Source organism: Diospyros lotus, chromosome 2 (genome assembly GCF_014633365.1).
Source record: "Diospyros lotus cultivar Yz01 chromosome 2, ASM1463336v1, whole genome shotgun sequence".
Classification (NCBI taxonomy): Eukaryota; Viridiplantae; Streptophyta; class Magnoliopsida; order Ericales; family Ebenaceae; genus Diospyros; species Diospyros lotus.
In genome coordinates, this window is record NC_068339.1 from 5,488,399 (window position 1) to 5,597,995 (window position 109,597).

At 34.9% G+C, this 109,597-nt stretch overlaps 10 protein-coding genes, 1 long non-coding RNA gene and 1 pseudogene across 19 annotated transcripts; 5 read left to right on the forward strand and 7 right to left on the reverse strand.

Moving 5' to 3' along the window:
• Positions 1 to 7,116: 7,116 nt before the first annotated feature.
• LOC127795916 (SWI/SNF complex subunit SWI3A) lies at positions 7,117 to 12,424 on the forward strand. Of its 2 annotated transcripts, none has more exons than XM_052327892.1 (7): positions 7,117 to 7,281; positions 7,353 to 7,888; positions 9,615 to 10,136; positions 10,932 to 11,089; positions 11,211 to 11,260; positions 11,465 to 11,628; positions 11,839 to 12,424. In XM_052327892.1, the coding sequence occupies exons 1-7, from the start codon at positions 7,194 to 7,196 to the stop codon at positions 12,034 to 12,036; spliced, it is 1,716 nt and encodes a 571-aa protein (XP_052183852.1). In that variant the 5' UTR covers positions 7,117 to 7,193; the 3' UTR covers positions 12,037 to 12,424. The 2 variants fall into 2 exon arrangements, with proteins under 2 accessions (XP_052183852.1, XP_052183853.1); XM_052327893.1 differs by having other exon boundaries at positions 9,627 to 10,136; positions 11,839 to 12,420.
• Positions 12,425 to 14,935: 2,511 nt separating this feature from the next.
• On the forward strand, positions 14,936 to 21,223 carry LOC127794595 (recQ-mediated genome instability protein 1). The gene is made up of 9 exons (XM_052325833.1): positions 14,936 to 15,622; positions 15,716 to 15,886; positions 16,380 to 16,525; positions 17,451 to 17,587; positions 18,582 to 18,832; positions 19,563 to 19,673; positions 19,755 to 19,883; positions 20,143 to 20,800; positions 20,965 to 21,223. The coding sequence occupies exons 1-8, from the start codon at positions 14,966 to 14,968 to the stop codon at positions 20,335 to 20,337; spliced, it is 1,797 nt and encodes a 598-aa protein (XP_052181793.1). The 5' UTR covers positions 14,936 to 14,965; the 3' UTR covers positions 20,338 to 20,800; positions 20,965 to 21,223.
• Positions 20,675 to 22,421, reverse strand: LOC127794597 (11-beta-hydroxysteroid dehydrogenase A-like; annotated as a pseudogene).
• A 1,339-nt stretch (positions 22,422 to 23,760) lies between these two features.
• Positions 23,761 to 35,897, reverse strand: LOC127794596 (F-box/LRR-repeat protein At5g63520). 2 transcript variants are annotated; one of them, XM_052325834.1, is made up of 10 exons: positions 35,571 to 35,894; positions 35,201 to 35,308; positions 34,985 to 35,077; positions 34,737 to 34,880; positions 32,875 to 32,982; positions 32,709 to 32,748; positions 32,101 to 32,256; positions 31,597 to 31,778; positions 30,423 to 30,553; positions 23,761 to 24,693 (listed from the first exon to the last, which is right to left on the reverse strand). In XM_052325834.1, exons 1-10 carry the CDS (start codon positions 35,796 to 35,798, stop codon positions 24,231 to 24,233), a joined length of 1,653 nt encoding a protein of 550 aa, XP_052181794.1. In that variant the 5' UTR covers positions 35,799 to 35,894; the 3' UTR covers positions 23,761 to 24,230. The 2 variants fall into 2 exon arrangements, with proteins under 2 accessions (XP_052181794.1, XP_052181795.1); XM_052325835.1 differs by having other exon boundaries at positions 24,416 to 24,710; positions 35,571 to 35,897.
• A 5,522-nt stretch (positions 35,898 to 41,419) lies between these two features.
• Positions 41,420 to 42,874, forward strand: LOC127794271 (uncharacterized). The gene has a single exon (XM_052325246.1). The coding sequence runs from the start codon at positions 41,420 to 41,422 to the stop codon at positions 42,872 to 42,874; it is 1,455 nt and encodes a 484-aa protein (XP_052181206.1).
• Positions 42,875 to 46,657: 3,783 nt separating this feature from the next.
• Positions 46,658 to 48,173, reverse strand: LOC127795257 (HVA22-like protein e). 3 transcript variants are annotated; one of them, XM_052326827.1, is made up of 5 exons: positions 47,932 to 48,170; positions 47,749 to 47,775; positions 47,408 to 47,530; positions 47,085 to 47,233; positions 46,658 to 46,908 (listed from the first exon to the last, which is right to left on the reverse strand). In XM_052326827.1, exons 1-5 carry the CDS (start codon positions 47,973 to 47,975, stop codon positions 46,868 to 46,870), a joined length of 384 nt encoding a protein of 127 aa, XP_052182787.1. In that variant the 5' UTR covers positions 47,976 to 48,170; the 3' UTR covers positions 46,658 to 46,867. The 3 variants fall into 3 exon arrangements, with proteins under 3 accessions (XP_052182787.1, XP_052182786.1, XP_052182788.1); XM_052326826.1 differs by having other exon boundaries at positions 47,041 to 47,233; positions 47,932 to 48,169; XM_052326828.1 differs by lacking the exon at positions 47,749 to 47,775 and having other exon boundaries at positions 47,041 to 47,233; positions 47,932 to 48,173.
• A 2,481-nt stretch (positions 48,174 to 50,654) lies between these two features.
• LOC127794144 (palmitoyl-acyl carrier protein thioesterase, chloroplastic-like) lies at positions 50,655 to 53,359 on the forward strand. The gene is made up of 6 exons (XM_052325062.1): positions 50,655 to 51,260; positions 51,806 to 51,939; positions 52,468 to 52,581; positions 52,681 to 52,858; positions 52,945 to 53,013; positions 53,102 to 53,359. The coding sequence occupies exons 1-6, from the start codon at positions 50,838 to 50,840 to the stop codon at positions 53,357 to 53,359; spliced, it is 1,176 nt and encodes a 391-aa protein (XP_052181022.1). The 5' UTR covers positions 50,655 to 50,837.
• Positions 51,255 to 53,209, reverse strand: LOC127794145 (uncharacterized). 2 transcript variants are annotated; one of them, XR_008021548.1, is made up of 5 exons: positions 53,096 to 53,209; positions 52,822 to 53,006; positions 52,351 to 52,597; positions 51,789 to 52,142; positions 51,255 to 51,718 (listed from the first exon to the last, which is right to left on the reverse strand). It is a non-coding gene; the product is annotated as an uncharacterized LOC127794145 (long non-coding RNA). The 2 variants fall into 2 exon arrangements; XR_008021547.1 differs by lacking the exon at positions 53,096 to 53,209 and having other exon boundaries at positions 52,822 to 53,089.
• A 6,243-nt stretch (positions 53,360 to 59,602) lies between the features above and the next one.
• LOC127793865 (heavy metal-associated isoprenylated plant protein 7-like) lies at positions 59,603 to 61,636 on the reverse strand. The gene is made up of 5 exons (XM_052324621.1): positions 61,460 to 61,636; positions 61,170 to 61,338; positions 60,875 to 61,083; positions 60,660 to 60,747; positions 59,603 to 60,384 (listed from the first exon to the last, which is right to left on the reverse strand). Exons 1-5 carry the CDS (start codon positions 61,466 to 61,468, stop codon positions 59,861 to 59,863), a joined length of 999 nt encoding a protein of 332 aa, XP_052180581.1. The 5' UTR covers positions 61,469 to 61,636; the 3' UTR covers positions 59,603 to 59,860.
• Positions 61,637 to 83,953: 22,317 nt separating this feature from the next.
• Positions 83,954 to 86,270, reverse strand: LOC127795976 (uncharacterized). Its single transcript, XM_052327981.1, has 2 exons — positions 86,131 to 86,270; positions 83,954 to 84,431 (listed from the first exon to the last, which is right to left on the reverse strand). Exon 2 carries the CDS (start codon positions 84,377 to 84,379, stop codon positions 83,954 to 83,956), a length of 426 nt encoding a protein of 141 aa, XP_052183941.1. The 5' UTR covers positions 84,380 to 84,431; positions 86,131 to 86,270.
• A 71-nt stretch (positions 86,271 to 86,341) lies between these two features.
• LOC127795974 (SUMO-activating enzyme subunit 1B-1-like) lies at positions 86,342 to 91,001 on the reverse strand. Of its 2 annotated transcripts, none has more exons than XM_052327979.1 (11): positions 90,870 to 91,001; positions 90,678 to 90,773; positions 90,455 to 90,506; positions 90,044 to 90,239; positions 89,454 to 89,533; positions 89,190 to 89,306; positions 88,514 to 88,564; positions 87,542 to 87,608; positions 87,028 to 87,131; positions 86,834 to 86,938; positions 86,342 to 86,733 (listed from the first exon to the last, which is right to left on the reverse strand). In XM_052327979.1, exons 2-11 carry the CDS (start codon positions 90,758 to 90,760, stop codon positions 86,617 to 86,619), a joined length of 972 nt encoding a protein of 323 aa, XP_052183939.1. In that variant the 5' UTR covers positions 90,761 to 90,773; positions 90,870 to 91,001; the 3' UTR covers positions 86,342 to 86,616. The 2 variants fall into 2 exon arrangements, with proteins under 2 accessions (XP_052183939.1, XP_052183940.1); XM_052327980.1 differs by having other exon boundaries at positions 90,678 to 90,780; positions 90,870 to 90,919.
• Positions 91,002 to 94,299: 3,298 nt separating this feature from the next.
• LOC127795586 (squamosa promoter-binding-like protein 18) lies at positions 94,300 to 99,942 on the forward strand. Of its 3 annotated transcripts, none has more exons than XM_052327361.1 (4): positions 94,300 to 94,448; positions 94,867 to 95,399; positions 98,023 to 98,156; positions 99,085 to 99,942. In XM_052327361.1, exons 2-4 carry the CDS (start codon positions 94,996 to 94,998, stop codon positions 99,693 to 99,695), a joined length of 1,149 nt encoding a protein of 382 aa, XP_052183321.1. In that variant the 5' UTR covers positions 94,300 to 94,448; positions 94,867 to 94,995; the 3' UTR covers positions 99,696 to 99,942. The 3 variants fall into 3 exon arrangements, with proteins under 3 accessions (XP_052183321.1, XP_052183322.1, XP_052183320.1); XM_052327362.1 differs by lacking the exon at positions 94,300 to 94,448 and adding an exon at positions 94,468 to 94,698 and having other exon boundaries at positions 94,806 to 95,399; XM_052327360.1 differs by lacking the exon at positions 94,300 to 94,448 and adding an exon at positions 94,468 to 94,698.
• Positions 99,943 to 109,597: the final 9,655 nt, after the last annotated feature.

The following is a 109,597-nucleotide window of genomic DNA, read 5'->3' on the forward strand; positions in this document are numbered from 1 at the left end:
ATAGAGAAAGACAAAGAATTTATCGACCTCAAGCAAATAGGAAAGATGGCAATAGTTTAATGTGATACTAAGTTCACAAAACTGATCAAGTGCATGACTATACATGAGACTAACGAGGTCAAGAAAACTTAAAAATTTATAAAAATATTAAGGTTAGAGATATAACATCTATTCAAAACTTTGAATGCATGAGCTTTTACTAATGTAATGTTCCAATCTATGATAGCATAAACCAACTTAATGGAGTAATCAATATGAGATAAAAAAAAAATAGTAATAAACAAATCAAATAAGAAAGATAATGCCAAAATCAAAAGAGTTCACAAGTCTAAGTATGGCAAATAATGTCTTAAGTGAAAAAGTATCGCGAGGAGGAAAGGAGTAATAATGCGAAAGGCAATTAATATGTAATGAATGTGTAAGAATTAATACATGAGTTGAGATTGTTCAAATGAGAAAAAAGTTACAAACATTAAAGGTCACTATCTAAAATATCATATGCTATATGTATGATCAACCAAGACATATCCCTATATATTGTCCAAAAAGAAGAATACATAAACTAGGATACATGACTGACTAGCATTTGCTTTGAAAGGGTTTGAGGCAAAAGACAATTTTACATAATTTTGAATTTATGTATTTTCCTAATTTTTCTAAAGTTGTTTGTCATTTTAATAAATCATTTGTTGTTTTTTGTTGGTATTAGTTAAAGTATTTTGTGATTTTACAACATAAACAAGTTATCCTAATAATATGAATTGATTGAAAACTCAATGATCAATACAAAGTAAACAAAATTATATTTATCACCAATAGTACGAACTAAGAGTGGTTCTCAAATAATATTAAGAGATTTGGAAAAATGATTTGTTAACTAATTCATGAAGCAATGTGGATACCTCAAATGAGTTCCGTAGTATCACTTGAAGGTGAAGATATACAATAAAGGTTTAGGGATGAAAAAAATCTCTTATTAGATAAGAATGATTGTGATTGATGCACAACAGTGACTTGAGTTGTTAAGTTAGTTATAACACGTGAACTTAAAGATTAAGTATTAATAGTGGTTTTCATGATAAAACTAGCCTTGTGATTAGTGGATTGCAAGAATTGTGGATAGCCATCTCCATTAGCATAGCGGTTTTAAAAGGTTCAAGCACAAGATAGTAGCTTTGATGACCTTATACACCCAAGGACCTTATACACCCAAGGCAGGTAGAAAAATATTGAGTTTCAATAAGATAGGCATTATCTAAGGCAACAAACATGATAGTTAAGTTGAGATAAGGTTAATATATTTCAAGGCAGTCACAGGGTTAATATATTCCAAGGCAGTCACAGTCTATACAAGTTTAAAATTGTGCAAGTATCCCTAAGGCAACTTAGTGACAAAGTACAATCTAGGTGGATATTACATGAGTCGATCAATATGGTTAAGATACCAAGTTCGATATTGGACAAAACACTACTCGATATAGCTAATGCAATGGTTGAGTCAAAATCGGCTACATTCAGTCCAAGGTAGTTAGTACAAAAAAAGAGAGATTATAATTGAGTTCAAATTAGGAAAGCACTACCCAATGTAGTAACTGAGTTGAAATTATATTGATGTACACCAATAAGTCAATATGAATGTATATAGGTTGAGATTAGATTAGGTGATGATCAATGACAATATTGATAATGGTGGGGTAAACAAAAATAAGATTGACGATAATCCCAATAATGATGTGCTATATTAAATAGCAATTGCGAATGATTGACAACTATAATTTATAAGAAATATAAAATGACGTGAGAATTAATCTACTAGCAATGTCAAATAAGGGAACCGACAAAAGAATAAAGCAAATTCCAAGGCAACAGGACTTGATTATAGATATATATTGTGAAAATTGATTAAACATGTAACATTTCAATTATGAACATAAACAATCCAATAAGACAAAATATTTTTATGAGGTGAAATAAAACCAAAGTTGTGGCTACAGTTACACATCAAAGGCTTGTGAAGAATAATTTTGAGTTCTAATTATAGTTGTAGAAAAATCTAGATAATGAAATTTCTTTAAAGGGGTTAGATGTAATATTTTAAAATTTCAAAAAAAATATAAAGCCAATGAGTGTTTTTGTAATCTTACAAGTTATTGAAAACTTCATGAGTGTATTTTGGGTGAAAATATAATTTCTCAAAAAGTGTTTGGGGGCCAGAAGATATTATTTTGAAGTTTTTGGGGTGTTAATGAAAATTCTTAAAAATATTTGAGGTAAAAGTAATATTTTGAATCCAAGAAGGTCTTAGTGAAATTTATAATTTTAAAAAAAGTTAAAAGGTGTGTAAGGAGGCTTGGAATGCAATAATTGTAAATAGAAATGTCAGAGTGTAATTTTCGTACATCCCACAACTTGTTCCATTACATTGCTATTACTAAATCTCAATAAGGGATCTAACATAGGGATGAAAAAGAAAAGGACGATAGATATTAAAGGATTTGGCCAACGATTTTCTTTGATCAATTATAAGGTATAAAATAGATAATGTTTTGATTGATTGATCAATAATAAGGCATAAAATAAATAATGTTTTGATCGATTTTGATAGGGGTTATGGTTTAAATGTTTGATATAAAAGAGCCAGAGATTTGGATAGTAGTTTTGAGGAGTGTTTTGGAAGAGTTATGAGTATTTTGAGTACTCATCGAAAAAATTGCAACATTCGGTGAAATAATCAATAGGTGAGGCAAAGTAATGACAATTACAACTATTTCGATTGAAAAATATAATGAGATAGAAATAAGAAAAAAAAAATGAGAAAGAAAGACAAAGAAATTAAGAAGAGACATTTATGTTGAAATCGCTTGACGATGAAAATATTGTCAAATAATATGACCTAATACGTCATAGTCATGTGTGTCATCGTCAAATAATATGACCTAATACGTCATAGTCACGTGTGTGAATCAAGCGCACTAAGGTAAGGCACACATAGGATATTGTATATGCAATAGTGTGGAAAAAATAAAAGAAAATAAGAAAAAATAAATTATGAAAAAAATAAGAAAGATCATTTGGAAGGAAATTTAAGGAAACATTTGAGACTATGGAAAAATATTTTTAGTTTTGGGTGAGAATTAAAAATCAACTCTATGAAAATTTAATTGTTAAATCTGCCATATTTCTGTGTATGTTAATCATTGGGTTAGACTTTTTAATGATAGACTCTAAAGATATGAATTTTTGGATGGCAGTGGTTGTCGATGACAGAAAAGATGTAAGTGTTAGAGATAATAAAAAAAAAAAGAAAAATAAATTTATTATTAAATTTTAAAAATAAAATTATATATTTATTTAAAATTTTTAAAATACAATATACATATATTATAATTAAAAATATACATATTATTAAGTGTATTACAGATATGTGTCATAATATTTAATATAAAATATTATATTAAAAAGAGTTAATTTTATTATTTAATAATCAAATTTATTATATAAAATATCATAAAATATTTTTTTAAAATTTCAAAATAAATACATTTTCTAATTTTTTATTTTAAGAAATAAATTTTCAGGATAAAAAAATTATATTTTTAAAAATTTTAAAATAGATACTCAAAATATAAAATAAAAAATAAATTAAAAATTAAGAGATAAAAACAGCACCAGCTAAATCTATATATATATATTATAACAAAATAGCCGTCAAATTTTTTTCCGCTCATTTCCAGTTACTATTTTGATATTTTATTATGTTTTTTTAATTTTTGTTACTTACCCAAAATAAAATTTTTATAGGTCATTAATTAAGTCTTGGAAATGTAGTTCTTGGAACATATAGTTCTTTGAACATGTAAATATTTTTTTTCATAACTAAATAGTGTTTGGAGAATGTGTAAACATGATGATATATGAAGAGTCAAGATAAATATTATTAATTTATCCATATTATTAATTTTTAAATATTAGCATAAAATTTTAATTGAAATAAATTACAGAAAAATGAGACTTTTTTAAATCGAGAGAAATCTTGAGATATTAGGTAATACTGTTGAATACCGACTGTCAAGTAAATTTTTTATTTTATTTTTATTTATATATAGTTTAATTAATTTAAATTTATTTTTTTATAATTTTAAATGTTATAATTTTATATAACTTAAATATTATAATTTTATTTTTAACCTTTTTTTTTTTGTTGCTTTTTTAAAAATGTGACATATCTTAAATGTGATTATTGATTGCTAGGAGAAATATGTAAAGTCATGTATGGATAATCAATTTTAAAATTTTGATTATTATTATTTATATAATTAATTAATTATTTAAATTATTTTTATTTTATATATAATTTAATTATTTTAAATTTATTTTTTTATAATTTTAAATGTTATAATTTTATATATAACTTAAATGTTATAATTTTATTTTTGTTTGTTGCTTTCTTAAAAATGTGACATGTGTTAAATGTGGTAATTGATTGCGATGAGAAATATGTAAGTCATGTATATATAATTAATTTTGAAAAATTGATTATTATTATTTATATAATTAATTAATTATTTAAATTATCTTTATTTTATATAGTTTAATTAATTTAAATTTATTTTTTATAATTTTAAATGTTATAATTTTATATATAACTTAAATGTTATAATTTTATTTTTTAACTTTATTTTTTTGTTGCTTTCTTAAAAATTTGATCTGTCTTAAATATGATAATTGATTGTCAGAATAAATATGTAAAGTCATGTATGGATAATCAATTTTGAAAATTTGATTATTATCATTTATATAATTTATTGATTATTTAAATTATTCTTATTTTATATATAGTTTAATTAATTTAAATTTATTTTTTATATTTTTAAATGTTATAATTTTATATATAATTTAAATATTATAATTTTATTTTTTTAACTTTTTTTTGGTTACTCTCTTAAAAATTTGACCTGTCTTAAATGTGGTAATTGATTATCAAGAGAAATATGTAAAATCATGGATAATCAATTTTGAAAATTTGATTATTATCATTTATATAATTAATTATTTATTTAAATTATCTTTATTTTATATATAGTTTAATTAATTTAAATTATTTTTCTTATAATTTTAAATATTATAATTTTATATATAACTTAAATGTTATAATTTTATTTTTAACTTTTTTTTTTACTTCCTTAAAAATTTGACCTGTCTTAAATGTGATAATTAATTATTATGAGAAATATGTAAAGTTGTGTATGGATAATCAATTTTGAAAATTTGATTATTATTATTTTATATTATTAATTGATTATTTAAATTATCTTTATTTTACATACAATTTAATTAATTTAAATTTATTTTTTATAATTTTAAATGTCATAATTTTATTTTTCAACTTAATTGATTATTGTCATTTATTTAATTCTCCTTTTTCCCACCAGTCTACACTGAAGATGTGTTATATGTTAGACTTGGAGAAATTAAATGCAAATTAAATTTGTGTTTTGAAAATTATGTTAAGTGAGTAAGATTCAAATTGTGTGGCAAAGCGTGGATAAAAAGATAAATTTAATGGTGGCATGTGATTTGATAAATTGAGAGAAATAGGAGAATTTGAAGGAAGAAAAATTAATAAAAGAAAGTAAATATCTCTCTCTCTTCTTCCTCTCTATTCCCGTTCAACCATTCCATTTCTTCTCTTCTCCTTTCTCAATTATTCTTCTCAAATTTTATCTTCTTCTTTACTTTTATTTAGTAAATTTTAACCGTATTTGTAATACCCCGAGGGCCCAGAGAAGTTAGAATATATCGAGGATAGTGTAAGAAAGGAAACAACACCAGCTGGATACCTTTTGGGTTGAATGTTGGCAAAGAACTCCCAGGTTAAGCGTGCTTGACCTGGGGTAATCCAGGGATGGGTGACCCCCTTGGGGAGTTCGTGTAGGCCCATCAGGGTAAGTTGTTCCGGTCCTTCTTATCGCTCGAATGAATGTTACAAATAGTATAAGAGCCGACCCTTGGCGAAGGCGGTCCGATGAGGGCGGGGAGTGGGGCCGGGGCTTGAGGGCCTGTACAAGGAGCGGCTTCTGGCAGGTTTCTAGGATGGCAGCCCCCAAGGGGAGAAGGTTTGGGACCAGTTGTAAGGTCGCATGACGAGGACATCATGTGCTTAAGGGGGAGAGAATGTAATACCCCGAGGGCCCAGAGAAGTTAGAATATATCGAGGATAGTGTAATAAAGGAAACAACACCAGCTGGATACCTTTTGGGTTGAATGTTGACAAATAACTCCCAAGTTAAGGGTGCTTGACCTGGGGTAATCCAGGGATGGGTGACCCCCCTGGGAAGTTCGTGTAGGCCCATCAGGGTAAGTTGTTCCGGTCCTTCCTATCGCTTGAACGGGATGTTATAGTATTTTTTTACACAATTTGGTCTTCTGGTGTAACATAACACCACTATTTTGTTAAGTGAGTGATGTGAATGCAACTAAGAAAAATTAGGTCTTGAGGTTCGTGTGGTATGCACATATGAGACAAATACACGTAAAAATTCAAAAAAAAAAAAACGTCTACCCTTGAATGCATATTTCAAAATAAAGAGGTTGATTATCGTTTATTTTTATTTTCCTATTATTGTGTAATTTTTTTATTTTTTACGCATTGCTTATTGTATTACATGTTAATTTAGGTTTATTTTTACATGATTTCGAGATAGAGTTATGTGCTTTTAATTATTCGTCTACCATTGAATGCATATAAGGAAAATTTTCAAAATTTATAATCTTTTTGTTATATTTTTATGATTGTAATACGATTATTTTTTTTATTTTTTACTTCTTTATTGTAATTTTTATTTATTGTAACTACTAAATTATATAATTTTCACTTTAATAATTTTTTTGTTTTTTTTTACTATATCCATTCATCCATGCATCGCATGGGTGATTCAGTAATATTTATATACAGTTGGAAGGAAAACTCTGAATGATGTCATAATTTGGACCGAAGGGAGGAACAGCCCAAGAGGCCGCCGACGTGTCGATCCACTAATCGTGGTTGACCCCGAACCGCAGCACCCCCCGGTGAGGATCACCTTCCGCAGTTTTCCCCTATAAAAAAAGAGCGAGCAGGGGCCAAGACTCAGCCGACTCGACTCAATTCGCGACTCGGGCTCTCTGTCTTTCTTTCTGGCTTGCTGTCCGAAATGGAGAACTCACAGGATCCGGGTTTAAAACACCCGCTTCCCGCCGACGAATCTCGCCTCGACCTCTACACAGTCCCAGCCCGTTCCAGTAAGTCCCCCCCCTCTCTCTTTTTTCTCCCTAAAATCCCAATCCCTAACCCTAACCCTAATTTCTTACAGGCTGGTTCTCTTGGGGAGACATTCACGAAATCGAGAAATTCCACCTCCGAGAGTTCTTCGACGGAAGCTCAATCACGAGAACCCCCAAAATTTACAAGGAATACAGGGACTTTATCATCTCCAAGTTCAGGGAGGACCCGTCCCGCCGGCTCACATTCAGCGAAGTCCGGAAATCCCTAGTCGGTGACGTCACTTTGCTCCATAAGGTCTTCGCGTTTCTAGATTCACGGGGTTTGATCAATTTTGGTACGCCGAGGGGCGAGGGTGACGGGGCGGACCAGGGGAGTAGTCAGGGGAGGTGGAAGGTTACGGTTGAGGAAGGGGCTCCGGTTGGCGTTCGGGTCGTCGCGGTTCCTAATTCGTTGAAGCCCGTGACAATACCGCCTGGCTGGTGCAATGGCGGTGGTGAAGTGGCGGAGAATGGGGTTCGATTGCCGCCCTTGGCTTCTTGTAGGGATGTTTATAGTGAGCAGAAGCGAATGGTGTGTAGGAATTGCAAAGACAGTTGCGAGTCTGGACGTTACGAGTACACGAAAGTATGGTGCTTTTCGCCTTCGCTTGAGTTCTGTCTTCTGTGGCATCTTTCGCTTATTCTGCATATTTTATGGCTTCAAATCGGATGGGTAACATAATTTCAAAATCGAGTGCCGTGAAATACGACCTTGTTTTTTGATTAAATAATATATAGCCATTTAATCTTTCTTCACTGTGTGAAAATCGCTGAAGATGGTTAGATTTATTGAAATTGAGCGAATTGCTATTTTATATTTGCATCAAAGGAAAACTTTAATTGCTGGGTATTTGTCATATGGAAAAATATAAAGAGGTTTTTCTTGAAGAAACTATAACAGGCTTTGGTACTATAATTAGAAGGGAAATATTTACAATGTTCAACTCAATCCGTTTATTCTAGGTTTGTGTGTTTTCACACTGCTGTTCATTTATTCCAAATTCTCTAGGATTCCTAGCTTGAATATTGAATGATACCTGGTTTTCCTTCATTCTATTGCTCTTTAACGTAGGAAGGTTGGGCTTATCATAACCATCTTCCTGGATAAATAAACATTTTCCTTCTATTTTTATGGGAAAAACTTGTTTAAACCACAAATGCATGTGCCATATTTGTTTGGCGGACAGAAGATGATTTGAAAGTTGAGTTTGTCACGTACTCTTATTGGAAGTTCGTGGCTCAAGAAGTATAACACTTTTCTGGCAATTAGATACAACATATGGAAGAGAAACATAGGCTTTAGGATCCAAGCTTTTGCCTGAGAGTGTGGATCATGGAACTAATTTCCAGCACACTGCTAACCTTATGTCTATGGACACACGGGTGTTTATGGACATATATCATCATCAGTATGTTTACGGGCATAAATGTTGTATTTGCTTTAAATTTAATCTTCACATTGCATTGGCACATGGTGTTTATGGGCATATAATGTAATGTTGTATTTGTTTTAAATTTAATATTCAGATAGCATTAGCACATTATATCATTTATTCATTTTCATTAATGGAAAAATCAATATAACTGCATTATAAGTATATATGTAGCCTGGAGCATCATTGCCTTTTGTGTTAAAAGATAATGCAATTTGGGACAAATTTATATTGATTTACAATAAAAGTGGTATTTATTTTTTGATGCATTTTGAAGTTGGAGAGTCATATTTTGTGGTTGTCGAAAATGGGATTGAACATGTATGACAAAATAGGGGTTGTCATCTTAATTGGTGGCCAACATGTGTTGACCACTTCAAATCTTAATAATTGGCATTTGATGTTGGTTGCATTTATGCGTGAGTAGATTGAGCAGTTAGCTTGTTGCGAGCATTGCCATAGTCCTCCATGTAGAATATGATAGAATTTTAACTTGGCACAGGTTATATCATTCAGTATTTTAGAAACAAGTGCTAACATGTTACCTTTGGGGTCCACTTGCTTGTCCTAGCCCAGTGGGTTTCTTTAAGAAGGATTAATGCTGGAAGCATGTCATTCGTAGCTTCAAGCACTATGAAAATGTTTTGTTTGTCATTTTATATTGTTTGGTGCACACCCACATGTAGGAAACTTACATTGATAAGCAACTAACATTAGATTATTATCTTCAAGCACTATGAAACTGTTTTGTTTGTCATTTTATATTGTTTGGTGCACACCCACATGTAGGAAACTTACATTGATAAGCAGCTAACATTCGATTATTATGGGAGCATTACTCATTTTTAGGCATGCCTTTGAAGATTGCTTATTATGCAGTTCACTTGCCAGGATAGAAGCTTCATAATATGTCTGAAGTGCTATAAGGATGGAAACTATGGGGAAAACAAGTCTACGGATGATTTTAAGTTCCTTGAACGCATTCCAGATGGTGAAAACCATGAATCTTCTTGGACTGAAGCAGAAACTCTTCTTCTTTTAGAATCTGTTTTGAGGCACGGAGACAACTGGGACCTTGTTGCTGAAATTGTTAAAACTAAGAGTAAAGCCGATTGTATTTCGAAACTGATACAGCTGCCTTTTGGAGAACTTATGTTTGGTTCTACCCACAGAAGAGGTAGATTAAATGAGAACGATGGCAACATGAGCAGTGCTGAGCAGGGACAATTGGCTTCAGTGTCTCAGTCTCAAGAAAATATCAAGATGCAGGATCAAGGTGATGGTGATAAGAATGAAAACAAGGAGAATGGAGATTCTGAGAACCAATCCCAGGAAGTCCCTCCTTTAAAGAGGAAGCACTCAACTTCACCTCCAGATATGGGCAATTCACTGATGAAAAAGGTAGAAATCTTTGATTTTCTCAATTTTCACAACATTTTAGCAATATTTTCTGTGATAATTATCAAATTTCTACTATAGAATAAAATTATTTCCCTTTGTTCTTAGGGTTATGAGGGAGTTCTTAATGTAGACAATACTAAGAACTTCGGGGGCTGTTTACTTGTGGAGATTTGGAGAGAGATTTTCCAAAATTGAATTGAACTTGGAAAACTCCTAAAATGAGTTTTCCAAATTTTCCTTCCTTAGTTGAAGATTTGAAAAGCACGTTTTTCCACAAAATTTCTTCCAAATCATCTCTATCTCACTTTCTAACACAAGTGAAGTAACAATTACACTGAATAACAACCTCTCTGTTTCTCGCTTTTTTTCCCTAGCCATCTGCACTAATTTTCTAGATTGGAAATTAATTTTCTGCACTTTTAGCATTTGATTGCATTTTTGAATTTTCTATGGAAAATGGAAACTGGAGATTTTATAGAAAATTGGTGATAGAAACTGGAAACATTTTCCACCAACTAAACAACCCCTTGTAGATCCCATCTTAAACACCTAAAAATACTTTTTTATCATTAATTTCTTATAGGAAAACTATTCTGAATATTCAAAGTTGCCATGTAAGTTCTTTTTGATTGATGGCTGGTTAGTGAAATAAAGGCAATAATATTTTATTTTACTGTTTCTAGTTCTATTAGTTTTCTTGTATTTATGATGAGGTACAATTTTATTGAATATCTGTCATATCATGGTTAAAAAATCACCGTTTGTGCTGGGAGTATTAAATGCTTTCCTCATTAGGTAGCTGTCATCACTTCCATGGTTGACCCACATATCACAGCTTCTGCTGCCGAGGCTGCTGTAATGGCTCTTTGCGAGGAATATCAATGTCCGAGGGAAATGTTTGATGGTGACGATGATGAAGATAAGGAGTTGGGATCTTCTCCCCAAAATAACTTGTATGAGATATTATTTTTGTCTATGTCTAGAAATAATTTTCATGTTGATGCTTTAGGAATAATACCTTGGCTTTCTATCGAGTTCTATGGTTCTGATGAATTGGTTCTTTGATGTACTCAGAGCACTTCAGACTGAGGGTTCAGGGATTGAGGAGAGGCCCAATGAATTAGGTACACCTTTTTTTATGCAGGTCACTTGTGAAAGTGAAAATATTAGTTTTTGCACTTCCATTGACACTTATTTCACTTCCATCAACACTTCTTGCCCATCTGGGAGCCCACTGCCAAGACACGGTGTTCTCCGCTGGCTATCTTGTCTGCCTGTTCTTACCTTGTGCGAATTCCTTCCATTTACCTATATCGTATCTTTTTCAGAGTCTCAGGAGACATCTTCTCCGAAGAATACAATGCCTCTTACTTTCCGAGTGAGAGCTGCAGCAGCAACAGCTTTTGGTGCGGCTGCTGCTCATGCCAAGTTATTGGCAGATCAGGAGGAAAGAGAAATAGAATATTTAGTGGCAACCATAGTTGAAACGCAGGTAACTGTACTACTAGATTGCTTGCTGCTTCTGGTTCTGTTAATTAATGATCATGATCCTGCATGTGTTTGCTCAGACATACTGAATATTGGAACTGGCTTACATGTGATTAGTTTCTGTGTTAGACTATATATCATCAAAAAAATTTCTTGCTTGAATAAATTCTGTTTCATCAATTATGGGCCTTTGAAGTTTGTTGCAACTCAACAGTTGAAGAAGTTGCAACGTAAAGTAAAGCATTTTGACGATCTGGAGCTAATAATGAAGAATGAATATACGCAACTGAAGGATCTGAAGGAGTCTATAGTATCGGAGCGGATGAATGCGTTGCGAAAGGTATTCGATGCAGGTATATCCAGGCGGAGGGATGATGCTATTGTAAAATCTCAAATGGATGGTGGACTTTGACGGGAGGGACGGGATTCAAGTTAAAAAGTCTTGTTCTTTGAGATGCTTTATTTGGGGAAAAAGAGGAGGTCCAACTTAATTAATGGGTTTCCAGCACTAATTGCAAGACACGACGACGTAGACTGGAGATGTATGTAACGTGATTAGTTGTTGTAAATCTTTTTTTAAGCAGACTGAACTAGATCCCAACCCAATTGTCATCCTCCGCGGAATCTTCTTCTTATGGGTAATAGTTGTATTTCAAAAACATTATATTCCCATTAAATTTTGTGGGCCACAAAAATTCGATTTGTTTATCTTTATCTCATCAAATTCGTTTGATGGATTTATTATAGTTGTAAATGGATTTAGGATTGTGTTTAGATAACTGGATATAAATTTAGTATCAAACTCGTGATAACTTAGAATGGGTTCTGGATCGAATCTATTTTGGATATATTGAGAGCATCCTCATTGCAATAGTTGAGAGTTATGTTACATGGGTTTGTATATGGATTCTAGATAAACACTCCATACTAACATGTTATTACGAAAAACAAGGGTATGTGTTCGAAGGGAAATTTTGTATGTAAGCACGCAGTTTGCTCTCCACACTAACTTTTCACAATTGTTTTTCGTAATAACACTCCATTACTCTTTACAATTTATATATTTTTCAAAATACCCTCTGATATACTACCATTGCACAAAGGCAAAAAATCAAACGAAAATAAGACAAAATTGATCAAACAGACAACAAAAAATTGGTGGCTATGGTGAGACCCACGTAGAGAAGACGACGACGACAACGACTAACATAGCGACCGTCGACAACTTGAATGGATTGAATGGATCTCTGGTAAGTCGACAACTTGAATGGATTGAATGGATCTCTGGTAGCTACGACGAACATGACCGTCATCGAAGATCTGTTAAGAGTCACCCAAATATGGTGGCACCACTTATGTGGCACCAAATCTTGATTGGTGCCGTCTATGGTGTCCTTCCTTCCCTTCTTGATCGATGTTGCCTATGTGACATTGAATCTCAGTGCTGCCCATTGGGGTTTTCAACAACCCAACAGCACTTAGATCGGAACTCTCTCTAGTGTTGTCTGATATTTATTTCTTTGGCATTCCAAAAAATATATATACATATAAATATATAATAAATATTGCATGGAGTATACCAAAAACACTTCCCCTAAACTTTAGAGTTTGGGATGTATTGAAAATTTTAATTTTTAAAATTGCGAAAAGATAAGGTGATATAATATAATTACATATTTAGAAGGGTAAAAATGAGTTTTACTTTTAGAATATTTTCATCATATTCAATTTTAGGAGAACAAAACACATTACTGCAAATAAAATTTTTCGTGTTGGAATAGAGCATAAGAGTATTGTGATATAGTACAGTGAATAAAAGTTTTATTGCCTTATTTCTACACTTACAACTCTTTGATATTTTTGTTCTATCGCTTAAAATTAAAAGCATGTTAATAATGATAGTTGGCAAGTAAATAACTTGGACATCTTATACAAACGTATAAAAATAATAAATAAAAAAATTATTAATTTGTATTTTTTAACTAATAAATAAATACATAAAAAGATAACACATAGACCTCAAAATGTAAAGTCCCATCTGAAAAACGTAGAGTTCATTTAACAGAGGTTGTGAGAGAGAGAGAGAGAGAGAGAGATGGGGGGGGGGGGGGGGGGGGGGGGGGGGGGGGTTATAGGTATTGTAAAAGAAATGGGGGAGTGAAATAGGCATTTGAACTTTAAATTATTTTGTTTATTTTATTAAAATTGATTTTTTTATAAAAATAATATTCTATTTCAAAATTCATATAATTATTAAAATATACTTAAAAAAATATTTTCTGCTAGATCTAATAGTCAAGAGGTGAAAGATGACGATGGTTTGTAATTTTTTAACGATGGTGGAAGAAATGGAGGGTTAGTGGCGAAAGAAGAGATGGGTCTTTTTTCGGTATATGAATTTATTTTGAAAAAATTTGTCACATCAAATTTGTTGATAAAATTATAATTTGAGGGAATGACCAACGCAAGCGCATGAGGGCATACAAGAAGCTATGTGGAAGAAGAAACAAGGGTTGGAAACGCATTTGGCCTGAACGCATGGGCATGTGTCCTGAATCATCGAGATCATCTCTTAGCCAGGAGCCACATCGTCGCTGCTTTCACTTCCATACGTATGTATCAATATATGTATTGGCAATGGCATTTTAAGATTTTGTAAATACCAAGAATGATTTTATACGTAATGGTATGTTTGATATCACACATTATTACGTAATATACATGTAATATTTTTATATTTTTTTATTTGATACATATAAGATAAAAAATAACAAATATTGTGATAGGCGTGCGAATAAGATATATTTAACATTCAATGTTTTAAATTTAAAAATTAATTGTGATAAATAATACCTTTTAACAATAAAAATATGTTTATTACTTAGAATAAAATTACTTTTTAATTTGGACTATACTTGTTTCTTGTAGTTGGATTATGAAATGCTTTAAATTCTCTTTAATAAAGGGTATATATGAATAAGGAGTTATAAAGGAGATTTAAAATATTATTTAGTTTAAATTACAAAAAAATAAGTACAATCTAGAATAAAAATAATCAACCTCTATTACTCATTATTATAACGATTAACGATTTATTATCCACTCGTTTACGGGCTAAACTTGAGAAAGATCATTCCATGAAAAAAGAAGTTGAGAAAGCTTTGTAGGCCTGGATGTGGGCTCATATCAGAAGTTGAAGCAGGCTGGAACTGGGCCAGGCCCAGATCCAGGCAGCCCAGGTTTCCTTTCTCGGCCGGTTTTTTTCTCTTCCCCTCTCTTTGAAGTCTTTAAACGTTCGGAAAGTATGTCGACGAAAATTGGAGGGAAAATCTGGAGAGAAAATGACGAGAAGACGCCTCAGATTGCGGTATTCCTCTTCCTCTGAAGAAGATGAAGCAGATCAACGGCGACGACCTCAACCAGAACAACGACAACAGCCCCTTGAACTCGATGATCATGATGAAGAAATAGAAGAAGACGATATTGAAGTTGAATTACAAGATTCTACTCTCAACTTCCGAACCATAACCCTAAACCCTCCCAATCCTAACCCTAATCCTAATACCAATCCCTCCGCGCTTGTTCAGCTCGAAGTCTCCGACGATGACGACGTTTTTATCGACGTTCCCGAAAACCTATCGCCGCCGTCTCCTAATCCACCGCCACCCCCGCCTCCGGTTGCCGAAGAGGACCGGTCCTTCCAAGCTTCTTTCACCCCCAGAACCAGTAGTAGTAATTCTTCCCAAGCCTCTGATTGCCCGATCAGTGTGTATATTGGGAGGCTCGGCTTGAGGTTGCGGAGGGAATGGTTGGATTCCTGTATTCGGGGGTTGGAGAGCTTGGTTCCGGGATTTGGGAGCTTGGATGTGGCTGGTAAGGCAAAGCTCTGTTTCGGCCAGTTCTTGTGCTCTGATATGAACTTCTCTGGTGCTGGAAGTCTGCCCGAGAATGTGCACAGCATGCATCTTATTGACCTTGCTGGCCCTTTCGTTTTGCAGGTACCTAGTTTTGATGAGCTAGTGATTACTGGGTTCTGATGTTGCAAATTTATCTCCTAGTGCTTAATCTCTCACCCTGTGCCAAATTTCCAGGTTGATGAAATTGTAAATATCAGTTGTCCCCTGAAAGGAAGGTACCAGAATGCTTCAGCTGGACTTAAGAGATGCCTCAAGTTGTCCATGACTGACGGTGTTCAACGCGTGTTTGGCATGGAATACCGGCCTATCAAGGATCTTGATGTTCTGGCCCCTGCAGGACTGAAGGTTCTTGTAATCTCTCTCACCCCCCCCCCCCCCCCCCCCCCCCCCCTCTCTGAATTTATGATTCTCTCCATTGTCTACGAGGGACTAAACTGTCTGGCTCCTTTTATCAAAAATGTTGAGGCACTACTATCATCTAGTACTTCTCACTTGTTAGGCAATTATCGACTTGGGGGCAATATTCAAACAGCCATAAGATGATCTTGAAACATAACTAACTTTCAAATGGTTTCTGGTTCCCAAAACATTATTCTTTTCTTGTTTTTCAAATATATGGGATCAACTTGACATTTTCCATGTTATCCATGTTTTCTTCCGGGACAGTGTCTCAGATATTACACGCCCCTTAGCTGACACACAGACTGAAGATTGTTAATATCATTCTTCGTTTATTATTAGTGAAGTTTACTAGTTCCTCACCAGTCCTTTTAGTATGCTTTCAATATAACCCATTTTACATTCAAGGATTTATCTGACCTTTCATTCCTATTTGTAGGTTGCCATTTGCAATGTAAATATAAGGCGTGGGCTTCTGATGTTGGTTCCTGAAGTTTTTGAAGTTTTAGGAGGAGCGGTTGAGGATTTGGAAGCAGCAAGGCAGAGGCTTGTCCATGAAGTAAATAAGCCACCAAGGGGAAAAAGGTATTTGCTAGGGCCAAACTGTATTTCTCTAATTGGCCCCAAAGCATATCATTTTTGCTGATGCATTAGCCAATATAAGTTTTCTATTGTTTTTAACTTGAATGTGCCATTGAAGTGTAATTACTTATTTTATTCTTAACATCTTACCATTGTTTGCCCATGAAGATTAATCACATTAATATTGGAAGAGGCACAAGTATGGAATAGATACACGTGAACAATGAATTAAAACATTTTAAAAAATGAGGGTATGGACACCGCAGAAATACCAAAGTGTTATATTCTTTTTTTTGGGTTAGTTTTGTCTTGAATATAACAGCCAAAAACTACACAGTAGAACACCATTTCAACATTGATAACATTATTCTATTCAAAATGTAAGTATAATTTAATGTGCAAAAGTAACAGTATCTCATTCATTGTATATATCATATCAAAATGTGAAAAGTATTTAAATCAATTTTTAATAACCTATAATAACAAATAGACAGATTTACATCTTAGGAATGATCATGACTCAACCTCTCATTGCAATTAACAAACATCAATTAATGTCAAATATTCATAACAAACATAAATAATGTTTATTTAAATTTCTATTTCTTGGGATATGTGTTTTTTGTTCCTGAAATGATATCAATGGCCAGATTTTTCTTGCTTGGCATGTTGGTTGAAGAATTGGCATCATGGAGTGAGTTCTTTGGAAATAAATTGTTATGCATAGAATATTGTCTACAAACACATGAAACTTGAACAGTGTTTAGTATTATTGGCTTGTTGTGCGGACTTCCAAAAGTATTGCTGATTAATTTCCTAGAACTGGTTTGTTGACTTGGTATAATTCATATACCTGAGGGTTTAGTTAATATCAAGATTGGTCATTTGGCAAATTGATTAACAAGCTAAATTCAATTATTTTTTGTAGAACCAGGACAGGAGTGGTTCCTCCCTTAGCAACCAGGGCTACTCTTGGTGCATGGCCACCTGACAATGTCAGCACTGCAGGGCAAGATAGTAATCCATTACCACAAACTACAGCTCCTCGTCAGGCAGCTGAAGAAGGTATGTTGTTTTGTTCTGGACTCAAATTTCCCTTTAGTTACTTTAGCTTTGTAAATACAACCATTGGCTAAATATAGCAAGGTTGTGGATTGTGTGGTAGTGCCAACATGTTGAATGCCAAACTATTTAATCTGCTGATTCTGCTCAAGTTCTACATAGCTTAATGCATAAAAAGACAAGGAAACAAAAGTATTCTAATAAAACGAATGCTGTTGATACATTCTCTACTGAGGGGAGAAGCTGCAGATGAAATAAGTTCTTGGGTAGATGTGAGCCCAAAGATTAAGGTGGACATGTAATTTGAAAAACAAGGGGTGCTTATATCTCTTGTCATTTGAAAAACAACTATGTTGCATATTTTGGGAAACTAGTGTGGAAAGTTTAAGCAGCAGTGTTTTATGGGGTTCTGTTGTTAATTCAGTCCAGTGGGAAGGCAAGTACTGGGATTATGTAGGCTTGATTGAGTCATTTCTTAGGTCTGATTGATAGTTGTGCACGGCATGGTTATGGCTATAGATAGATATAGTAGTTTGAGAGCTCAAATTCATATAGCTGGCCCACCTAACGGGATTAAGGCTTGTTCTCCACAACATGACCAAATGACCCCTACTCCTCATCTTCACAACTGCAGAACAGCGAAGTAACTCTTACTACCATCACCAAATAAATATCTAGTAAATCTATTCAATGGCTTTCTGACCTATGAAATACATTAAGACCCCAGTTGACACTAAACATTGGTTGCATAAAGCCCTGAGTTTTCTCCGTGCAATTTCAAATTTGTCCATCATCTTCTTTCAAGTTGTGCATCATTATAGCTATGACATCATACACAGTTGGGTAACTTCAGATCCTTCATCTCACTGTTCTAAATGGAAAACAATTGTGGATATCACTTTCTATGAAACCGAGAATGTATATCTTGTTGTTCATGTTATGTTCCTGTTTCTGTCTTGAAGCTTGCTTAGCTTACATAATTTTTTATAATTTGTAGATAGGACATCTGGTATCTCTACCAGGGAAGGGGCAAGAGAGGAGTTCTCTATTCCCGTTAACAGGGAAAATGCTGAACCAAATCCATCACCTCCTGTTCCAGATGTTGATGAAATTCATATGGTTAATGTGGTGGACCACCCATTCATTCTGAGTGGAGACAGAGAAGTCCCCTTCACTTATTTAGCTAGTCTGTCAGCTAAATGGGCTGCAGTGAAGGACAAAGCTCCTAGTGTTCAGGGGAAAGTTAAGGTACGGTGGTTATCTGTATTTCTTGCTTGGGTAGATGATCCATCTTTTTCATGCTATTATGAGTTCACACTACCATAATAACAGTGAACTACTTCTGTTAAAGATTTTGAATTACTAGTTCCCCCCTAGCATATCTAATGTGCTTAATATCAGCATGATATTAAAGCCTTTCCATGAAATACACACATCTTGGTTTGCCATTCTCTATCAAAATGAATATATTGCTGCATGAACTATCTATTGAATCAATTGAAAGATCTTCAATCATGTGATTCCGTCATAACTAATTGTACAGTATCCAATATTTTCCTTTTCCGATGCTTCACAATCCCTTTACTTCAGTTCAGTAAATTGTCACTCACTGTCACTGTCAAAATACGATAAGTGTGATCTTGGCAAGGTTAAGATGATCTATCCAACATCACTGCCAAAATATGATATGGCAACATATCCTGCCACACCACCATACGTAGCTATATGATTTGGGTTGTTTGTTTACCACGGCCTCGATCTACATCCTTCTGATCTTGAAATAAGTGGTCACGTGTTATTAAATTACTGTTTTAACTATTCTAATCCCAACTCTAAAATGTATGTTTTAGTTGAAAATATTTATTTTATTCTCCAACATTAAATAATATTATTTCATTTTGTTGGTTGAAGCGTGAAACTATTTCCTGAAATCTGTCCATAACTGTAAAATGGCTGACATACTGTTGCAATTTTGTAGTGCTTTTTGACTGGTGTAAAGGGATTCCAGTATAAGAACAGGACCACGTTTGACCTTTGTGTCTATGTTGATGATGGTAGCCTCATCTCTGAGATCCTTATAGATCACAATGTAAGTTTTCAGTTCAATTTAGATGGATTGCTGACATGAGCTTAGTTGGAAGTTAATGGTTGGCTGATTGCTATTCCTTAGGTTGTGCAAAGAGGAATAGGTCATTCTCCTGAGGAGGTCACTGCTGCCCTTGCTTCTTCAGACCCTAATAGAGTTAGGGATATGAAGGGGACGTTGAAACAGTTCCAGATTTTCTTAGCGAACTTCGAGGTAATAAATTGCTTACTTTATTAGGTGTTTGATTCTTGTTCCACGTGAAGGGACATTGAAACAGTTATAAACTTTTTTTTTTGAATGAATTTTGAGGTAATAAATTGCTCACTCTTAATTTTCAGCCAGTGGTTGATCTTTTCGTTTCACCATACAGTGGTCGTAAAGATCAAAGTTCTCATGATGGTTTTTTAATGGTTCCTAAGTTTAGAATGCTAAAGAACTCCATTTACTTGAAGCATATCACCTTTTCTGGCAGGGTACGATGCTTGTGAAGATTAGTGAAGCCTCTCCTCTCCCAATTGCTATTGAAATGAACCAGGGCTTCCCTTCATCTGATGCTTGGCTACTTTTGAGAAGAATACAGTCAGCTAATACTGCTCAACCGCAGCATATTGCTGAACCACAACAGGATCCCCACCTCGATCCCATTCCCATAGACCTATCGCCTTGACTGATAAGATATCCCCCTGCTGGGGCCAGCCCAATCCATCGACCTATCCTTGTCTGAGTCAGCACATGCCATTTGGCGGGGCTACTGAGAATGGACATAAACAGGACGGTCAGATAATTATATTCATGGCTGGCTAGTTGGACGCTGTTTGAGTTGGTTGAAGATGCGCCAACACTAGTAGAAGATGTTGAAACTTTGGACTGCCTGAAGGCAATGAAGTTATTGAGCCTCAGCTTCTGTTAAAATTTGGAATCCTCAATTTTGTTCAAATGAGGTGGAAATAGTTTACTTGCCGTGGCTAAGAAGTGAAGGGGAGTGACTGATTAAGGAGTTCACGCAAATTTAAACCAAGAAACTTGGCCATAGAATATTAGCAGGAGGAGCCAGTAATATCCTTCCCTTTGCTTTATGTACTGAATCACCAGATCATACAAATGAAAAGAAAAGGGTAATTCCCTTTCAGGTATTCTTCCCTTTTAAACTTTATCCAGCTAGATATTGATTTCTCTGTAATTCAAACCTGTTATTTATATATCTATAAACAACTTTCATTTGTTTCTGATGGCCAATGCTCGTTCATTATCAAGGTATGGGAACTAGCAAAATCTTAATCAACTTTGATCTCAGGAGTTAGGATGGAATCTGGGTACAAGTATTTCTTAAGCCCGGAGAGATCCAGGATCCACTTCCTCTGCCGAGGTCCCACGTCCGGTGATCAAAAGCCAGCGGCTGCACCACTCCAGCAGCTCAGAGCAAAACACCTCCCAAAGGACTGCCATTCGGGCCCAAGGCGGCACCGTAAGGTAATTCTCTCCCCGGCATGCACTATTAACAATGGCCTTTGCACATCTTTCTGCTTTCGCCACTGGCACTATACTCACCTCAACCTGACACCAAATACAGTCAAAACAATTAAATTACATTTTTCCTCGTCATCCTTTTGAGCCTAATAACTTGATCGTTGAATTTGGGAACTTACATCTCTCATAACTTGATCTACTTCCACTCGCTCTTCTTTTTTGAGAAATTTGCCTTCGGTTATTTCTGACTCGATCAACCCCGGAGTCACAATTGTTACTCCGATATCTGACCCAAATTCGACCCTCAATGTCTCGTGCAGGCTTATGGCTGCCGCTTTGCTTGCCTGTAACCAGTGAAAATTGTTGGGGATTGTATAAAAACTATTGAGGCTACTCAACAATCATACAAAGATATTAAGCTGTATATAGTGTACGTTATAGAAGCTCAATCTTGGTGCATAGAGCCATCCTGCTAATGAAGTAATTACTACGGTCTTGCCTTTGCTCTTCCTCAAGTGTGGAACTGCAAAATGGGTCGTATAAAGTGAACCCCAGAAGTTTGTGTCCTATAAAATCATAGCAGAGCCATTTGTAATTATTTAAGATGGATTAAAACTAGATAATCTAGCTTCTTAATTAGTTCTTCAATTACCATCATCGATGCAAAGTTGGTGACATCATTGACTTCATCAAAGAAGCTGACCGGAGCGATCCCAGCATTGTTCACCCGATGATCTACTGCCGTCCAAAAAACCATCAATCACTGAGAAAAAATCTTCACAATGGATTGGTCTTTTTCGCAGTAGAAATTACTTCGTGGTTGATGGTTTGATCAATCAAGCGTCCACACTCGTCGACCTTGGAAACATCGGTGGGGATGGAGATGGCATCCGGAGAGCCAAGCCGGAGGGCTCTGCCGGTGACTTCCCAGAGGCTGTTCTTTCTTCTAGCTGCGACAGCTAAGTACGCTCCTCTTCTGGCGTACTCGTAAGCCAAATGCTTTGTGTGTGTGTGTGTGTATCAAATGCAAGTAAGGAAAGACAACCAGTTAAAGCCCAATAATTGACGGATGCGTATTAGGTTCAGTGAAGAGATTTACCTCGCCGATGCCGGAGGAGGCTCCGGTGATGAGAACCACCTTGCCGGCGATGTTGTCTTGATTGAAGATGGAGTTTAGGGTGAGGTAACGAAGTTGAAAAGGTAGGAAGGGAAGAAGAAGATGGCCAAGGGAGGCCTGATAATATTGATGAATTTATGAATTAGGTCCATTGTTGCCCAGAGATGGAAGCGGTGAAGACAAATATAAGAATTCCCGATAACATTTGCTTGATGGTGGCATCACACGTGGGTTAGAAGATTTTTTTTATATATATATATATATGTATGTACATATACGTGGATTGCTGCAGACACCATGGTATGTGGTGGGCTGTTTGAACAAAACTATTATAATTAATGAGACAAAAATATATTGACAGTGATGATATTTTTTATTTTCATTTTTAAAATAAAAGAATAAACGAATCCATTTAAGTTCCTAATTCTTTCAAAGGTTTTATTAAGATCATAAAATGAAAAGTTTTGTAAATTAATTACTTTATTTGACAACAATTTAGGCCTATTTGTTTTGATAAAATAAATAAATTTATTAAACATGAAGGCGACCCCCAAAGTACCAACAAAGCGCCAACGCCAGCTTTGCTTATAAACAGATCGAAAGGCGAACAGAAATCATAAAATAAGGGACCCTGCCCCATAAGCTATGAAAGCCAGTGGCTAGTCCATCTTGAATTATATAATCTACCAAACAGCTTGAAACCTAAATAAGACCAGAGAAAATGCACAGCAAACGGAAGCCCTTTCAACCAGGGAATTGGCTCTGCAAAAGCAATTAGCCCTTGAAATAATAAGAAATTACCTCAAAAAACCTTAGAACAACCAGTTGCAACCGAGCAGGCCCCATTACACCATTCCCGCCAAGTCAAGCTTTTATGAATCTATCAGGATTATCTATCAGCTGCAAAACTAATTTCACCAAATATGTATTGAAAACTGGCCAAATTGTAAACATAACAATTTTGTAGCTACAACTTAAAAGACTTCTTTTTTTAACACCTAGCAGTTTGTTGGCAATGTAACAATAATCTTTGAGTTCTGAGTATATTTTGATATTATTTTTGGAGGCATTGCCATCAAATTGACTTTGGCGGGAATGGTGTAACGGGACCCAAATTTTTGGAGCCCAAAGTTCCATAAGGAATCATGAATTAGATCGACATAACCTCAAGGAGATGAAGCCATTTGAGGATAATTCGGAACACTGGTAGAAACATCCATCCTCTAGTTATGGAGAGGATGAAAACTCCGAGAAAAGCGGAGATGAATCGCAACAACAATCCCCAGTTGCCCACAAGCTTAAATTCCACAACCTCCACTTCAGAAACAGAAACAAAGACATACTAAGACCAACAGCCAGCATTACCCAAAGAGCCTCAAGAAATATATAAATATCACAATCCAGAGATAGACAAGGGACTCCCGAAATCCAAGACTGGATTGAGTGATATCCCGAAATCTGTGCAAAACCAGGATAGCCATTCTGCACGGCATAGAACCAACGACATCATCTAAAATCCACCAACCTCTGCAACTATTTTTTCTTACATTTAAAAAAATAAAAAAAACACCACCACAACAATAAGTTAATTTCCAATCCAAGAGGCCAAATAACTACAAAAGTGCAAGTCTTAAAAAAACAAAAACAAAAAGAGAACTGCAAAAATCCTTTATTTGGGGGGCACCAATCCCACAGCTATTCCATGAAGACCCTCCTTAAACCAAATTTCAGCAACATAGTACAAGAACAAGACAGACCCCCAACTACTCAAACAAAATAGAAGCTTTGACAAGCACCACCACACACACGGCAGCTTGACGGTCAGATATCAACTTTTAACTGGCAGAACTTCCAGGAGCGTTAGAAGCAGATATGTGGTTTATTATACCCCAAAAGGGTCAGGTCTTGTTAGGAAGCTGGGTTGGAAGTCGACATCCGTACTAGAAAACCAACTCATGTAAAACATGATGAAACATCTAATGTTGTGGTTGTGCTGGAGTGTATGTCATCAACAGGTATACAGTGCTGTAGCCATGTAGACAGCATTGAGCAGCAGGGCCCTGTTCTTCAGCTTCTCCAATGTACAAGCGTGAAGAGCTGCGACCAATTTCCCCAGAGCAAAATGTTCCCGCTATTGGAATCTCAGGAAAGTTGCCATGAAGTGGAGAGCTATCTGTACCTAGGCAGCCAAAGAATCCTTCGCCGCGACCACAACAAGAAAATACAAAACCTCCAAAAGCTTCCTTCTTAACACCGTTAGTATCAGCCCTGGTCGTGCCATGAAGACTTCCACGGTCCCAGTCTTGTTTCATGTGGCTGAAGTTCTCACGGATATTGGCACAAGTTGATAAAGCAAAGCGGGGATCAGAATAATAGATGCGGAAGGAATCGCCAGTTTTGATGTCATTGCCATAGACAAATAGGTACTCTTCATCCCCTCTGAGAAAGAAAAAAGACTTTGAATGAACCAAAGAAAAAGTTATTTACTGGGAAAATACTAACCAACAAAAAATAAATAACAAGACCAGCACCTACATCTCTTTAAAGAGAGCAGTGGTAATCAAAACTAAGATTTACTATTTGCCATCCATAGTCTAAAGTCATGCTCCCTTTTGAATGTGTGTGCGTTTTCCATCCAAAAGCCTCTAGTCTATGGTTGTGCTCCCTCTGTGCATGTGTATCTCTTTGGCATCCAGAAGCAATGGTCTATAGTCTATACTCGCGCACGCGCATGTGTGTTTGAGAGAGAGAGAGAGAGAGATTCTTTAGAATGCCAAGAAAAATAAAAAACAAATCAAAACTCTTCCATGACAAGAAAGAAATCCTAACAGGACTGACATATCAGCAACAAAATTGACTTTCAGTTTGCAAGTCTTGCATGACAAGGAATGAAGCTCCCTAGAGGGCGTGGAAACTAATCAAAACAATATATTGGTACTGTATAATGCCATAAGGTATACGTATCTGGGATATGGCAACCAAAACTCTACTTGCCATGGAAAACACACTCTCTCACAAGAGCAATTCAAAATAGGAATGGAACTTTTAGGGAATGTTTCGGATACTTCTGGGACATGTAAACAAAACTCCTGAAAAAAACAAAGGATAACTTTTCCAGAACTATTTAGAAACCTAACAGGACATTTTCTTAAGCCGTTTTAAGAGATTCCTATAAAGTAAAAGAAATGCAGTAAAAGTAACTTTTAAAAACATGTTTCCTATCTGCTTCATATAAAATGGTATGAGATTTCTGATGGTCTCTTCATGAGACATTTCCCTAAGTTGTTTTAAGAGATTCCTATAACGTATAAGAAACTCCATAAAGAACTTTACAAAACATATCCATATCTGCTTCATAGAATATTGCACAGGAAATTCCTGTTAGTTAGTTCCTTTTTTCTCTTTTTCTCTTGTCTTATGATATAGAGATTGGTAAGCAAGAATCTATGCAAACAGAATCCACCTAGTAGGATTAGGACTTGATATATTGTTGTTGTTTTGCTCTCTTGTTAGTGACTTTTATGTACAAGTTACAATTAAGTGTCAGATCCTTGAATCTGACAGGAAGTTCTCACTGATTTGGTGAGAATCTGGTTAAGAAATTTGAGGGAAATGAGAAGAATTCCAGAGGGAGAGGGAAGAGATATAGGAGGGAAATCCGAGAGAGAGAAAAGAGAGATTTGAGAGGGAAATCAGAAGTTTTTTGGTTAATTTCTTCTATGCCTTCACACTGAATGCAATCAATAATTATATACTGATTGTGGCTAGTATTTGGCACCAAAAGGGCCTCCACTTTCCAAAGTTACAGTTTTCAAAATATTGCAACTCTCTAACTTCCTTCTAGAAGAGTGACCTTTCAAAATATTCCCCTTAGTTCTTAGGTACATGACAATTCTTCTCCCCCCCCGAAAAAAATTTTCCTTGTCCTTAAGAAATGTAGAGAAGTTGGGTTGCTTGAGGAAATTATTGGGGCAGGTTCAACAAGTATTCCCATGCGTTGGTATTCGGGTGGAAGGTTAACCATTGACTCCTCTTTCCCTTCTACTACTTCTTCTTCTCCTTCTAGCCAAAGTAGTTGCTTTCTGCATGGATGCCTAGGAGTGTATTTGTCTCCACAATGGAAACACTGCCCTGCCTGCCTCCTTTGCTCCATAGTCCTTCCTCCTTGTGCTCGAGCCGGATTATTAGAGGATGTTGCTGTCAACCCCTTCGACTCTGGGCTGAATTTGATTTCCTCCTTGCCATATCCCTTGTTTCCTTCCTAGAAGGCCCCTGAACTTGTCCCTTTTGCTTGCAGTCGCTGTTTCTTTATTAAAGCTTCGACTGTCATTTCCTATAACCTAGCATTTTCTGCTGCTTCCTTTACAGGTCTTGGCCTCAAACATTTTGACCATGACCCTCAGTTCTTTGCTCAAACCGCTGATGAAGCTTGAGACGAAGTATGCTTAAGTTTAATGAGAGTTAAAGTTCAGCATAAGTGATTTTAATTCCTCAAACTTTGATTGATACACCTGCATCGATTCTTCCTGTTTCAGCTTGTTAAACTCTTCGACAACATCCATCAAACCTCTGTCTTCAAATCTTTCGCATAGGTTTTCTGCAAATTCTATCCATTGACAGCCGTCCCTGTCTCGAATCCAACCTTGAAACTAGGCATCTCCCACGTCATTAAGGTAAGCAGAGGCCAATGTGACCCTCTGTTGTTCTGAAATGTTGTACACACTAAACATTCTCTCGCACCTTCTCACCCACCACCTAGATTTTTGTTCATCAAATACTAGGATTTCCATTATAGGTAGGGGCATACACGGCTGGAATTGGGCAGTCTGCACCCCTTGTCTTCTTCCTCCAAAAGTTTCCTTGCCAGCTGGTTCTTCTTCAGTTTCAGAGGTCCTAGTAGGCCTGTGAATCGCCCCAGTTCTGGTTAATATTGGTTCCGATCTCTCCCTAGGAGGGAATTCGGGAGATAGATTTACCTGGTTTTGTCTTGCAAACATTAGCATGAACTGCTTCATTTGGTTATTTTGTTCCCTCATTTGGCTTTCAATATCATTCTTCAACCTTTCAACTGCACTGTCCAGTTTCTTTTCCACCCTTGATTCTATGACTCCCTCCATGGATTCCATCTGATTCTGCAGTTCTGCCATTGTTGCAGCCACTTGCTGTAGTTGCAACTCCATTTGCTTCATTATGGTGCCTTCTGCCATTGGAAGGGAAGATAAGCGAGATTGTCGGCCTAGGACTTGCTCTGATACCAAAATGTTAGATTCTTGAGTCTGACATAAAGTTCTCACTGATTTGGTGAGAATCCGGTTAAGAAATTAGAGGGAAATGAGAAGAATTCCAGAGGGAGAGGGAAGAGATATAGGATGGAAATCTGAGAGAGAGATTGAGAGGGAAATCAGAAGTTTTTTGATTAAATTCTTCTATGGCTTTACACTGAATGCAATCAGTAATTATATACTGACTGCGGCTAGTATTTGGCGCCAAAAGGGCCTCCACTTTCCAAAGTTACAGCTTTCAAAATATTGCAACTCTCTAACTTCCTTCTAGAAGAATGACCTTTCATCTGCCAATTCCTACTACCTGAAAATATATTCCCCTTAATTATTAGGTACATGACATTAAGCATTCATTTCACTTTAGTATGGCATCAATTGCAGAATTTACATGGGTTTCATTAAGTTTCTCAGGTGTTATTTTTCATTTTGCAGACGTTTCTTATTGATAGGAAGGTTTTCATTTGATTTCTTACAAGTTGCAGGCATCCTCCGTCCTCTTTTTATCTTGAGATATTTTCGATGTCCACACCCATGCTGTTTCCTGCTACAACTTGCTGTGTGGAGCAAGTAGACCAAGTTTCTGGAACTAATATGCAACAGGTCAAACCTTTTACAAGGACTAGAATTTGTACATCTTCAAGTTACAAAGACAAGGTGACTAATATAACAATCATTTAAGTTCCTCCAACTTCCAAAGATGATGTAACCAAAATTGTAAAATGGTGTCCCCAGTGTATAAAGCCCCCTGCTTTGTGAAGATCGGGAAGGGTCATGCTCGTATGTAGCTTACCCCTGCTTTACAAAGATGCTATTTCCATAACTTGAACACATGACCTTCAAGTCACAAAAAATTACAAACCAAAACTGTACACAGCACTATTCCAATCGTTTTGTCATTGACCTTGGCCCTCCAAAAGTTCTGTGACCAGCACTTAGCAATTGTCACCCCCTAGGTGGTGCCAAGAAAACCTTTCAACCCTCTTTAAGGCTGTTAGAAGGCTGTCTTGATAAATCTAGAATATTTGCAGTAAGGATGCATCGGTTTTTAGGGGGTATAGATAGGCGGTTTTCATCTTTGTAAATAGATTTAAGTTGGGGGGCATAACCGGAAATGTCTATACTGGTTATAACAGTCCTAGACATTAACGCTCTATTCTTTTATAAATAGGACAACAGTCTAGGCATAGGGATGTATTATCCATTCTCATGAGAAAGTCAAGAGAGAAAAGGCTGTGTGTGTTAGAATAGTCTTTGTAATCTTGAAGGCTTGTAATCGTGAGGATTGTATTGATCATTCTGATAATCAAATGAGGCTGCTCTTGGGAGGTTTTAGAGGTTGGATGTAGAGCCAATTCAATTGGCTTGAACTAGGATAAATCTGCTGTCTCATATGGTTTGCGTATTTCTTTCTTGTTCAGTTTTATGTCTTTAAATTTCTGTTCTTTATTATCTGTTGGTGTTGTGGTGTGTTGGCCGGTGATTTGTGAGTGATTGTGAGGGATGTGTGATCAGTTTCTTGAGAAGAGGATTAAAGGCTGCCAGTGCTCTCAATTTATAACAAAGGCAATGCACACAAGACAAGAAGAGCATTGAGAACAGGAAGCTGCATATTACTAGAAAGAGAAAGTACAAGGCTAGGGAAAAAAAAGCTCTATAGGATCACTTAGGATGTTCAAGATTTCCAGGATATGGGTTGGCCAAATGAGGTGCTTCCACCTTATATTATCAATAATGGAGATTTATTACAATCAATGGTTGAGATCAAATTCTGGGGTACTCTATGTACAATATCTAAGAGTGCGTTTGATAGGGGTGGAAAATGGGGATGGAATTCGAATTCCATCTAAATTTCAAGAAATTCTATCAAATAGTTTTTCAATTCCATAGAATTCGAATTCTATCTTAGTTCAAAAAGTGAAGATTTTCCTTGAAATCAAGGAATTGGAATTCCTAGGGGTTAGGGTGAGAATTGGAATTCCATGAAATTAGAATTCCACTCTCATTTTCCACCTCTATCAAACGCACCCTAATATATTTACACAAGAACCTCCTGGAACTTGGGAGGAACTAGATGATCCAAAACCACTAGAGCCTTCCAAGAAAATTTAGGGCTCTCCTGAAAGGACTAGGAAATTCAAAAAATTGAAGCTGTGCATGCTATTGAAGGTCAGTTCTTAAGTGAATGCTATCAAGGCCAAAGCACAGTACAACCGTAAGGTGCATCCTGTAAGGTGTGACTTATACCAAGGGTCTATTCAAGAAAGCTAGTAGCATTATCCAAATAACAGGTGATACACCAGATCACAAGTTAACGATCCTCCAATTGTAACCTTTTGGATGCTTAATATGTACCGGAATTCTGTTTACAATACACTCCTTAGCTTCTTCTGTAAGAATATGTTCTTTGTAGACATTCTGCTGCTTCCTTTTGTTCCTTTACCCACTCGCGCATATACTAGTGTCCCAACTTGACCTTAAAGCTTATCTCTCCCTGCCAAGATGGAACGACATACTAAACTATATTATAGCTGATAACGACTACTCTCACACTTCAGATCAGCTTCTCACAGTATAGTTCTTTCACAACAGCTACTCACTTCCAAAATTTACTGCTTGTCATTCCCTACTTGCTACTTTTATCCAAGAACAATTATATAGGTGCTCTTGCAGTGATCATCAAATCAAATACAAAGATAATTTCAGAGTCAATAACAATTGAGAACATACTTAGTGACCAAAATTTAATAAGTATTACTTCTTACAGAGACATAGATATCAACAAAAATCTAGTACAAACAATAGATTCTACACCTTGATAGGCACATTAAAAAGGTTGAAACAATAAGAATTAAAAAAGTACATATACTAAGATGGGCAGTAGCTTACCCTGTGATTTCATGGAATGTTAAGGATGTCATCCATTTCACCTTCTCCAAACCCACAGAATATTTTCTTCTTTTTGTCACCCCGATGTACAAAACAGGATACTCGATTCCATCCGCCAGATGCTGTGTTAACTACTGATCCATTGGGAAAGAGCAATAGCATTGTGATACAAATTTAGTATATTATTTCATGATTGGCAATCAATCTCAAAAAACACAGTATATTATTTTCTTCATTTCCTAAAATAGTAACTAAAATAACAAGGATAAGTGGTTTCTTTTTCTCAATTATCCAACCAAGGAAATAACCATTAATAGCTTCAAAGATTGCAAACAGCTGTCTTTGAATGAAGAAAATGCAAGTGCAAAACAATTTCATCTGCAATGAACATTTGTATAAAAATGAAAAAGGGTTAAAGAAAACTAACTGTGAATTTCAGAGAATTGCAAGATTAAAGTAAACAGATAAGTCCAAACAAGAAAGCACTAGAATTGTGACAAACCATGAACAATGGTCCAAAATATATATACAAACAAATACGTAAAAGGTACCTCTGGTCATGTACTTCAATGCTAAAATTATCAGAAATGCTGAAGATTGCAAACAAACAGAATAACAACCCATCCATTAAGATCCAGTTTATAAAACCAGGGAAAAAATAAATAACACACCTTCCAAGAGAAATTGAAGAGGGCTGGGGGGGGGGGGGGGGGGGGGGGAGACTCAACCTTGGGAAAAACAAGAAATGTTTAGGGAGAAAAATCTTAGTATCTATTCTAAGAAAATTCATTTGTAAATAAATTTAAAATTTGAGACATCCTAAATTAAAAGAGACTAAATGAGGAGGGATTATTACACACACACAAAAAAAACATTTGGCTCCCTGTGTACAAATTTGCATTGGTTTTAATTTTTCCATGGAATCACAAGATACTTGTTCATATTTACAATGTACTTTTTGTGACTTATCAATTATCAATAGATTTGTGCATGCCAAAGTGATTGAAGCATATCTCAATGTCTAGCACATGCCTGATATAGGGACAATATCCTCAAAAATTGTCCATGCTTCTTGGAAATTTTTCCACCTCCCATTGCAAAGAATTTAATAAGGGAAGATTCAACATTAAATGTTTAAAGAACTACATGTGTGAAAAAAATGAGATTAGCATACCTCATCATTGATGTCATCTAGCATGGTTTGTCCATCAAGGATGACATGTGACTGTTCTCTTCTTGCAGTAAGCCACGTCAAAGACTCCTTGCGTCGTTCTCTAACAGTGGCCGCTTTGAACTTTGGACCTAGTGGTGACAAACCAGTAGATAAAGCAAAATGGAATTCGATATCCCCAATACCTGTTTATAAGACAAAAGTCAAAAAAAGAACACAATTAGTATAACTGAGATCACAATAACAAAAGAATAAGCCCAAATAGCGTAAAGCACAAGAAAAGATAAAATAAAAAATTATTTTTTGAAAAGGCATGTAAAAGCAAAGGATTATTCCTGGGAATGTCTTAAATGAATGTGTTATAAACATACAATGAGAGATCTTGGACCAACACTCAAGGAATTGGTATATTTGTCAGTAAAAAGAATTAATCAACATCTAAATCACATAGAACCAACTTTTAAACTGGCCAAAAGAAATGTAGGTAAAAGTAGGGCAACACTATACCATGAGACTTGTTTCTGTCCCGCAAAAACAAAAGGGCAACAGCAACCGAACTCCTTGTTCCAGTTTGTGTTGTGTGTCCAAAATCACCTTGACATCTATATCGGAAGCGGCAACACTCATCGCCCACAATGAAAGTATCCAAAGGCATGGCATAATCTGCAATAAATGGGAAATAAACTAGACATATGATGCATGGAAGTATGGTTTTAATACCTAAGTGAACTTTGAGTTTGCTTAATGTCAGCTCTGATAGCTGACAAGGGGATTCTTCTGGAAATTGAAGAATTCTGGGGAAGATAGGAAGAATAATCGGGAGAGAGAGAGAGAGAGAGAGAATAACAGAAGAGAGAGAAATCAGATTCTCGTATATTCAATCGTGAATCATCATTCTCAGCTGTAGCCACATATATAGCCACCAGCTGCCATAACTAACCGGGAATGTACACCCGGTACAGCAAGGCAGCTAACTAGGTATAACCAGCTTACCACTATGGCTATAATTACTATTCTGCCCTTAGGAATGAGACACTTAAATGCAATATTGTCTAAAAACTACTATTGAAAATTTATTAAGAACTACTCAATTTTGTGTGTGAAACAGTACTTACCCATTTTTTCAAGAATAGATGTCATGTTAATTGCAGGATCCTTGCACATCATTTTGATAACAATGGTTAGAAATGGACCATAAAAAAAATTGCACTTACAGGAAAAATTATAGAGATGAAATCCAAACATATATAGCAAGGACACAACAGAAGAGCATCAACTTACTCCAAACATTATAATCCCAACAGGGGGTGTGCAACCCGAAATAGAAGTTGTATATTCCTTGATATCCATCACAAACTTGTCAACCAGGGGCACTCGAGAATCCAGATCCTAGAGAGAACAATCTCAAGTCAATTTCTTCATGCATTTACATAGCACAAAGGTCTAAAAGTAATGCACATATGCCAACTGTTGAAACAGTTTTTCTTTTTTTATGAAGCTAATATGTATAAAAGAAAAAGATCACCTTAAGGGGGCAACCCATATACAAAAGAAAGAGGCATCTCAAAAAAAAAAAAAAAAAAAAACTCCTATATAAATACAAGCACATGCAAATTATATAAAAAGGAGAGAAAGGACTCCAAAGCAAGAAAGTCCTCCCTCGTCCACAAAAAAAGGAAATAGAGAATATTTTCCTTGAAAAAAAATGAGTGCCTTTCCTTCAAAAGCCCTATTATATTATGGGCAACCCCTCATCCAAGCCTATCTGAGGTTCAGTGTTCTAAGAAGCATGCTTAAGCTCACTTTAAGCCCAAAGCCCAACTCCTTCAGAGCTTTTTGTGGACAAAGCCCAGTGACTTCAGTTGAGTGCAGTCAAAGCACACTTAGTTACTCTTTTATCGAAGCTGTGAAGCACTATAAAGTGCGCTTTAAATAAGGGCTCTTGGATTCGCTTAAATTTGTGTTATGGTGTGGCTGCTTGTATGAAATCCTTACCTAGAAACGTCATTCATTTGATCTCAGAAAGATCTGAATAAAATTAAGTATATATTTAAAAGAAAAAAACAAGACTCCAGATCCCTAGAAATGTCATATTTCTGATGGAAGATGAAGAGTTCAGACTCTTCATTTTTTCAGTGAAGAGTTCAGCATATTCAATGGAGAGTTTAGAGCTTTTATCTTTTCTTCTAATGATTGCTTTTTAATAGTTTATAATTTTCATGCTTATAAAAGTTTATACCCTTTATTTTGTTCATGTGCGCTTCGCTTCACTTAACCCTGTGCTTGGGGTTTGCGCTTTACGCTTAAGCTTCACAGGCCTTTTGCGCTTAAGTGTGCTTAGTGCTTTTGAAAACATTGCTGAGGTTGAGGATGAGAGTCAGCTTCAAACAATATCTCAAAAAAGGAGAAAAAAAAAGCCCCAATTCTATCAAGCCACAAAGAAGTGAAGAATGTCTTCATATCCCATGCTCCTCCTATAATTGAAGCACAAACCACCTGCCTTCTCTTTCGCAAGTTGCCCATGGTGAGATCACTTCAAGGGCACTATTCACTCAAGAAACAAAAACAAGATACCAAATCTTAATGCACTAAGTAAGTGTGCTTGGCTACACGGTAATGACAATGTGGCACCAAAAACCTTCCTAGTACTAATGAAAATATTGCACCCAAAACCTTCCTAGTACTAATGAAAATATTGCGCCCAAAGCCTTCCTGGTACCAATGATAATGTTGCACCCAAAACCTTCCTGCCTCCAATGGCTACTTCTAGTTGGCAATCGTAAAAGAAGAAAGAAAAGGATAGAGATGAGAGAAATTAGGGAGAAAAACAGAGGGAAGTAGAGAATGGATAGAGATAAAATGAGAGAGTTTGAAATCAATTCATTCATAATGTCTCGATACAAAATGGCATAGTCTTATATATGGCTATCCACAACAGTTATTTGGTTACATTGTTACAGATTCTACTAACAATTTATTACAATTGCAGTGGTTTGTTGCAACTACTGTAACTTTAATAATTGCAGTTGAAATAACTTGAACTACTTCAACTGCTTTCTGCTATATCCTATCTCCTATCTCCTAATTCTGCTGATCAGGACAGCCACTAAAGGAAAAAAGCCTTTGGGGGTTTAAATTTTTACCTTAGTCGTTTGTAGCAGCGGAACAGCATCAACTTTTAGTCCTGGTAAATATCCAACAGTCAACAAGATTCCAGAAATGACATTTTGGAATAAGCTACCAACTTGAGTACCAGGATCTTCTTGATCTTCTATGTACCATTGGACCTGGATAGAATTATTGAGAATACAAGCAAATTAGAGCTTTTAATTATTGATCTCCAGTAAAATTGCGATCATGAGTGAATAGAAATATATGTTAGGCACTAAACCTCTTCAAATTTATTAGTGACTGCATCCCTTCCGATGATTCCCTTAGACTCGTATGTAACAACTGGAATTCTGGAGCCCAATTTTCCTGTAATCTGCATGATAGAAAACACGAAATAAAGCCATATAATTTACACCGATTACGTTGAAATGTTATATATATATATATATATATATAGAGAGAGAGAGAGAGAGAGAGAGAGAGAGAGAGAGATTACAAGTTCGTGCGCTAAGTTCAAGCAGAACAAAGGGCTAATGCAAGCAATAGCAAAATGCGGTCGTAGGGGCTCCGAGAGAACCTTATCAACTACCTCTGTCACGGCAACCTATAAATGGAAAAAAGAGGGTAAATGAATATATTGCCGAACCCTAAATCCGTCGCCCGGTAGCTAAGAAAACTCACAAAACTCCTAAGGGAACGAAACTGACATTTTTCCGGAATAATTGAATGCCCAATATACACTACTTTTGACCCTTTCTTGCTGATTTCTTAAAATTCTCAGTAGGAGACTAAACCAAAAGGACCTTTTCTTTTCTTTAAACTCAGGGTTTATAGGGTTGAAATTCGAGAAGTGGCAGGCGTGTAACCTCTAAAGAATCATTGAGAGAGAGGGCGGAGGACAGCTTGGGCCCATTCAGGACACGGTTGCAGACGGAGTTCCAGGAACGGCAAACACACGCCGCCGACGCGAAGGATAAAGCTGGCAACCTCCCCAGAATGTTCTGAAGAACATCTTCCCCTATTCGATCCATTCCACTCTTTCTGTTTCCACCATCTCCCTGACTCCGCCTCTGCCTACCCCTCCGTCTCGCCATTTCCGCCGATCGCCGTCTCGTCTGGCGTTGATTCTGTGGTGGCGATGGTGATGATGCCGTTTTTACTTTCTCGTACACATGACGTTCGTACTGGACTATGGGCAATCGGGGGTGCATTATTTAGGTTAAATTACACTATCAATACTTGACTTTAGCATTATTACACAAGAATCCCCTACACATAAAAAATCTCACTAATTTCACCTCTCAAATTGATCTTTGCCCTGTCAGCAAGAAAAAATAGTGATTTTTTACCATTACAATCTGGGAAATAAGCCCTACTGAGAGGGACTTCCAATGCATTTGAAGTTTACGCGTATGACATGTGTTTTATATGAGATATAGTTTAATCTTGTGCATAATATAGGTTAGGTTAGGTTAGATTAGATTTTATTGGCCAACCACCAACATTGGTGAACTTTCAAGCCAATCTCGGCCTCGAGTCTCCAGACATTAGGGGTTTAGCAAAAGTCTAAAACCAAAATATTCAAATAAAAATCTAAGAATTGATAACAATCGAAAACTTGTCTTAGCAACAGGATTTTCATAACAAGTTAGGCAAAGAAAGCAATATTGACTAAAGTTCTTGTTTATAATTTTGGGATAAAGTGAATATTTCTTAATTTAGTTTTATACATCATCATTAATATTTTTATATATATGAATACGGAATAATAACAAACTAATTACATACAATTATTATTATACGTATCAACTAAAAATAGCTATGGTCACTATATAAGTTCTCGCAACAGTTTACATTTAGACTAATTTTTGAAAGCTTAAAATGAATTTAAATTTGTAAGGAAAACTAGAAAAATGAATTAGTGAAGATAATTATTTTGTTTAATTATGATGTCACCATAAGACAGCAGCAATTACATATAAGATTTTAATTTAAAAATTAAATATTATTACATATTAATTTAATTTAATTTAAACTCTAAAACTAATGCAAGTTAATTTTGAACAAAAGCTGCAAAAAAACATATGTGTATATATATAGCTAGGGTTGTAAAGCTCTAAATTTTGTTTACGGTTGAGCTCATTAAGGATTTAGTGAGCTTGATTCGAGCTTAGCTTGCGAATAGCTTACTTATTATATTAAACGAGCTTGACATTAGAGGAACTATTGTACTTACAAGATAAAAAAAAAAAAAAAACAATGGTGCAAACAAATGGTGGGAGTGATGTGGCGAAAGCGGTGACAATGACGAGAAGGAGGTGTTGACGGTAAAGGAGACGAATGGTGAAGACGACAAGAATAATGAGAAAAAGATATCAAAGATAAGGAAGACATATAATGAAAGAGGCGACAACAATATCAACGGCAAAAAAGATGGATGGTGCAGGTGACTGGGGTCTAATTTAAGATTAGAATCTTAATATAGAGATTTATAAATTGACAAATGAAGAGGAAAGAAGGAGAATTGAAATTAAACCCAAACCAAACGCAAAGAAGGAAGTTTTTTGTCTTAATAAAAAATAATTTTTTGTGAACTTATTTACAAATTTATTCACGAGTTTTGTTTATGGGGTAAATTTTACTTTGCTTAAACTTGGCTTATTTATGAGTCGTGCTCCAAATTAGAGCTCAAGTTTGATAATTTATAATACAAGTCGAACATAAACAAGGTCTTATTGAGCCAAACGTTGAGCTACTTATTAACGATTTGACTCATTTACAACCTTATATATTGCAATTTAATTTGTTAATTTATTATTTAACTATTTATGGGACATATGCTTTTTATCTAGGTAGTCTTTATTGAAATGAGTAAGATAAAATCATATCAAGATATGGAATGATCAAGATAAGATTGGAAAGTATTTCAAGATTTTTATTAAATTATTTGTTAAATTATTTTTGGGAGTATAAGCATATATGAAAAAACCTAGATAAAAAGTCACATGACTTCTTTTTTAATAGTCGTCATATAAGTTTAACAAGTACATTAAAAAAGATAAAAATTTAAAATACGTTTCATATCTTATCATTTTTTATCTATAACTTAAACAACAAATACTACCTAATACTAATAACATGATTTTATAGCAACTCTCGAACAAAAATCCTTAATGTGCAGAATATGTTTTTAACAATGGATCTTCTCTTGGAGTTGTCAGCAACAGAATCCTCCACGCGTAAACATTCACACGTGCAGTTAAGACAAAATGGTCATCCGAAACAGTGCATGGTTTGGTTAGTTGAGACTTGAGAGCATTATAGGACCTGCAATTAATAATATTAATTACATTAATTAATTACCATTACCATCTAATTAACGCATTAATCACATAACCCCTTCACTACTTCGTGCTGAGAGAGAGGGGGGGGTTTCAAAAAGCAAGAAGATCATGGCAAAGAAAACCATTTTAATAGAAACAAGGAGGCAACATTAATAGGTTTGCTTTACGTTGCAATGATGCTTGGTGCTTGCTCCTTGGCTGGCCCTTGTATAGACGACGGGAGAGAAGGTGATCATGTTGAGTTGGGTAGTTTTACACAAATTAAGAAGGGCACTAAATAATTGGTTCATTTGAAGATATGAACATTCTCTTTTGGAATCCATAAATTTATCTTTAATTTTAAATTTTTATGCTGGGAATAAAAAAGATGTGGAATTCATCAAAATTAAAGAAATTTCACCAAAATAGATAGAATTTACAAAAGAATTTCACCACTTAAAGCACAACTTCTTTTAAGACTAAACACCCTTCAACATTTATAATATTTTTAATTATGTAACACTATCTTATTTATTTTAAGATCATAGCTAGTCTTGTAATAAAAGAAGACATTCTCACCGCAAAAGCAAGGAAGGAACTTCTGCCACATTGCTCGCGTATCCCTCCCCTCCCCCCTTCTCTCTCTCTCTCTCTATATACATGTGTGTGTGCGTACAAAGTCATCACATCAACAGTTTATACATATCTCTCTCTCTCTCTGTATATATGCACACAATCATCACAAAATCTAATCTTGTGTTTACATTTTTAATACGAATAGCTGAATTTAGAACTTTGAAATCAAAAGCATTATTTTCTTAGGGAAAAACGAATTATGATGAGAGGGAAAATATGATTATGATTTTAACATTAGGATTTTTTTTCCTTAAACAAAGTTATATTATGATTTTAACATCAAAATGAACTTATTTATGGGTCAGCATAATATAAGGTTTATCAGTTTGGGCCAATCAAGATCAAGACCACCTAGTTGAACAAGGGGTCCACCAATTAATTACTGCCATCACTCAGACCAAACAACACTTGGAAGAGTCCACCTATCAAATTACTCTTCTTTCTAGTTGAGCATGTGTTAATATTTATGAGAGTTGTTTGATATTTTTGATTGTCAATTGCTCTGATCAGTGATCACTGTCTAGCGTAGTCATGGGGTCTAAGGGTGTGCATTTTTTCGGTTTAACCAAACATATCGAACCGAATTGTTCGATTCGATTCAGTTTTGTAGTTTATCGGTTAGCAATTCGGTAAGTGAGTTGGCTGGGGTTCGGTTCGGTTTATTGGTTCGATTTGGTTCAGCCGATTACTTAAAAAATCGAACCGACCAAAGTATGGACGACATCGTTTTGTGTTTAGAAAGAACCCACCCTCCCCAACCCTTGCGCCTCATTGCCATTTGCCGTTCGTTTCGAAACCCTAACCCCCTTTCGAGAGACTTCCGAAGGTTCAGAAGAAGAGAGAGCAAAACCTTAACCCCATTTCGAATCTCGACCGTCGACGTTGTCGCCGTCCATCACCCTCGGTTCCTTTCCTTCGTCGCCTCCGTCGTCCGTCGCCCTCAACTAATTCTGTGTCTTCAACCTTCTTTGCGTAGATCAAAAGGTGAACGCACTTCGCTCAAAACATTCGGAGACTGAACAACGCAGGAGAAGCAAGATTAACGAGAGGCAAGCACCACGAGCCTTCTATTTTGTTGGTTGCTATGTTATTATTTGTGTACATTAAATTGGAAGGAAAATGGTTCATTGCTCAGTGTATGGTTGTGATGATATATTTAATGTATTGGCTGTCGATCTCTGCCACATGGTGTCTTTTTAGTGAAATTTCGTGAATTAACTTGAACTTCTTGGTAGTCTGCAATTTTCGTATCCAGTGCTAAATTCCTCATTAAGTAAACTCTTGGTTAAGGTTCAAGAAATAAAACCCTTTAAAGGTGTTTCATGGGCATAGTTGGATGTTGGTTTGATTTAAATCTTTTGAACAGTCTGTTGAAGGGATAGCCATGGAGATGATGGACAATTTTAATTAAGTCAGAAGTTAGTTGAAATAAAAATGTTATTGGTGAACCGTAGGTATTGGAATGTTTTAAGATTTTTGAGAAAACCATTTTCCAAATGAGTGTCATTAGAAAATTCAGTTTTAAGCACTATGTTGTCAAAAGACCAACTTAGTTGATTATATTTGTTTTTCCCCTATAAAAGACTTTGAGGAAATAAATACAGAATGCGTTGGATCATCTTTGGTTGCTAAGTTTATTGTTTTGAAATAGCTATGTACCATGTTTTAAATGTTTTTTGTTCAATACATGTAAAAGTTATATAAGCTCAGTTTTGGGTGTGTTTTCTGTTCTGTTAGTTCAGTGTCAATCTCAGTTAATTCGATTTTTGATTAATTTCGATTTGGTTCGGTTTGGTTGTTGGGTAGGTTAATCGGTTCGGTTAGACTAATCTGGAAATCGATTTGAATCGGTTCGATTATTTCGGTTAGTGTTTTTTTTGGTTTGATTCGGTTATAGGGTTAGAAACAGTTCGATTCGGTTCGGTTCGCTAAAAATCAATTGATTCGGTTTGGTTAAATCGAATGCACACCCTAATAGGTCCAGTAATTAAATTACTTCTTTTCAGGGGTTAGAGTATTTATTGAGATATTTTAGTGGTACTTTAAACCTTTTAATGAGATTTTGATGGCTGCCTAACGGACTAACACAGCTATGGAGCCCACCTATCAAATTATTTTCCTTAAATTTTATGGTTGCCAAACAAAGCTATGGATGGAGGCCACCTATGAAATTATTCTTTTCAGTTTGAATAGGTAGTAACACCAAAATCAAAATACAGCCACATTACCTAAACTAGGCTTGCACAAGTTTGATGGAACACAAATTGGTCCAACATATGCCTCATTAAGTAACTAATAAAAGCCCAATTATGCTGGAAATAAGATTTCTAACATTACGGGTTTTCCCATCATAATATTACTTTTATTCACTAAATATAGTATGTATTGAAATAATTTTAAATACATTTTAAGAATTTTGTTGAGGTTTTTTATTGCGAATAACTTGATGGCTGCTGACACCCACTTATAGGTTCTCTCATCAATTAACTCACAACTCTTAATCTTCCTGGGTGCTGAGATTTTTTTTTTTTTTTTTAAACTTTTCCTTAGATTTTCTATTGTAAACCAATTTAATGGCTTCCTAATTACACAATCACTGGGCCACATGCATTAAGATTCTTTTGACTATGGGAGACATTTTTGGACCTTTTTTTTAATTGACATAATAACGAATTTGATATTATAAATGGAGCTTGGAAGCATGAGAATCAACATCCAACTGAGAGCTGAAGAAAGCGAATATAGTACAGAGAGAAATGGAGTTGCCAAGGTTTGTGGTGTTGAAATCAGAGATGAACGGGAAATACCTGTGCTATTGTAAAAAGAATGGCGGCCAAGAGAACAGTGGGCTTTTCCAGTTCTCGGGAAAGAACGTTGTGAGCCCGTACGTGAAGTTCGAAGTGGAGTTGGCAAACAGCAGCAATGAGAAACATCCACTGGTGCACATAAAGTGCTGTTACAACAAGTATTGGGTGATCAAGCTGTTTGACGACCAGCAGTTGATTGTTGCCGGGGCCAGCAAGCCAGAGGAAAACAAATCCAAATCCTCCTGCACTTTATTCGAGCCTGTTTATGTAGATGACATGCCTAATCCCAAAAGAGTTCGATTTTTCCATGTCCAGCTCAAGAAATATGTGTGCTTATGGGGGAATGCCCCTTCCAATTACGACTCTTGCCTGAAAGTTGGTTCAGCCACTCCAGAGAAGGACAAGTCTGATGTATGCACGATCATGGATTGGCAATCGCTGTTAATATTGCCTAAACACATTGCCCTCAAGGGTGATAACGATCTTTATCTCAGCGCTCGTTGGATCGAGGGTCACCCATACCTGCAATTTGCTTGTAGTGACATTGGGGATGCGACAGTGGGGAATAAGGTCTCTACCAACGGCGATGGAAGCATCAGCATATGGTCCAATACCCACCAAAAGTTCTGGAGGCGCAGCCCCAATTGGATCTGGGCTGACTCAAATGCCCCCAGCAGCGACGACCTTGACACCCTGTTCCATGCGGTCAAGGTCGATGACAATGTCATTGCCCTCCGTAACTTGGGTAACAACAATTTCTGCAGCAGACTCACCACCGAGGGCAAGGAAAACTGTCTTAATGCCGCTGTCAACACCATTACCAGAGAGGCCAGGCTGAAGGTAGAAGAGCTGGTGATATCAAGGACCATCTATAACATGGATTTCCACCTCGCAGATGCTAATGTCCATGACGAGAAGCCCATCACAATGGCCACTGGAGAGAGCGAGAACACGAGCGAACAAACCAACAGCTTCGTTTTGAAGCTGGCTTACGTAGAGACCAGGACCAGTACTTGGAGCTCGAGTGTTTCATTGAAGCTGGGCGCCAAAACCACCATCGAAGTTAGCTGTATTCCGCTCATCGTGAATGGGAAGATTGAGATTTCGGCCGAGTTTTCTGGAGCGTACCAGTGGGGAGAAACTCAGACATGGACGAGTACAGTGGAGACTGCATACACGGCGGTTGTGCCGCCAATGACGAAGGTGAAGGTGAGGTTGCTGGCAACAAAAGGGACGTGCAGCGTTCCTTTTAGATACACTCAGCGCGACAATATTCTTACTGATGGAGAAGCTGTTATAGAGAGCATGGAGGATGGTGTTTACAGTGGCATCAATTACTTCAACTTCAAGTTTGAAACTGAACATCAACCATTGCATGGATCCAAAACAAGTGCTGCGTTTTGAGCGTTGCCTAGCTTATCTACTGAGCTCTAATAGCTGCTCTCTTCACTTGGTCTTGATTGGAAGCCTAGTTGTACGGTAATGCCACCTAAATTGTCTTTACTTTTGATTTTTTTTTTTTTTTTTTTGCGTGCTCACTCTCTGTAAATTTTTTCAGAGTCTTTGAGCATGTTTGAGAATCTGTAGACGAGTTGATGTATCATGGGTCGTGTGTTTCAATTACCTAAGAATGTTGCTGTTTATGCTGTATGGTACATATTGGAGTATCAGTCAGCTTGTGTGAAATACACTATGTTTTGTATTAAAAGTTAATGAAAGAGATATCTGGAAAAAAAAGTAAATTTCAAAGATTTTAGGAGCAAAAATAAGTCATACCAAAATCATAAAGAATTTGAGGACAATTTATTCAAAATTGATCTTTTCTTGGTGGAGCGACAACTTTTAGTCCCAAAAATTACTAAATATCCAACGGTCAATAAATTTAAGGAATTACGTCTTGAAATAAAATGTCAATTTGAGCATCAGGATTTAAATGTACCATTAGACTGGGATAGAATGAAATTGCTAATTATATAATGAACTTGACTATACATATGTGTGTATATAATGGATAACATATCTATATATACTCCAAATGTATAATGAACTAAGTAATAATATTATAATTAATGACGAGAAAATTAATTAAGCATTCATTAACATTTCACTTACATGTCTATTATACTTATCAGCTAGTGAAGTAAGTTGAAGGTGACAGACAAGGTCACAAGGACATATCGAAGACGGTGCGAATATATTAGTACATGGGAAAGTTATTGTTAAGGTTAATATGGAAATAATTTCCGATTATTTCCCATCATTATCATGTTCTATTTTCTGCTAAATTCGTTTAAATCTTTTTAGTCAAAGTTTGTTGGGTTAGTTGGTAATATTTTGAAAGGTTGGTAGGACATGATTAGTGGGATATTGGGTCCCTATTATTCTACATTTCTGTTATTGTTTACGTGTATTTAAAGGCTTATTCATCTAATAAGGAATATGATGGTTTGGTAGTCATCATTTTTCTGCCAGCCAAGTGTTTTACGGAATTCCTGATTGAATTCCTTTGCTATTTTTCTCTATTATTTTGTTACAGCTCCATCAAACTTAAAGAGCTAGCTATTTCAAGAACATTAGGCTCTCGTACGTGAATCTAATTCTATTGCCTTCAAAAATCCTTCTCTAGCTAGCTACCATTCTTCACAAATTTCACTTTGTAGTTCTCCCACTAGCTAATTAATTATTTCCACCAACCATACTGATATTGCACAGGAAGATTAAGTTTTCTTGACAATTTTTCTTGAAGCTATCTCTATTAATTAGAAGATATGCCTGTTTGCACGAGGGCCATATGTTTAATTTGTTCCAAAATCGAACTGAACTCATGAGTCACGACGGACAGCCATTACATTAATATATACCACTTAACAACACAACAACGTATATATACCTGCCTACCTGGTGCCTGGTGGTGGAAGAGAAGCTATTCATCTTAATGAGTCAAGTGAGAACCAATCCAGTGTCCCCTGTACGTTCAGAAGGGTAAGCTATTCATCTTACCTACCACTGGTACTGGTGGTGCTTCAGAGCCATCAGCTTGAATCGACATGGCCAGGAAATATATTTTGGGCCTCTGGTTCTTACCATTGGCGGCGGTGAAGGAGCGGGTGACCGGAGGCGAATGGCCGAAGAAACATGGGCGGTGACCGGAAGCGAACGGCGGTGGAGGTGTTGATGGTTGCAGGGGCGGCGACGGCTGCAATGGCGACAACAGGGGCAGTGCATTTTAGTCTTTCTGTCTTCATTCTGTAAACTTGTCTGGCTATCAAATTTTTTTCGTATAAATGTATCTATTGTGGCACAATTTTATTCGATTTAAGGTGTGAACCACCTCTGGGCTGCAATTAGAATTTTTGCTTTTCACCTCAGCCCCACCTCACCAAGTCCGAAGTCCGAAGTGGTGTCGAAAAATTTTAAATGTGATCACGTTATAAAAAATTTCAAATATTAATGACAACCTTTATAAAAAATTGAAATTTGCTGACCAATTTAAAAGAAAGATAAAAAATAATTTACCCTCTACCTAACTTTAACTCATCTTATTTATTTTAAATTTAATATAATATTTCTTAAATTTTTGTTAAAGTTGTTACATGCTACGATAATGTATTTGACAAAGCATTTAACATAATAATAATGATTAAAAATTGAAATATTATTTAGTGTGTATATATATTTTCTCCAGTCATCTTGAAAATTTTAATGTATTGCTTAAAATTGTATTATAATCCTCTATTCATCAATACCTTTTAGATACAATTTAAAATATATTCAACAGATTAGTTAAAGTTTAAATGAGTCGCGTTACACTTTTATTCCAACCTAACCCAAAACCCAATTTATAATAGCCTTTGTTGAAGTCCAAGTGTTACGAACGAGCCTTATGAGCTACCTGTGGGCCTCACACTTAAGGATGGCCCACAGGCCTCGGGCCTCACCATTATAAATGTTGTTTACAACTCAAATATTCATGTGTTATCAATTATTTAGCTTCCGTTTTCTTCTGCATTTTAATTTTTAATTTTGTATTTTGAGTGTTTATTTTAAAAATTAGTTTTTATTATTTAAAAAAATTATTTTTTAAAACAAAAAACTAAAAAATACGTTTTCTCTCAAATTTTTAAGAAAATATTTTATAATATTATTTAATAAATTTAATTATTAAATAATAAAATTAACTTTTTTTTTTGTAATAAAATTCTATTATTAAAATAAAACAATAAATTTCATATTATTTGACAACGTGTCTATACGAGTATTCCAACTTATCGAGTATTCCAACTTATCCTGTAACAGATATGAAATCTGAATTTTGAATTTATATTTGTAGGCGAAGATCTTGCCCAAATCAAAACTACTGTGGGGGATAGTCCTTCCCCAAAAGACACTGAACCACCATGACCAGTTCTTCTGGGTTGGCAATGATGCCTCCGAGCACCGTGCTAGTCAGAGGAGAGATGAGAATGATGGAGAGATTGGCGTTGAAGAGGAAAAAGGGAAAGGATCAGTGAACGACGATCAACAGGAATGGCAAACTATCGGTGGCTGTTATGGCGGTTCACGGCAGCTTGGAGAATAGAGAAGAGAGGGTGGCGAGCGCGGGTGACGACAGTGGCGGTCGATGGCCAAAAGAAGAGAAGAGAGGAGAAAGGAAAGAGAGAGAAGAGAGATGGTGGGTTTGTGCCGGCCGGGGGGGGGGGCGGCGCTGTGTGTTTTCCGCATTTTGAGTATTTTCAACTGTTTTAGCTAAAAACACCCAATTATTATTTTGATTTTTTTTTTAAAAAATATATTTTTAATATTTTAAAAAATTAAAAACTCAAAATGAATTAAAAACATAAAAAAAAAAAAACTCAACCTTAAATTTTGAGATGATGTTATTTAACCATTAAGATTGTAATTTGTATGCGCTTTTGAAGCGTTAATCACATAGTGAGAGATTTCAATTTTATTTATTTAAAAACTAAATTAATGAGGGTTTTATGTTATCCTACGTAACGTGTTGTGTTAATTATTGTGTGAAAATAAATATAATATTAAAAATAATTTCTCTTGATTCTTAATAATTGGTGTACATTCAAATCCCAACATTAAGTTGATTTTCCTAACTTAGTAAAATATCACAGTGATATTGTTTTTATATCGAATGAAGTTATTTTGCTGAAATGATGCAATTTGTACCAAATGTTTCCGGGGCATATTACGCCATCCATCGCTGTGTTTTTCTATTACATATAATACAAGAGGTACATATCATATCATATCATATATATACATTGGATTGGAGCAGAATAAGCGCAGTGTCTACAGTACCTATAAGTTAGCTACATATATGGGCTAAGATATATATTCCCTTGACAGGTATAGTTAATATCGTCCACTGAAAAGCACTTCTCCTTATAATTTCTTCTTGTTCTTCAATACGCCTTTTGCTCTCCCTGCCCACCCAAAAAACATTCACAAACTTACTGTTAAAGAGACCAAAATTACAAGCCAATTGAATTGACCCCACATAAAAACACCAAAATCATATTTCCAGTAATTAATTAATTAAAAGAGAAGGGGCTCACTTTCTTAGGAGTAAGAAAGTCGACGAACTTGTTCCTGGGCTTACCATTGGGAGAGCTTTGGCGACGATCCAACCCCCCATATTTTTTGATTTTCTCTCTTACAAACCTATCGTATATGTAGGCTGCGCCCTTAAACTGAGGGAGCACCAACCAAGCCACCAAAGCCAGCTTCATGTCATACCATATTGGCATCCTGCAACCCAAATCATCTATATTTTCAATCTCAACCCTAACCCTGTCTCCATTGATTTATCAAAATTTTCTCCAAGGATATGACAAGACTTCGAATGATATGATTTTAAATTTTTTCTTATTAAAAATGCGATGATAGATAAAAAGAGGTCTGTTTTGGGGGAATTTGGATCACCTTTCTAAGATGGGTTGGATAAGCATCTCGAGGAGAGTGAGGAAGGAGTAGAGGATCCAGTAAGCCAGCCACTGCTCGTCGTCTACTTTTGAGGGGCTCTCTATTGCTATTATAGATGCATACCTAATTACGAAAACAAATTAATTAATTAACCCACAATTCAGATCAGATCACACACACATACACATGCACTATATATATATATTATACATATATGTATATAAAATCAATACAGATGAACTCAAAACGTACGAATTAGCTTAATAAATTCACTCAAGCGTACTACTGCCATGAAAAAGAAAGAATTATATATATATATATATATATAATAGATCACTTACAAGGGATACAACAGCATCATCACTGGCCTGCATGCCGTGGCGGCGGCAACAAGAACAAGAAACATAAATCTTTTTTCATTGAAAAGAAATGGAATATATATATATATATATATATAGAGAGAGAGAGAGAGAGAGAGAGAGAGAGAGAGAGAGAGATGAGGCGAAATTAATTAAATTAATTACCCAGCAAGGGAATGAACGTAGGTGAGTAATGTCCAACGGTCCATTTTTGGCGGAGCTCGAAATGAAATTTTAGCTGCTAGCTGATTAAACGAATCTGCAACAGTGAAGAAGAAGAAGAAGAAGAAGAAGACAGCAAACAGTGACAGGGGCTTTGCTTTGATAAGAGGAGAAGCAGAGTTTCGATCGGATCTTGTAAGGAAGGAAGACAAAAAGTTCCGAGAGATAATGATGGACCGAGCGAGTGTGAGAGGGTCCTCATATAATCATAGAAGGCGGAAGAGGGGGGACACGTGGCGGCTTCGGCGTGGAATTGGATCCTGGCTTTATCAATGTGGACATCCCATCGAGCTTCGCTTTAGCAAATTGCCACCGCCCAAATCTTTATTTTAATCACCAATCGGCTCCCAATCCTGCTTCATTTATTTACATTAATTAATTAAAGATCATGTTATCATACAAGTTAAGGATAAGGACACCTCACCTCCTCTTTCAAATATTTCATGTTGTCTAAATTAATTATATCTTATCTTATAATGTACAATAAATTTATAAATATAATTTAATATTTTTAATTAACGTTATCACAATTAAGTAAGTCACCGTATGTAGTTGATCCCGGACATGTATGTTAACATAATAAAATCCGGTAAGCATAAGGTTTCATCGTTACAAACACAAGCCACGTGTTGCTGTCTATGAAGTACGAGGTCGGTGATACGTGTCCTTCTCAGCGCTGCCCGCGTGGATCTGTGGTATTAGTAGGCTCAGAGTCCTCCTCCCTTCCCCTAGGCCCTAGGCCTAGTCCCTAGATCAACCCCCGCGCCCACCCCCCACCCCCCGGTTTCCCACCTCTACACTTGACTTTTGACAGCACTTGGATTTTCAAAAATAATAAAATAATTTTGTTATTTCTTTCCAGACTTGATATGGAACATCCCTGCTTTTAGTTAGTATGACCCATTACAGTGTGGTTTTTGTGCCTAAATTTTATAGAACAAGGCCTTTTGTGGGCCGACCAGCCAAGCCCTTAAACAGTCTGGGCCATTAAGGTTGGATAATACTTTTTTATGTTTCCCCAAATTGGATTGGTGTGTTTAAGACCAAATTTACATTAAGAAATATTAATATTATGTTATTTTAAATTCTACACTTTCTCAACCAAACACACTTCTACTACTCTACTCTAACGTGGAAAAAGGGAAGCCATGCATTGGTAACTCATAACTCAAATATGAACAAAATTTATCATAATATAATATTCAACCTTCAGAAATATGTTTCAAAAAGATCAACAACACGTAAAATATTTTACTTTGAATAGATTATTATAAAACTGATACAATCGGTTAACTGAAACGAAGAAGTAAAAGTATTTTAAGATTTAATTACGTTTTCCAATTTTCAATGCAGGAGATGTGCAAGATGCGGCCAAGAAGAGTAAATATATAATAATTATAAACAAAGGGGCTGGGCTGGGCTAGCCTAGCAGTCATGGCTGCTGCTATAAGGCTATTTATTGGCCCCTGCTTAGTGCGTGCTTGCTTGCCCTTCCTTCCGCCTTTGACACTATTTTTATTGGATCAAAATTAATTTCAATAACTCAACTGCCGGCCATAAGATTGTAACACTAACACACGGGTGTTATCCGGAACTGATGAGGTGGTACGGTACCTGCTCAATATCTGTTTCCTTGAGAACAACAAATGAGATAACAAAAAATAGAAAAAATTTGTTGCCCACTATTCTAATCCAAACAATAAATAAATGAAAGTAGCTAGATATGGTTAGATGGAAACCTAATAATTAATAAATTTTAATGAGTATGGAGTCTCAAGTTTACATTTTGTGAGTGTATATTTTATTTTATTTTTTTGCATCTCCCATTATCTCTTATCATAGAAGAAGTGTGAAGATGAAGGGTTAATAATAATATTTTAACAAAAGCCTAGCAAAATATTATAACATTTATAGACCCATGAATAATACTTAAATATTATCTAGCTAGCCCTACAAATTTCATTAGATTGTTGACTACATTATGTCTAACTTAATAAATGGGTAACCAGTTAGCCATGTTCAAATAGTATAATTGATTTTCATTAATCATTCAATGTTACCTTTTCATTGAGAGAAAAAATAAATGAAGGCATATAAATTATTAAATATGAGCTCCACCAACAATCATAAGAATTTGACCAAACTCCCATGAATTTAAAAGGTAATGAAACCAAATATACTTGCGATCGATATGAGGACGGGACATGCATATTTGGCTTTTTGGCTTTGGCTTAATTACAAGGTGTTGAATAAAAGCACTCCTCTTACGTAACATTCAGTAGCAGTACCTATAAATATATATCTCCCAGTTTTGGACAATTCTCCGGTCTATATTCATCCCTTTTTTATAGCAACAACAAATAAGACATGGCACAGTACGTAGTAAGCAAATAGCCAAATTAATTCGCATGCTATAACAATAACTAGATATATATATCTCGATTATCTATAATTAAAATCCAGAAAAGACCATGCAAATCGGCTTCACCGCTCATATAATTTCTCTCATCTACTTTTGCGTGTAACCCAATGATGGACATTGGAGGCTCGCCCGTTTTCTCCCCCACCCAAAGAAGTGGTTGAGCTGCAGAATCCCATCTTCTCCTCCAATTACCTGTTTTGAACGCAGACTACTTTCTCTTTTCTTCCGCTCTCTACATTTGAAAACCTTAATTAATTGGGTTTTCCCCTTCCTTTCCACCCAGTTGTTGGACCTACTCACAATTTAGTTTTCTTCCCTCAGAACGAAGTAACATTAGCTAAGAAGCTACGGAAACCAGCTTTCTTTCTTTCTTTCTTGACACTTCATAAAAACTGTTTTTACTTTTCTTCTCCTTCTCCCACTCTAAATGAATGACATCCTAGCAATGAAATCAATGGCTTCAGCCAAGACTGTAAGTTTTGCCTATCCGGAGGACTTGCTCAAGGCCGAGAATATGAATGCTGGAACAGCCGTGCAGGGTTTGAAGGTGGGTTTTTGTGGGTTGAGCAATCCTGCAGGAAAGGCTAGGCTGAGCTTGGTGGTGAAAGCGAATGCCGGAAACCATAAGAGTGTGGACATGATCAATGGGAGGAAGGTTAATGGGATTGCTCCTGGCCGGGCTCCACATTTGGGCACTAATCAAAGAAGCGTCAATGAGGCTGCCCAGGCTTGGCTCCATGGCAGATTTGTCGAGGATCGGTTTGTTTACAGGCAGACATTTGTTATCAGGTCTTATGAAATCGGTCCAGAGAAAACTGCTACCATGGAAACTCTGATGAATCTTCTTCAGGTTGGTTTTCTTCTCTTCTTTTATCTATCTAGCACCCAAACTTTTCACATTTGTATGAAAGGGATTGCGATGTTCTTTTTTGTACCCTATATTAACCATACCCATAGTTATCTGGATTTTGTCTCAAATGTAAACAAATTGGTAAAATACCAGGTACAAGGGACCTCATGCAATCTACGCATGCCTCAACTAATGGTTTTACCACATTAACATATTATGTCATTTATCACATTATATAAATATAAAAATATGATCAAATAGCAATGCCATGTTGCAAAAGACAATCCAGAATAACCAATTCGTTTTATGAAAATATAATAAGGAATTAACGTTGTATCAACCACTGGCAATCCATGCAGGAGAGAATCTCTTTTCCATGACAGGGATACTAGATTTCATTCTTCTTTCTCATCCCACTTTGTTGTGGTCCGTAGCTTCCTCAATCAGCCATTTGTTCCCTGAATGGTAGATAAAAATGAACTAATTTTTTGAGGTGCTTACTGAACAAAGCTAAGCTGAAATTGGTACCTGTGGAATGAATGCAGGAAACAGCTCTGAATCATGTAACGAGTTCTGGTCTTGCCGGGAATGGCTTTGGTGCAACAAGAGAAATGAGCATCAGGAAACTCATATGGGTAGTCACACGCATACATGTTCAAGTCGAAAAGTACAGCTCCTGGTACATGCATAATTCTCCCACTCTCCTTCCCAGTCCAACTTCCCTTCTTTACACAGAGATCCAAGATGTCAGGAATTTCTCTTGCCCACAAAAGCTTGGGAAGTTACCTTTTCTGTGGCAGCGACCCACAAAGCTCTATGAAAACTTGCCCATAATTTCAGTCTCTCTGCAGCCGAGATGGCAGCAACATGCCATTAAGTTATCTGAAAAAATCCCACATAAACCAAAATTTTTAATCGTGCAATTCTTGCCATATGTTAGGAATATATGCTATCAAGGTCCACTGTTTTCAAATTCACTGATTCACACACAGTGTCTGAGACCTATATACATCAAACTGTAACTCCATAAAAAAAAGAACTTAGAATTTTCAAAAAGTGTTTGTCGAAAGCAATACTTGCCAACAATTACCTAATAGAGAGCAGAATGTGAGCCACCAGAAATTACATCGAAACACATTTCAGCCCCTTTTTTTATGGCGTGGCTTCAACATCATGGAATGATATGAATTGAATGAAATGTGAACAGGGGAGATGTGGTTGAGATTGACACCTGGGTTGATGCAGCAGGAAAAAATGGAATGCGTAGGGACTGGATAATTAGGGACTACAACACCCAAAGAATCATCACAAGAGCAACCAGGTGCCTGATCTCCAAGCTACACAATTAATCCGGTACTCAAAACTTAAAATTGCTCTAAAAAAAAAGGAAAAACTAAACTTTTCACCGTCTATGCTGCAGCACTTGGGTGATCATGAACAGAGAAACAAGAAGGTTGTCCAAGATCCCAGACGAAGTCAGAAAAGAGGTCCAGCCCTTCTACCTCGACAGAATTGCAATCTCTACCGAGGATGTTGACAGCGAAAAGATCGAGAAACTCACCGATGGAACCGCGGACCGTGTTCGATCAGGCTTAGCCGTAAGTACCCATCTGCCTCATTTTATCAAACTTTCGGCATGCACATTTCCTAGTTTCACCAACTCCTCCTCTCCGCCAAAAATCAGCCCAGATGGAACGACATGGACGCCAACCAGCACGTAAACAACGTAAAATACATCGGATGGATCTTAGAGGTAAATCACGAAATCTCATGAGACCAGCTATAAAAACAATGGAGGGGTCAAAGTACGAACCTTTTAGGCTTAATTTTTGTACCTGCAGAGCGTGCCGATTGACGTGCTGGAAGACTATAATCTTACAAGCATGACGCTAGAGTATCGACGCGAATGCCGGCAATCTAATGTGCTGGAATCCTTGACGACCACGAAACCGAAATCAGCCGAAGAATCATCAGGAAGTTGCAGAGATGGCGACAGAGGAGACCTGGAAAGCACGCATTTGCTTCGAATGCAAGCCGACAAGGCGGAGATCGTGCGAGCGAGGTCGGTGTGGGAGCCCAAACCGAATTACATGATTTAATCTCAGTTATCTCTAAATTTGTTGGCGTTGATTTGTGCTTTTTTTTTTTTTTTTTTGGTTTTACCGTGGTAGTGTATGTAACATTGATTTCATTTGATTTGATTTTCTCTCTTATGATTCTGCAATGCGTTTCCAAGAGTTCAGTTCAGTCCTCCTTTTTGTTTTGCTTAGAGATTTTTTATTTTGATTTTGAGCTTAGAGTTTTCAAGTTTTTTAAATAATTTGAAAGAAAGTTTGCTTTTGCTTCCATTAAAACATTAAGATTATGTGTCAAATAAGGGTAAAAAAAAAAAGGACATTTTCTTCATCAGCTCCATTCTAGTAAAAAAAAAAAAAACGAAACAAACAAACAAACATACATCAGCCTCAATCATCTCAAGAAATTTACAGATTGTTGTTCACTCAGAGCATATTATTGTGTGTGACCCACCCACCCTCCTTTTATTAGGCTCTGTATGGAACATGATTTAGCAGTGGAATCAGTGGAAGAGCAATGCATGTATAGTAAGAGTCCCGTGATTAAGTGTTCATGTTTTACACATTGATTATTGTAGATATATTTTCGTATTTTTAATTAATTTGTTTAAGATTTTTAATACTAGATGCATTCTAAGCATATCTGGTCATAAGAAAAGACGATATAAATTAATTTTTTTTATTAAAAATTAATCCCTTTTAATGAATAGGTAGAGTTTCATTAAGTCATACAGATATTCAAAGAAAAGGTGTTGCGGAATTTCTCTTTGAGAAAAATAATATTTATTTAAAAATAAATTTACATTTGTATTCACTGTTGGATCCGTGGGATTAATGTTAATTTTGAGTCAATAACGATAGTATGTTGATTTATTTCTCTCAGTCGTATGACAACGTTTTATAAATTATCATTATTTTTCAAAAATTATAAATACTTTTACAAAAGTTAAAAATTTTCCCATACTAAAATGCCACTTTGGTCTTTTGACAATCTCAGTTTTCTTTTTTTTTTTTTTCTTCTTGTTCTTGGAAAAAGGTTATAATTTTCTAGCCACAGCCTACAGTTGTTTGGCAAGAGGGAAAATGATTCTCAATTGTGTTTTCTTTCTTTCTCATTTCTCATGAATGAACAAGAGATGATTTTGAAAGGGAAAATTATTCTCAATTGTGTTTTATTTCTTTCTCATTTCTTATAAATGAACCAGAGATGATTTTGAATGAGGACCGCACCGAGTCCCGTTGATTCTTGATTAGGCTATCTTCAACAAGTTGCTAAACGGATCGCCATTGTCAAAAAATTAGGGAACTAACTTTAAAATCACACTCCTTCATCCCTCGTCATCGCCAAATTGATTTGTCAAATTTATGACAAAACTGAAATGGATCACAAATTATGGCAATCGAAATCTTCAAGGACAATATCGCCATCTCTCCCACCACAACAACCATCAAAGTGGGAAGAAGCTAGCCTGACGCGTGAAGGGTGAATTGATCGGAGAAGATGAATTGCAAGCAAATGCAAAAGTAAAATCAATCAGCAAAGGCAGACGAGTTGCAAACACCAGATCTAGGGGAGGCAGTGACCTGCAAAGGTAGCAGCCGCGACGAGTAGCACCAATAGCAATGGCGGTGACAACATCTTCTGCAGGGACAACAAGGAGTAGATAAGCCTAGTTTGTGATTTTTTTGTATTTATTTTAGTATTGAATTAGTAATATTGTGTATTTACGTATTTAATTATTAATTTTATTTATGTATCTAATTATTAATTTATTTATTTAATTATTTTGTGTATTTGATTATTGATTATGTGTATGTTAAAATAAATAAAATTAAAATTTATTAATAAATAAATAAAATAAAAATTAGGAATTATAATTGTAGCATACACAATTTGTTGGAGGGATAATGCTACGTGAACAAAAACTAGAACAATTTGGTGGACAACTCTTATTTCTCAGGGTTAAGTTATGTACCGAGAAAGAAAAAAAAAAAAAATTATGTATATTTTGGACCCCAGTATAATAACATGCTCTATAAGAGAAAAATGGGGTGTTACAGTTGACCGTTAGCATCCCATCGCTGTTTGCGTAGGTGGGTTGATCATTATGGCCTAGGGGTAGCTCAAGCAATGTGGGGCTACCAGATTGGTGAAAAATTCGGCCAAAAACAACTATAAATAGTTGAGTTGGCTGAGGGTTTCTTGATAGCATGCATATTTATGCTATATTTTGGCATTTCACCTCAGTCTTATTACGCTATTTGAAGTAATTTTTGCTGATCTTTCATGGTTTCTATTTTATTATACTTCAAATCATCCTTACATTATTTTCTATCTTACTTCTATGGATCCAAGCTTGCTTAGCTTTAGGGAATATTGGATGGGCTAGAGAAACAGCTAGAAAAGTCTTGAAGTGGCTCATTTCGGACTTCATGAGGGTAGGCCAGCCTTGGGCAATTGTGGGACTCATCTAAAAGAGCTTGGGCTCACTTTCAAGGAGCTGATTTGGGCTGCTCGATTTTGCTGTTTTGGGCTCTCTTTTGTTTCTTTTCTTTTCTATTGGGTTAGGCCCAACCCTAGCCTTCCTAGCTCTTCCTTTCTTAGCCATGTATTTAAGGCTTTTTAGCACTTATTTTCTAGGGGGAATGAGGAGAAAAAGAGAGGAGATTTTGGCCATTTTCTGGTTGTTAACATTTTCTGTTTTCTCTATTTTGTCTTCATTTTTTGTCTTCCTTGCTGTAATGGAAGGCTAAAGCTATTGTAACTGGTGGTGTATCTTGAACCCGTGTGGAATCGGAGTCCCGGATGAGCTGCAAAAACTGGTTTGTTTGTTTTAATCTTACTCATTTCCATTTGGTTTGGTTTGAGCAGACTTTCGAGTGCATGGAGTTCATGGTAGGTTTGTGTGAATTTGCATGGATTCATTTTCTGTTAAATGCTTAAGAGAACAAAGTGTGTTGTAGCCGGTTGGTATAACATCTCGGAAATGAATATAATGTGCTTGAATGGTTGTTTTTGCATAGCTCCGGATGGGTTGAATAGAGAGTGAATGGTTGCATTTTGTTTATAAGAGATTTCTGTATTCATTTTGTTGTTCCAATCATTCTAATCCTTGGACGGTTGTTGGGGATGCTTTAAGTTTGATGTCCGGAGATTAAAACATCTAACAAACCAAGATTTATAGGTTGGACGAGGAAGATTTCACATAGGGGACAAATACACAGCTGGTTGCATTCTATTTACTGATTTTCATCTATCCTTGTGTTTTCTATTTTGTTACTTAGTTTTCTGTCAAACCCCCTCTAAACAAACTGTTATTTATATTGGTTCTTCTTGTCGGTAGAAGAAGGTGAGGCTCCTTGTGAGAGGCGACCTAGGGTGCACTTTGCTGCAAACTAGAGAAGAGAAGAGATATATAGAGATACTAATTCTGGAGTGGTTCGACAACCGCTGGCTATTTCTTCATTTGATTTTAGGTTTTTAGATCGATGGTTTTGGGAAGAATTGAGAGAAATGAATAGAGGGTTTTTGTTCCTTAAGTTGCAATGATGATTTTTGAAAATTTTTGAGCATTTTGGTGTAGATTTTAGTGAGTTCTTGGGTTTGGCCAGAAAATCGTGTTTGTTGGAGTCGAGATTAAATCGGCCATTTGACAGTGATTTGGCCGGTGGTTTGGGCTGAGGGTGCTTCCAGTGGATTCAGGAAGTCAAATAGGCAAGAGAAGAGAAGAAATCGAGAGGAATCGTGGAGTTACAGGTCGCCGACGGCGAGCATAGCAGTAGGAGAAGATGCGTGCGTCCCGCGCGTTGAAGCTTCGAGTAAGGTAAGAACAGGAAAAAAAAAGAGAAAAAAGAAAGCAAAAAAAAAAAGAAAAAAAATCTGAAAAAATTATAGAAAAATAAGAAATATTGTTTTGTTGATATTTAGAAAATTTTGGCCAGAAAATAGACCTGAGCACGTATTTCGAGGCAAGGCACAAATATCGAGTTAGCCGATAAGCTTGAGAAAGGTAGTTTAAATCAAGTTTTACGTGAGCAATCTTATTGAACAAATTTTAGTTTTTATACAAACGATTTTTATTATATTGTCATGTCTTGCTATGTTGTACATCGTTTAGAGTGCATTTTCATATATTGATGATGAAATATATATATATGTACACGATGATAGTTTTTGTCATACATTGCATGGGTTTGAGAATAGGGACTGGTGCCGTTACTCTCCTAAGAGTGCCCCATACACCTCGGCCTAGTAAGAAGACTGTAAAAATGAAGAGTAACAATTGCGTGCAGTCAACCCAAACGAAAATAATGATATCATGTTAGGTTTCATACATGCATGAGATATGAATGATGTACCCTTACTTAGATAATTCAGCATTTAACGTGAACTATTCCCCTGGAACATTCAAACATTCCAGTTGGGGTTTGCAGTGAAGGCATAGAAGTTGACGAGATGTAGCGATTCAAGCCGTCATGGTTTTGATAAAAATGTTTTTTTGCATTTGTCTTCTTCATGAAGAACTGAATATGTCCTGGTTATGTTATATTTCATGTCATGTTGAAAATCTTATGTTCTGTTGATTAATATCCTTGTATTATAGATTATGTTTGAAACCATCATGTAATATTAAATATTAATATGGTTCGATGTATGCTTAGATTTGATTCATGATTCCACTATTGGTGAATACCTAACCTAGTATTTATGATGATTCTCATGTTAGATAGGTAAATAGAAAATTTTGGGAATTTATATGATGTTGAGATTGTTTTTAAGGTAAAATATATATATATATATATAACTAAAATTTCTTAAGTTATAACATTCTTGTGAAAGTAGGGTGTTACAGTCGACATCTCCATCTCCCCTTTCTCTCTTTGGTCACTAACACATATATAAATATATAATATATTTATTAAAAATATATTTGAATATAATTTGGGTTAAATATACATATTTTCTAAATAAAAATATAGACTAAACAAGAATAAAAATAAACAATATATTTTGAGTTAAAATATATTTTTATGTTATTATTTATATATAAGATAATTACGAAATACATAAAATTTTATGTTTTGTATAAATGATAAACAAAAGAAATATAATTGTATTGTTATGGATATAAGAATATATATTTTTATTTAAAATAAATATTATAATATTATAGTTTATAGTTTGATTTGAATTTTATAACTTAAAAAATAAAACAAAATTAAAAAATTAAATTTTAAAAATAGCAAGTCAAATTATACTCTTAAAAGAATTTTTAAAAGTAACAAAATAGGTAAAAGATAAGAAAAGGCTGTTAAAGGAACACTATAAATTCCACTAAAAAAAATTCTCTCCAGGACAAGGGAAAAGCCAAATATGTCCGAGAGTTGCATTAAATAAATTTATTTTTTCTAGTTCACTATTCTCTACTTGTTTAGGATAACAAATTTAAATAATTTATAATTCTAATTATATTTTTTTCTTTATTATTCATACAGAACATAAAATTTTATGTATATTGCTTGAATTGAAAGGTCAAAAATTATTTGTAAAATTGTATAAAATCTTAATATTATATTTTATAAAAATTAAAAATCATATTTAAAGTTAAACAAAATCTTAGGTTGTTGTTTCAGATTTATACAAGTAATATAAATAGATAAAAAAAATAATATGTAAGTAATATATAATATCATTTATTATATATTGATATATATATATATGTTAGTTTAACATAGATCTAGAGAGAGAAATTGGAATTGCAGTCGTCAGCAGAGGCGACTGTGTCGGTGGCAACGATTGCGTCGGTGGCAACGGCGGTGCTCGTCACGGTGTCAAGGGTGGGGCAACGGTAGATGCTGCAACCCCCAGAGGTGAGTTTGAGAGAGAGTGGGGAGGGATAGAGTGAGTTTGAAAATGAGCAGGTAAAGTTAGAGTGAAAGAGAAACTGAGAGTGAGCTATTATAGAGAGAGAGAGAGAGAGAGAGAGAGAGTGAGTGTGAGCCTCTCAATGAAAGAGAGAGTCAGGTGAGAGTGAAACAAATCAAGATAAATTAATAATTTTATTAGAGAGTTAATATGATAATTTTATTAGAATTGTCTTTTTAACTTTCTGTTCGTGTAACATTATCCTTGTTGGAGATGGCCGTATTTCAGTTCTCTTGTGCACTCGCAGTCAATCTCCATGTTTGATACAGAACCACATCTTTTTCAAACACTTTCTCGGGAAAATTTCCAGCAGCCCAGCAGAGAACAAATACCCAAAAAAAGAAAAGAAAAAAACAGCCACTCCAATATTGCACAATTTTAGCTCTACATACGTTATATCATCGTAAATATTATTATTACTTTATACGTCGAGAACTGTTTAAAAAGGAAAGGTACGAAGAGGAAAAAGTACAGTCCCTCTGCAGATTTTGTACTAAAGACCCAAACACGGCGCATGTGGAGCACCAGCAAGAAACCCTACTTCTGGAGAGTTCCCATGCGCACCGCTTTCCCCATTTTACCCCTCGCATCCCCCAGATTTACATGACGGAACAAGCGTTCGGATTCTCATCGCTGAACATCTGAGGTGCCGGCACCGGCACCGGCACCGGTACTGGCGCCGGCGGGTAACCGTACACTTCAAACCTCGGCATCGGCTGCGAGACGTATCCGTAGGGGTAAATCTGGTAATTCACAGGGTGACTGTAGTTGTAGTAGTACTCGTTCTTCTTCACCTCCACCTTGCCCGCCTCTCCTTCTCCCTCCACCGCCGGTTCCGCCGCCGGCGCAGGAGGATCTCCGGCGCCGGGGGCAGCGTCTTCCTTCTTTCCTCCGGCCGCCTCTTCGGCCTTCTCCGGTGCCTTTTCTCCGCCCTCGTCGGCCTTCTTCTTCTCTTCTTTCTCCTCCTTCGCCTTCTCTTCCACTTTCTTGTCCGGTTCCACCTTCAATACCGTTGCATGTTTTCCGGTTCTCTTGTGAACGTATTCCACCAGTTTGTCTACTTCGAAAACGCCTTTCACTGTCACTTCCGAGCTCTTGAGATCTGATTCCACGTTTTCAACCCCTGTTTGGTGCAAAAAAAATTGATGGGTTTAACCGCAATGAATTGGGTTCTAAAGTAAATTTGACTTCAAACGGAATGATTGCGAGAATCTATAGTTAGAAGAGAAGGATTGGAATTTTTTTGTCCAATTACAGATTGTACAGTGTAAAAATATTGATATTGAATAATAAGAATTGCTTTTAAGAGATTCAAAATGATAAATTTTAGAACTTTCCAGAATAAAATAGAAACAAGCTTTAATAGGCGAAAGAAATAGAGAATGATAATTAATTTACCCTTCATCCTGGCAATGCGGCGTTTGATTTCTTGAGCGCAGGCCTCGCAATGCATGTGAGCTTTGAGGATAACCGTAATCGCCAGGAGCTGCAAAGCGGCGAAAAATTCATGAACTTTCAGACCACAAAAACGGAATGAATCCCAAGCAAGAAGAGAACAGCCTAGCTACTTGCCAAAAACAAAAGAAAGACAGAAACACGAGTAAAACACGTGCCTCTTCTTTTTTCTCTTCAGGCTTGGGTGCCGGTGGCTCCTCCGGTTTCTTGGCGTCTTCCGGTGGCGGCGGTTTGGGGATGGGGGAGAGGAGCTCCACCTGGCGGTGGCACTTCCGCTGGACCCTTTCCACAACCTTGAGCGGATCTGCTTTTTCGCCCTTCACCACCACCTTGTGGGTCTTGCAATCCGTCTGAACATCCTCCACACCTGCCAAACAAAGGACACCCAAACTGATGAGAATCGCAGTGAATCAAAAGCACAAAAAAGAAAATTGATGAACAGGGTAAACGCACCTTCAAAGCCTTTGAGAGATCGGCGGACCTTTCTGGCGCAGCCTTCGCAATGCATGTAGACTGCGAGCACAATCTCCTGCGGCGGCGGCGGCGGCGGCGGCGGCCCCTTGGACTCCTCAGCCTTCCCGGCTTTGGGCACTTCCTTCTTCTCCTCCGGCTTCTTCTCTTCCTGAACAAAAAGTTAAAAACACCACAGAAATGAATCATCAGAACCAAATTAGTAAACCAAAATATAAAAACAGAAAGAATCGAATGGAAGAAAAGATTCATAATCATAAAGATTTTGAGACCTCGCCCATGTCGCTCTCTGGGAAAGATGAGAGAACTGGGAGAGAAGATAAACAGGTGATGATAAGCTTAAAGCGGTGCGAAGAGGTGGAACGAAAGCTGTGGCCTTCTCTCTCTAACCTCACACTATTTGTTTTGTTCGCTCTCTCTCTCTTAAAAAAAATAGTTTAGTAAGGGATCTCAATGACGTGGCTATATATAGAGGGCACCTGCAACAGAGGGCGCCCCCAGCTGAACAAGTGTCCTGAGGTACGTTGCAAACTATAATTCACTCCACCCGATCCGATTAAAGTCGGATATGATTGAATTGTATTTTGCTTCTTAAATAGTAAATCTAATTTATATCAAAAAATACTATAATAATTATGTCACGGTTTCTGTTCTGTTTTAGATCAGAGATTCGAATCCCATTAATTTCAGCTCCGTACAATTTCACTCTCCATTGAAGGGTTGTTTAACTGCATCAACATCATCATCAGGTTATAATTTAGGCCTTTCCATTGGAAGCTCTAATTAATTGGGTCTCGTAAATTTTAAAAATAAAAACACTAAAATGTTTATTTCCTTAAATAATAATCGAGTAGATATATAAATGTGAATATTATACAAATATTATAAATCAGGATGGAATTTTTAAGAAATAAATTTAATAATAAAAATAAGTTATTTATGAAGATTATTGAAATTATTTTTCTTACGCGATCTTTTATCACTCATATTTTTTATTTTTGATAAAAGAAATAAATTATAAATAAAAATTTTACTTCATTATATATAACAAAAAATCGAATCCATAACTGTAAATCTTTTAACTTATTGTGGTCCAATTGTTCTGTAAATTATTTATTAGACTATTGGTGGGTATGGTGGTGGGCTGGTATTTATGGAATGTGTTTAGTGGAGGTAGGTTGGTTAGGAAAATGGTAAATGCGGAAATCTGATTCGCTGTGACCACATCACATTTAATTCGTGAGGGCTGCCAAGCAGCAGCGGCCAGCAGGTGCCCCGTAATCGTGCAACATAAGTAAATAAATGTGGCTAATCTTCTGCCTCCCCAGTTCTGCTCTTCAAAGTATAATTAATTAATTAATTGGGAAATGTTGTATTTATGAACAATTTTAATAAATATTTTTTATAAATTATTGTGATATATAAAAATTATTTTATAATTCTATTTATTTTTTTTTATAATTTATACTATTATAAACTATTATTAATTTTAAATAAAATTATTATAAATTTATATGTATCACATGAATTATTTGTCAGACTAACTTACGTGGGTGTAGCATGTTTCTTAATTAATTTTAAAATAATGTTAATTATTGTTTTAAGAATAATTGTAATGTCTCAAAAATTAAAAAAAAAAAGAATAAGTAGGGAGGGATTTATAATAACCCATTTATCCAAGATTGTACGAGGGTTTAAGGGAACTTAGTAAGAAGGAGTAATCAGTAATTCATGTAATTAAGGTGACTTATTATAAATTATGGATAATTAGGGGATTTAAGGAATTTTAAGGAGAAAATTAGAATTTATCATATTTATGAAAAATGACCATTTGTGGAATTTTTGGAGTTTAAGTGAAATTATCAAAAATTGGTGACAGATCGCATTAAAAATAAAATGTGTGCATTATATAGTGAGGGTATTTGTAGAGCAGGTGATATGCAGACGTAGGAGGTTGAGGCTGGTCACAAGTTCAAGCCTCGAGTATGCGCGAAACTTGATTTTTGTTGGAATTATTTACAGTCAACTAACGCCAAAATGACGTCATTTTGGGAGGAATGACATGCACGCCATGCGCCATGCCCTGCGCGGCCTTGTCATGCCATGCAAGGCCCTTGCTGCGCCAACTATTGCCACTAGCTCTTGCCATGTGTCTAAACCACCATCTAGCCATTTTTCTCCTTTATATAAACCCGCTAAGGCTTAAATTAGCCTATGAATTCATATGAGATAATTAAGGAAGGTAAAAAGGAATAAAAAAGAGTTTTGAATCGTGATATTGACGAAATCAAGCACTTAGAGAGAGACTTAAAGGAAATATCTAAAGCAAATTCCTATCACCCTTTTTTCATTTTGCTAGCTCTATATTCTTTTATACAAGTTTCTAATCCTCTTGCAAGCTCTTATATTCTTAATTTATTGGATGTAAGTTGTAAACCTTTAAGTTCCTTTTTCAAGTTCCTTGTGAGTTCGAAAATCCATTGATACATGTTATAATTTATTATCCAGTTTGATAACTTGGCTTGTGTTGACATTTAAAATTAGTCGACCATGATTTATAGGCCCACAATGAAAAAATGAACCAAATGCAAAGGGGAAAGACGAAGTAGAAGCAAAGATAGGAGAATTTTATGTGGTTTGACCAGAATGGTGTCTACTCCACAACTGTCCTTTGGGTATTATGATAGAGTAACAGTATGTTATTTTTGTTGTTCTTTCTTTTACATTGGTGTTTTTGACCCTTATTTATAGTGAGGAATGTTTACAATTGCATAAAACACAAAAGTAGAAGAATGACATCATGGAGACAAGATGTCTTTATCAAGTCCATAAAATCAGGAATGGCCTCCGTATTATCAGAGATCTGGTTTGCTTCAGATAAAGTAGGTAGGTCCTTGCCTCCGGTTATTCAGCAGCAATGTTGTTATGCGAGCTGAATAATTTGACCGGCTAGCTGAACGGTTAGGCCAGCAAGCTGGAAGCACTGCTGGGAGCTTGTTGGGCATATTACTGAGAGCTCGTTGGAAGCCTTGCTGTAAGCTTGCTTGGAGCTCGCTTGGTTCCGCGATCCGAGATCGAGTTTTAGCGACGTATGAGATTACTCTGATGAGCTCGGGCCTATTTGGGTCCAGGTGATTAGGCCGGCCTGTTGGGTCAAGCCTCGCCCATCAAAAGTAATGCGGGAAAGACCCGTAACAGCTTGAAATCCCTTTTGTTTGCCTTATAATTCCTTGTGAATGATATTTGTTGGCTAGGGTTAGATTCATACGAGGTATTGTAACATCTTACTCTATGTTTTGTAATCCTTGTGTGTGTCTCATGCATATTATGTGTGGTTGTGGTCTCGTTTGTGGCCTGATGCATGTTGAGTATGAAGAGTTAGATGCATGGGGATTTGGGGCTATTGTGCATATGCATATTCAAGAAATGGTTTTCTGAAAATATACGGTACTTAATGTGCGCGCGGGACAAGATCGACAGGAATATATCCTACGAATCGTGAGTGGGTAGAATGCTAGACTCGTGAAGGGCTTCGACCTTATCCATAGTGGCGGACATGATCCACAGGGATATATTATATCTTGCAAATCGCGAGTGGGTAGAACGCCAGACTCATGGAGGGCTTCGACCCTATCTATATGTGGCGGACATGATCTGCGAGGATATATTATATCCTACAAATTGCATGTGGGCAAAAAGTTGGACTCGTTGAGGGTTTTGTGCATTTCGAATATGATTATGATGATGGCAGTATCTGTTTCTAAACATGATTTATGAAAAGCATATCAGGGGGACATTTCATACTTCTTGTGATTTAATACTCTTTTAGTGTTCTTGATATTAATGCCTTATTTTTATTATATTATATTTGTTAGGTCTTGTGACTCACATTTGCTTGCATCATTCTAGGAAAGTGAAAGACCAAGATCGAGGGCGAGTGAGATGGTGTTGAGCTAGCCGGGTAGTTAATGTACAGGGCAATCCCAACTGTTCGAGTCCTAAGGGGTTTGTATTCTCTAGGGTGTCGAGGTTTTCCTTTTGACTTTCTTTTGCATAAAAATGGCACTGGTGTTATCCATATGAATACTCATCATGTTTCTACTGTGCTAAATTATGATGTCATGTGGATAAATTAAGGTAAATTTTAGGTCGTTACAGTAATGATTGAGAATTAATAGATAATATATATTTATTATATTTTATTTTTAACTTTTAAATAATTTTATTAAATGGTAATAAGTATATTATATTTTAAAATATTTAATTAATTAATAAAATTATTTGAATAATAAAAATACAATGTAATAAATATATATGATCTATTTAAGGTAATGGTCAAAATTACCTTTATTTATTGTTAGTGTGACGTGACACCACATATGCACAGTATTTTTAAGGTCTTTTGAATGAAATCTTATTTGATATGCTCGATTCAATATTTCTAATATTGATAAGAAAGTGAATTATTTTGTTATAATATCGAATAATATAAAATTTATTCGATATAAATAAAATAAAAAAAAGATAGGCATAGACCCCATCTCCTCCCCGCGCATGCCCGCTTTGGTAAGAAATACTCTTTTCAAGTCAAATAAATCATTCCATAAAAACGTTAAACCTTTCGGCCGTCGACACATCCGCCTCCTTGACTTGTGGCCGATGAAATGTACGAGCTAATAATTTAGAAAATCATCTAATTTTGCCAGTAATTTTGAGATCGGAGTTTCAATTTCTTTATCGAAAATTGGAAAAAAAGAAAAAAAGGCGATTGCCAAATTCATACACATATACGTATAGGTTGCAGAATTTGAGAAGCATCGGCAACGACTGGCAAGATGATGATGCGTATACCGATCGAGGAGGGGACTGGAGAGATTGGTTGGAGAAAATAACATTTGCGTTTCAATGGAGTTAGGGAATCATTACATTTTCAGATTGAAAGCGAAGGCCAAACAGCAGCGAAGCTGCAGCCAGATTGGGGCGGGGCCTGAGGCCCAGTCAGCCATCAATGCATTCTCCTTATCATCCCTTTCAAGTTACCATCTCTCTCGCTGTACATCGTCTTTATTCCACGTTACCCAGCAGCAATGTGTTGTTTGGTAGCCGAGAAAGTGAGGGACTCCACCTTCAGCCCGGACCGAAAATACAGCATCATTCCACAGGAAAGTGAAAAGGGGATCAAATGGATGTCCATGTTAGTAATAGTAATTAATTTGAGATTAGATGGATGGATGGATGGATGGATGGAAAATGGAGAATTAAGGGCTGTTGCCTCCTGTTGTTGTTGATCACATTTCACAAAGCTATGAAATGGGTAGGGCCGTGACTCGATGGAGAGACATTTTTGGCTCCGATTCATAAATTAATCAGTGGTTTCCTTGCTGGAAATATGACTTCTAGGTGACATCGGTCATTGTGCTTGACATGATCGTGACATAATTTTTAAGCTTAGGTTAATTTAAATATTTTATTTTAAATAACTTTTAATATGTAATTATTTAAAAGTTAGTAAACATACTCTGCTACGTATATGGTTTTAATATTTGTATCTTCATCCCCATGTGATATGGATGCCAAAATAATACAGTTTAAAGTAAGTCCACTGATGTCTTTAGCCTCCAGCCTACTAAAAGTGTCCCAGTTGATGAAACCACTAAAATACATAACCTTAACTTATAATAATAAATTAAAATTACATACGGTGATGGCCTAAATTATAAGGGATCAAAATTATGTAACAACAATATTTGTACAATTATGAACACTTCAATGGTTTGTTATTATATATATATATATATTATCATGGACTTAGCTTAATTTTTAAGTGAAAGAGAGATCAATTAATCTTATTCTTTAAGTGACAAGTAATATAATATAAATAAAATATCTCAACAGTTACATATACTTGCACATAAAGTCGATATATATCAATAATCTAGCAAAAATAAATATGAATGTCACTCTCAACATATAATTACCTCTTACACTAAATTCAAAAGAGGTTAAGGGATAATAATTAATATGCAGATGAATTGACTCGATTATTTTCTATAAATATTATTTTTGCGGGCCCTTGTCCAAATATTTAACTAACTTTCTTTAAGGATAACCCAACTAGATTAGAGGAAATGGAATCAAATTGCTTCAAAAACAAAAAAAGGGTGGCTTTAACTACCAACCATCACTTCCCTATGTTAGAGATAAGTTTTAACAAGCTTGTGGTCTTTGAGCAATCATATAGCCATATGATGACCTCTTTGAAAGTCGGTGGGTAGAAAGTTTAGCTTTAAAGTAGGGTCTGATGTAAAGACATCTTCATATTTAGTTAATTTACACTCATTTCTTTTTGGCCTTATTTTAATTTAAGGTCATATGTTAAATAACGTTGCCCCTAACATTTTGGTTGGACTGTAGAAAGATTCATTTCAAAGCATGAAGAACAATATTCTATCTCTCGAGGTTGTAGTTGTAGATCTTATTACTGTATTAGAGTTTGGAAGGTGTTTGCAATGCATGAAAAACAGAATGTACATGTGTTAGGCTATAATTTATAGAATAGGAAAATTCTATTTGCAGTCATCTATTTTATTTTTGTAATAATTTTTTTTATTAATTTTTTGACATTTATTCTATGCAGATCATTACTCTCTACAATTATTATTTTCTCAAAATAATCTCTTATCGTATTACCATCACACATTCATCCCGTAGCCATTTTTCCCCTTAAATGCTAACAACCCAATTGAATAGCCAACCCATTTGCTCTGTCCTATCGTCATTGCCTGTTCATTTTTTTTGTCATATCACTGTCGTCGAACTTGTCAGTCGCCTCTCTCATTGAAATCGCCCACCCCTTTGCTCTGTCGTCAAACTCGTCAGTCGTCTCTCTCGCTAGACTCGTTAGTTGCCCATTTGCTTAGTGCTACGTGTTCATTGACGTCCGAACCCTAAAGTTCGGACTTATCATTGGCCCCTGAACCCTAGGGTTCAAGGTTGCCTTTTCTGTTTAGTTGAATACAATAATTTTTCTTCACTTCATCCATATGTTCTTCATCTACACATTGTAATATTTCAATTTGCCGCTCACAGGTTATGTAGGACACAACTGGATTTCTGGAGAAGAATCGAGACTTATTACACTTGGACTCCATTGAACTTTTGTCTTCGTGCACCTGTCAATTTCCTCAGAGATATTTGCTTCCAATTTGGCATGCAGCTCAATCAGAGAAGCCTGTTATTTATTGGTGCATTGTATAAATCAGGTGGAGTGGAGCTGATTCACATAAGCTAATTAAGTGCTTTCTCCCGAGAATTGTTTTCTTTCAAACCCTGAAATTTTAGAGAAATTAAAATTTTCGATTAGGAGAAAGTAAGTAAATCATAATGGGTAAAAATAAATTTTCTCTTTTAATTGTTATTTTAATAATATTAGAATGTTAAGAGCAAAACGCATGATTACAAATAGAATATCTTATGTTTACTTAACTATGAATACAAGAAATTAAAGATTGATTCATTGGGGAAACTACCCACTGTCTTGGAACTTGTAGTTTTTATTTATAGGAATTCTCGTTTAAATCAATCGATTAATTATCAGCCCTGGTAGTGCTTCAAACAGTGGTTCATGAACCTTCTCCCCCTATAATTGAAAACAAATTAAAATATGTAGTATAACTAGAGGCCGTACATAAATAAATCAAATTAAATAAACTATATAGCATATATCAAGAAACCTAATCAATTATTTTATTATACGCAAATCACTATGTGTATCGTACATAAAACCACGTCAACCGCATGGAACATATAATTTAGGTTGTAATGAGTAAAAATATTAAAACTTTTATACAAAATTATATTATATATGATTATGTACTGATAGCATTACTGTCTCCCATATAATATATCTACTAACTCATTTACAAATTATGTGAGGTGAGATTATCTAAAATTTATTGATTAGGAGTCTTGTCTACAACTTTAGACGTGAAACATGAGTTTAAGCAGTTATTTCCCTTTACAAAATTATTATTAATCAGTCATGAAATTTTAATTAGAGCGTAAGAATTGAAGTCCAATTATATATGATAAACTTTTTATATTTTCGTTATCTTTTCATAATTCTTGTTGATCTTAACAAGCTGTCACCTCTGGTGGGGAAGATTTTAAGCATTAGCTTTGTCTTCTTGCCCTAGTCTGATGCCTCAGGGCCCTGTTATTTCCGCCCCCCCCCCCCCCCCCCCCCCACACTCACACACAGAAGTAGGAAGTAATTAAACAGGCCAATTAACCTCCTAGCTACCTGCTGCTTGTGGCCATTTGTAATGCCACCTGGATTTGATACTTCATGTCCCACCCCAGACTCCTGACACGTGGCAAAAAGAAAGGTAAACAGGACCCACGTTAAAAGGCAATATATACTCGATCGATGGATCCTTCCCTTCGAGAGTTGAGATCATCTAATTAAAACTTGACCAAACATTAACGTAATTATCTGAAGAAGAACATGACACGGACGATCGATTTTGCTGTAACTTTAAGGAATGAATTGTTGAATCATTTGGGCATAATTGGAAGCATGTGGCGAGCCCCGGCCAGATGGTTTTTGGAGATACACATGTTCAAAATTTGTGAAGGATTACGTTAAATCATTGAAGTGTGTTTCTTAAATCTTAAATCCTAAAGCAGCAGCTGGCCAACTGCATCTGCATGGAATGTCCGGGCGTTAGGGTGGCACCACCACGAGGATGCTTGATTGCATCCATCATGGCATAATGGGCCGACCCTTTCATGAACCGCCACGCATATTACTTGGGTCGGTGCCCACCCACTCCCACTGAAACATAAGCCGAAAACTGGTGGGGTTGGATTGAATAACGATCATATTTAATTTATCATCACCTTAATTGGTTCAAACATTTTAATTTAGGGCTCTATTTAGATGCATTTAATTATTATTATTATTAAGAAGTCTAACCTTTTTCATTAAATTTTAAATACAAATATTTAAAAATCTGCAGTGAATTTACCTGGTTGGCATAATTTCTTGCTTGCAAAACCTTCTGCAAACAGAATATTGGTTTTAATTAATTAAAGATTACCCTTACATAGATAGTATCACATATTTCTTATATTTCAACAATAAGATAATTGTGTATATATATATATATCTCAAATAATTAATAATGATTAGAAAATAATTAGACATTAATTTTATGGGGATATACATATATATGTTGCTCTGATGAGTGAGAGGTAGAATGATGTATATCATGTTGGCGTGTGATTGATCTGATATTACGCAGCCCATGTTGGGTGTGGGATGATTAAATTCAAATATAGAGTTCACCAAATTTGACAAAATGTTGGAGAAAAGCAAAGCATATGCCGATAAGAGGGTAAACTATCACAATAATATTATTTGATGCATATGCATGTGATCATGTCCTTGCGGTTGCGGACCCCTTCCCACGTTCATACATGCAGGCATGAATGTGTGCATGCATGCTTCTTTCCCATTCTTCTCCTCAAGTAGCTAGTTTTACTATTTTTTGGATATATAAATATCAATTGGATGCACATTAATTTTTTTAATCATCATTTCTGCCCTTCATTCTCTCATTTTGAGATTTATTAGCCAATCACAATAAAATAATTATATTATTAACTAAACAATAATTATATTTACAATACTATAATTATTACTTAAAAATATAGCTATAATAATTATTATAATATTATATTTAAACTAAATGTGTTAAAAGTTGATTGAAGTTTGTTTCTCGGAACACAACGATTTATAAATTAAAAAATTAGCACAAACTTAAGAGCTTAACAATAAACTGGAACACTAGTTGAATACTATTAAAATTAGAAAAGTATGAATTTTTTTAGAAAATAATTCAATTACTATGAGTTCTATCGTTCTTTTTCAATAGAGTAAATCCTGGAAAAAGAGAAGAGGAAAAAGGAAAAAAGAAGAAAAGAAGACGACGGAAAAAGGGAGGGGTGGCTGCTCTCATTTTTTAAAAATATGATATAATATTTATATAATATAATATAATATATAATGAAATAAGTAGCTGCCCATGTGCACAATTTCACATAGTGTACCTACACATAGTAATTGCATTATTGAAATTCAATCAGTCATCTCGCACAGTACACCTTCATAATTTAACGCATACCCCTTGTATTTTTTCTCCTTTTACTTATAAATTATATATATTATATTACACATGCTTCAAAACTATTTATCATTCACCCATTTATCAATTTGAATATATGAATATATCAAATATATCAAAAATTTTCAACAATCCCCCACATAAATGAAAATTGATGTAGAAAAACATTTTTGGCTTGGTGATAGTGTTCATCGATTGAAACCTGTATAGGATAGGTAGGTGTTACCCCTTGAGCCCTCCCTTGTGAAGATATATTTATTTTATTGATTGTCCAATAGACATGATATCTTTAAACTATTATGTTATTTATGTAAATGATAACATATCTCACACAAGAATTTTTCTATCATTGTTCAGTTCTCATGATTATGTTTGTTTTGGCTATGAACATCATCCTGGCTATGCAAGAGTTTTTAAAGAATTGAGTCTTATGAAATTTTCATTTGAAGCGACCACACTTCTCTCTCACATAGGTGATTTTTTAATTTGGAGTAATCTACTTACTCCACTCAAAATTTTCGAGTTTAAGAATCATTAAAGCGAATATCGCTATCCTTTATCCCACAGGTATCATTGTTTCGTTATAGGAATGGACAAGAGGATAAAACCCCCCACAGTAACATAATAAAGTTTTTACAATTAGGTTGTCCCTTTGAAGCTAGATCTTAGGATCTCCAATCAACTAGGTTGGGTTTCCATTGTAACAACTTCTTCTTTCATGGGCTTTAGTCTCATTCCCCTTGACCAATTTTCAACTAACTTTCTATTCAACCATTTGGTTAGCAGATTCGTGATATTATCTTTTGACTTCATATAGTCAATAGAGATAATTTCAGTTGAGAGTAGTTATCTAATGGTATTATGTCTACGACGTATATGTCTAAACTTACCATTATACATGTTGCTCTATGCCATTCCAATTGCAGATTGATTATCACAATGTATACATATTGGAAACATATGTTTCTACCACATTGGAATATCTTTTAAAAAATGGCATAGCCATTCTACCTTTTTGCCACATTTGTCCAAGGTAATAAATTTAAATTCCATAGTGGATATGGCTATAACAATCTATTTAGAGGATTTCCAAGCCACAGCTGCACCAGCAAACGTGAATACATATCTACTTGTAGACTTGGAGTCTTTTATATTAGATATCCAGTTCGCATCACTATATCCTTATAGGACAACTAGATATCTAGTGTAATGTAGCCCATAGTTATGAGTATACTGTAAGTATCTAAGAACTTTTACTATTGCTTTCCAATGGTCAGCGCTAGGATTACTCGTATATCTACTTAGTCTACTAACCGTGTAAGAACCCATATTTTCATGAGGTTACCACGTAATTTAAATAAGTTTAGAATACCGAAAAATTGACTTGATAACAATTATAAGTACTGAATCGACTGCAGGGAGTACCCTAGAGTCGAGATTGATATTTTACTCTTGGTAATAAAATAGTTTTGATAATGACTATATGAAAATCAATCTCTATGGATTATATGAATGAGAAAATAAATTTGTAATATATGATTTTTGAAGCAAGGTATGAAATCTTATGGAAGAAATATTGAGTATGGTTGAGTGAGGTTTTGTTTCAAAATATACTTTTAATAATCTCAACTTGCTTTCAAAAGATCAAAATGAGGATATATTAAGTTTTCAATATTTTCAAAAGGATAGTCGACTATGTGATTTAATGTTGTTGACTATGCCTGAAAATAGTCGACTATGTTATAAGGATAGTCGACTATGCATAAGGATAGTCGACTATGCTGATTTGATCTGTAGACTATTTTTGAATTTGTCGACTATCAAGTAAGGATAGTCGACTATGGCTTTTCATTTGTCGACTATTTTTGTTCATAAAATTTAATTTTTTTTTCACATTTTTGCAATAGTCGACTGTGCATATGTATCTGTCGACTATGGGATTTTTGTGTTATAAGATAGTCGACTATGCGTTTTTGTCTGTTGACTATGTTTTGTTTTATTTGTAAAAATAGTCAACTATGCATTTTCTTCTGTCGACTATGTGTTTTGCAGAAAGCTTCCAACGGCTAGTTTTTCAATCCCAACGGTCATAAACGGCTATATTTCTCTTCAATCTCTTGGAAAGCTTATAAATACAAGTCATGGATGATCAAGAGAAGGCTAATGGATGAGAACGAGTTGATCTAAAGAGTTCAAATCATTTTTACTCGAGCTTATAATATTTGCGCCTTCACTGTTGTATTTTCTCTCCAAGGCTTTGTTGTTCTATCATTGTAAATTTATTATTAAGCCTTGTTTTCATTGTGAGAGAACTTGTAACTAAGAGTGTTAACTCTTAGCTTATCTCTTTCATTTGTATCGTTGTTATTTTCCTAGCTTATGTAGCTAGAGGGCCCATTTGAGTGGGAGGTTGAATTTCCTAGTCTCGGACTAGAGGACCTACTCGGGTTGAGTAGGGGGTTGATAGTGGATGGTTTGAAAAATCCTTAGTGAGGAGCTAAGGTAGTGGATTAGGCTTGGGTTAAGCCGAACCACTATAAATTTTTGTGTTCTCTCTTGCTTATGTTTCTTTTTATTTGTTTATCACTACTAGCATTTCATTATCCTCACGTGCATTGAATTTTTATTTTCAATCAAAAGGATTTCAAAGTTCTATCAATTAAGTTATCTTAAATTAACCAATTCACCCTTTCTCTTGGTGTGTGCCATAGAACCTCTCGATCTAACAGAGATATGTAAGGAAAATGATACGATTTTGTCGAGCATTTCGAGACATGATTTATGGTATCGGAAGAAATTGGATTCAGAACGATTTTCAGTATAGCTAAAATGTAGCTGTCATTTAGGCTGCAAAATCGAATTGTTATAGGGGACTTTTGGGAAGTCAATAGAAACTTGAGAAGGCTACGGTTTTTCATAAGGGACAACCCTTCAGTAGTTTCAGGAATAAACAAAATGGTTTAAGGCCAAAACGAAGATTCAGGCCTAAGTGCAGTTTTCTAAAATTTGTCGGGAGGTCGAAATAATGTTTTTTTAGAATCTTTGGGGGTCAGATGGATGTTTTAGGACTTGAGGGTCTTAAATGAAACTATAGAAAGTTGAGGGGCTTCGTGAAAATGGGCCAATGTGAGAAAGCCAAAGTTTGAGGGACTAAAGTGCAATTTCAAGAAACTTCCAAAGCAACAATGGCCGACCAGCCCATTCCATTCACCAAATTAACCACGGGGAACCCACGAGCAATAATCTAGTGGGGAACCCACTAGATTATTGGTCGATTTGGTCGTTACCTGCAACTTGAGATTATTGTCGGATAAGGCTATTTTTAGGGCGATCTAAGGGAGGTAGATGCTCTAAGGGGATTGGGTTGGCCGAGCAAGGGCGTTTGGACGCTCAATTTTTCCTATAAATAGGTGTTCTTAGTGGCCGAAAATGGGGAGAGTGAGAGCTTCAAATCGACTGTGATATTGAACGAATTGAGCATCAAAATTAGGGGGCTTTTGTTGCCCATGAGGAGTAGATCCATTCTGGAAATTTTGGTGGGCAACGGAGCAGATTCGAGCTAGTTTCAAAGCTCGCCGGATTTTGGAGGCGAGCGATCTGGCCGAGCTTTTGGTCGAGCAATTGGAGGCCTTCCGGTGCTCTGTTCAAGCTCCAAGTTAAGCCATCTGGATCGATTGAAGAAGAGCAAGAAGCCTGCATCGGAATCCAAGTTTTTGGTGTGCCGTCATCAAAGAAAACGACCGGCGCATGGCCGGCACGTGCTGGCTTTCATGCGCCACTAGTCGCTCTAGCGCGTGCGGGCGCGTGAGAGGCTGGAAAAAATTAGAAAGAAATTCAGAAATTCTAGAAAAATGTTTTATGGGGGTTTATGGAAAAAGTTTTCAGGTTTGCCTTTCTGATGTCTCGATTTTCTCACTAAATAGCCTTGTTTTGCGTGCAAACGAGGGATTGAGGTAATTCTAGTAATTTTTCTTTGATGTTATTAGGCTTTAATGAATTGTTGTGGAAAAAGATTGGAGAAAATAGACCCGAAGGTATTTATTTGAATTTTTAGAAGGGAAAATGGAATAAATAGAAAGAAAATGCAAGGAATGATGGAAAAATAGGTTTTAATACTTATTTAAATAAATATGATGATTATGGTGTTTTGAGCCTTAAGTTGAAGTGACTTGTGCGAATTTTGAAGTCGACACGCAAATCGAGGCGATGCATGTATTTTGAGGCAAGCGCATGAGTATTGAGGTAACCTAATAAGTTTGAGAAGGTAAGTGGTACTTCTCAACTGGATTTAGTTTTATGATCTTATCATATTGTCATGCCTTGATGTGAGTATGTCATGAAGATTGCATTTACACGTTTTGATTTATGAAATATAAATATGAGCATGATGAAATTCACGGTCATATATTGCATGGGTTTGGGATTAGGTACTGGCGTCGGTTCTTTGCCAATGGTACACCCATACACCCTAGTTTGACAGGGAGACTGAAAAAATGACGGGTAATCTTAAGGTGCAGTCGACCCAAACATGAGAGTTATGATGTTATGTGCATTGCATACATTCATGAGTTGTAAATGTTTTGTTCCCTTACTTAGATGATTCATCATCTAATTTGGGCTTTGCCCTTGGAATATTCAAACGTTCAAGATAAAGATTGTAACAGAAACGAGGATGAATGAGGCATGAAATGACACTTAACAAAGGGAATAATGAATTGTATGATGAGTTGAATGTATTTTATGTGGCTCATGTATTTAAGTTCTGCTACTTTGAATTCTAAACGTTTTGAGGAATGATAATGTATAACCTTAATTATCGTTAATAAGGATGTAAAAATTGATTTACGATTAATGTTAAGATATTAGGTTTGATTCTAACTTTCGCATTTTATGTTTATGATAATTTTCTTTCGAGATAGATGTATGAAAATTTTGGGATGGATATGAGAAATGATATGGTTTAGTTTTAGTAGTATTGAAAAAAAAATTATTATCTCAGAATAGTCCTAAGTTATAGCGCACTCGGAAAACATGGCGTTACAAACTGTATAAGCAATATCTGGTCTAGCTAGTGCAACTTATTAAATATATTAGACTTCCAATTACTCTAGAGTACTCTGCTTGAGAAATACTCTCACATTTATTCTTGGATAGATAAAAACTAATGTCTAATGGTGTTCTAGCCACACCATAATCATTAATGTTGAATTTCTCAAGAATTTTGTCCACGTAATGTGATTGACTTAAGATGAGACCATCTGAAATTCTTGTGATTTTAATCCCTAAAATCACATCTGCAAGTTCCGTATCCTTCATATCAAACTTTGAATGTAACATATTTTTTGTAGATTTGACCATCATGTCATCACTACCAACTATGAGTATATGATTCACATAAAAACACAAAAATGACAGCCATTTCCTCTGTCTTTAATATAGACATATTTGTCACACTCATTGATCTTAAACCCATTAGTTATCATTGTATTATCAATTTTTTCATGCCATTGCTTAGACATTTGTTTTAAGCCACACAATGATTTTACTTATTTACAGATTTTTTTTTCTTGTCCTAGAACTATAAAACCCTTAGATTGTTCCATATAAATTTATTCATTCAAATTTCCAAAACACCTCGAAAGATCTTGAGTATCCTCTAGCCAAGACTTAAGAAGATTCTAATGGCAATAAAGTCAAAATTTCTTATAAACCTATTAGGGCTCTCGATTACTGTGCACTATAATCCATCCATTGTTGACATTCCGTCCGAGTAAGAGCCATGGATTGATTAAACTCATATGACTCGATGACTATGCCGGATCCAGTCTAGGGTGATCGAGATAACATATCGTAACTGTTTTCGACATCGAAAACTCATTTCCGATCATATAAGCCTTGGCCAAGGACTCCCACAATCACCAATCGACTCAAAATGCATAAAATGTTCACCTTTATCCAATGAAGGATAGTGGATCCCAATAAGGAACATCTATCTCCATACACCACTACACAGATGGTTCCACTCTTACACCAGATGGTTCCGTTCAACGATAAATTTTGCTAGACACTCCCACACTCTTAAATATTTGTAGGATGGTCTCCTACTTTTCTAGAGTTCATAGGGAGTCTTTTTCTCCTTCTTTCAAGGTAACTTATTTAAAAGATAATTGCTCGATAAAATCACTTTACCCCACTAAATGGATTGAAGGTGGTGTATAGCTCTCTATTTGAGCGTATGTGCCTTGTGGAACCAGTGTCAATCCACCATTCTCTCAAGTTAAACTCGACCAAGCTTACCTCAAATACCATGGCTGACATGATTATATTAAACACGCCTTCAATCATGGTATCTATTATGTGCCTCATGGGCCTTGGTTTTCCTTTTCGGAAGTCTATACAAGAAATCAGAATACTTCCATGTATCAACTACGTTGATAACTAACATATATGTTTCATCATCTTTTAACTTAAGAGCATTTTTAGTCAAGAATCTCACAAAATTCAAAGTAGTGAGGTAAACAACATCTTTTGATGTCATTTCTTAAAATTCAATCATTTGAATTTCTCAAACTTTTCTCTATGGCCCATAGGCACAGTAACAAGCATTTGGATAGCAGAGTCATATCATTATGCCATGTTATTAGAGGTTCCATCAAAATTCATAGGGGTAGCTATCGTAGATCAAAACTTCAATGAGTAAATCTATTTTAAAATTGTTAAAAAAATATAATAAATTTTTTCTTCAACGTATTCGTACTCTCTGTCTTTCATTATCTCATTTAAGATTGTTAGCCAACCACAATAAAATAATTATATTGTTAGACAAACAATAATTATATTTATAGTATTGTAATTATTGCTTGAAAATATAATTATAATGACAATTATAATATTGTATTTAAACCAACAATACAAAAATATTAAAATAATATAATATTGTACAAGGAAAAATAAAAACACAACAGTATATAAATGAATAGTAAAATCAAGGCCTGTATAATACACAATTCCTTTAAAATAGATTCGTCACCTCACCAAATGTGTTACGAGATTGGTTGGCATATGTTTTTTAAGGTATAACGATTTATAGATTGAGAAATTAACACAAATTTCAGTGCTTAACAACGAATTGAAACACTAGTTGAATGCTATTAAAACTAAAATAGTATGAAAATTTTTAAAAAATAATTTTGTTGTTAGTTCTGTCATTTTTTTTCAATGGAGTAAGCTCTCTACTTATAAAGGAGGAAAAATGAAAGAAAAAACAAAGAAAACAATGGAAGAAGGAAGAAGGGCGACTGCTCTCATTTCTTAAAAATATAATATAATATTTATATAATATAATAAAATAAGTAGATGTTCATGTGCAGTTGCGGTATAGTGTACTTGCAGAGTAACTGCATTATTGAATTTAATTAGCCGCCTTGTATAGTACGTGCATAGTGTAGTCTCATAATTTAGCGCATAGTATACCTTTTTATTTTTCCTCATTTTACTTATAAATTATATATTATATTATACATATTTCAAAACAATTTTTCAATCAATTTTTTATTCATTCATTTATCAATTTAAATATATGAATATACCAAATATATTAAATTTTTCCAACAAAATCAACGACGGGTATGGGCGATTCTCCGTTAGAACTCTAAGGGGGTGTTTGGTATGGGATAAGTTTTTAAATTCCTGGGATTCATAATTTCTGGAAATGCTCTTGAAAATTTTTTATTCTTACGATTGATGTAATTCTATATTTGGTTAGATTTAAACATTCTAAAAAATGTTGAATACTCTTTTTTGAGAATCTTACATTCTTATGTTTGGTTTATAAGTAACATTCTTGGAAATTTATATTCTTTTTTCAAAATTACCTTTACTTGATTTTTTGTTTAAAAATGATAAATTCCTTCTATTATATAAAATTTTAGAACCCACATCTTTAGAAAGTAAAAAAAATGTCATTTTTTTATATATATTATGTATATATAGCGTGTGTGTGTATATAATATATTTAATATAAATATATTGTATATATATATAATATGTTTGTATGTGATTATAAAAGAGTAAGAGGTATTTTAGTATTTTTTTTTTGTTAAAAACATACCCAAGTCCATAGGAAATTTGGATTCTTAGCTCCCATGAAAATTTTTTTGTAGAAAAATTACTTAAAAATCATTTTCGAGAATTTTATTTCTCAAGATTCTTTTTATAAAAAAGTTATATCAAACATGATAATATAAATTTTTAACTTAATATTTTTTAAAATTTTAAAATTTCTCCAATGCTAAACGTTCGTAAAAGTGAATTGGGTCTGTCAAATTAAGTCTAAGGAATTGCCCGCGAACAGTGAGTTGACATGGACAAAAGGAATACATCAAATGACCAATCGTATATATTCAAATATTGGATCAATAGATGATGAGTATAATGGTGGATCATCTGAAACTGAGTCTCGTGTGAGGAATTTTTGTAAAATCCCTATATATAGGGAGGTGAATTCAGTTAGCAACTTAGGATACTTGAAATTTCAGCAAAAATAATTCAAAAGAAGAGCACATAACGAAGAATGAGAAGTCCTAATTCCAAATGATGATTGGGGAGACCGCCTGGGCTTTGGTTTTGCTTAATTTGCCGAAAGTATAACAATAACCAAACAGACAGACAGCCAGCCAAACGCAACCAATTATCTAATCAGTCATCCTGTCTCCCTTCCCTTGTCTTCTTTTTAGGGCGGGCATTCATCACGATTCATTCATAACATAAAGCCAGCCACATGCCTCCAATCAGGGCCGGCCCTGGGCCAGGGCTACCAGGGCCACAGCCCAGGGCCCATAAGTGAGGGAGCACAATTTTTTTTTTTTTTTAAATTTATGTATATATGTGTATAAAAAATAAAAAAAAATTAACAAAAGAAGCTGCCACTTGTACCCTCTCAAAAGAAGATTTCATTGCTATTTTTATTTTATTGGTATATGTGATGATTGTTTTTACTTCGATTAATTATGGAGGATAAAAGTAGGGATATCAATGGTTCGGATTGGTCCGATTCTATAAGAATCTAGTAACCGAATCATTTTTAAAGGTTCCGAAAAAATAAGAACCATAAGCAAACCATTACATATATAAAACCAAGCCACGACCAATCCGTCAACATTTAACTTCTAAATATTTTAAATATTTTTGCAAAATATTAACTTCTAAATAACTTTGATTTCGGTTCTATCCAATCAACATTTAACTTCTAAATATTTTTGTAAAATATTAAATTACAAACAAATTTGTTAATTAAAATAAACCCATAACTTCATTAATGTTTCAAGTTTTGAAGTAAAAATAGAACAAAATAATTCATATACTATCTCATCAAATGAGATTACATCGACCATTTAGTATAGCAATAGCGCATAAAATATTAGAAATAAAAGAGTTAATGAATCTCGCTAGTTTCTTAAAAAGTGATACTATTTATGTATATGTATATATATATATACTCAAAAAATTATAATATATATATAAGTATAATATCGGTTTCGGTTTGGTTCGAACCATGGTTTGAAAAAAAAAATTAATAACTAAACTAAATATATTGGTTCTTAATTTTTTAAAACCATAACCTAACTATTGAACCATATAACCAATTCAAAAGGCATGGTTCGGTCCGGTTTAGTCCAGTTTACCGGTTTTTGAATATTTTTTGACAACCCTAGATGAAAGGAAGATTGATCAAATTAAGAAATGCTTACGGAGATTTGAGAGGAAGTATGTAGACTTAAATATGTTGTTTTCATTTTTTAATACAATATTTACAATGCAAGGTATTCTTTTTCCTTCATTTGAGATTTTATCCTATTAGATTTTCTCTAAATAAGATTTTAATGAGGTCCCAAATTTTTTTTTGTAAATTCTTATAATTTTAATAAAATTAATTAATTAATAATTTTTATTTTTTTATTTCATTTGTATAATGGGGCACACTTAACAAATTTGCCCAGAGCCTCCAAAAACCCAGGACCGGCTCTGCCTCCAATACAGCCCCCCCTCTCTCTGTGGCTATTATATATGTTATTCTTTTTATTTTTATAAAATATTATTGCCTAAGTGCAATAATAGATTTAGACATCAAAAAATCATCTTTGAACTGTTAAAATTATACAAAAAAAAAAAAAAAAGTTAATCAAAGGGCACATGGTCTTCTTCACGTGAATCCTCCTATATTTAGTAGCGAATTCACGTGTGTGAGCTGTCTAGGACAATTCATAATTAAAATTAATTTTTTATATAAAAAATTAATTTTTAATGTAAAAAAATGAATATACAAAATTAATTTTTTAATATAAAAAATATTTTTAATAATAACCTAGTAAAAAAAAAAAAAAATTACAGTTCATCTCAAAATCTATGATGTACAATTCTACATCTTAAAAAAATTTCAACTTCTCTCTACATAAATTTTTAGATCCGCCCTTGCCTGTACTTAAACTCGCCAAAAATCAAAAAAAAAAAATTGAGTTTCTATATGGTATTTTTGCATACTTGGAGAAAAGGAGTCATCTCTTATTTACAGAGAAGACAGATGATAGTGACAAGATTTCTTGTAATCTCAAGAATATTTGTTTTGACTTTTATATAAAAGATCTCCAATGTTGCAATTTACATTAAATATTAGGGAAATGCCCTATGAGAGATTGCCCAAGAGGGTCTTTTGAAATCTCCTCAGTGGGTCTAAAGGGTGGGTGTCCCTTAGCTCTTTGTTTAAGAAGGTCTTTTGGGTCCTTTTGCTTAACAGGCTTGTTCGTTTTTTATTTTTCATCTTGTGAGCCCTTTTGAAAATGGGTCTCTTGAGCCAATACGCGTCAACAAGATTAAATAAGATCGCAAAGCATCATTTGACCAATATAAAGAATTTTTTTTTTTTTTAGAAGAAATCCATCTTTGATCTTCTAACCCTGCGAGCCCTTTGTCCGATTTATTGAAATCCCGTGAATAAGTTTTGATTAAATTATATCTTGTAGCTCTAAAGTTCAGGAAAATACAATTCACTCCTCATATTTAAAAAAATTTTACATTGATCTATCAAGAAACAAACACAATTACCATTTTGCCACTGCTCATGCTGTCAATCTATCGAGAAATAGAGAGCATCGTATTTTTATTGTATGTGGAAATATTTGGAGTCTCCAGTCAAAGTGTTCCGACTTCTTTTCTTTTTACTATGATTTCGCAAGCAACCATGAAGATTTCCAAGTAGAAAATAGAAATTATGGCCCACGAAGATTGGCCCAATAAGAAAACTATTGGGCTTTTAAAGTTAGGCACTTCGTCTATGGCATATATTTTATGGGCTCCTCTCTCTGTGACTAAGAGTCGTTCCATAAAGAAAGATGAATAAAACTTTTATAAAGTAATAATGTCATAATTATTAATGATTTTGTAAGGATGCCTGATTGCCTTTTTCTTTGGAAGAGTATGATTCATCAACCGATCGAGATAAAAGAGTAAGATTTCAAATATATATCGTCCGATAATTATGAATACTAGTATATATAAGGAGATGCATGGACAAGAATGGGAGGAGAGATAATCAACCCTAATAACTTGGTGGGAGTTGCATATTAACACTTGGCAAGAACTTTTTCAATCATCTCTTTGAGGTTGTGATGACCCAATAAAACCTAATTTTGAAGAATTCTTCTTTTTTCTTTGGCATATAATCAAAAGATAAAGGCCCACAAAAATGAAGGCCCAAGTAAGACACAACCCAAGAAGAGGAAAGATAAATACACCATTAAGATTGGGAGACCGCAAAGATTGTCAAGAGTCTCTTGAAAACTGTTGATAGTCTCCTGAAGACCTCTCAGAGACTATCCTACAAACTGCCAATAGTTCTTGAAGATTGTCGATAGTTTTGATAGATTGGGTTCTCTCAACAATGATCCACTACAATCTCAGGAAAAAGATGATAAAGAAGGCTTTAGGAGTCTGGCAGGTTTCCTAAAAACCTCCCATTCTCATAAGAAAATTCCAACTAATTAATATGCGAACATGATGCCAAATGTTCATCTAAAAAAGTTGTAATGAATAAGCGTTATTCGTAAGAAGTCATAATTCTGGATACTAAGTTGTTTGCCCTCAACCCCCAAACTCCTTTACAAATAGAAAAACTCACATTTACACTATTAAAACTAATTTAAGAGTTTTGTAAAGTTTTTAAACATTCTCAAGAATTTAACTTAAAAGCATTAGAGTATTTGCCTAAGAATTATCTTGCGCCCTCTAATTGTGTTCTCTCTTGCAAAATTTGGAGTTATCTAATTAAGAATTTCTCGATTATAAATCTATTATTTGGTTACAGTGACAACACTTTTAAAATCTCATATCTAAAAGAACAAAAAACAAACATCATCCAAAAGCTAGCTAGCTTCCAATCAATTAATCAACCTAGCAAATTAATGCTAATTAAACTAGCTTACCAGATCAATGAAATATATAAACATATAGATGTATGGATATGAAACGAGAGGAAGGGGTGTGTGTGTGTGTGGGGGGGGGGGGGGGGGGGGGAGGGGGAGAGAGTCATGTTGGGATAAGAATTACCACATCCTCTCCATGTTCTTCTCCATCACTGCATGGTTTGCATATCATGAAGATGATTCCCAGTGCAGATACCATGAAAGCAACCAAAAGCCATGCCATGAGAAGCAGCCTCCTTACACCTTCCGCGGCACCACCGCTTTTCTTCTGACCTAACAAAGAAGAAGCTGAGCAGCAGCAGCAGCAATAACAAGAAGGCACCTCTTCTTTGCTCCCACAACCAGCACCGCCGTTCATCTCATCATCATTATAATAAGAAGACAGCACTACCGAGTTCGCTGCACTTTGCCGACCCAAATCATCAAGATCGTCATCGTCATCATCATCATCATCATCGCCGCCGCTACACGTGTCTTGTGCAAAAAGCCGGCGGCGGCCTTTGAAGTGGCCGCTTTCGATGGCGGCCATCCGGTCCCTGAGTATCTCCTCCACTGCCACGTCGTTGCTCCTAAGCCTAACCCTACGTTGAAGCCAAGACATGAGAGAAATGAATATGAGAATTGTTTGCTCAACCAGTGTGGTGGGTATAATAATCACTTGGTTTTGGCTTTTTAAGTTGTTGTTTCCATGGCGGGGCCTCTCTACTCTCTTCTGGTTCTCATTTTGTCGCAGGATCTGTGCTGCGCAGAATTAAGCACACTGAGTGTAATTAATTTGTTGGGTATTGTGTTTGATTTGATTTGAACGTGCGCTGTATTGTATTTGACTTCCAGATATGACTGCCCCACGTTGGGATCATCATCATCCCATGTCCCTTCTTTTTTGAATTTTGATTTCCAGATTCGAATATTATATAAATATTATAACCGTTAATCTCTCTCCTCTCTGCTCAATATTTGAAAATAATGGTATCACTACTCATTTCAATATATATATATATATGTAAATAAATTATTATTTTTTTGCAATTATGAATTTATTCTTAAAAATTATATTTATATAAATTACTTTTAATATATTAAAGCCATTTATATAATAATTTTTTAAACCTTAAAAAATAATTTATAAAAAAAGGTACGATTAATTTCTGAAAAAAAAGAGTTATATATTCTATAAATGTCTGTTGTGCAAATAATATTACCGTATCATTCAAATATGTCTCATTTTAATTATATAAAAAAAAATAACCTTACGCTATCAAGATTTAATCTTGAGAACTTGAGGTACATGCAACAATGCCCCATAGCACTGCCAATTTTCATTCATAAATATGTACATTATTTTATCAAGTTTTTCAATAAAATAAGAAGTTTTTCTACTTGGCGAAGATGAAAATCATGATTTTGTTTTGTCGGCAGAGCCAACTACAAATAGCAGACTACCTACTACTAGCTTCCATTAAGAATAGAAGAACAATAGAAAGCGATTTATGATGGAAAAAGTTCCCAGCCTCATCAAATGCCATGTTGGTTCCTTTTAACTCCCACTAAAAACATAAATCCTTAGTGTCTCATTCTTTACCACTAGTTTATTTAACTAAACATTTCTCAACTTTGACAGCACAGCACACGCAATTAGCAGACAGGATGATCGATCTACCTGCGTATTATATATAATAATCGCTCCAAATTGTCCCTGGAATTCCAATCTCGACTTGAGCATCAAACATCTCGAAGTTGGTATTGCAGAGCCAGGCGGCAGGTGCACAACAACTACCAACATATGTATTAACTAAAGTTAATTAAGCGCAAACAGACATCATCGCATTGCATCAAACTTCCCGTTTTGCGAGGTCGGATAAGAGTTAATTTTTGCATAAAAACCTCCCCCTCTACTTTTATCACAAACAGAGCGGAGCTCGCAGTGGACAACCACTTTATAAAAATGGATGACCACCTACAACGGAGACCCATTTCTCGCCGATTTGTTAGGACTAAAACTTCTTCAATCCACAAGAGAATAATACAAAGGTTCAATAAAGTCACCAAATATTAACATAAAAATATCACCAAACCAACAAATCATCCATGCGTCAAGATAAACAAATGAAGAAAGGAATCCCAGTGCACAACCCCCCCACATTGCAAGAATCAGACAAGGGTTGTATTATTATTATTATGGACTAATAATATCTTAATCCAGAACCTATGAAATGACAAAGTGAAACTTTTAAAAGGACAAAAATATTAAAACCGAAAAAGACAAATAAAATAACTTACCTTTAACCATTCTTGCATGAGGGTCGACATATTCAATTTCCTTCCCTTTCCTAGCAATCCTAGTTCAAAACTTGGCATAAGTAGAGCCCTTTTTATATCCTTTCTTTTGGGATGAGGAAGAAGCATTCACGCTACCCATGTTTAGAACTCTTCAAAATAATTAACTCAAAAAGGACCAACATGGAGTTTTATCAGTATAATATCACTGGGCTATTACAGAATTGGATAAATAATATTAATCGGAACTCCGGTAAAAAGCAAGTTAGCCTGACAAAAAAAGATTTCAAGCAAGCTACCCTGTCAAAATCTTAAACTTTTACTACCAATAAAATCTATATTAACCTGGAGTATTATCCAAGAAAAAGGGTTGGGGTAAGTCGGCCCAAGAACCCATCAAATTTCCCACATGATAGTTGCTTTCCATGGTCACCCTAAAGTTGCTAAGTTCTAGCAGCACAGATAAAGAACATGCGTGAACAGAACTGCTTAGCTTCCTTTGTTCGGGTTTGAAACATCCTCTATTATACCTTTCCCGTCCATAGCATCAAAAAAGAAGAAATTTTTAAGGGGATCGCCTTTGCCTGATATTGCTTTTATAACTTCCTGTAAAGTCAACATTTTAAAACATGTCACTAAATGCAAACCATAATTACTGACTTCACACGTAGAAAATTAGAAAGTGCAGAGGCTTTCATATTTTTACCTGCCCAAGAATTCCTCCTACAATGGCACAAACTGGAGGGAATTCTCTTCTACCTTCTATCAATCTTTCAAGGAGAGAATCGGGAATAAGAGACTCATTTATTGACTGCAAGGACAGGTACAGCACCAATAAGAAGGTGCCCAGCAAAATAACACGATGAAAAAATAATCTTATATTATGAACTAGGATATTACTTGTGCATCACAAACTTCCTTCCTCAACTTCAAAACCTTAGGAAGGTCTTCCATTGAAATTTGTCCAGGATTATGCACCTCGGCCTCTTCAAACTTTTCTATGACTGCAAATGTTATCAGACACTTGGATCAATTTCTCAACACTAGAAACAAAAGTAGTATTGCAGAGAGGAAGGACACAAATAAACACTACTATTTTCTTCGCCATAGAATCTAATGAACAGTTATTTGGAAGAAACAAAACACGTTAACTACAATGCAGAGATAACATGACCAAGGACATATATCCTAGCTCCCTTTTGGTTTCAAGTAAAGCATATGAAGTTTGAAATTCAATAAATCCCTATTTAATGCAGAAAGCCTGGAAAAAAAAAAAATGTAGGAGGACCTCCTATGGAGTAATGGGTAGCAAGGTTCTCAGACTTCATAGACCTACCTCTTTCATGTAATCCATTTCCTTGCAGTTTAGTTTCAAAGAGTTAAAAAAGAAAGGAAAATAGTACAACTGCTATACCTCTCATCGCAAAGTAGAGCTTTGTCATTCTCCTAGGAAGGGAGTTCCAAGGCACTGCAATTGCTTCCTGCCAATAAGGGATCTCAGTCAAAATGTTGAATTCCAAATATTTTGAAATTTCAGTGCAGGTTTATAATCATTGATCAGCAAACTAAACAACAATATAATGCTTTACCTAAATGCAAATACAGAGGAACCGGATGCAGGAGCTATTGTTACAATCTACTTAGTGGCCAGGATGATTGACAAGAATTATAATGCACAAAAAGTATTGATTGATAAATCCCCAAGATGGTAGGAAACACAGTAATAGCAGGGTGCTTGAGTAACATACTTTGTAGGGTGTGGCAACAAGTTACTCCCTTGGTTTGATATGGTCTTTGTAGCAGAAGATAGGGAGTGTAATAGTAAGGTCTTTCAAGGGTATAGTGCATAAAGTTCTGACAGATTATGATCTCATGTTAGCCCTCGTACATTTTTTGGATGATTTTTATGTGACTAGGTGCATGGGCTTTTTATTTGCTTTTGGTCCTCTCAGACTTGTCGTCATTTTCTGCACATGGTTCAGCCCCCTTATTGGGGTTCTTCACTTCTACATAATCTTACTTTCATACTAAAAGAGAGAAAATTAAAAGGACATGCAGCAATGAAGGAATGTATTTTCTTCTGTATGCAAACCATGCATTAACACCAAAGCAGAATGAGACTTGTCCTCAAGAAATTTTGGTTTCTTGATTCATAGTTCTGTTTAAGACTTTACTGAACAGAGTTCTGAACTGTCTTCATCAATCAAATCAAAATATGAAAAAAAACATAATTATCCACACATGCAACATATGATTTTAGACACCATCAATGGTATAAAGGGTAAGTTGGCAAATGCATAACCCGTGCTGTTATTTTCATCAAATGAGCTACTAAAAAGAAAATTGGACTGGGTAAAACTTCACCAAGCTCTTAAACAAAACATACCTCAAAACTTGGATACTGAAGTTGGCATTCAGTGGTTCCCTCAAGCTTTTTCTGCAAAGAGATAAAAGAAAGAATTAAATAGGCAAACAGCAACTGCATGAAGCAACAAGTATCCAGCAAAATTTGGTTAAGAATACAGCATAACCTCACCAACAACTACAGTAACACAGAATGTTCAAGGTATTCAGAGATAGGATCTTTCAAAGGGAGATATTGGCTCCAATGCTTTTCCTTTTCTTCTTTTATTCTTGTTAAATCAAACCTCAGCATGCAAGATTTGTAAATAGTTGACAATTAGAACACACTGATACCAGCTTCCAGCACAATAATTATAGTGGTTAATAAGGTTGGCTACCATGAAATCTTAAACTTTACACCTGAAACTACAGGGATATGGAATCATTACAGTAAGACTAAGAAGAGTAATCCACAGCATGGATTTACTATAACAAATCAAAGGTTGAAAGAATAAGGGTAGCTACAGGATTAACAGGTAGGAACCCAAATCAAAAGTTATTTATCCCTTACTAAGGTTCGTATTATGTTAGTTTCTGGTTGGAACAATTAAGCATCAGTATCTGAAGAGAATAATATAAAACTTTAGAAACAATACAACCTAACAAGGAAGAATCAGGGAATAGTATCAATTTGGAATCAAGGAGAATTAGATTATCACCTTTGAATAGGTATAATTCTGCAGATCGACAAATATTTCCCCACAGGAATCTCTACAGTCTACAATATAAAATGCAACGCGCTTTGACAACTTGCGACATTTCTCATTAACCAATTTCTGAAGTAGAAGCAACCACAGAGAGGAAGATAGAGTTAATGGTAGGATACGAGACAAGGACACTATCAAACTGAAAAACATTTAAGAAGAAAAAATGCTATTGTAGAAAGATATGAAGCTTAATCAGAAAAGGAGTTAATACTTTACTTTTGCAGCAAGGGAGGAACAGCTGACAACTACAACATTGAACTTGTCATAGAAGTCTCCACTAAAGCTAGACAAATCCCCTGTGAGAATATCACAAAATCATTTTTACACTTTGCAATTGTGTTGGTGACAACGGTTGTAGAAATTCATAAACAAGACATATTACTTTAGCCAAAAAAAAAAAAAAAAGGAAAGTAGAAAAGACAAAATATTTGAATGCATCCTCAAAACATCAAAACGTCATTCCCCATGCCCAAATCAATGGTCAATTGTGATGGTCATATTGCTTCTCTAGTAAAAAAATCAGCTGTAACTACAGGGAGCGAAAAGGACTGCTGGATTAAACACGAAGGGTGCCTTGTTCTGATATACTTCTGCTGGTTTCTGTTGGCGCATGGTAGTCATTGAAAACAATTCCATATGATCAGGGAAACATGTTCCATTGCTAGTGTAAGAAACACAAGAAACCGTGACACGCAAATCCTAGATGATTCTCAGGTAGGGGATTTAAGTCCTAGAGTTACAGGTAATTTAACTTGAGATTTAGCCAAATATCGATAGTTTAAGGTATAAAATAAATGGGTGCATACCTTTTTCAACAGAAACGGGAACCATAGGATTGAAATCTTTCAAAGAATCACGACAAACCTCAGCAAGAGATTTTCCCAAAAAAGCATTCTCGTCAGGAGGAATTAAAAAGTTAACCGCAATGGCTTCCTGAGTCACTGGGCGATCATCAATTAACGTCAAGCTGCCTACTCCAGCTAAAACAATGTTCTTGCAAAACTGCAGCAACATGTATTAGCAAAATTAACTGATTATGCCTCCAGGATTTATCCAACAAAAAAACAAAATAAAATTAAATAACTGAAGAAAATTATAAGTAACACATGTATGTGTATGTGTTCAAAAAATTACAAGGTATATTTGCTTCGAACTACAAGGCAATTCCTTTTTGTCCTTCTGTTTTCGAGAATGAAGGAATAAATGGAGAAATTTACCTCAGCAACAGTTCCACTGAGTCCACTGACCAGTATGTGGGACTTGCTCAACCTAAACAAAGTCAAAAAGAACGCAGATTTCAACGCGTGAAATGCAAAACTCGTGCATCAACATAAATACAAAAACCAAAATTAAGCACTCAATCCGTAAGATCAAGCTCAAAAGCCAGCGCCATGGAACGTGGAAACAGAATTAAAAGAAGTAAAAAATGAAGAGAAGTACCTTCGCTGAGCGTCAGGGCCCCAAACCCTAATCTGGCGATCATACAAGGCGGTTTCCTGCTCCGTCAACTCCTCGCCGTCCATTCGCAAATTCAACCTGATTACTGAACGACGATGACTACTCGTCCCTTCAACATAAAATGAATGAAATAAAATAAATGTGAGTAGTAGATAGAGAGAGGGAGATCAAAACCCTAAATCAGACGACGCAACGAAGCTACGGTGAGAATGGAAACGAGAATCCGCCTGACGGGTAATCCCGTTCTCGTGGAAAGATAATGGAATCTTGTTAACTCTGTGTCCAAACAGGGGCCAACCGGTTTGAAATTTCAAATTTTAAGATGTGCTCTTAAAATTTTAAAATGTTATCATTAATTTAAGAAGCACAAAATAAATTGCATAAAAACAAAAGTTCCAAAACTAATGTCTCACTCAATTATGGTTCTAAAAATTAACCGTTCATAGCAACGTTTGGAATTAAGATTTTAAGGGGAAAAATAAAATTACTATTTTTTATTTATTTAATTTTATAATTTGAATGCACAAAATTTATATATGTTTTAAATAATTTCAAAAAATAAAAGATATTTTATTAATTATAAAAATTAGTATTACGTAAAAACAAAAATTATAAAATTATAAAATTAATTTTTCTAGTCATAATATACTAAAACTTGATTATATTTGAATTGTTATGTTATTTACATTAAATAATATAACATTTATTCTATGCAGACAAACTCAAAGGAGGGCGTGGGTCATAGCATAGTCATTCCTCCACTCTACATATTTGAGTAGCAATAAATTATCTTTAATTAAAAATACTAGAATATTGTTGAAGTTTTAGGGACCATTTGCAAGGACACTACCTAACAAAACTCTTTGTAAATAATTATTAAAATTGAGGCCATCATTGGCAAATTGCTACAGTTCATGTAAAATGCTAAAATAACATAATAGTGACATTTCTAGAAATATAAGTTCATTTAATGAATTTTCTGTTATGAAATGAAAAACATAAGTCAAATGGGTCATTCTTTCTAGTTATTATACTTTTGTATTATTTTTCCTATTTGTACAATAATTTCGATTATTGTATAAATAGTATATATATATATATATGCACATACATACATGGTGATTGGTGACAGATTGGGTTAAATAAAAAAAAATGTAAAATTTGGGAGCAACAAAAGTGGAAAGGAACAGAACGACTAAACTAAAGGGCAAAGTGGCAAACAGTGCCCCTTAGGCGAAGAAGGGAGCAATAATTGGGAGGGGGGCAATCATAATAGGGTGGGGGCCTGGGTGGGGGACGGCAATGAATGATGATGGGGGGGGGGGGGGGGGGGGGGGGGGTTGGGACTTGGGATGGGTTTCGATGTTAAGACACTCATGATACGGAAATTTAGTGAATTTTTAAATTTTGATATAGATATTAATAATTAATTAATAAATAAAAATCTTAACACTTTATTTAAATTTAAAATTTTATTAAATCTTTTAAACTTTATCGCTAATAAAATGAATTCTACCATCTCACTTAATCTCGAAGCTACGAAGCAGAGACTCAGCTTTACATCAACTCACTCTCTCTCTCTCTCTCTCTCTCTCTCTCTGAGCCAGACAGAGTAAAGGACACTTGTTAAGGGGTTGAAGAGGCGAGGAGAGTTAGGCAATGCGGCACTGCCAAAATTTAAGGCCTGCCACGTCCCAACATGACGTGACCCCTTCTCTCTCTGCCTCTCTCAGCTCAGAGCCTACCTTTTGCAAACAATTATCATTTCCCCTATTTATTTATTTATTTATTTGTATGCCCTATTTGGGAAATTTCTTTTCATAATAATTTTATTATTATGTGAAGAATTAAAAATACTAATAACTAGAATCGTTGCAAGTTTGAGTGATTCCGTCCGTCCTATTTTGTGTTAGATTAATTTTGGGTCTAAAATTATAAACCTAATCATGCCTTATATAAGTAAGTAAATGTGTGCATGATTTGCTCTCAAATAAATAAAATAAATTACGAACTGAACTGATGAACTAAGTTTGATAAACGTTAATCAGATCCGGTAACAGGAAAAAGACTAAAAAGGACAGGGTATAGTGCCTATCATGTGGATGCATTGCACCGGATACTATCTCTCTCTCAACCGGGGCAATGCATGAAATTGCAGTGTCGGCACTGCTCCCACACATACACATATATAAACACATATTTGGTGCAAATTTACGTGGATGCCCCTGTCATCGAAAATATCTTCTTGGGTCCTAAAATAAAAAAAAAAAACCTGTCCTTTAGGAGGGGCTTTGTTTTGTTTGGTTTGGTTTGGAGACGAAATCTTTTTGCTGGAAGTATATATTTCCATTAAAATAAAAATAAGAAATACAACTGAGAGGGGAGGGTGGGTGGGTGGGTATTGTTTGTTAATTATTATTTTCTAACAATAATTATTTTTGGATCAGCCGTTTTGAAGTCAACTTTTTTATTTTATTTTTGTTCCCGAAGGAAACGTGCGCCAAAGCGACACTTAAAGTCAAAAGTCGTAGAAGTATAGAACTAGAAGTTCGCCATCAGTCTTATCTAATTGAAAATATAATAATAATAATAATATTTGTTAAAACTAAAAAAAAATGTATTAACGCACGAGGTTTAATCATACTAAATTCTTATGCATTTCAACATTTTTATAACCACACTTTGAATATCTTATCTTTAGTATTTTGAGTTCTTATAATTTTATTTTTTAAAAAATAATTATATATATATATATATATTAGATCAAATGGGAAATTTATGGAAGTTAATAAAAATATAAAATTTTATATTTTGATAATAAAAAGAACTAGCTTTTAAGGGTATAATATTTATACTCTTAAGATAAATGACTATAGAACGTGATGTATTATTTATTTATTTTTTTTAAAAGAAAAAGTATCATTTGGAGTCATTCTTGCAATAATCAGTTTAAGGAAAAGATACCCAAAGGCAAGACATGCCATGAAATGTGAAACACAAGGCCATACGATATGCCATTGTCTCAGTCGCTATCCACACTTGTTTGCTTCTTTTTCCTCCTCTGTAAAGCTGAAAGGAACAAGCAACCTGTCCCTATTATCCTTCATTTATCATCAACTCTCTCAACTCCCAAGCCAACCACACCTCCTTTCATTTTACTGAAATATATATAATAAATTATAAAAATTGTACACCAAAATACGCCCACAAGCCTTACTCCCTTGTCCTCTTTCTCAATTATTAATTATAACTAGTTTTAACTAAACCATTAAACTTGTGGTTGTTACAACAGTACAGAGTTGACGACGAAAAATCATGGATATTATTTCGGATTGATCGATAACAATAATAATAATAATAATATTTATTTTTTTAAAGGTTTTATTACATAAAGTATCTAATATATATACCTTAATATGAATTTTAAAAATGATAACCATCATTAAAATTAATGTGGAAACATATTAAATATTTTACTCAAATCAAATCACCAATTTGTATTAAAAAAAAAAATCTAAATATCATTGTAATAATGTTACTATTCAAATTTGAAATGATATATTTATTTCGGGGCGGGGCGGGGGGGTGTCTGTGACTGTTCTTTCCTCAGCTTTTGAACTTTGCAATTAATTTTCTGGTTCCCCCTCCAAACGAAACAACCCTCTTTACTCATTTTTAAATGGAATCCATGTCAGGGAATGAATGGCTGGAAAGCTCAACCAGTCTTCTTGACCTGATGCACTTTGTCTGCGAGTACTCTCTCTCTCTCTCTCTCTCTCTCTCCCTCCCTCCCCCTCTCTCTCTTCATCTCTCTCTCTCTCTCTCTATATATATATGCACGCACAGACATAATTTATGCAGTTATAATTATGCACTTCCTTTAGAACGTAGTCGCGCTCTTTGTGTATTAGCTTCCAGTTCTCTGGGTATTATCTCTGCAACTTTGCTTCCTAGTGCTGGTGTTTCTTGCATTGCCTATTCTATTTATGTTTTCCTCTGTGAGGTAAGGGATGGTGATTCTACCCATTTGGGTTTCTAGGTTTTCTCTGTTTGTTTATGTATTTCTGTGTACTAGTTTTACTTTTACGAGCTTATTTGTGAAATTGACAGTTCTAAGCTGCCCGACACAATTTGCCGCGAACTGGGTTGCTAATAATTGCTTGGGTTTCAGTTTCCAGGTCCACTTCTACAAAGTTTAGTTCACTGCTTTTACAATAATTGGGTTTGGAGTGGAGAGAAAAAGGAAAAAAAAATAAAATCTCATGATAGCAAAGGGAGAACTGAAGTGAGATACAATATAATGGATTGGAATTTGAAGAACCCTTCTTGGGATTTAGCTGAATTTGAGCAGGAAACCGTTCCTAACATCAGTCCAGTTAGTGGGTCAAGCAGTTTTGGGGGTGAAATGATTAAGGGGGAATTTTCAGTTGATTTGAAGCTGGGCCATATGGTTACTGAGCGTGCTGAAATTTCACCGGCACCACGTGCTCAAAAAATGGAGCTGTTGCCGGCGAGCTCATCGAAGAGGCCTCGCGCCGTCGGTAATGGAATTCAGGCTGCGTCCTGTCTGGTGGATGGATGCCGTGAGGATCTCAGCAACTGCAAAGAGTACCACAGGCGCCATAAGGTGTGTGAGAAGCACTCGAAGACGTCTGAGGTTACAATTGGTGGCTTCAAGAAGCGCTTCTGCCAGCAATGCAGCAGGTATTGATCATTCAAATTTGTGCAATAATGCATATTTATCAGGCGTTTGAAATGTGGAGGAGTTCAATTTCTTTCAAATATACTGATTTTGGATGCCATTTTTGTGATCTCAACCTCCAATTGCTTGATATGAGTTATAAGGGCCTTACTTAGAGAAGATGTGATCATGGATATAAATGATTGGTGTGCTAAAATTTATGTAGCCAAAGACACAGTGGGATAGAAGCTTGATATGTTGTAACATCCAGTTGTTCTTGTTCTACTTGTTTATTGTGTCTATTCATTAGCAGCATATTGGTTCAGTTACCTAAGAGAACCCATTGTTTTCTCCCTACCTGGAAGGTTTTCCACGGAACAATCATGTGCGGCTTGGATGACTGATTCTGGCTGTATGTTGAATGCATGTTTGATGAAAAGTTATTACAATTCTGACTGTAATTGATTACTAGATCTACTTAGTTCTGTTTTTTTTTTTTTTCCAGCAGTGTAAAGAATATCCCAAATGGTTATCCTGGGGAATCAATATTTTTCAATGTTATTTGCACAGAGAGAAAATTGATGGTTATTGTTTAATTTGGGCTGATATTGTCAACTTATGCTAGATTATAGCATAGATATGGAGGACCATTTAGGATGGTAGCCAGAATGAAGGTCTCATATTGTAGGCTGAAAATGGTCTGAGCTTTGTAGGATCAGCCAAGTGCAAATTCTACGAAGAATTTAATGTTTGCAATCCTTGTCCAGTGATGTTCACAGCATGAGGACACCCCTTTGTATTGTCCCGAGTCTATATTTTCTCATTCAATGTTGCTATTAGCAGAACTCTTAGTTGCTTGCTACTCAGGGTGATAAAACTATAGGGTAGTCCTCACTCTAAGACATCTCGCATGAAAGAACTTGGGTGCCTTTCGCTATCCCAAACTGTAGTTTTCCATCTGACGCCTTAATAAATTTGCAAGAGCCATGATTTGACTATTCTCTATCTACAAGTAGCCAAACAAAAGGCTATTCTCTAGAATCTCTACCTTCAGTTGGGTCTATTTTTGGAAGGATTTGGCCGATGCATCTTAATTTCAATGGATGTTTTTACAAATGTATTTGTTTTCATTTTTTCTGAAATTTCAACTAGTTTCTAAGTTTTTGCATGTTAGTTATTTAAATTGCCTCTAATTTGGTTTTTTACTATATGTTGAATCACTCCAGCATGTATTTTGATCTTTTTGATATACAAAATGCTTCCCCAAGTCTCCGATTTTTTATCAGTATAGTTTTTGCGCTTTCAGTTTCTATTTTACTTCTTTTATATATTTTTTGTTTTTAGAAATGAAAAAAAAAACTTTAAATTATATTTATATATATATAGTTTTTGTTTGTATATGGAATTAATTTTAGAAGTTCTTTTTTATCATTTTTTAAAATTCAGGCACTTTCATACCAGTTTTTTGAGAAGAATTTTTGACACTCAGTTATAAGGATGTTCTTTCTTTCTTTTCTTTTTTTTTTTTTAATTATGAAAAAACATTTTTTTACAATATAGCAAAGTGATTCATACCCTTCACTATCCAAGAGATGTACGCTATGTAGGGGCAAGGTAAAAAAATTCTCGAATTTAGTTCTCCAAAGATTTATGTACCAAATGTAATTTCTTCTATATGTAAAGTCGAAAACTAGGACTTTGGAATGGAGTTATAATTTTGGGCTATAAGTTGAAGAATCTATGAGCATTTTAAAACTGAAAAGAGTTTTAAGATGGTCTGAACTTAATAGGATTATTAACTAGTGTAGAATGTAGGCTATGTTTGGAAAAATGAGTCTTCAGTTGGAAGGAAAATGAAAGAAAATGACAATTTATTTACTACTCTTTTACATGTATATAAGAACATTTCGAATTCCAAACACAGCATTAATGTTTTTGATCTCTTCTAATCACATCACTTTGACTGGTCACTTGGTATTGTCTTGAGTCTATCTCTTCTCTTCTCACTTTATGCTCTTATTAGCAGAATCTCGGGGTTGCTTGGTGCTCACTGTGATCAAACTTGTAGTTAGTGATCACTCTAAGAGGTTTCATACCTGAAAACTTAAGTGCCTTTTTTCTCATTATTCTTGCAAGCATTATTTTTTCTTTGGAAAATTTCATAGGATAGCAAAAGCTTTGATTTGACTAATCTCCATCTTCAGTTAGACTAATCTTGTAAACATTTGGGGAAAGCATCTTTATTTGAAATAAGATTTTGACAATTTTTTCAATTTTGTGTTCTCCAACAATTTAATCCGTTTCTATTTTGAAGATTTCTATTGCTTTTCCTGTCTTTTGGCTTTAGACAGTTCATTCCAGGACTGATCAGTATGTATTGTCATTTTCCATAAAAATGAAAATAAGTGAAAGTAAGTCTTTTAAAAAGCAGAGGAAGCGGATCCACGACCCAAGGCTACAAACTTGAGACATTCTTTCCAGAGTCTTTCTTTCTTTTCATTAAATATGATGTCTTGTCTTTAAAACAATTGATATCCATGTAAGATGTTCTGTAATATCTGGACGTTTCTTTCTTTTTTCTTAATCTTGTTATGACAATACTGAAAAGGTTTTTTTTTTTTTAACTGTTCCATCACATTTTAATAGGTTCCATTCACTAGAGGAATTTGATGAAGGCAAGAGGAGCTGCAGGAAACGTCTTGATGGGCACAACCGTAGGCGAAGAAAGCCTCAGGCAGAACCTCTGTCACGTCTAGGGAGTAGCTTATCTAATTACCAAGGTTCTGATCAATGTCTACTGTATTTCAAATGGACACATACATTTTATGACCATTCCTTTAGATTGTGAATCCATTTTTTTTTTTTTTTACCAAGAATAGCATGGACTCATATAAAATCAATTTCTTTTTAACTTTGTAAGCAGCATGGTTACAGACAAATGAGGATATGCAAGCACGCATGGTAAATGGAAAATTTGCTGAAGAAACCATTTCCTATGCAACCTCCTCCTCTCTCTCTCTCTCTCTCTCTACATACATTTGAAATAGCTACTTTGCAAAGTAAGGATAAGGCTGTGTACAAAGACGACTGTCCTTGATCCTTGCAATGCAGGGAGTTTCGTGCATTGGAGATGCCCTTATACATTGGGAGGCTCAACCTAGGGTAGGGGAAGGTGACTCAGATCCATGACCGCTGAGGCATGGATGCCACTTACCACTGGGCTAAGCCTAAAATTCTTATGAGTCTAACCCGAGAATGTATGTGCCAAATGCTTCATTGAATTGTCTACTTATGGCAATGGTTGCACTAGGGTTGTTCATGACTTCTGTTTGCAGCTACCAGTTCCTGCTGTATTTTCTTTTCTTCTTATGTACAAGGTAAGGTTCATCATACACGAGATGAGCATACCTGTGAGGAGTGAAATGAAAAATTAGATTACTATTCTCTAGAACCAGAAGGATTCTAATTGCCACATTTTGTCTTCTTTATCCGGGCTAGTAAATGTCATAGTGAATAATAAGATTACATTTTTAACCAACAAAATGCTTCGATTTTGACATTCTTTATAATGCTCTTGAAATCTCCTGGCAGCAGGGGACACCTAATTTCCATTGTGCATTTCAGGTGTAAATACCATGATGATCAGAGATTTTTTCATGGTAAAATGTTTCTGAAGAGATATTTTCTTAATTTATGCTCTCCTTTCAGGTACCAGACTTTTTCCTTTCCCGAGTCCAGAATTGCATCCATCGACTGCATTGGCGAATCCCATCTGGACTGGAGTAATGAAAAGCAAACCAGATGCGGAGCTTTATGACCAGAACCTGCATTTACATCTGCATGAGAAGCAAAACCCGTTTCCTGGATCCTTGAGCAGCTATGGGGAACAAGGCAAGCATTTGAGTTTCCTCAATGGCGATGCCCTTGTTCTTGGAAATCAAACAGTTGCAGAAGCTTCAGACTGCCAGCCATTTCTTAAAACGATTGCTGCCGCCGAAAGTGATAGGCCTAACCGTGAAATGTTCTCTGATGGTTTATCAGCTCAATTCCTCACCTCAAATTGTGCTCTCTCTCTTCTGTCAACATCAGCAATGCCAACATCTGGGATCAGTTTGAGCCACATGGTAGCACCCTCTTCAATTCCACTGGGGCATCCCTTAGCCACCGGCCTGCATAAAAATAGTGAAGCCGGCATGGATTCAGCTCCGCTTCATAATGCCGGTGAAACTGATGTCCACTGCCAGGGAATGTCTCACATTGTCCGGGATCCTTCCTCTGAGAATGAAGCCTCGCCAACGCTTCCTTTCTGCTGGGAATAATGAAGGTGCCCTGCTACTCCACTCTTTGCTAGTTGTTTTTAATGATATCAGACCCTGGAACTCGTTTCTCTCTCAACCAAAAATTGTTTTTTTTTTGGTTTCCTTTTCTCTAGGTGTCTTCTTTTGCACACAAGTGAATATGTAGTTATCTTGTTTCTGCAAATGCGTGATCTGTTCCGATTACATTGCCATGGCCATTCTTTTGCTTTTGTTTTCTGTCCTGCAATGAAGCTACTACATTGTACTTGACAGAGTTTTAACTTTATAAATCAAGGTGTTCACAGAAACCATGTATAGGTCTAGTTCAAATTCGTGAAAAAAAAGGCAGGATATAGGCTCCTGTATGATGATGTTTCTTCTCTATCTCCAACTACTAATGGAAGTAAAACCTGCATATACCCCCCAAGTATCATTCTCATTGTACTGAATTTCTTTCCTTCCAACCTTAGCATTCATGTTCATGTTTAGATCACTCTCAACATCTGTTTGACTCTAAACCAGCTTTCCTAATCAATCAAGTTCTGGCCAAAACGTTACCATCTTTGACAAAAATGCCTAGCCTCCCTGCAGCCGCCCAACTCCAAGCCCTGCCCTCAGGTGAATGTGCAGCGATCCAAGACTCGGGGTTAGCCCAATGGGGCAAATTATACGAGACATCACGTCTCTTTTATGTCTCTTTAACCAAGTGGTTTTGTGATGAGGTTAAATTTATAAATAAATGTAACAGAAAGTTAATTGTAGCAAATTTGCAATAGATTTTATAACAGAATAGGACATGGCAAAATTAAAATATATATATATCTTTTAATTATTCAATTAAATCTGTGAAAGAAAACATATTTGTTTCAAATTTGCAACAAAACAAGGCGTAGCAAAATAAATAAAAAGAATAGTTTTTTAATTACTCAACAAGCCATAGGGTGCACCAGGGGTCGAAGAGCCCATGGCTTAAGTACAATAAGGAATTAGCTAGTTTTGGTTGGTGCTGATGATGATCACATAAATTAAAGTGTTAATGAGGGCGACGTGTTTGGGCAATATCAACAGCGATTGCCAGTCGATGATTGTGCATACATCATCAGATTGGTCGGCTTCTGGCGCTGCTGCTGATCAACCAACCGCCAAGCAATTCGAGGCGAAATCGGAAGGGGTATTATTCTTCTTCCATAAACAAGCATAGCGCTGAAGCTGGACGTGGTCGCCGGCGCCGGCAACAACCACGTCTGGTTTTCCGACGACTTGCTCACCCAGTATTTGTTGTCGTAGCAACACTTTATGTGCACTAGTAGTTGTTTATAGCTTTGCACCAACTCCAGTACGGGCTCGCAACCTTCTCTCCAGATAACTGGAGAAGCCCACTGTTCTCTTGGCCGCCATTCTTTTTACTGTAACGCAGGTATTTCTGCTTCATCTCTGATTTCAACACCACAAACCTTGGCGGCTCCATTTCTCTCTGCATTGTATTGTTACCTGGCCTGATCTGAATATATATTGATCATTTTATCTCTACTCAAAAAAGTCAATTTTGCCCTTACGGGTGGAATGGGTTTTTTTCCCATTTTCCCTACCAATTCGGACCAAAAGTCATTATTCATATCAAATAGGTGACAATGAAAAATATCAACAGAGAAATTAAAAAAAAAAAAACAGGTCTCTCAAAACGGAATCTTACATGCATATTCGGCCTCTCACTAGTAAGAACGTAATTGATAGTTGGCCCAGTGATTAATTAAGGTGTTAAGCAGGCAGCCAAACTAAACGTGCTACTGTTAGGTAAATTTAGTACATACGGTAACTAACGATTAAAAAGAGTGATCCTACAGGCCCGCAACGTTTTTTAGGCAGCCATTAAATTAATTGGCCATCGTCACCTCGCTCCCGGCCGGTCTTCTTCCCTTAATAACAAAAGAGCAGGAAATAATTACAACTTGTTACGCTAATATATATATATATATATATATATTGGATTCCGCTAATTATTTAATGAAACATATGATGTATATACCTTGAAGCTCTTATTAATTAAGGCTTAAAAATAAAAATAAAAAAAGTTAGCACAATCGATCTGATTAGGTATAGGGAACACGAGCTTAATTATATATTACTAGTCCATTAATTACATTAAAAGGTGCCATATATAGAATGCACCAGGCCGGGGTACAAAACAATACACAACATACCCATAGCTTAATCATATAATTATTTCAAGCTCTGATGCACCGGGCCCCCAGTGGAAGAAGGCCGATCATTGAAGAGTTATTTATGGAGCACACTCACAATGTGCACAGCTAGACAACGTGCATGCAAGCATTAATGAACTAATTAAGCTAGTTTTGGATGGCTGATGATGGCATTGTTAAGTTAATGGCTGATATTCGGTTTCATAGTGAACGTTGAAGTAATTGACGCCAGTGTAAACCCCGTCGTCCATCTTCGCTATTACAGCTTCTCCATTAGGAAGAAGGTCGCGCTGCGTGTATCTGAACGGAACAGTACTGCACCTCCCTTTCGTCCCAGAATTTCTGGTGGGAATGGGACCAAATGCTAATGCTTCCATCGCCATTGTGGAAGATCTCGTTCCTCACTTTCTCATCGCCAGTGTCATCGGAAGAAAATTGAACATGTGGGTGACCCTTGATCAGAGCCGGCCCAACCAGTTTGGGGGCTCCGGGCAAAAAAAATTTTTGTGGCTTTTTTAAAAATATTAAATTTTTATAAAAAAAAAATAACACATTTTTTTAAAAAAAATTCATCATTTCATTAAATTAAAAAAAATAAAGTTCAATCCACTACAAAATTTGTTCATTTTTTATTTTAATCAATTACATAATTGATGTCATTTTATTTATTTATTAATTTTTTTAAAAAAATTAAAAACATCTTTTAATTTTACTAAATTTGTATTCAATATCAAATTCATACTATGGGTAAAAAAATATTATTGGTAGATCTACATTAATTCAATTATTATAATTAATTGTTATAAATTAGATGAGTAATTTAATTAAATATTAAAAATAATCTAATGATTTTTTTTTAAATTTACATTAGACCCATGAAAAATATATTATAAATTTATATTATACTCTGTCTCAAATCATCTATGTTAAATAAAAATAATTAGAGATACATGGTTGAAAAGTAATAAAAAAAAAAAAAACTAACTTAACTGTTAATCAATAATCACAACCCAACAATTAACAAATTAAAGTCAAAAAAATATCTAAACAAGAATACAAAAACCTGAAAAACAACATATATTATACACTCAAAAATAAAAGTTAAAAATAAAAAAAATCAAAGTTATCGAACACAGATGTTATTGTTGCTATCTGCAGTTTGTCAAAGCGACGGAGCCTGAAAATTGAAGTTGAAGGCTTGAAGTGAGGGTATAAATCGTATTGTGAGTTTGTGAAGATTGAGTCTGAAGCCTAAACTCTGAAGCAAACAAGCAAGCACGAGAGGGGCACTGAGAAGTAAAAAGAAGAAGTAAACTAAAAAGTGAAGAAGAAGAACATGCAGTAAGCCAATGACCCAAATTGCAAAAAGAAGAAAGAATAGAAAAAAATAGGTTTAATTGGGATTTTGAGAGAGGGGGGGGGGAAGAAAGGGAAGAAGAAGTGAAAAATGAGTTTAATGGGTGGGTTTAAGAATTGGAAACTGTGAATACACTACAAAATTGGGTAGACAATTGTACAAAATTGGGCAAACAACTGTACAAAATTGGACAGAGAGTATAGGAAGGAAATATAAAATTAGTATTTTGTATTTAATTTTTTAATAAAATATTTATTATTAAAAAGTAAATATATATATAAAAATTATAAAATTTAGAAAATGGGCCCTTTCACAATTGGGGCCTTAGGCAGCTGCTTACTTGGCCTTACAGTAAGGCCGGCACTGCCCTTGATCCACCGGGCGCTGAGATATTGGCCATTGTCGCCCTTGAAGGCTACTTGTCCCAGTGATTCTGTGGGTGGCCCAGTGATCCTCTCATTCGCATTTAAAAATGTGTTTAATTGCACATATTTATCATAGAAAATATATAATTATTATATATTTTTTATAAAAAATAATCCAAACACTCTTAACTTTTCTATGAAAAAATATGTATAGTACAAGCATTTAAAGTTTTTTTCATGGAATTCATTTTTCAAGGGGTGTGGTGGTTTTTGTTTTGTAGGCAATATTATCTAGAATTAAATTCTAAGTAATGTAGATTGGAAAGTGAAAAGTGGGATGAAATTTCAATTCTCACCCCACCCCCTAGGAATTCTAATTCCTTGATTTTAAGGAAAATCTCCACTTTTTGAACTAAAATGGAATTCGAATTTTATGAAAAAAAAAAAAATTGTTTGATAAAATTTCTTATAATTTGGGTGAAAAATAAATTTCACCCTCATTTTCTATCCCTATCAAATGCACCCTTCATTGCTTGACAATATATCTTTATATATCAAAGATATGCATAAACTCAATAAAAGATTGAAATGTTAGAAAATATCAGTATATATACTATCGAACTAGTAATTAAGAAGAATACTTTTACGGATAAATCTATAAACGATCAAATTATTATCGTTACTAAAATTTCTGAAAATTAATAATCTAGAATGTTCTCTAGAGCTAGAAATCACAATTAATTAATATGCACAACAACTAGTAAAAAAAAAGTATTTTTTTAGGGGTAGACCTGCAATTTGAAATTTTACTCTTACCATATATAGTAGGATTCCGTTAATTATTCTGTGCTCGTAAGATAGCTGTATCATGAAACAGTAGATATATTATAGTGGACTATTTTCTCTTGATGCAACTTGTATAAGAAGGCTATAAGCCCATGAACCTTGCTTTTGGTGAGATGTATGGATGGTTTAGGCTTAAATAACATCAAGACTTAATACATATCCTATTCAGCATATTTGGTCTTGCGGGCACCTGGGTTTGGAATATGCTATTTGTAATTGGATGCGTGCGTGCGTGTCCTATTTTATCATTAATAAGATTTGCTAATTTATAAACAAAAATAACAATAACAGAAATTTAATTTCATGGGTGACATCAATGAATATTGTCCTATAACACCCCCCCCCCCTCTTTAATTGCTTGAAAATCAAGTAAGTATCTCAAGAAAATTATAAAATTTTATAAAATTATATGTATTTTGATGGGTCAATCAAATTATTCCATTGGTAGTAACACATCTCTAACATTAGTAGTCCAGGATGTCTTCCAAGAAAAATCACATTAACAATACGACTAGTAAAAAAAAAAAAAAGTATTTTCATGTTAGGTAGACAATGTCAAAGCATCTTAGAAATTTGATTTCTACCACAATTGAATGCCAAATAATTATTGTGTTTGTAAAGTAGCTACATTACAGTGAGTTATTTGACTTGATCCAACTTGTATAGGAACATGACTTAAAACATGTTTTTTAGATGTTGTTAGATAGTTGTTATAGGCCTAGGTAACAACAAATCTTAATTAGATATTCTATCTAGGTAGCAAAAAAAAATTAATTAATTAATTAGTTAGAGACCAATGATTGTGTCCTATAAGGCACCCATTTAAATGCTTGACAATCAAATTTAGAACTTCAGAAAATTTTAAAATTGAACAAAAGTAATAGTGTATTCTCTAACTAGTATGAAGTATTTTGATGGGTAGACTCATAAATTAAGAATCAAATTGTTTGATAGGTAGGAAATCAGCCTTCCTTTAATTATGTTGTGTTTGTAAATAGGTATATATTGAGATGCATATTGTAGTGCACCATCTATGCCTGATCCAGAGTTGTATGTGCCCATGACGGTTATATAGTTGGTATACTCATAGGTAACAAGACATTCTAATACATAATCTAACTACGTAGCAACAAAAATAATTAATATTTTGTAAGACTCAATAACTTTGTTGTAATGACTCGGGTCTAAATTATTGGTCATTATTTTTAATATGTGTGATATATTGATACATCTTGTTATAACTTGATCAATGTGATAAAAATAGAAATTCTTTATATGTTGAAAAGTCAAAGGCAATGAAAAGGGGAGATTATGTGTGTGGGTGTGTGTAGAAAAGTCAAGAGATTATGATGTCTATGTGTGGAATAATCTAAGTCATGAGGGTTGAATAATCAAAGGTTAAAATGGTTGAAAAGTCAATGAGGGGACCTGTGGGAGGGTTGAAAAGTCAAATGAGGAAGGTTTGAAAAGTAAAAATTCTCGTGAAGGGATATATTTGTAATTATGCTAAAAGGGAAAGGTAAAATTGGGAATGAATGGGGGAGTAGTTGGAGGTGGCATGCAAACCACTCATCTCCCTCTCTTTCTCCATGTCGCATTATTTTCTTCTTCTTGCTTTCTTCTCTCTCTCTCTATTGCTTTCTCTTTCTCTTTTATTTTTTTTTTCTTCCATCATTCTTTTCTATCGGAGTTTCAAGAGGTAAGAGTTTAAGCTTCTAGCAAATTGCTTTTTCTTTGGGATTTCATCATCAAGGCAAATTCTCTTTTCTTTTCTATTTTTGGTGCAAGTTCTTCTTGTATCTCCTTTTGGTTACGCAAGTTCTCCTTGATTATTTCTTTCTATTTTGAGCACATTTTGTTTCCTCCATTGCTACAATATCTTGTCTTTTGATAAAAATTGGTCTATCTTTTTTATTGCAAACATTTTGCTAAATTTCTTAAAAATAAATGGGTCTTCGTTGAGGTTTCATTTAGGGCTTGATTTACTTCAAAAATCTTTCACAAAATGGTATTTTGTTGGTTAGATGCAAATGTTGTTGATTTGCATTATATTCTTTCGTTTGTTTTCATTTTTGGGTCTCAAGAGTCAACTCTTTTGAGTGAAAGTCGACTTTGTATGTTAAGTTCTTTGCTGGGTCAACTAAGTTGATGTAGAAGTTGACTTTCTTTTTCCAAAAGTCAATTTTTTAGAAGTCAACTCTCTAATTTCAAAAGTCGACTTTCCATTTTCAGACTGTGCACTTTGTACTCCTTAAACCACAATTTTTTATCCCGATATCGGAATTAAGATCTTTTTTTTTTTTTTTTTTGTTGCGACCCTAACCCGATAATCTTCATTTTAATATAGAATTTGGATCATTTGGCCAATTTTTGAACTTGTAGAATCCCTATGAAATTCATGCTTGAATCTGGAAATCTCTATTTCTTCATAATCCAACCATGTCTTGATTTTTGGAACATAACTTTTTGTAGAGATATCCAAATTGAAATCCATTTTTTAACCCATAAACTAGACTCTTTAAGATTTGTTTTGGCATAATTTTTGGATCATTTGGGTATGTTTTGAGCCCGTAGTAACGCTGCCAATCCTTGCCCAAAATCTAGAATTTTTCTAGTTCGGGTAGTTTGCCTTTCTCCGATTTTTTGGGAAATAAATAAATTTCTTGAGATATAATTTGAGTATGGTTGAGAGCCATTAATAGGCTATGCGTTTCTTCTTTTTAAACAAATTTCTTAGAGAATCAAAGAAGTCTTATTAAGCATTTCTTATTGAATTTTTATTCACTAGCCAAGGTGGGCTTGTTTCTCCCTATATTTTTTGTGGAATGATGTTGTACCCTAATAAGATAAGTTCCAGATGGTCGGTATTGGGTTGGTTGTGTAACTCTACTTATGACTGCTTTGCATTGCTTTATGTTACTATATTGCTTCGCATAATGATGTTGAGACGTGGGTTACATTCACTTATGTTTGTATGTGTTGGGGGTGTGAGCATTGGCATGACATAATTAGCTTATTGAGTGTTGAATTGTGTATGATAGGCGAACATATGCATTTAAAGCATTTGCTTGTGTGAATTCCTACGTGAGCGTAGCATGGCTTGATGCTTGACTTATAGGGGTCTTGCCATCATGTTAATGTTGCAAAAATCATTACATTCCTTATGTGTTGCGTTACATGGAGAAGTTGTGGGTAATGATGGAAATGAAGCGTGGTTTCCGTTGATATGTGATATAAGATCTTGATATACGAGCTGGGGGCTCGATGCGATGTGATTGGGGGCTCGATGCGATGTGATTGTGAGTGCTTTTGCACGTGATAATGACAATGATGGATTTTAAAGCCTTGGGCTTGATTTGATAGCATGTCCTTGGCCACTAGCAAATTTGTATATAGGGTTTTGGACACTAATGTATCCATTTTTCGTGGGTCCCAAGAACCATATATGTCCATCTATGCATTTATACTTATAGCTTGGATTGTTTCATATGAGCACATGGCATGGTGTGTAATATGGTATATGATATGGCATGAATTGTGTGTCGTTTATGTAAATGGGAATGACGTGTGTTTTCAATATATAGTGTAATATGCATAATGTTTTAAGGAAGTCTAGCCATATCCATTTTTCATTATTTTTATATACTTGCTGAGCCTTGTAGATCACCTTACTTTAACATCATTTTAGGTTAGGGGGAAAGGCAAAGTTTGAGGTTATTTCCAGTGGCATTGATCTTTTTGGGGTAATTATGTGTACAGAGGCAATCCCGACCAGAAAGATCTTTGGGGATTTGAATTTTCAGGTGTAAAGGAATATATGTTATGTTTTGTTAGATCTAAAGTGCACCTTTTATGTAATTTGGAGAATATGACCTTAGTGGATGTATCAAATGAATTTGATATGTATTATGTTTCCGTCGTATATATATGTATATATATAAATCAAGGAGAATTTAGGAATGTCCTTATTTAAATTTTTAAGTTATGGCTTTCAGATTTCGGGGCGTGACATTTTTCTTTTAAGATAACCAATTAATCCTTGACAATAAAGTATGTACCTTAGAAAATTTTGAAATTACATAAAATATAAATAAACTCTCTGACAAGTAAGAATAGTCTATTTATGAATCTACCCATAAATGATTAATTCGTTTGATTTGTAGTATAACCACTCACCAATAACAATTCAGAAAATTTCTAAAAAAAAATTACAATTTAATACACACTATATCTAGTAACAAAATAAGGCTGCGTTCTCTCTTTACTATTTTCAAGTTATTTTTAATTTTTAATTTTTTAAAATAATGAAAACGCGTTCTCTTTGGTGTTTTTAAAAATGTATTTTTAAAAATAAATAAAAAATTATAAAAAAAACTCAAAACAATAAAAACTGATTTTAAGTGTTTTCATCTAAAATAAACTCTAAACTTAAAACACATTTATTTATTTATTTATTCATATTTTATTATTATAATAGAAAAAAATATTACAAAATTCATTAACTTTAAAATTATATATTTTTTAATAATATATTAACATCAAATATTTTTAATTTACTGAAAAATCAAATTTATTGAATAAAATATCATTAAAAAATTATTTTCAAAATTTCAAAGAGAATGCGTTTTCTAAATTTCTGTTTTGAGAAATAGTTTTTCAAAATAACAAAAAGAAAGCATTTTTAATTTTCTAAAAATAGACTATCAAAATAGAAAATTGAAAATGAATTCAAAACTCAAAACTAAAAATTAAAAAACAAAAAGAATACAACCTAACTTTTTAATGAAAAATACTACTTTGATACTTAATTTTAACATTTAAAAAAACATTCATGAATTGATGTATTATATTATCTATCATATTAATATAAATATACAATATATTAATATAAAATGTCATTCAAAATATCAAAAATTAGTGTCCAAGTAACATTTTTAAATTTTAATATAATATTTATCTTAGATAGAAACAAAAGTAATTAATTTCATGGGTGACCTAATGATAATGTCCTATAATGCTTAAAAATTAATGCTTAAATTCACATAATTTTTTTTTTTTTTGAAAAATGTGATATCTACAAATAAGTTTGATAAATAATCATTAAAAATTATCGTGACACAAATAAATTTGTAATAGTTGTATTCAAATTCATAA

Bases quoted from the DNA above. Each gene is read 5' to 3' on its own strand.
- LOC127795916 (XM_052327892.1), top strand. From the start codon at position 7,194: ATGGAGAACTCACAGGATCCGGGTTTAAAACACCCGCTTCCCGCCGAC. The intron at 10,137-10,931 runs GTAGAAATCTTT...TTTCCTCATTAG, and splicing joins GCAATTCACTGATGAAAAAG to GTAGCTGTCATCACTTCCAT. The intron at 11,090-11,210 runs GTATGAGATATT...TGATGTACTCAG, and splicing joins TCTTCTCCCCAAAATAACTT to AGCACTTCAGACTGAGGGTT.
- LOC127794595 (XM_052325833.1), top strand. From the start codon at position 14,966: ATGACGAGAAGACGCCTCAGATTGCGGTATTCCTCTTCCTCTGAAGAA. The intron at 15,887-16,379 runs GTTCTTGTAATC...TCCTATTTGTAG, and splicing joins TGGCCCCTGCAGGACTGAAG to GTTGCCATTTGCAATGTAAA. The intron at 18,833-19,562 runs GTACGGTGGTTA...GCAATTTTGTAG, and splicing joins GTGTTCAGGGGAAAGTTAAG to TGCTTTTTGACTGGTGTAAA.
- LOC127794596 (XM_052325834.1), bottom strand. From the start codon at position 35,798: ATGGCGAGACGGAGGGGTAGGCAGAGGCGGAGTCAGGGAGATGGTGGA. The intron at 31,779-32,100 runs GTATAGTGTTGC...TCTTATAAACAG, and splicing joins GGACAGAAACAAGTCTCATG to GTATTGGGGATATCGAATTC. The intron at 30,554-31,596 runs GTATGCTAATCT...ATGGATCAGTAG, and splicing joins TAGATGACATCAATGATGAG to TTAACACAGCATCTGGCGGA.
- LOC127794271 (XM_052325246.1), top strand. From the start codon at position 41,420: ATGGAGTTGCCAAGGTTTGTGGTGTTGAAATCAGAGATGAACGGGAAA.
- LOC127795257 (XM_052326826.1), bottom strand. From the start codon at position 47,975: ATGGACCGTTGGACATTACTCACCTACGTTCATTCCCTTGCTGG. The intron at 47,776-47,931 runs GTAATTAATTTA...CACGGCATGCAG, and splicing joins TACGTTCATTCCCTTGCTGG to GCCAGTGATGATGCTGTTGT. The intron at 46,909-47,040 runs GTGAGCCCCTTC...TTGGGTGGGCAG, and splicing joins ACTTTCTTACTCCTAAGAAA to GGAGAGCAAAAGGCGTATTG.
- LOC127794144 (XM_052325062.1), top strand. From the start codon at position 50,838: ATGAATGACATCCTAGCAATGAAATCAATGGCTTCAGCCAAGACTGTA. The intron at 51,940-52,467 runs GTACATGCATAA...AAATGTGAACAG, and splicing joins GTCGAAAAGTACAGCTCCTG to GGGAGATGTGGTTGAGATTG. The intron at 52,859-52,944 runs GTAAGTACCCAT...GCCAAAAATCAG, and splicing joins GTGTTCGATCAGGCTTAGCC to CCCAGATGGAACGACATGGA.
- LOC127793865 (XM_052324621.1), bottom strand. The intron at 61,084-61,169 runs GTGCGTTTACCC...TTTGTTTGGCAG, and splicing joins ATCTCTCAAAGGCTTTGAAG to GTGTGGAGGATGTTCAGACG. The intron at 60,748-60,874 runs GCACGTGTTTTA...GCCGCTTTGCAG, and splicing joins CTGAAGAGAAAAAAGAAGAG to CTCCTGGCGATTACGGTTAT.
- LOC127795976 (XM_052327981.1), bottom strand. From the start codon at position 84,379: ATGGCCGCCATCGAAAGCGGCCACTTCAAAGGCCGCCGCCGGCTTTTT.
- LOC127795974 (XM_052327979.1), bottom strand. From the start codon at position 90,760: ATGGACGGCGAGGAGTTGACGGAGCAGGAAACCGCCTTGTATGATCGC. The intron at 89,307-89,453 runs GTAAAGTATTAA...CTTCTACTTCAG, and splicing joins GTTCCTCCCTTGCTGCAAAA to AAATTGGTTAATGAGAAATG. The intron at 86,939-87,027 runs GTAATATCCTAG...CTGTCCTTGCAG, and splicing joins AGGAAGTTTGTGATGCACAA to TCAATAAATGAGTCTCTTAT.
- LOC127795586 (XM_052327361.1), top strand. From the start codon at position 94,996: ATGGATTGGAATTTGAAGAACCCTTCTTGGGATTTAGCTGAATTTGAG. The intron at 95,400-98,022 runs GTATTGATCATT...ACATTTTAATAG, and splicing joins TTCTGCCAGCAATGCAGCAG to GTTCCATTCACTAGAGGAAT. The intron at 98,157-99,084 runs GTTCTGATCAAT...CTCTCCTTTCAG, and splicing joins TAGCTTATCTAATTACCAAG to GTACCAGACTTTTTCCTTTC.